The sequence below is a fragment of the Lactuca saligna genome, chromosome 6 (assembly GCF_052625555.1).
Source record: "Lactuca saligna cultivar CGN05327 chromosome 6, ASM5262555v1, whole genome shotgun sequence".
NCBI lineage: Eukaryota > Viridiplantae > Streptophyta > Magnoliopsida > Asterales > Asteraceae > Lactuca > Lactuca saligna.
The window spans coordinates 56,021,209-56,165,387 of record NC_136422.1 but is presented as its reverse complement, the minus strand read 5'-3'; the positions used below and the strand labels follow the sequence as shown (position 1 = coordinate 56,165,387).

Below are 144,179 nucleotides of genomic sequence, written 5' to 3'. Positions count from 1 at the left end.
CGGTTTTCGAGCTTGTCAATCGGATACTTCCTTGTTTGTTCACATTACTCCTAAACTTACTATCTATGTTTTGGTATATGTGGATGACTTGATAATCACTGGTACTAATGATACATATCTTCAATAGTTTATTGACAGGTTACACAACATGTTTTCTCTCAAAGACCTTGGTGATCTGAGTTTCTTTCTTGGCCTTCAGATCACGAGATCGAAAAACGGTCTTACTTTGTCTCAACAAGCCTACATCGCTGATATACTAAATCGTAGCAATATGTCCTTGGCTTCTCCAATGTCCACTCCTGCTGATCCTTACTCCAAACTTCAAAAAGATGGAGACCCATTCTCGGACCCAAAATTGTATCGACAAGTTGTGGGTTCACTACAATATGCAACCATAACCCGATCGGACATTTCTTATTCAGTCAATCGAGTTTTCCAATATATGCATTCTCCAACAAATCATCATTGGCAAGCGGTTAAACGAATTCTTCGATACCTTAAAGGTACACTACATTACTATCTTCATTTCAAACCTACTAAAGCAAAAGGTCTTCATGCATTCTCCGACTCGAGCTAGAATTATGATATTAACGACAGTCGTTCTCAATATGGGTATGCTATTTTTCATGGATCTAATCTCATTAGTTGGACATCGAGAAAGCAAAAGGTGGTTGCTCGATCAAGTACTGAAGCTGAGTACCAGTCCTTAGCTTACACTACAACTGAACTAATGTGGCTAAAACTTCTTATAAGTGATTTTTGCACCCCTCTTATAGTGTATCCACTTCTAATTTGTGATAATGTAGGGGCTATTTTCATGACCAAAAATCTTGTCATCAGCATAAGATCCAAACACATAGCCTTGGATTTTCATTTCATTCGTGAACAAGTTGAATCCGACCAACTACAAATAAGTCATGTCTCCTCGGTTGATCAACTCGCCGATATCTTTACCAAACCGTTGGCCAAAGATAGAGTTTCTTTTCTACGCTCCAAGCTTCAAGTTCGTCCCGCCCTTGCGCTTGCTGGGGGGTAATAGCATTAACATTTTATTGCACATAGTTAGACTTAGTATTGTAAATGTATATTTTGAATTACTCTAGAGTCAACAGTTATAGCATAGGAACATGAGCATTTATCTCCTGTTTAGTTTCACGTTAATGTGTATATAACCAAATGTATTTGTTTATTGAGGAATACAATTCACTCGTTCATTACTCTGTGTACTAACACCACATAATGTTATTCAACTTTATGGCGGTTATTCGCATTGCACCTTTAGGATTACATTCTATTGGAATAAATTATAATATTTTAATGTCTACAACATTCTGTCGTAATTTATTGTTTTTAGTCTCTGTTATAATCTGTCAGATTTTATAGTTTCTACTATATTCTATTAGAATTTATAGTTTTTATTCTCTTAGAATACACTGAATTTTTTAATATTTGAAATTTGATTATGTTTCTTTGTAGATTTAGGTTTTGAAGAGGTTGCAATTGATGTGGAAAAAAAAAACATTTAAAATGAGAGTGTATTCTGACACAATGTATAATGTGTTTCTTAACACTAATATTCTTTTTGAATTGATTAGTGTTTTTGTTAGATTTTTGATGTTTTTTTGTAACCATATTTAGTTTTAATCTTTAAGATTAAATGTAATTTTTAAACCATTATAGATTAGATTTTTTTTTTCAGAATGAATGTAATACTTGTTTATAATCTTATTTTTTACGAATTAATGTAATTAGTGATTTTTAAAGAAAAAAAATTTGTATTCTTTAGAAAATGTTATTATTGATAATATGTTGTATAAATCTTTAAGCACGTTAATATATATATATATATATATATATATATATAAGAATAAAATCGAAAATATCTTTACTAGTTTGTGGTTGACTTTTTTGCCATTATGTCAGAATAAAATCGGTTATTACTAAAAGTTATATTAAAATTAAATTTGAATTAATTTAAATTTTCAGATTTAAAAAAAAAAAAGGAATTAATTATCCCTTAAAATACGAAAATTTCATTTTTTTAATACAAGTTAATTGACTAAAATATATTTACGATGAAATTTATGTGACTATATGATACATGTTACTCTATTTTAATATCATGGATCATCAGATCATGACCATTGATTCTATTTCATCCGTTGGTCCAAATTTGTACTTACGAGTACACAATAGATGCTAGAAACACATGAACATCTATCTATCTATATATATATATATATATATATATATATATATATATATATATATATATATATATATATATATATATATATATATATATATATATATATATATATATATATATATATATATATATATATATATATATAAAGAGTGCATCTAATGCCACTTGACAACTCCTAAACCCCCTCCCCTCAGATTCTTTTATGACCTATATTATCAAACTCAATTTTCGGTTATGCCCTTTTGTCACTATAAACGTCATACCCATTAAACTAGACTGTTCAGTCATGTTAGATTATTCCTAAATTCCTGATTTTTTGCAAATTAACATTAAAAACAATCATTATTCCCAGTAAATTAGTAAAATAATATTTCCAATTTTTTTAAAAGTTATGCATATTTACCTGTCATTTATCCCTTACTGTTTTACCATATCATTTCCATGTTAAAATTTATCTGCACAATATTCAAATTCAATTAGAAACCGGTATAATCCCCATAATTTAATGATAACTATTTTAATTCAATCATATCCCTTAATGTTTTCCATATGATTTTCATGTTAAATTCATCTACACAATTTTCAAATTTAATTAGAAACCATTACAATTTACAATGCACATAATTTAGAGATAGCTATTTTAATTCAATTAAACCTCTTTAACATTCCAAAATTATTGATCATTTATCTCTCCAGTATCAAAAAAACAATCATGAATTTTATTTGTCGTTCATTTATACATCTACGTGAACTAAATTAGCCTTTCTCCATTCTTCTTCTTCCCATATCAGATATCTGAGATCACAGATTCAGCAACAGGTCAGCTATTTCCTCTTATTCATTTTTCATCTTCTTCCTCTCACTTTGTTAGAACTATTTACCAAGTTTTGGTGGTAAATGCATCCAATTGCATTGTACTTTGTTACTGTTCTCAATCAGAAGGGCTAAGCTGCCAAAATATATAAGTACTATGCCAAAACTTCAATAGAAAATAAAAATACAGTGTTCCTAAATACTTTACTTTTGATATATATAATAATAATAATAATTGATGAATGCAACAAACTCCATTTTTATGTGTAGGTAGTTGAACCTTTTTGAAGTCTAGGCCCACTTAGAAAGATGAATGTTGGGCTCAATTTATTGAAAATCGAACCAATTTTAACTACTAACCAGCCGATCTTCTTCTCAAATCTCCATCCTAATTCCTACACGAATCAAGAATCAAAATTATTCTTCAGTATCGGAATTTGAAGTCAGTATCAGTAGAAATCGTAGTCAATAATGGCTCAAGAGCCTCCTCAGATCGCCATTATAGGTGCCGGAATCTTCGTCAAATCTCAATACCTACCCAGGCTCGCCGAGATCTCGGACCTCGTCGTTCTCAAAGCTATATGGAGTCGCTCCGAGGTAATTCTTACTAGCTTATTTCAATGGAATAAAGCGTAACAGCTGATTGTATCGTGGATTAGTTTTTATAAACGATAACGATGATCTAAAAAACTGTGTAGAAATCGTCAATGGAAGCTGCTGACATTGCTCGGAAGGTATTTCCGAATGTAGAGTGTAAATGGGGAGACCATGGTCTCGATGAAATTATTCGAGATTCAAACATTGTTGGCGTTGTTGTTGCTCTTGCTGGCCAAATTCAGGTTCAATTTTGTATGATCTGTGTATGTTTTTGGAGAATACAGAACATATCAGATATTCACATCAATCGAATGGAAAAAACAGATGTGTATTTAGTGAAATCAAACTTTGCGAATTTGAGATTGCAACTCATAATCATCTGAAATTCTTCCCCATATAATACAGGTGGACATGTCGCTAAAGCTTCTGAAAGCAGGAAAGCATGTTCTTCAAGGTAATCCGTTAAAGAACATCAGTTTAATAATTTGAAACTGACATCTCTCATTCTTTTGCTTCCTTACATGATTCTTCTCTTGAATTCTGGCTCTGAAGAGAAACCTGCTGCTGCTTGTAAGTGAGATCCTATTTCCAAATTTTGAACTCTTATTGTTGTGTAATTAGTCTTCAAGAGCTTCATGATCTCCATTGCAGCCATTAGTGAGGTGGAAACTGCATTATCATGCTATAATTCTCTCTACACCAATCCATCTGCTAAAAAAATATGGGCTGTTGCAGAAAATTACCGATTTGAGCCTGCATTTGTAGAGGTACTTCTCATATTCTTCATTCTGTTCGCATCTATATTATTCAAGACTAATTTATTATGATTAAAATTTACAATTCACAGAGCAAAAAGTTGATGTCTGAAATTGGAGATATGATGAGTGTCCAAGTAATCATCGAAGGTTCAATGAACAGTTCAAATCCTTATTTCACAAGCTCATGGAGACGCAATTTTACTGTAAGACTAATAAGTAGCAACTTCTAAACTGAAGGGTAAAATGGTCATTTACTCATTGTCAGGTTTCAACAGTTTGTTTACTCTCTCTATCTCTACATATGTGGCAGGGAGGGTTCATTCTAGATATGGGTGTACATTACATTGCAGGGTTAAGAATGGTAATTAAATAATTTTATTTCCTTTTATTTTTATTGAATTTCAGCATTTTATAATTAAAAAAAAATATATATTCATGTTTACTTAAACAGCTTGTTGGATGTGAGGTGGCTTCTGTGTCAGCTATGACATCTCATGTGGATATGACTCTCCCTCCACCAGATACCATTTCCTCTTTATTGTAAATATAAATAATATAATTTTATTATATAATTTTCTTACAATTTCCAATTTTTCTTGAAATTTTTTATATTCTAAAAAAAAACATTTTTTTTCTTCTCTAGTCAACTGGAAAACGGGTGTTCGGGAGTTTTTGTAATGTTGGTATCCTCAAAATCACCAAAGGTTACAAATTTTTATATGCGAATTAATTTCATTAAATTAAATCTATTAATTGATAAAAAAAAAAAGTATTTGGATATATATTTTGTATAGATTGTGTGGCGGGTTGTTGGCTTAAATGGAACTGTGCAAGTTGAACGAGGAAATAATAATGGGCGACATGGCTATGTGGTAATTTAGTAATTAAATCTTATGTAAAATCATTTTAATACAACTTCACGATTTTAAATAAATTAAATTTATATTCCAAAAGTATAATTTTTACACTTATTCGACAGACTACATTGTTTGGTGGAAATGGGGAAACAAAGAGCAATTTTTATCCATTTAGTGGGGTGACTGAAGAGCTTAAATCTTTTATAAGTGACATCTCTATAGACACCCTTGAGGTATTTTATTTATTAAAAATCTTAAAATTGTAAAAATAAAAATAAAAATTGTAAAATAAAATAAAGTTTTGTTTGGATATGGTGGTGTAGAAGGGTGGTAAGATTAAAGGTGAGGGTCGCTACTCGTATGTTGAAGGTGCACGAGATGTTGCAGTTCTTGATGCGATGATTGAATCTGGAATGAAGCAAGGAGCATTTGTGAAAGTCAAAAAGTTTTAATCAATTTTTTTTAATATTTATTTAAATGGTAAGTAAGTATGTTAACTTATATATACCATTATTTATTAATAGCAGCATACTTATGTTTTACCAATAATAGCAATGTATTTATTGAAAGATTAAAATGCAATGAGTTACCTTTTTCAAATTATAAAAAGAAAAGTTTTTGCTTCAATACAAATGACATACTAGTATACTACACTTGCATGGAGATTTAATATAACGAAAGTTGTAATTATGAGCAAGATAAAACGAGTTTAACTTATATGCAATTTGTCTGATAAAATAACTGAGAATATTATATGAAAGCCAATGAGGATTAGCCTTCATGAAAAAGCGATGCTAATCTCTTTTTTGTAAATGACATTGCATTATCTCAATTTTTAATTTGGCCTGATGAGTTAGTTGGTTTCCGTGTCACTTATCAGGTTGCAAAATGCGACAGGTGATGTGGCGTTTTATATTAAAAAAATATATTAATTATGTGTAAAATTGGTAAGGGTGTTCGTTTGGATGGATCGGTTTAATCTGATCCGATCAAATGAAGCCAAATTAATTTCGGTTTTCAAAACGTATATTCAAATAGTTCAAACTAAAATCAAATTTGATCCGATCCAACCAAATTATAATTCGGTTGGATCGGTTTTTTACAATTCGGTTCTCAAAAATCAAGATATTTCAATAAATATATAACTTTAGTAGTAACTTACTGTGTAATATACACTAAAAAATATTGTTTAATTAGTTGTGAATTAAAACTTTTAAATAACTATCAAGAAAAATATATTATAGGGTACTATTTTATAGACAACTTTTTTTAATAAGAAGTACAAATTAAAGTATTATAATAGATGAAAATTTTTTAGTATACTAAAAGAATAATTTAGTAAATTTATAAATTTTTAAAGATATATATTAGAAAGAACAAAACAATACATTGAAATTCGGTTTTTTTGGACCATTTGGTTTTTATTTATAAACTAAAACCAATCCGAAATCCAAAATAATATTTCGGTTTTGCTAAAAACTAATCCAAAAATTCAAATATCCGAACCAAATAGTCCGATCCAAATTGTCCAATTAAACGATTCGGTGTTATCCAAAAAGTGAACAATCATAAAAATTGGGGTTTGACGTTTGAGAGGTTCTATCCAAAGGTTGTTAAGATTGAGATGTTATATATGATTTTTAAACTTTGTAAAATCGTGATCAGGAGATCCTAATAAAGTGAACTAGTAATGTCTTGTTTGTGCGGTATGTATTATACTTTGAAATTGATTAAAACATCGATTGTATAATCACCTTTAATTTATTAAGTAGTAACTATAAATCTGGTTGATGGAAACAACAAGAATCAGAAAGAAAACATCTTTAAGTAGGAAAAAAAAAAAAAAAAAAAAAAAAAAAAAAAAAAAACAATATCATTGTGACTATATACAATCAGTGTTATAAAACTTGGCCAACTCGGGTGAGTACTCGGACTCGGCCTCTTATTGAGTCGAGTTAAGCCAACTCGGAATTCGGTCAACCTCGGTCAAACTCAGTCAATAACCGAAATTGACTTAAAAAGAGAAAAAAATCAAGAATTTCAAGATTAATATGTATATTTTATATTTTATCTAACATACTGTAACATCCCGATGTCAAGGTAATTTCAATTTTAACCCTATGTTTGAATAATATTGCATTTCGACCTTTGGGTTTGAGGAAGGTTGCTAAATTGGCCCATTGTAGCAATATAGTAATTTTGACCAGGATTCATACGCCGAGCGTACGTTGCGTATGTTCGGCGTACTAAGGCACGCCCTAGTACATTGGGCGTACATGAAGAAAGTGCAAACCCTAATTTTTAGTGTTTGGTCCATATATAATCACCATTATAGCCTCATTTCTCATTACCAAAATTGACTTAAAAAGAAAAAAAAAAATCAAGAATTTCAAGATTAATATGTATATTTTATATTTTATCTAACATACTGTAACATCCCGATGTCAAGGTAATTTCAATTTTAACCTTATGTTTGAATAATATTGCATTTTGACCCTTGGGTTTGAGGAAGGTTGCTAGATTGGCCCATTGTAGCAATATAGTAATTTTGACCAAGATTCGTACGACGAGCGTACGTTACGTACGCTCGGCGTACTAAGGCACGCCCTAGTACGTTGGGCATACATGAAGAAAGTGCAAACCCTAATTGTTAGTGTTTGGTCCATATATAATCACCATTATAGACTCATTTATCATTGCCTCATCAGCCTCCCTCTATGAAAAACGACCCCAAGCAAACCCTATGTGAGAAGAGTGCATTTTGAGCCCATTGGAGTGTTTTGGTGGTGTTCTTGAAGAAAAAGAAGGTGATGAGAAGAGCTTGGAGCTTGGAAGCATCTTGGATTTGAGATTATCGTCTTGTTAGCAACCTCTAGGAGGTATAAAGTTCACAACTTGATCACTCCATCTTATAGATCTAGACATTTCTTCCTTAAAGTTTTGTCCCAAATATGGTGATTCTTGAGTATGGCATGTTCTTGACCCAATAAGTAGTCCTTTCGGACCTTAGGAAGGGTCTTAAGTCACAAAAATGTGGTCTTGATGGTTAGTTTTGCTCCATGCATGCTATAGAAGGTCTTAAGGCATTAAGATTTTGAGATTTTGTGTATTAAGCACTTAATGGGCATGCAAAATCATAAAGTTGGAAACTTTATGACTCTTGAGGATATTTTAGCTTTGGATCTGATTTTTACTTTGGATCTGACTTCAGAGGATCGTGGCAAGGCGAAGGCATAACCGTACACATCCTGATTTTATGTTATTGATCTTGGGAGACTCTGATTTTAAATAATATTTTGAAAACAATGGTTTTGTAAACACTTTTATTAGTAAACGGGTTGTCTGAAAAGTTTAAATTATTTTTGATTTTTAGGATGTTACAAGTTGGTATCAGAGCCTTGGTTTAAGCGAATTGGAGGAGCATCCGTGTGAATCCAGTCTCAAACTAAGGAAGTGCAAAGGTTTTAAAAATGATTTTCAAATCTTTTTTCAAAGAATAATCAAGAAAGGATGTAATGTGTACGATCAACCAGAGCCAGTAAGTAGGCCCCAAGCTACCACGTTGTTATTTGATATTATATTATGTTAGAACAACATACTAGTGATAGGCTTGGGATCTTCAAGAATTGCATGATAGAATTTTTTGATTATATGATGGCTGATAGCCTAGGGTTCTTCCTTATATGAAATTGACATCATTACTGTAGTTGCTTAGTGTATGCATTAAAATTGTACATAACTAAGATTTTATAGCCTGAGAAGGTTTGGCTTGGACTTATTTCTTGTTTCTGGTTTGGTTGTGGGCTTAGGGTAGATATTTGACTGTCTATAGGATCTAATGTTATGTATGATTAACATACACGAGTGTTGCAGGGTTGGTGGATGCTTTCATAGATGAGTTATGTGGGGTCAGTTGTGACATCCCCATTTTCATGGCCAGAAAAGACCGATTTTGTTTATGCTTTATAAAAATCAGAGTTCTTCTTTTAATAAAAATGTTGCGGAATTTGTTCCCAGAAAAACATGATAAATACGTTATTAAAACATTTCCGAAGAAACGTACTTTATTCATTTTAAAACGTTTGGGATGTCATCGTCAATACAGGAACATAAGCATAAACAGAACTTACATTTATTTACACTAGTGATCTACATCTCTTTAAATCTCTCAGTGTAAAGTGACTTCGTATCAACACCTGTGATATAAATAAACTGAGTGGGTCAGGTTGTGAAACCTGGTGAGTACATAGGGTTTTCAACCCACAATAATATAATTATTATGTTTAAACAATCAAACAATCAACCCAATTACCCATCCCCATTATCTTCTTTAGTCTTAAGGATCTACCCTAAGAATCAGTTATTCCTCGTTTATTTATTCCTAAGGATCATCCTAAGGAATCGACACGAAGTCCATCATTACCAAGGCTTATAGAATATATCTGGTGAACACGTAGTCCGAAACATCTGGTAAACACTTAGTTCAAAAGTAACTAGTGAACACGCTTAGTTCAAAATAACTAGTGAACACACTCAGTTCAAAGATACGTAGTGAACACACTCAGTTCAAAAATACCTAATGAGCACCTAGTTCAAAAATACCTACATGTTACGAACCTGCTATCGTTCCACTAGACCGTCTAGTATCGTCCATAGTCGTCATCTATACTCCACTAGATGACTGGATCACTGACAACACTGATGTCTCCCATCGTGTTATCACAAAACAACTATTTCATCTACCCATGTTTTACCCAACACATTTTGTAGATATAAAATACATATACAGTTTAAATCATTTAAAACATGTATAAAAATCTTTCACCCAGCATAGACAACAAGTATTCAGACAATATGCACACACAGCATGTAATTTATATTAAAATACTTCATATCAATGTGTAAGATGAAAGGGACCATGCACTCACCTGAGAAGGTGGTGACTCGGTACTCGGACAGCGTTTCGTTTACTTTAAAATAATTTCCTTCGACGAAACCTAGTATTATCACCAATAGATTTTAGTCTATTATTCGCCGAGACTAATTAATAGTCTAGCTATTATTACTATTATATAAGCGTTAAAAAAAATACTTATATAACCCATAATAATAGCCCAAGTATTTATTATATGTTCTTAATAATGTTAATATAATTAAATAAAAATTATATTAAAAATAGCGTAGGCGTAACTCACTTACAGCGGGTTTTATAGAAAACCAAGATTTGCTTGGAGCAGCGTTTCCGAGCCGAAAAGCTCTTCTTCTCGGAGCCGTCAAGCACTCCGGGGCTTTCGCCTCATGCTAGGGAGGTTCCCTAGGCTTTTCGGGGGATTTCGGGGCTAGAGAGAGGTTCTAGAGAGAGAGAGAGAGTAAAGAGAAGAAAGAATGGAAAAGGTGTGAAGAAAATGAGGGTGGGAGAGGTGGTATTTATAGGGTGAAAATGGCTGAACTTGGTGCCACATGTCACCATCTAATGGCAAGACTTGGGGAGAAAGCAATGGCCAAGATTGAGCCACATCAGCCATTTTCGCACAGCACACTTCCGACTTCTAAAATCCGTAACTTTCACATACGACCTCCGTTTTTGACGTTCTTTATATCCACGCGTAGGTAAAAATAATATCTACAACTTTCATTTTGAATTCGTCGGCTAATTCTCGACCGATCTTAAATTTAACAGTACGAGGCGTTTAGACTGTTAAATGACCGCGAAGAATTCGTAACTCCTTCATACGGACTCCATTTTCGTCTGTCTTTTTACTGTTGAATTCCTATTAATGAGATCTTCAACTATCATTTAGGTCGCATAAGCCAAAAACCGCTCGAACTAAAATTCGAGTTTCGGGTTGTACACTGCTAAGTCGAATCTTAGAAAAATCATAACTTCTTCATACGAAGTCAGATTTGGGCGTTCTTTTTATGGATTTTCTCGGTTTAACATATTCTACGACTTTCGTTTAGATCACTAAGGCTAAATCTTGCTCTATCATAAATTCACTTTTTACGCTTCCCGGTGCCGTGCCGGTTCCGTCGGGAAACTTCGACGAGTCATAACTTCTTCGTTATAACTCGGATTTCGGCGTTCTTTATATGTATGGACACCTTGTGACATATACTACAACTTGGTTCAAATTATTTATTCTAAATAATATTTTGTTGAAAAGTCATTTTCGACCCCTATTATCTCTAAATTGACTAACCCGGATCTACGAGCGTTACAATTATCTCCCCATTATGATGATTACGTCCCGGAATCATCAATGAAACAAGGCAGTATAATGACTCCATACATTATCTCTTCATCCTAGGTAGTAACTGTAACTTCTATGTTGCTTCGAACGGGTATCTAACTCTTGGACTCCTTGATTGCAGGCGGTGCTTGGTCTTGCCCCTGCTCGTTAGACTTTCAATCATGACCTTCGTGTCAGTAGCTCATTCTTTATCAGATACACCTTCTTCTTCTTAGGATAAGTTAATTTGATTGCTACAATTGATCGAGGTGTCATATTCTAATGACCTATTATTGTACGTAACAACGCTTAGACTCAGGTCTCTTAGAGTCAAATTCCGGAATGAAATATATTCCTTCCTTCATGGTCTAATGTGATATAATCACATTTTAACATGTAGCATTTCTAGCTACCAACTTTTTTAACAACGAGCGCGATACTTTTATTGATCGCTTTGATTTCAATCGTTTGGTTTAAGTCGGACGCTACATCAAACTTGGTTCTGTGAACCACGTAACCTACTCATCGTAGTCGGACTCAATGTGATATGACCACTAGGGTCGTGTAACACCCCCTCTGGCACGTATCACAATATTGTCCGCTTTGGGCCACTCGGCACGAGGACTTCCCAGGGGGTCACCCATCCCGGTACTACTCCCGCCCGAGCACGCTTAACTGCAGAGTTCTTATGGGATTTGCTGCCCTCACGGCTTTAAAACGCGTTGTGACAAGGAAGGTATCAACACCCCGTATAAGGAGATGTTTTGTTCTCCTTCCAAGCCGATGTAGGATCAGGTGCAACCCACCTTCACCCCCCATTATAGGGTTCGACGTCCCTGTCGAACACATCGACCCGTGCCCTAGCTCTGATACCATTTGTAACACCCCCCTCTGGCACGTATCACAATATTGTCCGCTTTGGGCCACTCGGCACGAGGACTTCCCAGGGGGTCACCCATCCCGGTACTACTCCCGCCCGAGCACGCTTAACTGCAGAGTTCTTATGGGATCTGCTGCCCTCACGGCTTTAAAACGCGTTGTGACAAGGAATGTATCCACACCCCTTATAAGGAGATGTTTTGTTCTCCTTCCAAGCCGATGTAGGATCAGGTGCAACCCACCTTCACTGTGACATCCCCAAAATCACGGCCAGAAAAGACCGATTTTGTTTATGCTTTATAAAAATCAAAGTACTTCATTTTATAAAAAGGTTGCTGAATTTGTTCCCAGAAAAACATGGTAAATACGTTATTAAAACATTTTCGAAGAAACGTATTTATTTCATTTTAAAACATTTGGGATGTCATCGTTAATACAGGAACATAAGCATAAACAGAACTTACAATTATTCACACTAGTGCTCTACATCTCTTTAAATCTCTCAGTGTAATGTCACTTCATATCAACACCTGTGGTATAAATAAACTGAGTGGGTCAGGTTGGGAAACCTGGTGAGCACATAGGGTTTTCAACCCACAATAATATAATTATTATTTTTAAACATCAAACAATCAACCCAATTACCCATTCCCGTTATCCTCACATTACGTCCCTAAAACATCTAACACAAGGGACCTAGTCAAAGGACTATCATTGGGATGGAGTATATCTGGTGAGCACACAGTTCACACAGTTCGAATAAACACACAGTTCGAACAAACACACAGTTCGGTTAAACACACAGTTCGAATAAACACTTACAGGTTGCGAGCCTGCTAGTGTTCCACTGGACTGTCTAGAATAGTCCGTGGTCGTCATCTATACTCCGCTAGATGAGTAGATCATCAAGAACATCTATAACGAGGCATCTCATTATTTCATTTTATCACACAGCAACTAATACATCTACCCATGTTTTACCCAACACATTTTGTAGATATAAAATACATATACAGTTTAAATCATTGAAAACATGTATAAAACGTTCATCCGGCATAGATAGCAAGTATACAGATAATATACACACACAGCACGTAAATTATATAAAATACTTCATATCTATGTGTAAGCTGAAAGTAACTATGCACTCACTTGAGAAGGTGGTGACTCGGTACTCGGACAGTGCTTCGTTTACTTTAAAATAATTTCCTTTGACGAAACCTAGTATTATCACCACTAGATTTTAGTCTAATATTACCGTGACTAATTATTAGTCTTATTATTATTATTATTATTATTATTATTATTATTATTATTATTATTATTATATAAGCGTTTAAACAATACTTTCCAACTACTATGTACAGACAGGGGCCAGACATAAAACACCGGAGGGCAGGACCATTTTGGCGTATAGCACTTCTGAAATCCAACAACCCTATGCGGCCCTTTAAACCAGATTCCCCGTACCGCGAGTAGTTAAAAGATATTATAACGACACTTATATAAGTCATAATAATAGCTCAAATATTTATTATAAATTTATAATAACAATACTAATTTTAAATATAAACTGTATTTAAAATAGGGTAAGCATAACTTACTTTCAAGGGGATTTTAGCTAGGAGTCGGGCTCTGCAGGGGCAGAACTTCGTCGCTGAATCTTTCTAATGAAAGATTCGTGCAGCGCTTCAGCGCTCACCTTACTATACTAAAACTACAGAAAGAGAAGTCGAATCACGAGGGACCGAAATGCTCGGGGGATAAGGAGAGAAAGACTCTTGAATCAAGAGAATGGTGCAAGAAATATGAGAGCCCAAGCCTCTTATTTATAGTAATTGAATTTACAAAAACTACCCTCCATAATTACTTAATGACCTTATAGTTATATAAACAACTAAACACCCCTTTATAATACTATTTTAAATAGATTTAACGATATTTGCACTAAACTAATGTCGAAAGAACTCAACATTAGTCTTATAATGACCGCATCGTCGATACCTTTGTAATGATATATACATATGTATATATATGTATACGTATACATGATTTATACTTTATTTTAATACGTAAATATGCTATTATAATTTGTAACTCGTTCACACGAACTCCGTTTTTGACGTTCTTTATATCCACGCGTAGGTGGAGACGTACTCTACAACTTTCGTTTAGACTCCGTCGGCTAATTTTGACTTTATTTTTAAAGTTATATTTTTAACAGGCCGGGACAGGATCGGTCCGTTAAAATCTCATAACTTCTTTATCCGATGTCCATTTTCGTCTGTATTTTTATCGTTACGCTACTAATAACGAGATCTTCGATTCTTGTTTAGGTTGTGTCGGCTAAAAATCAATCGATCTAAAATTCAAATTTCAGGTTGTACACCGCTAATCCGAAACTTCGAAAAATCATAACTTCTTCATACGAAGTCAGATTTGGGCGTTCTTTTTATTGATGTTCTTAGTTTAACATATTCTACGACTTTCGTTTAGGGCGATAAGGCTAAATCTCTCTCTATCATAAATTTACTACTTACGCTTCCCGGCGCCGTGCCGGTTCCGACGCGAAACTTCGACGGGTCATAACTTCTTCGTTATAACTCGGATTTCAGCGTTCTTTATATGTACGGAAACCTTGTGACATATTCTACAAATTGGTTAAGATTATTTATTCTAAATAATCTTTTTGTCGAAAAGTCGTTTTCGACCCCTATTGCCTCTAAATTGACTAGCCCGGATCTGCGGGCGTTACAATTATCTCCCCCTTAGGATGATTACGTCCCGGAATCATCAACGAAACAGAGCTCGTATAATGACTCCATACGTCATCTCTTCATCCTAGTTAATAATTATAGCTTCTATATTCCTTCAAGTCTATCTCTTAGACTCATTGACTGTAAGCAGTACTCGATCGTGCACCTGCTCTCTACCTCAGGCTAGACTTCAAATTATGACCTATCATCATGTGATGCACATTTAGACTTAGGTCTCTTAGAGTTAAATTCTAAAATAGACTATGCCTTCCTTCATGTTCTAATGTGATATAATCACACTTTAACATGTAGCGTTTCTGGCTACCAACTTCTTTAATAACGAACGCGATACTTCTATTGATTGCTTTGGTTTCAATCGTTTGGTTTAAGTCGGACGCTACATCAAACTTGGTTCTCTGAACCACGCAACATACTCATCGTAGTCAGACTCAATTCGGTATGACCACTAGGGTCGGAAATCAACAATCTTTTTAGTCATTATCGAAACGATGGTAATGACATACTTGAAAAAAAAACCAGAATCAGTTACTAGCTTCTTGGTAACCTTGTGACTTTTACTGATCCAAGTGTGAGTCCTGTGCTTCCGGTAGTATAGGCCTCTACTACCATTCACACCTACTCATACTCGTCCCAAGTATCGTCTCGCAGTTTCTCCAAGTCACCATACAAGGAAGAAAAAAAAAACAACTTAACACATCAGATAACAAAACAAAGGTTTCATATTATTTCTTGAAACGATTACATAGGTGTTCAAGTTCACCCTAGACTATGCCTCTAACAGGCTACATCATATAATTCTATGGCTACTTTATAACTCGATCCTTGGATGTCAAGCAGTTATTCCTGAATCCTCGCATTGTCATCTGCTTTGTCTAGGATCATATGGAATGCTCTTGCCTTCGGTTTTGGCGGAATGTTTGGTTTTTCCGCCTCTTTCTTTTTCGGGCAATCAATAGCAACATGCCCTTCTTCACGGCATTCATAACACACCCTTTTGCACTTGTTGGCGTAATGTTCGGTCTTCCCACACTTGTAGCAAGTCACTTCTTCGCTACATTTCCCAAAGTGATTCTTTTTGCACTTCTCGCACCATTTCACTTTGTTTCCTCCTCCGCTAGACTCCTTTGAACCAGACTTGATCTTCTTATTGGGCCTCGTAGATTCCTCAAACTTCCTCTTTTCGCCAACCTCAATCTTGTTGGCAGCTCTTCCCTTAATCGTATCTTCCACAGACTTGGCAGCCCAGATAGCTGCCTCCAGAGTAGGTGCCTGACGCACTGGCACCGCGTACTCCCATGGAAGTCCCTTTGCGTACTTGTCGATTTTCGCCAGCTCATCCGGAACAAGACGCAAGGCAAACTCCATCTTTTCTGTGAAGTTGTTCGTGTATTCATCGATTGACATGCTTCCCTTCTTCAGGGTTAGAAACTGGTTCTCTAGCTCAAGCAGGTTTTGAGTTGAGCAGTACTTTCATTTGAATTGCACCAGAAATTCTGCCCACGTCAGTTGCAGGGGCTCATTAGGGCTCAGAGTCTTCCCCAAGGTATTCCACCAACGTACAGCGCCTCCTCGAAACTGACGCACTGCAAATGTGGTCTGTAGCTTCCCTCTACAACCACATGTCATGAAGGCTAACTCCATCTCCGAGATCCAATCCATGACCCCGATCGGATTCTCCTTTCCAGTGAAAGTCGATGGCTTGCAAGTCAGAAAATCCTTGTACTTGCATCCATTCCTCTCGACTTCGTCATCTTGGTTGTTTTGTCGAACTATTGGTGGGTTGACTTGACCAACAGTCCCACTGTAGTTTCCTTCCTCAGTCTGCCCTTCGTTTAACTTGGGCTGTTCGATCTGTATAGTGGCTTCCTCACGATTTTGCTGGAGCAAACGTCTAGTTTCCTCCATTTGACGATCCAACATCGCTTGGATCATCGCTTGCACTCCGACCATCGTTATTGGCTCAATAGCGGCTACCACAACCGGTATTTGCTCAATCACTGGGGGCTGGTTTCGGTTCCCATTTGCATTCACGTTTCCGCTACGGGTTCTTGCCATCTTGATCTATACACCGAATAAGGTGAATCTAGACCTTTACTTAGGATTGACGGTTAAATCATCCTTATCACTCCGAAACGTTTATATGCTAGTTCTAATATCGTAGACGTACGTTTAGAATCCTAAACACATAAGGTTTCCAGATCCGGTCGGCAACAGACCATAGATCCGAACAACTAACAACATATCAGGCACAAGTATTTAGCACATAAAAGCATTTTAGGCATAATTCCTAAAATAAGCTAGTGCTCACACCTCACAATCATCGCTTAGCATTCTAAGTTTAAGTCTAGAAATAAATCCATATTCCTAGTTCGCTTAAACTAATGCTCTGATACCAACTGTGACATCCCCAAAATCACGGCCAGAAAAGACCGATTTTGTTTATGCTTTATAAAAATCAGAGTACTTCATTTTATAAAAAGGTTGCGGAATTTGTTCCCAGAAAAACATGGTAAATACGTTATTAAAACATTTTCGAAGAAACGTATTTATTTCATTTTAAAACATTTGGGATGTCATCGTTAATACAGGAACATAAGCATAAACAGAACTTACAATTATTCACACTAGTGGTCTACATCTCTTTAAATCTCTCAGTGTAATGTTACTTCATATCAACACCTGTGGTATAAATAAACTGAGTGGGTCAGGTTGGGAAACCTGGTGAGCACATAGGGTTTTCAACCCACAATAATATAATTATTATTTTTAAACATCAAACAATCAACCCAATTACCCATTCCCGTTATCCTCACATTACGTCCCTAAAACATCTAACACAAGGGACCTAGTCAAAGGACTATCATTGGGATGGAGTATATCTGGTGAGCACACAGTTCACACAGTTCGAATAAACACACAGTTCGAACAAACACACAGTTCGGTTAAACACACAGTTCGAATAAACACTTACAGGTTGCGAGCCTGCTAGTGTTCCACTGGACTGTCTAGAATAGTCCATGGTCGTCATCTATACTCCACTAGATGAGTAGATCATCAAGAACATCTATAACGAGGCATCTCATTATTTCATTTTATCACACAGCAACTAATACATCTACCCATGTTTTACCCAACACATTTTGTAGATATAAAATACATATACAGTTTAAATCATTGAAAACATGTATAAAACGTTCATCCAGCATAGATAGCAAGTATACAGATAATATACACACACAGCACGTAAATTATATAAAATACTTCATATCTATGTGTAAGCTGAAAGTAACTATGCACTCACTTGAGAAGGTGGTGACTCGGTACTCGGACAGTGCTTCGTTTACTTTAAAATAATTTCCTTTGACGAAACCTAGTATTATCACCACTAGATTTTAGTCTAATATTACCGTGACTAATTATTAGTCTTATTATTATTATTATTATTATTATTATTATTATTATTATTATTATTATTATTATTATTATTATTATTATATAAGCGTTTAAACAATACTTTCCAACTACTATGTACAGACAGGGGCCAGACATAAAACACCGGAGGGCAGGACCATTTTGGCGTATAGCACTTCTGAAATCCAACAACCCTATGCGGCCCTTTAAACCAGATTCCCCGTACCGCGAGTAGTTAAAAGATATTATAACGACACTTATATAAGTCATAATAATAGCTCAAATATTTATTATAAATTTATAATAACAATACTAATTTTAAATATAAACTGTATTTAAAATAGTAGGGGTGAGCAAACCCAAACCAAAAAACCGAGAAACCGACTAAAACCGACAAAACCGAAACCGAAGCAAAACCGACGGTTTGGGTTTGATATTTTTAGAAACCGAAAAATCGGGTTCGGGTTCGGTTTCTAACCAGAAACCGACCCATCCAACCCATACTTAAAACCGACAAACCGCTCCAAGAAACCGACCCATCCAACCCAAGAAACCACCCATACTTGATTGTGTTTTAGTTGTAATAGACTATTTCGGGCTTTAGTTGTAACTTGTAATTGACTATTTGTGTAAGAGTCATGTTTTTTGAAGTACTTAACTTAAATTTGTTATTTTTTGAAGTATCTAACTTGTTGCTTCATTTATGGAAAATGGGTTAAAACCTTAAACCCATGGGTTTAAACCCAGAACCCGTGAGTGTATGGGTTGAACCCAAGAAACCGAAAAACCGCCCAAACCGACCTCAGAACCCAAGAAACCGAACCGACCAGAAACCGATCCTATTGGGTTCTAAAAACCAGAAACCGACCATTTATGGGTTGGGTTGGGTTTGAGTCCAAAACCGACCCAAACCGACCCATGCACACCCCTATAAAATAAGGTAAGCATAACTTACTTTCAAGGGGATTTTAGCTAGGAGTCGGGCTCTGCAGGGGCAGAACTTCGTCGCTGAATCTTTCTAATGAAAGATTCGTGCAGCGCTTCAGCGCTCACCTTACTATACTAAAACTACAGAAAGAGAAGTCGAATCACGAGGGACCGAAATGCTCGGGGGATAAGGAGAGAAAGACTCTTGAATCAAGAGAATGGTGCAAGAAATATGAGAGCCCAAGCCTCTTATTTATAGTAATTGAATTTACAAAAACTACCTTCCATAATTACTTAATGACCTTATAGTTATATAAACAACTAAACACCCCATTATAATACTATTTTAAATAGATTTAACGATATTTGCACTAAACTAATGTCGAAAGAACTCAACATTAGTCTTATAATGACCGCATCGTCGATACCTTTCTAATGATATATACATATGTATATATATGTATACGTATACATGATTTATACTTTATTTTAATACGTAAATATGCTATTATAATTTGTAACTCGTTCACACGAACTCCGTTTTTGACGTTCTTTATATCCACGCGTAGGTGGAGACGTACTCTACAACTTTCGTTTAGACTCCGTCGGCTAATTTTGACTTTATTTTTAAAGTTATATTTTTTACAGGCCGGGACAGGATCGGTCCGTTAAAATCTCATAACTTCTTTATCCGATGTCCATTTTCGTCTGTATTTTTATCGTTACGCTACTAATAACGAGATCTTCGATTCTTGTTTAGGTTGTGTCAGCTAAAAATCAATCGATCTAAAATTCGAATTTCAGGTTGTACACCGCTAATCCGAAACTTCGAAAAATCATAACTTCTTCATACGAAGTCAGATTTGGGCGTTCTTTTTATTGATGTTCTTAGTTTAACATATTCTACGACTTTCGTTTAGGGCGCTAAGGCTAAATCTCTCTCTATCATAAATTTACTACTTACGCTTCCCGGCGCCGTGCCGGTTCCGACGCGAAACTTCGACGGGTCATAACTTCTTCGTTATAACTCGGATTTCAGCGTTCTTTATATGTACGGAAATCTTATGACATATTCTACAAATTGGTTAAGATTATTTATTCTAAATAATCTTTTTGTCGAAAAGTCGTTTTCGACCCCTATTGCCTCTAAATTGACTAGTCCGGATCTGCGGGCGTTACAGGTCGGAATAACAACAATTTTTCTTAGTCATTACCGAAACAATGGTAACGACATACTTGAAGAAAACGAAATCAATTACTAGCTTCTTGGTAACCTTGTGAATTTCCCTGATCCAAGTGTGAGTCTTGTGCTTCCGGTAGTATATGCATCTACTACCTTTCACACCTACTCATACTCGTCCCAAGTATTGTCTCGCAGTTTTCCAAGTCACCATTCAAGAAAATCACATAACAGTTTAACACACCAGATAACAAAACGAAGATTTTATTATTTCTTGAAACTATTACATAGGTGTTCAAGTTCACCCTAGACTATGCCTCTAATAGGCTACATCATATGGTTCTATCTCTTTGGCTACCTCATAGCTTGATCTTCGGGTATGAATTCCTCATCCTTGGTTCCTCGCATTGTTTTCTGCTTCGTCGAGGATCATGTGGAATGCCCTTGGCATCGATGGCGTTTCTGGTCTTGCTACTTTATTTTTCTTTGGGAAATTCCTTGAAAGATGCCCCCTTCTTTACAATCATAACACAACCTCTTGTTGGATGTACACTCATTGGCGTAATGCCCAGACTTTCCACACTTGAAACATGTCACCTCTTCACCGTATTTTCCAAAGTGTTTCTTCATGCATTTATCACACCATCTTGCTTCACCTCCTCCTCCAGGCTTCGAGAATTTTCTCTCCTTGTTGGACCTTGAAGATCCTTCAAACTTCCGCTTCTCTCCTGCCTTATCTTTTTCTAGACCTTTTTCCCTTATCTGGGCCTCTACATTCTTAGCTGCCCTAACAGTTGTTTTCAAGGTAGTTGCCATTTTGACCATTGGGCCAAAGTCAGTGGGTAATCCGTTAGCAAACCTATCAATCTTGGAGAGTTCAGTAGGCACCAAGTAGGGGAATAGCTTCATCCTCTCGGTGAATACGTTGGCATACTCATCAACACTCATCTTCCCTTTCTTCAGGTTTTGAAACTCGTTGTTTAGGTCTATCAGATTTATCTCTGAGCAGTACTGCATTTTCAACTGTTCCAAGAACTCTTCCCATGACATCCTTAAGGCTTCTCCTCGTGGCATCGTATCTGCCAATAGCTTCCACCAGCTCAAAACTCCAGTTTTCAGTTGTCTTACAGCGAAGACGGTCTTCTGTTTCTCGCTACAGTCACAGCTCTCAAACACCATCTCCATCTCGGAGATCCAATCCATAATCTCAACAGGCTTTGGGCTTCCTGAGAGACTTGGTGGTTTCGCACCCAATAAATTCTTGTACATTCGCCCATCCTTGTTGTTTCTCCTCTCCGGGCCATCCCTTTGATCACCTTGAGTCCCCACTTGACTCACTTAGCGGCTGTAGTTCCCTTCCTCCGATTGCTCGGGAATCAGCTCGGGTTGCTCAGTGGGCAGAGTAGGTTCGTCCCTATTCAACATCCGCCTCATTTCTTCCCTTTGTTCAGCTAGCATAACCCGAATCCTGGCTTGAACTCCAGCCATGGTGACTGGCTCAGGTGCAACTTCTTCTACAATAGGTATCTGCTGAACCACTGGGGGTTGGTTCCTATTCTCATTTGCATTCACGTTTCTGCTACGGGTCCTTGCCATCTTGATTTATACACCGAATAAGGTGAATCTAGACCCTTACATAGGTTTGACGTTTAAATCATCCTTATGGCTCCGAAACGTTTATATGCTAGTTCAAATATCGTATTCGTACGTTTAGAATCCTAAACACATAAGGTTTCCAGATCCGGTCGGCAACAGACCATAGATCCGATCAAACTATAGCATAACAAATCATTTAGCACATAAAAGTAATTTAGGCATCATTCCTAAATTAAGCTAGTGCTCACACCTCACAATCATCGCTTAGCATTCTAAGTTTAAGTCTAGAAATAAATCCATATTCCTAGTTCGCTTAAACTAATGCTCTGATACCAACTGTGACATCCCCATTTTCACGGCCAGAAAAGACCGATTTTGTTTATGCTTTATAAAAATCATAGTTCTTCTTTTAATAAAAATGTTGCGGAATTTGTTCCCAGAAAAAACATGATAAATACGTTATTAAAACATTTCCGAAGAAACGTACTTTATTCATTTTAAAACGTTTGGGATGTCATCATCAATACAGGAACATAAGCATAAACAGAACTTACATTTATTTACACTAGTGATCTACATCTCTTTAAATCTCTCAGTGTAAAGTGACTTCGTATCAACACCTGTGATATAAATAAACTGAGTGGGTCAGGTTGTGAAACCTGGTGAGTACATAGGGTTTTCAACCCACAATAATATAATTATTATGTTTAAACAATCAAATAATCAACCCAATTACCCATCCCCATTATCTTCTTTAGTCTTAAGGATCTACCCTAAGAATCAGCTATTCCTCGTTTATTTATTCCTAAGGATCATCCTAAGGAATCGACACAAAGTCCATCATTACCAAGGCTTATAGAATATATCTGGTGAACACGTAGTCCGAAACATCTGGTAAACACTTAGTTCAAAAGTAACTAGTGAACACGCTTAGTTCAAAATACCTAGTGAACACACTCAGTTCAAAGATACGTAGTGAACACACTCAGTTCAAAAATACCTAATGAGCACCTAGTTCAAAAATACCTACATGTTACGAACCTGCTATCGTTCCACTAGATCGTCTAGTATCGTCCATAGTCGTCATCTATACTCCACTAGATGACTGGATCACTGACAACACTGATGTCTCCCATCGTGTTATCACAAAACAACTATTTCATCTACCCATGTTTTACCCAACACATTTTGTAGATATAAAATACATATACAGTTTAAATCATTTAAAACATGTATAAAAATCTTTCACCCAGCATAGATAGCAAGTATTCAGACAATATGCACACACAACACGTAATTTATATTAAAATACTTCATATCTATGTGTAAGATGAAAGGGACCATGCACTCACCTGAGAAGGTGGTGACTCGGTACTCGGACAGCGCTTCGTTTACTTTAAAATAATTTCCTTCGACGAAACCTAGTATTATCACCAATAGATTTTAGTCTATTATTCGCCGAGACTAATTAATAGTCTAGCTATTAATACTATTATATAAGCGTTAAAAAAATACTTTTATAACCCATAATAATAGCCCAAGTATTTATTATATGTTCTTAATAACGTTAATATAATTAAATAAAAACTATATTAAAAATAGCGTAGGCGTAGCTCACTTACAGCGGGTTTTATAGAAAACCAAGATTTGCTTGGAGCAGCGTTTCTGAGCCAAAAAGCTCTTCTTCTCGGAGCCGTCAAGCACTCTGGGGCTTCCGCCTCGTGCTAGGGAGGTTCCCTAGGCTTTTCGGGGGATTTCGGGGCTAGAGAGAGGTTCTAGAGAGAGAGAGAGTAAAGAGAAGAAAGAATGGAAAAGGTGTGAAGAAAATGAGGGTGGGAGAGGTGGTATTTATAGGGTGAAAATGGCTGAACTTGGTGCCACATGTCACCATCTAGTGGCAAGACTTGGGGAGAAAGCAATGGCCAAGATTGAACCACATCACCCATTTTCGCACAGCACACTTCCGACTTCTAAAATCCGTAACTTTCACATACGACCTCCGTTTTTGACGTTCTTTATATCCACGCATAGGTAAAAATAATATCTACAACTTTAATTTTGACTCCGTTGGCTAATTCTCGACCGATCTTAAATTTAACAGTACGAGGTGTTTAGACTGTTAAATGACCGCGAAGAATTCGTAACTCCTTCATACGGACTCCGTTTTCGTCTGTCTTTTTACCGTTGAGTTCCTATTAATGAGATCTTCAACTCTCATTTAGGTCGCATAAGCCAAAAACCGCTCGAACTAAAATTCGAGTTTCGGGTTGTACACTGCTAAGCCAAATCTTAGAAAAATCATAACTTCTTCATACGAAGTCAGATTTGGGCGTTCTTTTTATGGATTTTCTCGGTTTAACATATTCTACGATTTTTTAATAGGTCACTAAGGCTAAATCTCGCTCTATCGTAAATTCACTTTTTACGCTTCCCGGTGCCGTGCCGGTTCCGTCGCGAAACTTCGACGAGTCATAACTTCTTCGTTATAACTCGGATTTCGGTGTTCTTTATATGTACGGACACCTTGTGACATATAATAAAACTTGGTTCAAATTATTCATTCTAAATAATATTTTGTCAAAAAGTCATTTTCGACCCCTATTATCTCTAAATTGACTAGCCCGGATCTACGGTCGTTACATCAGTCGACCAGTCGAGGGATGTTTAGCCTTCCTCTCGAAGTGAAAATGGGGTGTATGTATATTCTAGTGACTGTTGTCAGGGTTGTTGTGATGATCTTCTAAGACAAATACGCTTAGGTACGGAAGGTAGTGTGGGCTCGTACTACTAGAATTATAGGACTCGTACGCGTAGCAGGGAAGTACATCCTAGGGTTTTATTGGGGAATGGTTCATATGGTATGATATGCATTTTATCTAATATCTCTCTGGTTTATTTTCAGTATGGTATTCACAAGGGATCTGGATCAAGAGCAGGCGGCCAGGATAGGCCAAGGTTGACCGAGGATCAGGTCAGGGAGATGATTCATATTGAGGTCGTTTCTATTGTCTGGGGTAGATCCTAAAGTTGTTTTGGTCTATCAAGGTCGTCATGATGGAGTTCTTTGATGACCGATACGTTGCACTTCTAGAGGTTGTTGCTAATGCAATCACCATAGTCGTTGTTGTTGTAGGGATTGGAGGGGGAAGATCCTTCCAGTATAGGGACTTCGATAATATGAAGCCCCGGGTGTTTGACGGGGTTCAGGATCCGATCATTTCCATGAGGTGGTTGTCAGATGTTGAGGGATGTTTCTTTACTTGCTCCTGCCCAACTGACCAGAGGGTCACGTGTGCTTTGAACCTTCTTAGGTCTAGAGCAAAGGATTGGTGGAGACTGATTACTAGTTCTTACACTCCAGAGCCAAGAGCTGTAGTATCATGGGACCAGTTCTCAGAGATGTTCTGCTCAATCTATGTTCCATTGGTGGAGCGGGAGAGGCTGGCTCAGGAGTATTTGGATTTGAAGCATGGGACCGAGTCAGTGATGGAGATCACTAAGATGTTTACAGAGAGAGCTATGTTTTGCCATGAGTTTGTTACCTCTGAGCAAGCTCAGATGACCCATTACTTGATCATGCTCAAGACGGACATCCACCAGTTTGTGTCTACGCAATGCTATGGTACACTGGTGGAGTTGCAGGAGGCCACTAGGCGGCGGGAGATCGAGATGGAGCTCTAGAAAAGGGAGCACAGGCAGGCCCTAACACTATCGCAGCCTGCGGAGAAGCGGTTTAAGGTCGCTAATGTAAGATAGGGGAGTCAAAGGGGCCGCACTTATGGCAAGTGCGACAAGGTTCATGATGGTGCTTGTCGATCTTCTTCTCGATGCCACAAATGTGGCAGGCAGGGCTTAGTGGTTGTCGAGACCAATAAAATTAATAACCCTAAATCTTGTATAGTAAAATAGTGTATAGTGGTAAAGGGATTGTATCCACGAAGATTGGTTCAATTTTATAACTCTATGAAAATCTCTTTGTAAAAAATACTTGTAAAATGATAATAAAAGTAAAAATTAGGGTTTTGGTCTTTTGAAATACTTGAAATAAAACAAGAGTTAAACTAATATTTAAATAGACAATTCAACAAAAATAAGAGTTTGATGTAAAATCAATAAGAGAAAGATGGTTGACTTAAGGTTTCATCACTTGAATATTTGGTGAACATATCATTAGAATCCAATGGTGCAATACTTGTTTTAAATCTTTAACTTGGATCTAATAATCCAAGAAGCTTAAGATTACCTAAACTTTTCTTAGTTTCTAAAATAGTTAGAGAAGCTCATAAAAAATTCCTTAGCTAAAGTCACGATTTCCATTAATCATGTAATTAGTGAAAATTAACTAGCATTAAGAACCAAAAAGTTACCAAATCCAAGAGGATTTGAATGCTTTCACTTCCATGTCGGAGAAAATGATTTTGTGATTGTGTGAAGTGAAAACTAACATAAGAACAACTTGTTGCTTGCTAATTTGAGGATATTTTACTTAATTAAGAAATTATCCAACTAATCATTATAAATATATTTAAACTCATTAATAAAAACATACAAGTAGTAATAAGATGATAAAACATAAAACATTCTCATAAAGATTCAAGAACAAGCTCACGGAGTTCTTCAAAATTCAAAAAAACAATCAAATGATTTAGCCTAACATGGCTAAACTCAAGAAAACAAAGAGTAGATTGTACCAAACATTTTGCAAAAAGATGATGTTTTTGATGTGTTCTTGGCCTTCAAAATGCTCCAAGATATCTAGAGAACCTTCAAATTTCAGAGGTATAGAAGTGTGCAAAAGATGCACACCAACCTTCCTCAAATAACTCTCAATACGGAATTACAAAATTGCTCCTGCATGTCTGTGTGTGGCGTCGTAGCCCTGCGTAGGTGGGTTGCGTGAGTGGTCCCTAATTGTGGGCTAGTTTGAGTTTTGGGTCTCCACAACTTATTCCACTGGCCCAATTTGAGTCCATTCAATTTCTAACCCATTTTTCTTCAAGTTCTCTTCATTTTAAGCCCAATTTGGCTTCTCCAAATGATATTCTTGTTAGCAACCTCTAGGAGGTATAAAGTTCACAACTTGATCACTCCATCTTACAGATCTAGACATTTTTTCCTTAAAGTTTTTTCCCAAATATGGTGATTCTTGATTATGGCATGTTCTTGACCCAATAAGTAGTCCTTTCGGATCTTAGGAGGGGTCTTAAGTCACAAAAATGTGGTCTTGATGGTTAGTTTTGCTCCATGCATGCTATAGAAGGTCTTAAGGCATTAAGATTTCGAGATTTTGTGTATTAAGCACTTAATGGGCATGCAAAATCATAAAGTTTGAAACTTTATGACTCTTGAGGATATTTTAGGTTTGGATCTGATTTTGACTTTGGATCTGACTTCTAGAGGATCGTGGAAAGGCGAAGGCATGACCGTACACATCCCGATTTTATGTTGTTGATCCTGGGAGACTCTGATTTTAAATAATATTTTGAAAACAATGGTTTTGTAAACACTTTTATTAGTAAACGGGTTGTCTGAAAAGTTTAAATTATTTTTGATTTTTAGGATGTTACAAGTTGGTATCAGAGCCTTGGTTTAAGCGAATTGGAGGAGCATCCGTGTGAATCCAGTCTCAAACTAAGGAACTGCAAAGGTTTTAAAAATGATTTTCAAATCTTTTTTCAAAGAATAATCAAGAAAGGATGTAATGTGTACGATCAACCAGAGCCAGTAAGTAGGCCCCAAGCTACCACGTTGTTATTTGATATTATATTATGTTAGAACAACATACTAGTGATAGGCTTGGGATCTTCAAGAATTGCATGATAGAATTTTTTGATTATATGATGGCTGATAGCCTAGGATTCTTCCTTATATGAAATTGACATCATTACTGTAGTTGCTTAGTGTATGCATTAAAATTGTACATAACTAAGATTTTATAGCCTGAGAAGGTTTGGCTTGGACTTATTTCTTGTTTCTTGTTTGGTTGTGGGCTTAGGGTAGATATTCGACTGTCTATAGGATCCAGTGTTATGTATGATTAGCATACACGAGTGCTGCAGGGTTGGTGGAAGTTTCATAGATGAGTTATGTGGGGACAGTCGACCAGTCGAGGGATGTCTAGCCTTTCTCTCGAAGTGAGAATGGGGTGTATACATATTCTAGTGACAGTTGTCAGGGTTGTTGTGATGATCTTTTAAGATTATTTAACATGTGCCACATGCGACTTAGCATATTCACTTAGCAGTCATTTTACCTCGTTAAGAGTCCCACAAAGCAAAAAAGCAAGCATCATTCGGACAACAGAAAAAAAAAAACTAAACAACATATTCTAATCAATCCATTATATCCTCTTATCAGAAATCTTACTTGAGTTCGACCGATTGCACGCATCACACCCCTTTCTTTGATTAGAAATTCCTTTTTAGTTAAATTTTTATTTTATAAAAATCTTCACCAAACCTTTAATTTGAGTTCAGGCACACCCGAGAGTATGCCCAAATCCCTCAAACCAAGGCTCTAATACCAACTTGTAACGACCCAAAAATCCAAAGTAAAAAAATCCATTTTTAATATAATTAAAACAATATTGCAACTTTGTTCAAAACATTTAAAAGCATTTCAAATAAAACAAATATCATAGTCCAATCCTTAAAGACCACATATTGCAGAAAACACGAGTGTATGGGTTGCGATCGTCCCATGCTCTTTCATTTGAAAACTGGAGTACCTGAAAAGAAACTAAAAACCGTAAGCACAAAGCTTAGTAAGTTCCTCAAATACCACATACCATACATATCCAACGATCCATACAAGTCATACATAACCGCGAGTCATACATATCATTCAAATATCATAATCAATAAAGATGCTATGTGTCGCACATAGTCTTGCCATTATGCCACAAGCCAGCTCGTGGTCTTTCTTGCCAGGATGGGGTCCATAACTCTGGGTCTTGTAGACAAGTGCCAGGAACCACCTCTTGGTCTTCCATGCAAGCATCACAAAGACAGCTAACATACAGTCTACAACTACTTAACTAATAATTGCCAGAGTTCAGACTCTGGTTTTGCATATAGTGTGCTAGGAGTCGCCTCTTGGTCTTTCATGCATAATGCCAGGGGCTAACCTCCGAGTCTTCCTACAAGACCTAAACCAAATGGGCCGGCATTGGTGCCTTCGACCCATAGATATAGTGAGGAGACTCCCCTCAAATATTGAAGCTCACTGCAAGAAATCCCTAGTTGGTGCCCTGGCGACCTCTCAAGCTAACAATTACCAACACAATATCCAATTAGCAACTGAATTCTAAACCATTATCCATAATCCAAACTTGGGGTAAAATGACCATTTTACCCCTGACCCAACAAGACTCACAACCACGACCCAAGCCCAAAACCGTTTGATCCATAAAAGCCCTCTAATGGCCCAATTTTCCAAATTAGGCCCAACCCCATATGAACCTTACCCAAAATACCAACAATTAATGGTCCAACAATTATCCGATGACCCAAATGTCCAATCCCATTGGGCCCACCAAAGTCCAAAACCATTGGGCCCACCAAGGCCCAATATAAAATCTTGGCCCAACTAGACATGTCCAAAAGTCCCAAATCTCTCAAATTCCTCTGATTAAAAGCCCAACACATAAAACCCAACCCAAAACCGAAGCCCAAACATGAAATAAGCCTAAAGGCCCATAGAACCACGAATGTGGGGCATACGCTTAGCTTACGTTGGGCATACTTGAGGAATCTGGATCGCTACCAAAGAGGAGGTACGTTGGGCATACCTCTAGTTACGTGGGGCATAACCGCAGATCCTCCAAACTCAATTTATGACTTAGGGGTTGTTTGATAGTTGCTGACTGAGTTGGATCTGACTAAGTCAGAACCTGACTGAGTCTAAAGCTCTGACTGTAATTGTCTCTAACTGAAATCATATTGTTTGATTACATATCTGACTGACTGTGCTGACTGTTTAAAATGACCACTTTACCCTTTTGATATTAACACCCAAATAAAAACCGAACACAACAAGATATCATAAAAGGGGGGTGTTTTAACCCAATAGGAGTGGAATTGCAAGAAACCTTCAGCCAAATATTAAATATAATTTTTGTATTCTTCATTACGATTAAAAAAAATAATAATAAAAAGTAAAAAAAAAAAAAACATTCATTATAACAATGATAGAAACAAAGTTGCAAACAAAAAAATGTTTGATGAATCTGGTTTATCTCCATTGACACACTCTTCTTTGTGTTCTTGTCCCTGCATGTAGCTATATTTTCTTTACTCTTTGAATTCTAACCTAATCCCTCACCTTTTTTTTTTTGCTTTTTTATCTTTCTTCTCATCTTCTTTCACAACATTTTGCTTTTATGTTTGCGTCTTTCTTTACCTTTTCATCATATTCTGAATTCTCACTATTGATTTGATTTTCGGTTTTCATCTTTTTGGTTTGTGTCAACCATTGTCGTGTAGAAATGTCACTTTGTAAAATCAACAATATGTTTCAGATCATTACATGAGTTATCAGTGCAGCCAACAAACAATCACTTACAAACCAACAATATCAATGAAACCCACTAAGGATATGAAACAGATCAGGAAGTAAAAGTAGAAGGGAAAATACCTGTAACTCACTAGGTATGAGAAAAAAATCTCAAGAAATCATGTTTTGCAAATACTTGCAACTCACCAGGTATGAAAAAAATCTCTTTATGAGAAAAATATAGCAATAGGTACGGTTGAAATCGATTTTAGTTTAGTAAAATCAATCCGGTTAAATATGATAGAATAAGAAATCAACAAACAATGAATTGCAATCGAAAAGAAATCGATGTTCCCATCTAGGTCGTCATCAACTCATCATCGTTCCAAATCAACATACACATATTGCCAATTTTTGTTCCACATCCCAATCGGTAAAACCTTGAAACACATCTTCAAGAAAGAAACGAAAAAAAAAGGAAATAACTTACCGGCGAGGGAGGAAGAAGACGATCCAGGGGTGGCAATGGAGGTGGAATCGTAGGAGAAAGGCGTAGGAAGCAACATGCGCAAGTAGAAGTAAATGGGCAAATAAGGTAGAATAAGGTTTCGTTCCCAGTCAGTGATGTTTTTTTTTATGACCGAGTAAGTTGTAAACGGATGAATGTGGATCGAGTCGGAGGGGTTAAATGACTGCATCAAACAAACTGACTAGACCGGGTCATATATTTTGTCTGACTGGACCCGGTCATACTCAAATCAAACATGCCCTTAACCGATTAAGCACTTTGCGTCTAAACTTTAGGGAACCTCTAACTAAAGCTCTTAATGCATAAAGACGACACCTTTATGCATTTACATGACCCAAAGGGACCCAATAACCATTTTAATCCATTAAAACCAAATCAAGAACATGCATGCGGGGACGGTTCTTCATAAGGGCGATGGGGGATGTCCCCCCCCCCCCCTGTTTTTTTTTAGAATAAGTCCTTTACTTTTAAATTTTTTTCATATTAGACCTGAAACTAAAAAAATTGACTGTGCCCCCCTGTTCTCTACTTTTCATAAAAGGGGGGTGTTTTAACCCAATAGGAGTGGAATTGCAAGAAACCTTCAGCCAAATATTAAATATAATTTTTGTATTCTTCATTACGATTAAAAAAAATAATAATAAAAACTAAAAAAAAAATATTCATTATAACAATGATAGAAACAAAGTTGCAAACAAAAAAATGTTTGATGAATCTGGTTTATCTCCATTGACACACTCTTCTTTGTGTTCTTGTCCCTAGATGTAGCTATATTTTCTTTACTCTTTGAATTCTAACCTAATCCCTCACCTTTTTTTTTTGCTTTTTTATCTTTCTTGTCATCTTCTTTCACAACATTTTGCTTTTATGTTTGCGTCTTTCTTTACCTTTTCAGCATATTCTGAATTCTCACTATTGATTTGATTTTCGGTTTTCATCTTTTTGGTTTGTGTCAACCATTGTCGTGTAGAAATGTCACTTTGTAAAATCAACAATATGTTTCAGATCATTACATGAGTTATCAGTGCAGCCAGCAAACAATCACTTACAAACCAACAATATCAATGAAACCCACTAAGGATATGAAACAGATCAGGAAGTAAAAGTAGAAGGGCAAATACCTGCAACTCACTAGGTATGAGAAAAAAATCTCAAGAAATCATGTTTTGCAAATACCAGTAACTCACCAGGTATGAAAAAATCTCTTTATGAGAAAAATATAGCAATAGGTACGGTTGAAATCGATTTTAGTTTAGTAAAATCAATCCGGTTAAATATGATAGAATAAGAAATCAACAAACAATGAATTGCAATCGAAAAGAAATCGATGTTCCCATCTAGGTCGTCATTAACTCATCATCGTTCCAAATCAACATACACATATTGCCAATTTTTGTTCCACAGCCCAATCGGTACAACCTTGAAACACATCTTCAAGCAGGAAACGAAAAAAAAAATGAAATAACTTACCGGCGAGGGAGGAAGAAGACGATGCAGGGGCGGCAATGGAGGTGGTATCGTAGGAGAAAGGCGTGGGAAGCAACATGCGCAAGTAGAAGTAAATGGGCAAATAAGGTAGAATAAGGTTTCGTTCCCAGTCAGTGATGTTTTTTTTTATAACCGAGTAAGTTGTAAACGGATGAATGTGGATCGAGTCGGAGGGGTTAAATGACGGCATCAAACAAACTGACTGACCGGGTCATATATTTTGTCTGACTGGACCCGGTCATACTCAAATCAAACAGGACCTTAACCGATTAAGCATTTTGCGTCTAAACTTCAGGGAACCTCTAACTAAAGCTCTTAATGCATAAAGACGACACCTTTATGCATTTGCATGACCCAAAGGGACCCAATAACCATTTTAATCCATTAAAACCAAATCAAGAACATGCATGCAGGGATGGATCTTCATAAGGGCGATGGGGGATGTGCCGCCCCTGTTTTTTTTAGAACCGGTCCTTTACTTTTAAATTTTTTACATATTAGACCTGAAACTAAAAAAATTGATTGTGCCCCCCCCCCCCCCCCCCATGTTCTCCACTTTTTATACATATTTAACTCCCCCCCCCCCCCCCCAACTCAAATGTTCAAACTACGTCACTGCATGTATGGACCTCATCTAAGCATCAAGCAAGCATTTTTATAAACTTATAACCTCATATCTGCTAAGAGTGGCAACTCAAAGCTTCTGGAGTGGTCTCCAACCACTAGACCTTGCTCAAGATGGCAAAATGGAACCAAAACCCATATAACCATAGATCTCAACTTCTAATGATCAAGCTAAGAACTTTTTCCTTCAATGAGCTGAAAATGTAGCAAGGAGTCCAGATCCACAAGCCTTTCCTTGAACCACCACCTTACACCAAGCTACCACTTCTTGAAATACATTAAAAGCCACCAAAAATGCACATACAAGGCTTACAACACTCTTAGATGAAGCTACAACTCGAAATTAGGGTTTAAGGCAATGGATGATGAAAGGGAGGCTCACACCTGGAACTTAAGGTGCTTAAATAGTGAGCCAACGCTAAAATTAGGGTTTTGGAACTCAGCACACTATGTTAGGCGTACATCTTGATCATCAGTGTTTCACTTATCTATTATTACGCTGGGTGTACCCTCAGATACGTTGGACGTACCCAACCAAACACACACATGCATCCTTGCATGCATGGGGCTGCTTTGCCAATTATTTCCATTAGGGACTAAAACTGTCAGTAACTTCAAAATACCATAACTCCCCCATCCTAGGTTCGTTTCCAACGAATCTTATATCCACGAAAAGGTGGCAAGAAGCCCTACGCTCCTAATAACACACCAGCCTTAAAACCCCCGAACAACACCCTAAATCAATAAAAGGCCGAGATATTAAATTACGATCATACCCTTGGCTTCCGAAGACACAATCGAATACTTGGATCACTTATACCATGACACCCACATCTGAAATGGCCCAAATCCTTCCTTTCCCGAAGCCACAATCCTCAAGACAACTGATGACTGAGCCTTCTGAAACCGAGTGTTACACTTCTTGTCTTCGTAACTTTTTCATACGAACTCTGTTTAAGTTGATTTTTTTGTTATGTTCTTTGTAACAAGAGTTTTCCATGGATATATTACACTCTAAATTAGGTTGTCGGAAAGTCATAACTTTTTAGCTTAAAGTGAAGCTATTTGGTGAAAAATATGAAAAAAAACCGAACTTTGATTTTTCATACAAACTGCGTTTTAGTTTTTTTTTCTTCATTGTGGTTTTTATAACAAGGACTATCTATGAACATACTACACTCGTAATCTAAATGTTGGGAATTCATATATTTTTAGATCCAAAGTAGACTATTCGATGAAAACTATGAAAAAAGAAAAATTACTAACTTTCGCATTCGAACTTGATAACAATAATTAAACCATATGGTTTTCGCAATTACAAGGTTGAACTGTAAAAATTAAAAATTAAAAAAATATTCCCATGCCACCCAAAATTTTGCATGTATTGACTTGCAAAAATAAATAATGTTTAAATTTTTTTTTTTTTTTTTTTTTTGCAAGCCAACAAGATTTTTACCTAGATTTTTGCAAGTGACATGAAAATCTGAAAACAATTCCGCTAGTTATGACTCTTATAATATTTTTCTGTTTTTTTTGCTATTTTGTAGGATTTTTTTAATTTTTTTTTAAATATGGCTATTATATTTTTATTTTTTATTATTTTATTTATTTTGACCCAAAAATTTGTCTGCCATTCGATAAGGGCCTAGATACGTTGTACACACAAGAAATAGAAATTCACAACCAAATGCTCTTCCGCATCTTCGATAATTTTTTTATTATTTTTATCTCTTCGTTTTCCCCATTTCCTCTCTCTTGTCCTCCACCATACCCACTAGGGTTTCAAGAATCCGTCCATCTATGTTACTTTCTTCAAGGATTTTAAAGCTAATCGATACCAGGTAATGGTCTCTACATATATGGCTTCAAGTTCTCGCTAATCGTTATTGTAATTGTATAATTTTATCGATTTTAATCAGCTTTTCTGGTGCGTGTAATGAACTCTATTGAATCAATTTGATTCTAAATCCAATTGATTATTATTTGACCGAAGTTGGAGTATTTTCGTGTTAAATTTATCAGAATTTGAATGTATGAGGACATGATTTCGTGCAGAATTACGAGATTGAAGCTTCTGCGATGATTTCATCAGTTTGATCAATTAGGTTAACTTTTCGTTGATTCGATAAAAGCTTCGGGTGATTCTGATTCCTTTGGAATTCGTTTGAAAAGTAAAGTGACTGTTCGATGAAATTAAGGGCCGTTTCTATTGGTTTTTAGAATTTACTGGGGTCAATTAGGTCGCAATAGCAATGGACGATCTTATGATTGATACAAACGGATTGGGTGATAATTCAGACATCGAAGGTGATGATATAAGATGTGATAATATAGCAGAAAAAGACGTAAGCGATGAAGAAATCGACGCAGAAGATTTGGAAAGAAGGATGTGGAAAGATAGAATCAAACTCAAAAGAATCAAAGAAAAACAAAAGATTTTAGCACAACAAGCTGCAGAAAAGCAAAAAGCAAAGCAAACAAGTGATCAAGCTCGAAGGAAAAAAATGTCAAGAGCTCAAGATGGGATCTTAAAATACATGTTGAAACTCATGGAAGTCTGCAAAGCACGTGGATTCGTTTATGGCATCGTTCCCGAAAAAGGCAAACCTGTAAGTGGTTCATCTGATAATCTAAGAGCTTGGTGGAAAGAAAAAGTCAAATTTGACAAAAATGGCCCTGCAGCCATAGCAAAATACGACAATGAATGCATTTCAAAAGGTCAAGGAATTGGGTGTCAAAATGGGAACTCAAATAGCATTCTTCAAGATCTTCAAGATGCTACTTTAGGCTCTCTTCTATCTTCTTTAATGCAACACTGTGATCCACCACAAAGAAAGTTCCCGTTAGAAAAAGGTCTCCCGCCACCGTGGTGGCCCACTGGCGGTGAAGAGTGGTGGTCAAGATTAGGTCCAGGGCTTCAGAAAGGTCAACCCCCTCCTTACAAAAAGCCTCACGATTTGAAAAAAATATATAAAGTCGGTGTTCTTACTGCTGTTATAAAACACATGTCTCCAAATATTGCTAAAATTAGAAGATTAGTAAGACAATCAAAGTGTTTACAAGATAAAATGACAGCAAAAGAGAGTTCAATTTGGTTATCAGTTTTGAGCCGTGAAGAAGCTCTGATTTTACAGTCTAGCGGCGATAATGGCGGCTCGGGGATCACCGGAACACCTTCCGGCGGTGGCCGGCCGGAAAAAACCCGCCCGGAAAACAGCTACGATAGTGACTACGATGTTGACGGGGTTGAAAACGGCGGCGGTTCGGTTTCTTCCAAAGACGACAGACGACGCGATACACCGGAGGCGGCGGCGGTGCCGCTGGCGGCACCACCGCGTAAGAAGAGGAAACGGGAGAAGTCAAAGGTTGACCAAGTGGAACGGGACGGTGTTCCGGATATAAATGAAATGGATGTATCGTTGATTGAATATCCGGTGTTGCCGGAAAATCATCCGCTAATGACTGATGCTGTCGCCGGAGTAGAAACTCCGGCGAACATGGTTCTGTATCCACCGCCACCACCACCACCACCGGTGGTGGTTCAAGATTCCGATTATAGACCTCAGAGTTTAGTTGACTACCGCTTGTTTGTTCCGGTGATTGAAGGGCGGAATCCGGTGAATGAGTTCCAGATGAGACCGGAATATTCTTCAGAACCACCGGGAAATGTAAACCCAATTGTAATCACAGGCGGTGGAAGTGGTGGTGGTGGTGGTGGTGTAGAGATTGTTGAAAAAGAAGGATATAATGAGGGACAAGTAGTGGACAATCAATTTGAATCATCGATTAATAGTTTATCGCTGGATTATGGTGGATTTAATAGTCCAACTCCATTTAATCTTGGGATTGATGGAACGACGTCGCTTGATACAGATTTTGATTTTCTGCTTGATGATGACCTCATACAGTATTTCGGAGCTTAAGTTTTCAAAATTGTAAGTTATATATTATAACAAGGAAATAATTATTTTTATATTATATTTTTGTTTTTGTTTGATAATTAATAAGTGGTTGTGGATAATATTAATAGGTATGATGAATAATGCAAAGATTAGAAGCATGGCGTTATTTGGCTGATGTTTTCGATACTTTATAAAGAATGTAAGGTTATAGTTTTTTGTTTTTTTTGCCAATTTTGGTGGTAGAATAATGAATGAATGAATGAATGATCTGTAACAGTTGCATGTAAAATGGATCTCTTTTTTCAGTTTTTGTGATTATTAACTTTTTTTTTTCTTTTTGGTTAAAAAATTCCGTTAGAATTTGGTGGTGTTAACAAATGTATAGCTTGTTTTGACGTTTTTAAATATTAAATTATCGTATTTTATATTTATATAATTTGTTTGAAAGTTAAAGCTCGAGTTGTACTTGTAGATGCTTTTGTCATTGACACTCTCGAGCTTTGCTTGATTTGGTTCAATAAGTTGTTATAAAAAGAGTAAACTACAAATTTGGTAATTGTGGTTTGTAATTTTCTTTTGATTCGGTCTAAGAGTTTTTCAACTTATAGCGTATGTACAAAATGAAATATTTTTTTTTATGGATTTGGTCCATCTCAAACTAGAAATGATTATTGTACTTTTATTTTTCTCTTCATCTCAGGTTCTTTATATGTGATTGCATTCCTTGCTATATGAACATTGAACATGTGTTTGTCAACTTCTTTTTCTTTGGCTATAACAACCTTTAGTTCATCAAGTATCATGTAGGCTTTTTAAGTTTCTCATTAGAGGTAGAAGGGTGGTAGAAGTTGTGGACAATTTTTAAATTTCAATCGGTCATTTGGTGAAAAAAAGGAGGAAGACATTTTTGCCATGAAATAGAATTTTATGCTTTGAGAAGAGTTAATAGGTTTGGTATGATCCAAAGAATGGTGGGCAATTTTCAACGAGATGATATATGCGAAAGTGACATTCATAAATTTAACAATAACATGTAACGGACATTTATAAAGAAGCAATAACCTTAAAATAAACTTCTATTACCTTAAAATGTGACATCGAAACGAGATCCATGGTTAGGAGTAACATTGAGACTTATGTGGTTAAGAGTGTTCTTAAAGAAATTTTAGTTTTTATTTTCCTGTAAATATAAAGGAAAAAGACAAAAAAATAAGGTTTTTATAAAGTTTATAAACGGCGTGAGACGTGGTGTGACGCCAACGTCAAGTCTCAAGGTATTACAAGTCATGTGGTTTTTCAAGATATGAATTAAGAGGGTATGTTTGCATGCATAAAAAATGACATTACATAATTCTAGATTTGTATAAAAATGAAATTAACAAATACTCAATTCTTTCATTTTGGATCTGAAAAAGTCAAAGAAAAAGAAAAAAAAAATATTTCTTGCATAAAACTTGTCCCATAACGTGCCTCTTGAATCTTGATCCGCCTTGTCACATTTCACGTCTCATTCCATGTCAATTCTTAGCCCACTTCATGTTGTGCTTTTAGAACTATGGTTTTTATACATCTAATAAGTAGGACCCGTCCTTTTCACATACGAGAATCACCAAAATGACATATGGTATCACCATTTCGCACACACCATCTCCAAAATGCATAACTATTTTGGTGATCCTTTTAACTTTGTATTAAATCCTGAAAAAAGGTAAATGAGATTATACGTTTTGTCTTCTTTCAAAAATTGATAAAAAAGACAAAGTAAGCTTTTTTTTTTTTCTTCCAAAATTTAAGCAACAATTATCTATTAGAGGCATATAGTCATGGTTTCTGCAAATGATCATCTACGGTAATCTATGAAATAACACCATTTTGAGGATTTTTGCAGATTAACATTTGCGAAAACCTCAGATGTCTATGAAAAAACTGGTTATCAAAACTAGATTTTGAAAAAAAATCATTTTTTTTTCATGCGTCCGTAGGTGAAAATCCAAATTTTATGTGCGAAAATCAAAATTTATCCGAGATTTTTTAGGAAATATATTTTTGAAATTTTTTGTGTTATAAATCTTCAGAAACCATTTGCACATTGGAATAAGTTTTAATATTATACTTTTACCTATTAAAATAACAAAATGAAAAATCATTTTTCACATCTGTAAAATCTTTAGACGCATTTAAGAAATCATTTAAAAATGATAAGAATTTTTTTTATTTTTTTATTTTTATAAGTGAAAACTACAATATTTAATCATTTATTATGGAAAGTTTTTTAACATTCTAAGACCATATGTATGATAAATATCTCTCACTTTCGTTTCTTTCACCAAAAAGTAGAAAATTGTAATCTTTCACTACCTTTCAAAAAGCAGAAAATGATATATATATATATATATATATATATATATATATATATATATATAATATTAGACTTATTTTGTAGGGAATAAAAAACTATGAATTTTGATATATTATTTATAATTTTTTAGTATATATATAATTTAATAAATATTAAAAAAAAAAAGTCTGATCAATTAGAGGAGAAGATGGAGTACGAGATAGACTCCCCTTACTTTTTCCTGCCTCACTCTCGTTATGGTGTTCTATGGTGAAAGAAAACTTTCATCACTCATTTCTCGTTCCATACCACCAGCATAACACACACAACTTCAAAAGTTCTTTTTTTTTTTTTTTAGAATCATAGATAAACTTTGATTTTCATAGATAGGCGTCTATGTTGTTGTTTTTTTCAAATATAGTTTTGGGATCCATTTTTTCGTAGATGTCTATCTGCATAAATCCTCAAAATACTATTGTTTTAAAGATTATCGTTGATATTATCATTAGATGGGTATCTATGAAAAATTTGATTCAGTAAGTAATTTTTTGCATAAATCTTAAAAAAGGGATAATAAGATTTGTATGATTTGTTTTCCTTTTTCTCTAAAAATTACATAAATGTATCATTTAATATTGAAATTTGAAAATAAAGTACAACTTTAACTAGACAAAAACAACTTTCATAAAGTATGAATTTCCAAAAAAAAAAAAAAAAAAAAATTAGAAAACACAACCACTTCCTCGTTTGCAATTTATTTAGAAGAGATTAAAGATATATTTGGAAAACTTATAAAAAAGCCTCATAAATTAATCGATAAATGATCTCAAATAGCATTTTAAAAATATAGTTTATAAACTGTTTTAGTGGTATCAAGTGACACTACATTGCAATAAACTTAACAAACAAAATGTTTTATAAGATTTGCTTATCTGCACCAAACATATTCAAAACACCACGTACATAATCACCATCTAAATCTTGATTTATGCATAAAAACAACCAATTTGAATTTAACAATTTGAATTTTTGGAAAACATTATTTGGTTTATTTAGCATCTTTAACTTCCTTTGGAAAACATATCTTAATGTGACATAACACAATTAGCCTTCCAAAAGCATCTTAGAATCTATAAACTAAATTTTGGTCTTGATGAATTTTACAAAACCAATTTTGAACATAAACCTTATTTTTCAAAAACTAGTTATTAAAATTTCTATTTGCCTAATTCATGTAAACTTGAAATCTTGGGAGAACATCCGTCCCAACCCGGATACCACATTAGCTTCTTCTCTATTCTCTTACTTTTATCCAAGGTTGTAAAAAACGCTCGACGTTAGCTAGTCGGTGGACTGAAGTTAAGGGATTAATCGGCTAGGCGGAGATTAATCGAGGACCATTAATTGCTAGTTTGTTGAATTTTAAAACATTAAATATAACTAATATCATATCAAAGTTTGTAAATACCACTAATATGATAACAAAATAGGTTAATATGATTAGTACAACACAAATCATGCCTCAAATAGTTTCCATTGATATAATACTTCTTCAAAATGTTAAAATTCCATCGTTTTATAATATTTCACTCATTATGTATGCAGGGATTAATCGCTAGGCGCCCTCTAATCGGTCGAGTAGTGCCTAGGGATTAATCGGGACTTAATCGACATTTTTACAATAATGCTTTTATCCATTGCAACCTAAACACAAGAAACATAATCTCCCATTCCATACAATTTGGTACAAATATACAAGCACAAGGTATAAATAGGCAATGTAGTGAAGCTTCAAGGGACATTCAGATAAGATAACAGAAGCAACATCGGGTTCAAAATCTTCGACACCGAACACAACAAAGTTGTGGAGCCAATCCCAGACTCCACCTCAAGCCATTATCTCCACTCTAAGCTTTAAACACACACACACAGATATATATATATATATATATATATATATATATATATATATATATATATATATATATATATATATATATATATATATATATATATATATATATATATATCAAGGTTGCAAAAACCGCTCGACGTTAGCTAGTCGTTGGACTGGGGTCAAGGGATTAATCGGCTAAGCGGAGATTAATCGGGGGATTAATCGGGTACCATTAATTGCTAATTTGTTGAATTTTAGAAAAAAGAATATGACTAATATCATATCAAAGTTCGTAAATACCATTAATTTGATAACAAAATAGGTTAATATGATTAATAGAACACTAATCATGCCTCAAATAGTTTCCATTCATATAAAATTTGTTCAAAATGTTAAAATTTCATCGTTTTATAATGTTTCACTCATTATGTATGCAAGGATTAATCGCTAGGCACCCTCTAATCGGTCGAGTAGCGCCTAGGGATTAATCGGAGATTAATCGGGACCTAATCGGGATTTCTACAACAATGATATATATATATATATATATATATATATATATATATATATATATATATATATATATATATATATATATATATATATATTTGTTTGTTTTCACTCTAAATGATATTCAATATTTAGAAGCTCGTATTATGATTCAAAACCTGAAATAAACGTTTCAAAAGTCCATTAAACATATAAAAACTATTAGTTTTATCATTATGAAAAATCTTTTATATGCATGCTATTTCTAATAAAAAACTTAATTTGAGTTAAATGAAACAATATATATTTATAAAAAAAATTCAATTACTTAAGAGGTGTTTGAGATTACTTTTTAAGGTTAAAAGTGCTTGTTGTAAAATGATTTTTTGGCTAGTGATTTTTTCAAAAAGAAAATCTTTAAAAAGTGTTTGTATTTGCTTTTAAGGTAAAAGTTAACTTTTCAGGTTAAAAAGTCTTAAAAATCACAAAAAGATAAGATTTTATGATTTTTAAAACACTATATTTTCTTTCTATACAAAAAATTATTTTAAAAGATCGTTTTCAATAACTCAAACATTTTTTAGATTTTTTTTAACCAAAAATTGTTTTAAAAGAAACACCATTAGTTATAACTTATTAGAACGCTTCTAGCCTTTTTAGGGCCGAAGTATGGTGGGCCCTTTTAGTTTACCCAATATCTCTATTATTAGTCCAATAGGAAGGACCCCGGAGATATTTTTGTAATTTACAATTTTACATTGTGTATATGCCACGTAAGCAAAAAGCGAAAAATATCTCCGATAATATCTGGGGAAGAAGAGGAAAAACAAAATTCTAAAGAGGACACGTCACCCCTCTCTCTCTCTCTCTTCAGACTTCACTAGTGGAGAATTATAAAGTCGGTGAAACGAAACTTCTCCTTCTCGCCGTCCTTTTCTAAAACCGAAGCTTCTCCACCAATCACCGCCAATGGCCGGCCACAACACCGCCGTCAACTCCAACGATGTTTTGGAAACTCCGGTGTTAGACGTCGAGGCACACAGTCTACTCCAAAGCATATCTGAAGAAGGTGGTTATGCGTATGTTAGTATGTCAACACGCGCCGCTGATGGAGACATTCGAGCTGCAGAGGCGGCGCGTGAGGTTGCGTGGGAGCAACTGCACTCCGGGCCATGGCACTCCGTGTTGCCTGTGTGGAGAGACGCGTACTCGATGGCGTGTTTGCACGTCGCCAAATTTCATTATGCTAATGGCGAGTTCAAAGAGGCGCTTAGGGTTTTAGACATGGGATTGATAATGGGAGGGATGGTTTTGCGTAAGGATTTGGAGTCGGCTGTGGGGAAAGCCACGGAGAGAGCGAATGCTCTTCTTAGGGTTTCGGAAGAATCTGTTAATGGATCTGCTAATGCTAAATTAGTAACAACTCAAAATGCAATTAACTTGATCGAGGTGAGTTTTACTTAACTCTGTTCTGTGAAATTACTCCGAGCAGATTTATACTATAACTTGTGTTTCTGACTGTAAATGGAAAATTGAACCTTGCTTAAAATGATCATGAATTCATGATCATAACTATTCCCCTGTTAAGTGAAAATTTTGCTGTAAATGTCCACTTTTGTCTCTAATTCCCTATAAATTACATGTTACAACCTTCCCTGAATAAAGGTTTTTTGGATCGGGATTCTTTCTGGTGCTGTAATAATACCTGATTTGGGTACCCTACATGTTACTAGCTAGAAGGATCACCATCTAAGATCCCTATTTCTGGTTATGATTGCATTCACCTAAGAAAAAGAAAATGGACAACATATTCATACCTAAAGTGCTGAATAATGTTTTACCTGTCTGGATCATATCTTTATCAGCAAAACAGTGAAGAATGCAAGAATGTTCACCTTCTGATTGGACATCATGCTCAAATAGGACAAAGGTTACTTTAGATGATATGCATGAGTGTAAGCAAGATTAAAAAAAAAACATTAATCTTACACTAACTTGTTTGATTAAACATGCAGACTCTTCAAATCCTACCCAAGAACTCATTATCTTGTAAACATGTTGTAAAGAGATCTTCATCTTCCCTTTCATTGGAGGGTTTCATGCGTGACTATTTTCTCCCTGGTTCACCAGTTTTATTAACTGACAGTATGACTCATTGGCCTGCAATTACCAAATGGAATGACTTGAATTACCTTAAAAAAGTTGCAGGATATCGCACAGTTCCTGTTGAGGTGATGTATTAATTACAAAACTTACATCAAGTGTTGTTGTTTAAGAACAAAACTCATATCCAAATCTCCTCAATTTACTCAAAGTCAATCTTTAAGTTCTCCTGATGATCAATTTTTGTTGCAGCTGAAAAATGTGTTGTAGAACATCTTGCAGGTTGGAAAAAACTATTTATGCAATGATTGGAAGCAAGAGATGTTAACATTTTCTGAGTTTCTTGAGAGGATTCAGTCCAACAGTTGTGATGATGCCCATGCCCCTACTTATTTAGCTCAGCATCCCTTGTTTGATCAGGCATGTGCTTACTCTATCATGCACATTAGGTGTTCGATGAAATGCCTAAAATGAAATGAAGAAACCAATTGATTTATGTATTGTGTAATATGCAGATACAAGAGCTGAGAAATGACATTGTTACCCCTGACTACTGTTTTGCTGGTGGAACTGAGATGAAGTCGGTTAATGCTTGGTTTGGTCCAGCTGGCACAGTGACACCTTTACACCATGATCCCCATCACAATATTCTTGCTCAGGTATTTTAAGTTGAAGAAATATATATTTTAGATTTTTTTTTTTTGAATTGGATATGGAAAACAATAAATATGAGTTTTCACAGTTAGTTGTAATTTAGAAAAGGGTTTTAGATTGATTTAGGGAAACAAACTATTTAAATGTTTTCAAGTTGGGAACAAACCCAAAAAATGTTATAAACAGGTGAAGAAGTATGGTTTTTGTTTTTCCACATGCTATCCCAGGTATAGCATAGTAGGTCATGTTCTAATTTTACATTTTTGGCCCTGGTTTTAAATTTTGTTATGAGTTTGGTCCTAAGTTTTAAATTTTGTTACAAATATGGTCGGAACTTTTTTATTTTACAAATTTGCCTCAAGTTTAGTTTTTTTACAACCTTTTTTAAGACTTTTTTAAACTTCTTATTACAATTTATTTATTTACTTTTATAAATACAACTTTTTATAGATTTTGTTACACAACATTTTCTATACTTTTTTACTTAAAAACGATAATTAACTTTTTTTTTTGTAATTTTTTAAGTACAGCGATTTAAACTTGTTTAATTTTTTAAGCTTTCATACGACTTTTATTTTTTAATAAACGGAAGTATTTTTAAACGTTATAATAATAAGTAAAAAAAAAAAGCTTAGAAAGGGGTTGTATGAAAGTTGTAAACAAAGTCGTATGTAATTGTAAATTTTTTAAAAAAGTTATCATTTTTTTTAAATGCTTAGAAATACATTCGTATGCAAGTGTAAGAATTGTTAAAAAAAAATGTAAAACAAGTTTATAACTTTTTTTTTTTTTTTTTTTGTAAATAAGCATAAAAAAGTGGTAAAAAATTGGGAAGTATGCAAGCATAGTCCATATATTTTAGCTTCATAATCGATTTAGTTCTTATATATATATATATATATATATATATATATATATATATATATATATATATATATATATTCAATTAAGTCCTAAAAACTGACAATTGTTTGTATTTTGGCCCTTTAACTAGTAACCGGTCACTAACAAAATATGAAGACTTTTATTTTTATAGATATTTTCAAAATATAAGGATTTTTTTTAGAAATATATTGTTTTTAATTTTTTTAATATTATTTTATTATCTTTATATAATCTTAATGTAATAGTTTTTATGTGACACAAAGTATTATCTTGCTATTATATTATTGTATTTCTCTGCTATTATCGTACAATATTATCTTTAAATTAAAAATAAAAGTCTAAAAGTTATAAACAAGTTCTTTAGAAAAAAAAACCTTTGTTAAACAAATGATATCAAGGTTGTTAAAAACATGATCATGATCCTAAGATCATATGATCACCTAAGTAAAATGATCAAATATGAGAGATGTATCTTTTGTGATTCAAAGTATTTATTGTTAATTGAATGATAAACTGATAGACAAAATTATATTTTTTATGGTCTAAAATCCTTTTTGGTAGGATCTTACATTCTTGACAACATATATAGGATCTTACTATAATGATTTTGCAAAACAAAAAAACAATTTTATATAGAAGAAAGAAAATAACATAAGATTAATGTAAGATAATACAATCTTGAATATTATAAAAACGGCTATTTATAGAAGAAAAAAAATCTATTCTATTTTCATAATAAATATTCTCCATCAGACAAAGAAAATATCATAAGATTATTGTAAGATAATATGTTCCATTAGACAGAAAAAATAAACTAAGATAATAATATAACATTAAAAAATTAAAAATAATATATTTAAAAAAAAATCGTTATATTTTGATCATATTTCTGAATAAGTTGGTGATCGGTTTACCAAGTAGAAGTGCCTAATATCATCATTTATAAAGCTATTATAATACAAAAAAGTGAGTCAACTTTGTTAAAAACTAATAAATATAAGGGTTACTTTTGAAAATGTATATACGTTGTGTTAAATCACTGTTTCCACCAAAAATTGCACCATTTCGTTAAGAAAGGTCAGTGGACTGGTCTTTTCATCGTGTACACCTTTTTTCCTTTTTCCTTTTTTTTTTTAAATAAAAAAGTGGGAATTATTTAACTTTCAGGTTGTTGGAAAGAAATACGTGAGACTATATCCAGCTTCATTTTCAGAGGAACTTTACCCACACACTGAATCCATGCACAAGAATTCCAGCCAGGTATTAATATAACTATTAAACATCAACAAATAAATAAATAAATAATCCTTTTCTATATTCATAGTAAATTAATTAATTAGCAATATGAATTCCATTGAAGGTTGATCTAGACAATATAGACGTGAGTGAGTTCCCAAAGATCCAAGACTTGGAATTTGTTGACTGCATTTTAGAAGAAGGCGAAATGCTTTACATCCCTCCCAAATGGTGGCACTACGTCCGATCCCTCACCACAAGTCTTTCTGTCAGCTTTTGGTGGGCTGCTGCTACTACTTCTCCTCCCTCACCAACATCTTCATTTTAGTAAATGGTAATCACCACATTTTTATATATTAATTAGATATAACTCTTTTTTATGTTACTAATTTGTCACCTATCATCAACATCATTATTGTTGTTATTATTATTATTATTATTATAACAATTACTGGTACATTTTCTTATTAAAACCTGTTCCTCGAAACTGAATTATGAAAATACCCACAAGTTCAAGTTCCTTTTTCTTTTTACAAACGAACACCAATTTTCGCATTTGGTTTTCTGTGAAATTTTACATTCCCCCTTTTGTTATTTTTTATGTCTTTTGAAGACGTCTAACAAAAATCTTAAGTGGGGAAACTTGGATTTTCACAGATGAAAGAATTGTTTTTTTATTTTTTTCAAATGGGACGTATGACTCATGACAATTTTGGTCGTATTGCAAAATTTTGGACAATGGTAAATGAGATTCGTTTTTTTTTTTTTTTTTTTTTTTTAATATAAATAAATAAATATAAAGTACGATCCTGGTCCCCACCCGCAAAAACTAAACACGATACAACCTGTCCGACCCAAAATCTTTTTAAAAATTACCCGGTTTGGAAAGGACTCTCCATGGGGCCTTTTGATACCACTTTGGTTTTAACGAATGTCCATGGTCCCAAAGGACCCAAACAAATCATCAATGTGAAAAGTGAAAACAACAACAAATTGAATCCAACAAAACAACGCCTCTCATTTTAAAATTATCAACATTTGCATCAAGCATCATTAAAATACAACACAAACAGCTCTTGTTACAACACAACCACTCACAACATTACATTATATCACCCAATGACAAAAAAATAAAATAAAAATAAATAATAAACAAATTAACCTGAAGTTTTATACCTGCAAATTACCTTACACCTCAAAACCCTATCTTGCACATAAAACCCCGGCATCACCATAACCTTCACTTTACTCGGAGTCTGATTCTGCCCCCTTTGTCTATCAACAAACACATCCTCCATGAAAACACCATCAAAGCTTCGATTCTCTTCCACTCTCAAAATCCCCAAAACCGGATTAAACGAAAACGCCAACAAATGCAACAACCAAATACACTTAGCAGCCACAAAAAACGCCTGAAGCAACAATTCCGGCCATGGTCGAGTCCAATTCAAAGCTGTTATCACTCCGCTCATTTTCAAATCACAAAATCTACTAAACTCCTCGCTGTAATACTTCGTCCCCTTTCTCAAAACCTCATTCCAACTTAAATTCCGAAGCGCGCAAAACGACGAGAATTGCAATTCCCGTTCCTGTTGCGGGTCTAAAAGCTTTGGAATTCCGTTCTTCTGAAACACGCAGTTTTCAAAGTCTTGGTATAACGATTGGTTTATGATCGCTTCCAAATGGTATAAAACGGATTTCGAGTATTTCGAGTTTATCGATTGTTTATACGGTTGAAGAATTGAGTTTAGGTTATCGAGTAAAACCGTGTCCCCTTCGTCGATATGGGAAACCAAAGTTTTACAAAAGTGTTTAACCGATAATCTCGCTTCCGATACTATTTGCATAAACCCTTCCACCATTACTTCATTACTAACCGGCATGGAATCACTGATTCCGATTCCGATTTTCCCATTCCCATTCCCATTCCGTTTTGCTTGTAACACCGTTTGACTCAACGCCTTCTTCAGCTCTTCGCAATAACTCTCCAAATACTCTAACTTCTCTTTCATGTCACATATCGACGATTTCATCTCGGAAACCTCAATTACCGCCGCTTCGCGCCGCTCATTCGCTTCAATCAGTTCCTTCTTCAACGCTTCAATTGACGTCACAACTCCGGAATCCTTACCCGAAGCCTCGTCCGATTCCATTCTATTCGGCGACTGCTCGACGTTCTTGTGTTTTTTCTTGTTTAACCGCGGAAACAACCACGAAAGGCTGATTCCGGACTTGGGCTTGGAATGGGATTGGAACAACGAATGGGAATCGGTCATCGGGACGACCAAATTCGAATATTTATTCGTGCTAAGTGTTGCCGGTTTGCATTTATTGCACGAGGAAATCGACCGGAAGTCTCCGAGACTGTTCCTTCTCGATTTTGAGAATTCGGTTCCCGGAGACGCGCGGAGGTGGTTGACGTGGTTGGCGGTGGAGGCGGTGACGGAGTTTTGATCGTCAGAAGGACATGTGTGAGGGAGGATGTTTAGCAGTTCGGGTGGCAACAGTGTTCTGGACGATGTGTTCGGGTTCTTGTAGTCAGACAAGAACCGTAGATCGTCGTTGCCACCCCCGTTTACGCTACATTCGTCCCAACAACTTGGGAAACTTTGATTCCTCGGTACATCATCGTAACTCTGTTAAAATTAAATAATATCAAATACCCGTTTTAACAGTTTTAGTAGGAAAGATGTGAGAATCTAGAGTGGTCCAAAAAGTAGTTTTTTCTTATAAAACAGAAATTTTTTGTAGCTGTTTTTGAAGCAACTTTAGTCTGAAAAGCTGGCTCAAAGAAACTTGAGACAGAAACAAAGTGTGTTTTTAATGAAAGAGAATCTACTTTATGTGTGTATGATGTTGGTAAAGTATACTACTTTTGGTTAATAGAAACGTTAAAAAGGTTTTAGTATATTATCAAATGTATAAAGATATTGGTGGTCGAAAAAAAAACAAGAAAAGGTAAAAATATATGAACAGAAATTATTATGGACAAAGTTATCAGGGTGATGTAGAGGACCACATGATCTTTTTTAAATGTTGTAATTTGGAAATATTGGGGGCCATAAGAGTGATGTTAAGTTTCAACCCTTGTTATCGATGAATTATGTCTAAATAATTTTGAAAAAAATAAATAAATAAAAATTTCGAGATAGAACAAAGATTAAATAGCATAATACGTAATCAAAATAATTATTTTTAGAATACCTAATTTAATTTTAGAAAGTATTAGTTTTAATGGAATATCCAAGATTGTTTTGAGTGGTTAGGAAATAATTAAATTATCCAATGAAATGTTAAAGTTCGCAAATGTAAAGAAAAAAGTATACTCCTATTATTTAGTGGGAATTTTAAATTACATTATAAACCAACTTTACAAGCAATACGTGTTAAAGATATTGCGTAGAACAGTTGTTAATGGTTTTTCTAGTGGTTTGCACATATCTCAAAGGTTTAACTTCTTTTAATACACGAAGCGAATTCAAAGTGCAATATTCAATACGCTTTTGCTGAATCCAATTCAATTGAATTCGAATTCATCTGATGAAAAATGGTAAAACAGAAATCGGAAATCGGAAAATCTTACAGGAGTGAAAACAGGGTAATCCTGAGCGGAGAGTTGAGACGCATGCCGTGAAACTGGAGACGCCGACGGCAACCGGAGATGTGCCGGACTGTTGCTCTGTAACAGAGCAGCATGAAGTGCTCGGAGCTCCACCGCTTTGGCAATGGCTGCTTGAATCTCCTGTTTGCTCACGTCACGGTTACCGGTGGTTGTGGTTGTGGTGGGAGTGCGGCGGCGGTCTTCCCTTTGATAGGCGTTGGATTGTTCCGACGTGCTGGTTGTAGCCATTTGTGAACAGAACGGAGCGTGTGAGGAAGAAGAAGAATAAGAATAAGAGATTATAAACAGAAAGGATAAAACGGAATTGAATTGAATGGATTAACGGTTGGATTTGGTTTCCAAATGGAGAAGAAGATCACAGGGTTGCAGGAATACCAGAAATCGATGTGAGAGAGGAGAGAGAGAAGTGAAGTCCAAAAGAATTTGTCATTGTTACGAATGGAATAAAGGGATGGGAGCATGTGGAGAAGATGTTGGGTCACTGAGTGAGTGAGTGAGCGAGTTAAGCGTGTGACCCAGCTTCTATTGTAGTAGATGGTGAGAGACTGAAATGACTATTTTGTCCTGTGGTTTATAAACTTACCTGCTCCCATTTCCCATAGGTTAAATTTTTTATACCTCTAAATACAATTCTATGGAGGAAAGATTTGTTAAATGACTCTTTTGTCCATTATATGTTTGTCCCTTATATGTGAAATACATACTAAAACTAATCATGTTAAAGATATATAAAATTATAACACACTTATACATCTGAAGTATAAGGGTTAAAGATTATAATGATTCAAGATAGATATGAGTTCAAGTTGATTTGTTTAATTAAACAACTATTTAGACAAATGATCCGTGTTTGTGTATTTTTTTTTTTTTTTCTTTTAACTTAAGTAAAGGGGTTGGATCCGAAATGACTCATTTTAAATTCAAAATGAAAAAAAAAAAATAAAAAAAAAAAAAAAAAAAAAAGTGGAGCTTAGTAAAATAAGCAAACCTAAATAATTGTACAAGATACAACTTAATTATCCAAATAATATTCTAAATTTCTAAGACTTTAAATCCTTATTTTTTACTCACTTATTAATTAAAACGTCATGTTTCCTTTTTGCAACAAATGGATAAAAGTGTCAATTCATTTAATAAAATTAGTAATAATTAATGTTTTCTTAATCTATTTGTTTTTTTTTTCATATAAACTATAATTTTGAGATGAAAAGAGCATTTTATTAATTTGTATGATTAAATAAAAATAAATATTTATGGTTTTGGATTTACATATAAATTTCCATCCAATCGGGATGTGAACTCTCCACTTAAAGAAAGAATGGTAACATCTATACAACACATTGTTAATTGTACATTTAAAGTTTTTTTTTCCTTCATATGGAAAATATTAGGGCTGGCAAAAATGTACTATGGAGAACCAACCGAACCAATAAAATCGGTAGCCAATATGTTTGGCCGGTAATACTATGTCAATTAAGTAGTCTTGTTACGGTAACGGTATACAATTTTGAATACCACGGTTGTATCATACCAACCTATATATATATATATATATATATATATATATATATATATATATATATATATATATCAATCCTTACATTTTCAAGTTTTAGTTAAGAGTAACAACTAAAAAGTAATAGTCGGAGTTACTAATATAATTCAATTGATATTGATTCTTTTTTGAACAAAATATTATAATAAAAGAAATGACTAACACAAGGTTAAGGAAGTTACATGATACTAAAATAATTTACTAAAACAAGCGATAACCACAACTTCAACTCACGTTAATGATGATTATAATGTGAAGTCTTATATATATATATATATATATATATATATATATATATATATATATATATATATATATATATATATATATATATATATATATATATATATATATATATATATATCCGGTAAGAAATTTTTTTTGCTAGGAAGGTAAGAAATTTTTTTTCGACTTATTTTTTTGGCGAAAAAAACAAATGAATCAATAATAACATTATTCACCAAAAAAATCCCGAAAAAATATTTCGATGATTCATTTTTATGATGATTTTCATGATATTCACTAAAATTGTCATAAAAATGAATTTTTTCTTGATTTACCTAAAACTGAATCATGGAAGTGTTTTTTTCAGAATTTTTTCTTGTGAATCATCTTACTTTTGAATCATCTAATGATTCATTTCAATTTTTGCTAAGAAAATATCCATATAAAAAATTTTCTTACTTTCCTACCAAAAATTTCCTTCTTATTTGATCTTGACTATATATATATATATATATATATATATATATATATATATATATATATATATATATATATATATATATATATATATATATATATATATATATAGGGTTAGGTTCATGAGAGACGGCCTAATTTTGTAAGACCGTGAGACGCATTTTTTTATTTTTTTTTTTATTTTTTTTTTTATTTTTTTTAGTTAATTCAAGTTCTGAAAATAATATTTAAAAAAAGAATTTTTTGATTTTTCTATTTATTTTGCATTTTAAAATTATTTTTAGAATATGTACAGTGTAATCTTCTATTTAGAATATTTCACGTATTTTTCAAAAAAATAGTATTTTTTTATTTTTTTTAGTTAATTCAAGTTCCGAAAATAATATTTAAAAAAAGAATTTTTAGATTTTTCCATTTATTTTGCATTTTAAAATTATTTTTTAGAATATGTCAGTGTAATATTCTATTTAGAATATTTCACGTATTTTTCAAAAAAAAAAAAACGGGATTTTTTTAAATTTTTTTAGTTAATTCAAGTTTCGAAAATAATATTTAAAAAAAGAATTTTTGGATTTTTTTCATTTATTTTGCGTTTTAAAATTATTTTTAGATTTGGTCTCACTGTCTTACAAAATTATAATGATTTCAAATGAACCTGAACATATATATATATATATATATATATATATATATATATATATATATATATATATATATATATATATATATAGTCTTAAACTCTTCAAGTATAGATATTATTTAAATATTTTGGTATATAACAATATTAATATGTACCAATCAAATTTGTTGGTAACCAACTAACTTGGTATCAAGTATCATTGGTACGGTATTGGTAAGTAAAACTTTATGCCAATTATAATTGGTACGATATACGATTTGTAGGAAAAAAAACTTGGTATCGTACCAATTTCACCTAGAAAATATATATCTGGTTTTGCTTCTAACAATAGAATTCGTATACATATATAAATGTCAAACATATCATATATAATATAACCTTTTTGTTTAATTTTATTACCACTATCGTATTTTCTATAAACTCAAAACATTTAATTTATTTTATAGTTTATATGTCGAACCTTTAGACTTTCAAATAAACGAATTCATCGATCACCAATATTATAATAGGCTACTTTTTATATATCGTCAACAAAGTGTATATGAACCTATGGCTAATTGTCTATGGTAGTTGCATGTTCCAAAGCATGCATGATTGACCTTATTGTATCTATCTTATAGAAGATGATATTTTTCTTTAGGGTTATTGTATGCAAAATCATATTATTCTATTATAATTTATAGAAAATTATTATAATCTATGAAAAGTTCTTTTTTTTTTTTAATTATTATTTTTATCTTTAAATAGGTTATCGGCTAGGATTTGGTCATAAATTAAAATTATGATTTTTTTTCTATAAACTATGATAAAATAATAAGATTTTTCCAATAATAATGTTTTTTTTTTGTTAATCCAATTAAAAGCAAGATGATTTGATTTTTATATATTTGTTTTAATTTAAAAGAGAAAATTATGATAAAAGATATAAAAATCAAATCAATTAAATGAATAATAATAATAATAAAACAAAACAATACCACCATCCTATCTTAAAACATCATGTGACTAAATATGCTTATCCTAAAGTATATTGTCTAATAAATTTATTTTTAGTCATATGATAAAATATAGTTCATATTAAATTAGGATAAAGTTAGAAATTAAGAGAATCCACAATTGTCAAAAAAAAGTACCATTAGAGTCATAATGTTTCTTAATCAAAAGAGGACTCTTTTTCTTTGTAACCCCCGATTATCATTAAAAAAATGTAACTTTGAAATTTTTGGTACATAAAAGGTAAACTGATTTTCCTTTAGATGTCAAGTATCCTTTGCATAAAACATTGCTAATACTGGTGTGTTGCTTCATTTTTTTTTTTCAATTTTATATTAAGAAAATATATATTAAATATTTAACAATAAATGAAAAAACTCTGTTAAATCATGTGTCGTGTTGCTATAATACAAAAGAGGTAAATTAATATGTGATAGTTGCGTAAAATTATCAACATATCCATTCTCGTGGGGGTGGCTCCGTTGCTGGCCTATACAGTTCATCCCGTGGATACTTCATTGTCATTAAGTGGGGACCTAGACCACCCAACATTGGAACCTTTCCCCACTCAAATTACCAAAATACCCCTTCTATTTACTCCAATCATCACCCTCTAATTTAATACAACTAGGGCAGTTGGAGGAATATACCGATTAAATATATGTTTTATATAAAACGATAAGGAACAAATTTTAGGTATTTAGATCATTACATCCACATGTACATAAAATGAGGGTTAATTTGAAGGATGAGCAACAAAGGGCATGTGGGCCCGTAGTAAAAGTTGATAAAAATATGTCACTCGTCTAAAATGCTAAGGGTTTAAGTCCTTTTTATGATGAAAATATAGATTTAGTACTACGATAGTAATGTGACTTAACTGTTATAAGTTGGGAAAATAGAGTAGGTAACAACTTTTTGATTTTTTGTATTTAGTATTTTTTTTTTTTTATATTATATATCATCAAATTTATTGAAGTTGATCATATATTACTTTTGCAACCGAGTAGTGTAGGTTATAAGAGTAATATGTGAAAATTTTCAACAAGTTAGATGTTATATAATTTACAAAAAGAAAACTACATGTGAACAAAATTAAAAGTTCTTTTGAAAACCAACATGTGCATTGGATTTTAAGAATATTTTTCATACTAAAAATTTAAAACAAATCACCACACCAACTCTAGGTCACCGTCTAAAAGAGTGACACTATAATAATAACAAAAACAATGTTTTATTTTGTAAAGTGAATAAATATGAAAATGTGTATATATCCATATTTGAATATTCACAAATGTGCATATATGAACATTTATAGTTTCCATCGTTTGTTTGTTTGTTTGCTCATTAAGTTTTTTTTTTTTTTTTTTTTTTTTTTTTTTTTTTTTTTGACAAATCAATGTTTTATTTTGTAAAGTGAATAAATATGAAAATGTGTATATATCCATATTTGAATATTCACAAATGTGCATATATGAACATTTATAGTTTCCATCGTTTGTTTGTTTGCTCATTAAGTTTTTTTTTTTTTTTTTTTTTTTTTTTTTTTTTTTTTTTTTTTTTTTGACAAATCAATGTTTATTAATACACTTGAAATGATGATTTCTATTATTCGGATTTAACCGAGAATCGAACAAAATAACCTGAAAACCAATTTACCCGATTAACTTTGAATGAACCTAACAACTACAAAGAAGTCATAGCAGGCCTTGAGTTTGCTAAATGGAAAAAGACAATGGACAACGAGATTCAATCCATGTATGACTATCAAGTTTGGAACTTGGTTGACAATGTATCGGGTGATAAGACAGTTGAGTACAAGTGGATCTTCAAGAAGAATACCAACATAGACGGAAATGTGCACACGTTCAAGGCGCGACTGGTTGCGAAGAGCTTTACTCAAACCACGGGGGTTGACTATGATGAGACCTTCTCACCAGTGGCCAAGATCAAATCTATTAGGGTTATATTAGTCATCGTTGCGTTTCATGATTATGAAATATGGCAGATGGATGTCAAAACCACTTTCCTTAATGGAAGCTGGTAGAAGATGTTTACATGTCTCGGCCATAAGGTTTTGTGGATGCTAAATACCCCAATAGAGTGTTCAAGCTTGAGAAATCCATATATGGATTAAAACGAACGCTTCGCAGATTGAATCTTTGCTTCAATGAGAAAGTTAAAGAGTTTGATTTCTCTAGGAGTGAATATAAGTCTTTTGTATATGTCAAAACTAGTGGGAGTGTACTTAGCTTTTTAGTATTGTATGTTGATGATATACTACTCATAGGAAATGATGTTCCAACCTTGTAGGAGGTTAAGTCCTGGATTGGGAGGTGTTTCTCTATGAAGGATCTAGTAGGTTGCATACATTCTGGGGATAAGGATCATGTGAAATAGGAGTAATAGACTAATTGCACTTGGTCAAGGTACTTACTTGGATAAAATGCTAAAACATTTTAGCATGGAGAATTCCAAGAAAGGGGAGTTACCTATCCAAAGCAATACCAAACTGAGTAAGACTTAGAGCCCGATGCTTTTTCATTCCTCTACGAATGGCCACATATCCTTCTCCTGCTGCCGTCTGCCATTGTTCCAAACACTAAGATACGACGAGACACCGAATTACATGCACCACGTCCTTCACCAACACTTAAAGTTATAGCAATGTACTATTCTTCACGCCACATTTGTTTTTAATTGATGTGTCGCATTTTCCAAAGTACATTTCTCTCACACACTCAAAATATTATAACGAATTATCAACCCATTCTTTTTTACAATACGTTTCGTAAGAGCTCACTTGTCCCATTAATGTGTTACATCTCTCGTAATAATGTTTGTCATGAAAACAAGTGGCACATTACCGGTGGCAGAGTCAGAGTCAAAGTATAGGGGTATCCCGAAAATAAAAGCGTGTAATATACTATAAAGAAAAAATAAAAATCGCAATTTCATTAGACATAAAGTTCAACTTTAATAACAAAGTTATGTTTTAAAGTTCACATATTTGCCCTAAGTCCCTAATTTAACAAACCTAATTGATACTTTATGATTTTTCAACACAGTGCCAAAAAAATGGAATTTTAATTAGCCTAACAATAGATAATAGGAATGAGTATTTTTTTTTTATACTTATTTGTTTCATTGTTTCTTTTAATGAGTTTGATCAATCACCACCGGAGGAGGTTGCCGAAATAAGCCACCAACAGGACAACTTGTGCAAGCGAGGAGGGAGAAGACAACAGAAGATGAGTCTGCGATCACAACAGAAGTTGACGATCTGTCAATCACAGTAGCATTCAACTTTTGTTCATTAAATTAGTTGAGATTACACCTCTTTGTTTCAGTAAACTAATTGGTGTGCACATTACTGCATTTCTTTCCCGTTGATTCGTCATTGATTCCTTACACTGAGAAGTCAATCCGAACCAATAAAACAATAACCACCCCCCCCCCCCCCCCTCCGAAAGACAAAAGATTATATAGTTTTATAGGTTTATAAATATTTCATAAACTCTTTATTAACAAAATTGTTTCCAACACAAGTCTCAACTTTGTTAATCTTTCTATTTGTATTTCGTTTATCCACAATCCACATAGTTCCTACCGAAACAAATATCGGATCAAAGTCTAACGTTCCATGAAACGTGATATATAAATAACTTTAATATAAAAGTTTTTAGGTATCGAAAATAAAAAGAATAACTAATACTTTTCTAATTCTTAAGTCAGCTATCGAAATTTGAAAATAATAAAAGCATATGTATGAACTTTACAAAAAGTTTCATTTGGGATAATATGTATAATTAAACTTGTTTGTCGTTCTTAATCCTAAGTTAGTCATAACTAAATGCAAAAATGATAATCAAATTAATCCATATTAGTTTTATAATGATAATCAAATTAATCTATATTACTTTTATGAAATCTTTTATAACTCCATACTTTGATAACAAAATTATAAATCTAAACAAATTTGGTTGTCTTTTGCATAAAACAACCCGATTTTATATGAAGTAGCTACTATTTACATGTAGTTGGTTGTATGTATTCAAAATGGAATCCCACGTAGGATTAAGGACGAATATTCAATCATATTTTCGTACCACGCCTAACCACTTTCTAAAAAATTATTATTATTATTATTATTGTTATTGTTATTATTATTATTATTATATGTTTATTTCTCATTTTGTCGTTTTTAAGTATCTTCATCTAATCTTATATAATCTGACAATCATTTGAGATGCAATTATTTTGTCATTTTTGCAATTTATTTTCATGTTAATCATGATTAATCTTTGTTATAACATTTTAAGTTTAAACCAAAATCTACTTCAGTAATCATCAAATTCATTTAAGGAGTTATAGTGGATTCGGCATCGCTTCATCATTAGTTTAGTCACCTGTTTATATTTATCAACAAAATCGTTTTTTTTTTTTTTTTTTTCATTATTATGAGTAGACTAAAAATATAAACTAGAGTATATTTATGTTAGTGGTACAATCTGCCTAATAAAATGCAAACCCACTATACACGTATATAGCAAAATAACTTTTATGATGATTTGATGTTATTTTATTATTTTTAAACTTAGTATAATATAAGAATACCAAACATGCAGACTGCAGAGTTTGGTTTGTTGATACAGAACACCGAGTCATACATAGTCAACTCAAGACATGACTGGAAGCATTACATTGTGAAAGTAGATGGATCAATGACAACTTTCGGTTGCGTTGAACACACTTTTTGTATACAATTTTGTCTTGAAAACAAGGACAATGGAAGAAAAGAGCATTCATGTCACATTTTTTTTATTTTTTATTTTTTTCGTACAATGGCTACCAACACTTCCACCACAAAAGCAAAAATAAACAGTGTGATATCTAATTATATAGTCGAATATTAAGTGTTGGACTATATTAGAAGGGTAATTCTAACCGCACGACTTGAATTCCAAATGCACGAATTTTTGATTGACTCGATATACATCACTGAAAGTTTTGACACTTTTTAATATATTAAACTAAATAAACGTTTACTTTTCAATTTTCATTAAATGCCCTTATATTTATAGTTGATTTTCATATCATACCTTATACTTTTTGAAACTTTAGCTTTTATATATATATATATATATATATATATATATATATATATATATATATATATATATATATATAGAGGTAAGAGTTATATGGAAAATAAATACAAGAAAGATAGTAGAGAGATTTGATTGTATTTTATTAAAACTATATTGTTTTTAATGGATCTATACCTAATATTAGGTACATAACAACTACATATTCCCTAAGCCTTATATATATATATATATATATATATATATATATATATATATATATATATATATATATATAAATTTTAAACTATTAAATACTTATTGTGTCCATTTGATTTTCATCTGCTTCATTTGTGTCCATTAGATGAATATCCGTTTCGAATGGCGATGTGTCGTTGAAACAATAGTTACTTTCATTGAAACAATAGTCATTTAATATAATCTATATTTATAACAAATATCGTATGTTTGCTTTTAACGAAAGTCACTTTCAAAATGACATTGTTAATTGCTTTCAGTCTAACATATAAGAAATATCAATGGTCTATATATTGAAAGAAATTGAAACCAAGTTTTTATTTTTATCCATTCTATTTTTGTTAATGTTTCATATAACTTATAATTTTATATATAAATATAAATGTTTTCTGCTATATATATATATAAGGCTTGACATTTGACGTAAGGATGGTTAAATAGATGTTACTAGAAACAAGTTAAAATTTTTTAAATAAATCGATCGTTAAAATTATAAATTTAAAATGATAAAATATATCGTAGTAAAAAATAAACTTAAAATGGATTTAAATTCCTAATGATAAACGTTAACATTTTAATATATATATATATATATATATATATATATATATATATATATATATATATATATATATATATATATATATATATATATATATATATAATAAAAGTAGAAGCCTAATATATAAAACTTTACAAAGCAGAAGGGGAAAATTATAAATTTGATGTATATTAGAGGACCCTAATTGAAAGTTTGACAAAAAGAATTAAAAACACTGATTAATTTACATAGACACGGAATTCAATGCCAATACACCAATAATTCGTGTATATAATTCGTGTATATAGGAGGACCCTATTAGAATGGACAACAATCAAACTTTGAATCGAACAAATCACAGCTTTAGAGAAATACGGCATCGATTTTACAAGAATATACGAAAAGTTAAAAGCTATAAAGATCACACTAGTGAAACTGAAAACCGATTAAAACTCATGTCACAAAAAGGATTCAGACATGAGGCTCACATGTAAGAGAGTGATACCTCATGTTGAAATACTGCTATAGCAACCCTTGGGGGTTCTTGCTTATAAATCATATTTTTGGGTAAATTACACGATTCGTCCCTACCGTAAGTGTCAAATTGCACATTGAGTCCCTATTTTCAAAAATTAACTCGGAAAGTCCCTCATTTGTTTAAAATTTTCACGTTTCATCCCTAATTTCGTTAGCTAGACATAAAAAGACGATTTTGCCCTTATCTTTATCTTTTTGATTTATTTTTATTTGTTAGTTATATTTAATTAATTAAATATTTATTTGTTTATTTAAAGTAATGGACCCCACCACGTATACCCTCTTTATCTCTTTATCTCTTCATTAGAGCACAAATCAATTAGAAGTCTGTGTTCTCTTTGTCGCCGGTGACTGTGAATCTCATTTTTCCGACTTAATGAGAAAAAGGAGATTGATGAGAATGAGGAAGGAGCACCATGAATCTCATTTTTCTTGCTTAGGTGTTGCAATACATACAGTGGAGGAGGATATGCATCTAGTGACCTCCACTCTCCAGCCAGCCATTGACCTTCATCTCCGACTACCTACCATCACCTCCAAGCACCTACCAGTGCTCACATCTACTAAACATCAAAGAAGATGAAGGTTTCCGACCAGTTTTAGCTTCCACAACCCTTTGCCTCTAGCAACCACCACCATTTGCCTCCAACACCCACCTGTAAAGAGCCCCAAACCAAACCAAAATAAAAAAAGAAACTTGAAATTGGTTCCAGAAAATAAAATCGAAACTGGTTCCAGAAACTAAAATCAAAATCAAAATCCTACGTATGGTGGTTGTCTTCTTCTCCGGAAATCACTTCCATAAAAAACAAAGGAGCTTTCAAAGAAATCAGCGAGAACAGGAGACTCAATGCAAAAAAAAGCTCCACCCGAACCCATCTTGTTCCACTCTTCCTTCGTCTTCTTCGACCACTCTACGAGTTGCAGGTATGGTGGTGGCATCGTTTTAGCGACGTTGTTGGAGGCGTTCAGATCTGATACATGGAGGTGAAGATTTGAAGAGATGATGAAGACCTCAGATCTGATACAGGGTTGTGGATGCAAGTGATAAAAGAAAGGGGGAGGAGAAAGATAAAGGGAAAGGGAATAATATCAGTTTCGTGATGGTTGTTTCCGGCAGGAGAAGCGATGTGCAGGTGGAGTGAACCGATGGCGGTGGTGGCTCCAACAACCCATTTCTCTCTAGCTTCGGGGACCCATGTGAAGGAGATGAACCAACTGGGATTGAATGGTGTGGGTAGGATTAGGGTAGATGGTAAGTGTTTGGGGGTGGTGGGCCCATTTTTTGTTTTCTAGATTTTTTATTTTTCTTTTAAATAGTTAATAACAAACAAGTCATAAAATATATCAAAAAAGAAATAAAAAGGGTAAAATAGACATTTTATGTCCATCAGGGATGATCCGAGTTAAAAAAATACATTACAGGGACGATCCGAGTTAATTTTTGAAAATAGGGACTAAACACGCTTTTCGGCACCTGCACGAGGGACGATTGGTGTAATTTACCCCATATTTTTTTAAAGCAAAATTGTATTATAAACAGAAAATAATAATATCTTGGTTGTAAACCAACCAATATATTTTACCTTTCAACTATCGGTTCCATTAAAAAAAATCAAAGAAGTTTGAAAAATAATCTCACTGGAAATATTAGGGTGCGTTTGGTTGTGAAATTTTTTTCAGTTTTCTAGGAAAATTTTCCAAGAAAAACGGAAATTTTGAAAACGCGTTTGGTTCATTCAGTTTTCGAAAATTTTCCAAGAAAATGAAAATTTTTAGTTTTCCAAATTGTATGTAAATTTGAAAAGTAATTTTTACAGTTTTCCAAAGTTTTCCAAATTTTTAAAATGGAAAATGAAAACTCCCCTGGTTTCAACCAAACGCGTTTTCTAAAATTTTCATTGAAAATTGAAAACGAAAACTCAACTCTATTTTCTGAAAACATTTTCTTAGAAAATGAAAACAGTTTTCCACAAAGGGTGCGTTTCGTTGTGGAAAATTTTCGAGTTTTCTAGAAAAATTTTCCAAGAAAAACGGAAATTTTGAAAACGCGTTTGGTTCATTCAGTTTTCCAAAGTTTTTTAACAAAATGAAAATTTTTAGTTTTCCAAATTGTATGTAAATTAGAAAAATGATTTTTACAGTTTTTCAAAGTTTTCCAAATTTCTAAGATGGAAAATGAAAACTCCACCCGTTCCAACCAAACGCGTTTTCATTGAAAATTGAAAATGAAAACTCAACCTTATTTTCTGAAAACATTTTCATAAATAGTTTTCCACAACCAAACACACCAAATTTCTAAGATGGAAAATGAAAACTCCACCCGTTCCAACCAAACGCGTTTTCATTGAAAATTGAAAATGAAAACTCAACCCTATTTTCTGAAAACATTTTCATAGAAAATGAAAACAGTTTTCCACAACCAAACGCACCATAATTTGACAGCTCCAAACACCGTTTTGTTCCGAAAGTTTCGTATAGCTTTAAAAAATTTGGAAAAATTACTAATTTGATATTACTACTTTTAGAGATATTTTAATTAGAATTAAGATCCATAAGAATTACTAATTTGATGTTAGGGATTCTTTAATAGTTGCTCTTTACACTACTAGAAACTTGAGTTTCAGCTATGGATTTTGCTACGGATTTATTCTCTAGCAAAATTTAGACTTATAGCTAGGGAATTACGACGGATCTACCATGTTTTTGATATGTTTTTGATAGTTATTTTATTTATTTCACATGTGGAATATTAGTGAGGATTTACCGAGGGATCAACTATGGATCTCGCAAGTATTTATCGATGCACCACTATCCCTCGCTAATCAGTCGAAAAATGAAGGGCCTTAGCTAGGGTTCAACGACGGATAAAAAATTGCGCCAGCTGGTACGCGTTTAGCGAGAGAACATCGACGGAAACTATATTGTGGGTACGCGCGTTTTGTTTTTTCTATCGCCAATCTCTACCTGAAATTGGGACAACCCAGTTCCATCTTCATGAAATGCATTGAAATTTCTGGTACGCGTTTCCTTCCCTCTAGCATACTTTGAAGTTCACGAATGCTCTTACTTTGTTAGGTTTTGTTTTTTCTATTACTCTGGACTTTGGACATGAATTTTAAACAGATGATGGCATAGAAGTTCCCTTCAATCTGTTAACCCACTTCCATCTCACAATCTCTGTTTGAACAGATGACGATGACGGCACTACTCACCCGATTCCGGCAACCTCCACATTTTTAAGCTGAAAGTATTCTTCGTTAACTTTCGGATTCAGGTAAATCTCATCCCTATTAGGTTAGTTTTAGTTCAATTGCACAATATACTTTGTTAGGGTTTAATTTCTCATTTTTTCTTTTTCAATCGATGTCCCTCTTATCTCTCAGCATTATATACATGAATAACCCTAAAAGTTAGAATTAGAACTTGATTTAGGGCTTGATTCATCATAGTTTGTCATCCAATTTATGAGAATTTAAGGATTCAGGAACACCAGTAGCCAAAACCTTTAGGTTTTCCCCAATTCTCTTTCATATTAGGAGGTGGTCTCTCTGATAAGTCCTCTTCCCTTTTGAGGTCTTGAAGTTGATGTGGTCTTGAATCATGATGCTGACTTCTACTGCCAGTTGATGGTTCAATTGGAGCTATGTTAAGGCCAGTGGTACTTGTCACAGGAGCAGCAGCAGCATATACAGATTTTGAAGCCAACACTCTCATCTTCATGCATCTATCTCTCATCAAACCATGTTTCATCTTATGCCCTTGCATCCACACATTTTCACAGATCCAATCTCCAATTCAGGACTTCCACCTTCTTTCTGTAAGTAAATTAAAATTTAAAACCACATTATTACATTAAAAAGAAAATAAGTTGATTAAAAAACAAATACAGACCAGAATTCCAGTAAGGGCAGTGACTTTTTGCATAACAGGTGAGAGTTTTTTCAGTTGAAAGTCAAAGTGGATTGTTCTTTGCACTATGCTTGCTTTAATGTCATCGTATATTCTTTCAACCCTGTGGGAGATGAATATGTTAAAAAAATTATAATAATAATAGTGAAATGAGATAATTAACACTGATTAAACACATACCATTCGTTCCCTTCTTTGTCGAAAATTGAAGTCAAAATTAGCTTGATGGTGTAAAAACATTCCTCAACTGCATATTGCATATAATCATCTCTTGAAATTTTATCCCATAGTTCGTCTTGTGTGTCACTCTCTCCAGCTATATCTTTTGCAAGGAATAACTAAACATAAAAAAGAAAAAAAAATAAATAAATATTTATAAAGAAAATGTAAAAATTCAAAATTGAATGATTTTTAGTAACCTTGTTGGCTAGTAGAAAAAAAAGGCTATTGCACCATGGGAACAGTTCCAGTATTTTTAGGCATTTGAAGCAATTCCATTTCCCTGAAAAGAAACGCACGTCAAAAGTCAAAACCTGAGGGAAAAAATGTAATATTTTACCTAAACAAGTCATGTTAATAGAAGCTAAAAACTCACAGATTAGTAATGTAATCTTCTTCTCTTAGATTCTTGACAATCTCATTCCAGAAAGGTGAAAATCTAGCAGCATCAAACTTATATTTTACAAGAATCTGACCAGTTACCTTAAGGGAACTCCTGAAAAATATAATTAAACATTAATATAGGACGGAAAATGGAATTCAACAAATTATGTTACAGAAAGAGATGAAGAACACCTGCTTGAAAGAGGAATGTGAAGATTATCCATGAATTCTGCAGGGAACCTCTCAAAGTTTTTGTGGACAGAACATATCTGCCTTAGCCTAAGGTAACATTACATTCGATGAGAATGAGATTACCAAATACCAAAAGCTTACCCTGGGCTCAAAAGATATAATATATATTTAATCCTAAAGGATTGGCATAAAAGTAATCTTCTTCTTTGGGTTTATTTGAAATAACCAATCTTTTTGTGGGATTTCCCATTCTTTCTTGATAGAGCTTTTTGTTAACAATTCTTTCTTTGTTCATTTCCTTTCCATATAGATTTTGAAAACAAGGTATTGGTTTCATTTATGATAGGAGCACTTAGCTTTATTTGTTGATATGGGCGTGGGGCAGCTGATACACTTATAATCCCTATAACTATCCCATTTTTAGCACGTAAAGGTTTAGTGGAACCGATGATAACAAACCTTTCTCCTCTCTTATTTCTAATAGGAAACTCCCCTATCCAACATTCACCCTTTAACATTTGTTGTAGGATATCATTAGCTATATGGAGATCCTTTGGTTCTACTATAAGATCCAAAAACCTTTTCCACGAATTTCCTCAGCACTACAAGTTTTCCCAAGCTTGGTTCCTGCATAAATCTCAAAAGTCGGAGAGAAATTTAGGTTAATATCATACAACAATCAGCCTCAAATAGTATGAAGGTGTAAACAACTTGCTTGTAGATTATGCAACACTTAAGATTGGTTATATGAATTGGCTGATCGATTGACTTTAGGATATTGAAATAATCAGTTTCTGTTAAGACGAGAGGTGAATGTTGAGTCCATGTCCGTGAAGATATTCCCTTTTACTTGTTTCTGTCCCTCTTCTAGAACTACCATCAGTGCAATCTTTGTAATTGATCCCTACAAACTGCATATTTCAAGAAAGTTGCATATTGACCAAAGAATAAATAACGCTGACCATTATTTTAAGGACACTGACCTTCAACATTTTGAGCTTCGTTTTAGTGATCACCCGATTGTTTATCTTTACTTTTGTGTTTCCATTGCTAGCATTTTCCATGATTGAACCACCAAGTGTCTTGAGGAGTAATTCTTTGAGGACAAGGTTTTGTTGTTTTCATCTTTCTGTTGAATAAAAATAAAATATACCTTTTTTGCCCTTGCTTCAGCCTTCCTTTGTTTTTGCTCAGTTTCTTCTTTTATGAAGCAGACATTTTTGCTAGCTCGTCATTTTCTTCAGTTGATTATTTTTTTTATCAGATGTTATATCGAGTTGGTAGTGACATTGTAACTAAATTCTTTATAATATGAAGTGTGATTTATATTTGTTGAATGAAGTACAAATTGTGTACTTAAGTTAAAACAATCATAATAATGATTATAATAATAATTAATATATTTAAGTCACATGAAATCCAGCAAAAACAACTGGCAAATCGATCATAAATCTGTCACATGCATGAAACCACATCGTTATTTAAGCTTATGTTCCTAATTCTACCTTACTCACTTTCTTTGTTTTTATTTATTAAATCAAGTATCGCTTTTTTGAGTATTAAAATTAACACGAATTTAATAGTATTACCAATAACTAATCTCTTATTATTAATTAAATAAGATCTCATAGAACTAATAATATTATTATACAACTTGATATAACATCTTTATAACAACATTTTAACTAAAAAAAATTAGGTACAAGAAATTAAAATATATGAAAAATTATTTTTTTTGAAAAGATTGTATAGTATTACGTTAGATAACAAAAGATATGCAAACGACACTTTAGATCCCTGTAGTTTTAATATTCCGGAATTATATTTTTAGTCCCTGTAGCTTTAAATTTTAGGAATTACACTTTTGGTCACTATGAAAATGGGAAATAAGCAAAAGACACTTTTGGTTCCTATAGTTTTAGTTTTCCAGAATTATATGCTTGGTCCCTAAAGTTTTTAGTTTGCAGGAATTACATTTCTGGTCCTTGTAGTTTATTTTTACAAAATTACATTTTTAGTCCCTGTAGTTTTTAATTTGCAAAAGTTAAATTTCTGGTCCTTGAAGTTTTAAATTTCTGGAATTACAATTTTGTTCACTATGAAAGAGGGAAATAAGCAAGACACTTTTGGTCCCTATAGTTCTAGTTTTCCAAAATTATCTTTTTGGTCCCTGAAGCTTTTAGTTTGCAGGAATTACAGTTCTTGTCCCTGTAGTTTTAATTTTCCAAAATTACATTTTTAGTCGCTACAGTTTTTGGAATATGATTGAATAGTTATAATAAAAATAAGTATTTCATATTGTATAATTGTAGTTTCCAAGGATGCTTTTAGTAATGTGGATATGATTACATTATCTAATTTCTAAATAGTAGTTATATATTTGGTTGTAGCTAGTCATTATGTCAACACGTAGTGATAGAGACTAGATGTACAAATGGTTAGATCATGGGTATCTTAGCACAACATATCATGCATCCGTCAAAGGATTTCTGAATGTTGCTTTTTCTAATGAAGCAACCGTTGATGGGGATTATATTAGATGTCCTTGTTTTAAATGCAAGAACATGTATTATAAAACAAGAGGTGATCTAGAGCTTCACTTGTTACAAAATGGTTTCACTCCTAATTACACAACTTGGTGGGTACATGGTGAAAGAAATACGATATTTCATCATGAGGAAGAATCTTCTAATCCGATGGAAGATGATGATGATGATGATGATGATGTTAATGGGTGTACACAAATGTTGATGGATGTAATGGAGGAACGCCCGAATCCAACTGCCAAGGGGTTCTATGATATGTTGGAAGACGCTGATGAACCTTTGTGGGATGGATGTGAAAATTATTCAAATTTACAAGCTGCAACAGAGTTGTTGCATTGGAAGTCAGAATACAATATATATGAGGCTGCTTATGATCACATACTTCCTAAAATTAAGCGGATGCTACCCAAAGGTGAGAAGCTAGTTGAGAACTTCTATGAGACGAAGAAGCTTTTAAAAATAGTTAGACTCCCAGAAAAAAGATCCATGCTTGCAAAAACCATTGCATGATATTATATGGGGCAGATTCTGATTTGACTAAGTGTCGAGTGTGTGATCATGATCGGTACAAGAGTGGCAGACTGCCATATCTGGTTATGAGGTACTTGCCGATTGCTCCTAGACTCCAAAGGTTGTATTTGACAAAAAAGACGGCAAAGCAAATGACATGGCACTATGAACATCAAACAGAATCGGGTTTGATGGTCCATCCAAGTGATGGTGAGGCTTGGAAGCATTTCGACTTAATGCATCAAGAATTTTCAAGTGAACCACGTAATGTTCGCCTTGGGCTATGCACCGATGGGTTCAGTCCAAATAACTCAAATACAACCCCGTATTCATGTTGGCATGTTTTCCTTTCAATTTATAACTTGCCTCCTTGGATGTGCTTAAAAGAACCATATGTTCAGTTAAGCATAGTTATTCCTGGAAAAAAGAGCCCATGTCAAAATATAGATGTGTTTCTCAGGCCACTAATTGACGAGTTAAAGATGCTATATACAGACGGTGTTGTCACTTATGATGCTTCGACTAAATGCAATTTCATAATGAAAGCTATACTTCTTTGGACAGTTAGTGACTTTCCGGCTTATGCAATGTTATCGGGATGGAGCACACATGGCAAGTTAGCATGTTCGTATTGTATGGGTGAGTCGGGGTCGTTTCGATTACACCATGGTAGTAAACCATGTTGGTTTGACTGCCTTCGAAAATTTTTACCTGAACAACACACTTATAGGGGTGGAAAAACAGGATTTCTGGCAAATAAGGTTGAGAGATCTAGCCCCCCCACCAATATTAACCGGTGATCAGATTTGGGAGCAAGTACGACACTTTCCAACTGTTTATGAAGGCAAACCTTTTAGAGCGAAGAATGCAAAATTGCCTGGTTTCGGGATTACTCATAATTGGGTTAAGAGGAGCATCTTTTGGGAGCTACCATATTGGCGGAAGTGGTTAATACGACATAACCGTGATCCCATGCACATTGAGACAAATGTGTTTGAAAATCTTTTCAACACCGTGATGGACACTCCGAAAAGCAAAGACAACATGAATGCAAGAAAAGATATAGAAATGTATTGCAATCGAGTGCAATGGCATACATGGAAGAAGGGAAATAAGGATATGAAAAAGAGAGCATCGTTTGCTTTGAGCAAAGAACAAGTAGCTAAAATATACCAATGGTTGATTAAACTTAAATTCCCAGACGGATACGCCTCAAACTTGGGGGGGGGGGGGGGGAGGTGCGTTAATGTAGATGATAATAGCTTTTACAAATTCAAGAGTCACGAGTGCCATGTATTTCTTCAAAGATTGTTGCCTATTTCTCTAAGAGGTATGGTGCCAAATTCAACATGGGATGCAATTACAGAGTTGTGTACATTCTTTCGTGTAATATGTTCAAGGGTGTTACGCGTAGATGACTTACAACGCTTGCAAACTACTATTGTTGAAACCATTTGCAAGTTGGAAAAAATATTTCCACCTGGATTCTTTGATTCAATGGAGCATCTTGTTATCCACTTAGTTTGAGAAGCTATGCTTGGTGGTCCGGTTCAATATAGGTGGATGTATCTTTATGAAAGGTATATTTTTTTACCATACAAAATATTCTACCATAAAACCTATGGAATTTCTAATAAGTCTTTTCCAACATCTTTTTAGGAAGTTGGGATCAATGAAAAGAAAGATAAAAAACCATGCGAAGGTTGAGGGGTCCATTGTTGAGGCTTACATGATTGGAGAAATATCGACTTTTTGCTCACAATACTTTTTGCCTACAATTGAAACCCGGTTGAATCGTGAGTCGTGTAATTTTTCCCCATACATTCCTAGTTATACCATGGTCGACTCTCGATTAAGCATTTTCAAAGTTCCATCTCGAAGATTATTCGAAAAAAGTGGATAACGGAGGCCTTTGACAGATGATGAGATGCGTATTGCTCATAATTACATCTTGATCAATTGTGTTGAGGTTCTACCTTTTTTAAGGTATGTCAAGTTATCTATTTTTCCTTGATATCGTGAATCTCTAAAATTTTTGTTATTTTTTAAGGTTGTTTGAAAATTATGTGATCCAAAGCCAACCTGATATGGATGATGGAGCATTTGAAAGGTTTAGGGATCAACATTTTGCTAAGTGGTTTAAAGATCATGTGAGTATGATACGAGAAAATTTTGTGTTACCAAAGTGTCTTCCCCCGTGAATTAGTTAACAAATGAATTTATCAATGTAGGTTTTTCAACAATCAAATGATATCAGTCAACATCTGAAATGCCTTGCACGAGGACCATTACGACATGTTAGGTCCTATAAAGGATACTTTGTCAATGGTTACAAGTTGCATACTAAAAAATATGGTGATGGATGGGTCACACACAATAGTGGTGTATGTGTAAGAGGGACTTGTTACAATGAGACTGAGTGTGACTATTATGGGTTGTTGGATGAGGTCTTAGAAGTAGAATATCAAGGCATAGGGTGTTGCATCGTAGTATTGTTCAAGTGTATATGGTTTAACCCTACTGAAGGGGTATGTGTGGATCGAAAGCATAATTTGGTTGATATTAAATACAAATCAAGGCTAAGAAATGAAGATTCGTTTATCCTAGCGTCACAAGCAGAACAAGTGTATTGTGCACCATATCCCGCAATGAATGATTTGAAAGATTGGTGGGCTGTCGTCAAGACGAAACCAAGGGGTGTATATGATCTACGACAATGTGTTATTGAAGAAGATGATGATGAGGATGAAGAGGACCAATTCTTTCAAGAAAGTGAAGAAATTTTACCTTCTACAAGTAGTGGTGCAAATGAGGTGGCAGGACCCCTTTCTCATGTAATTGAAGGAGAAATAGAAGAAGTTAATGACAATGACATTGAGAGAGAAGAGGATGAAGAAGTTGATGATAACTTGGATGATTCATCCCAATATGATATTGAAGATGAAGACAACATATGTGATGATAATTCTGATGATGAGTAATTACTAAAAATGTGGAATGAAACAATGTATTTGGAACTATATATTGCCTAATGGACCTTATCAATAACTTTTTAGCTAAAATGATCGTTTTCTTTTTCTATATACATTGCACTTTCATTTATTTGTGTATTATAACATGTTACCATCTCTTACTTCTAAAATTTTCTATTATAATACATACTTGTTCTAACCAATAGTTTATTAATTCTTGATTTTAAGGGTTATTTTTTGACTAATGATGCCACAGGGAGCCCGTGGTGGTGGTCATAGTGGTAGTCACATTGGTGGTCGTGATGCTGGAGATAGAAATGCATCTCAATCACACAATAATGCAGAAAGTCAACCTTCTTCTTCTTCAGTTAGAGGATCAAACATCTTGGAACAAGTTCCAAGTAACCCATCAAAAAGGAAGTTCATTGACATCGATTCTGAAAAGGAGTACTAATGTTAATTTTACAATTGTTTATGAAAATGAATTTACTTGTTAATGATAATACTAATGCTAATTTTTTAATTATTTATTTTTTTGCAAGATTTACGGATCAGATTTCAGCGATCAGAGTCATCGCATGTATACTGAAGACGATGTTTGACGACCCATGGATCTCATGGAAGAAGGTTGACAAAGAACATCGTGATGCAATGTGGGAACACTTCAAGGTTTGTACTTATTATTTTTATGATTTATCAAAGTAAAACTTGGTGTAAAATGGAAAAGATAACTGTATGCGTGATCTACATGTAGGGTTTGTATGTCTGGCCCGAAGCGACTGATGTTCTTGCTCGCAAGGTATGGGAAGACTGTATGAAGAAACGATTTCCTGACATAATGCGAAGAGCACGTGAAGAATCTTTAAAACTTGCCAAAGCTGTAAATGTGAATGCCTCACTAGAAGGTGATTTAAATTTGCTAAAGGACTATCACCCAAATTGGATAAAAAAAAGGAGTATTGGGAAAAAATGATCAATGAAGTGTGGACCACATCCAAATGGAAACGTTTATCACAATCAGGGAAAAATAACATAAATAAATTAGAAGATGGCTCTGTTTCCAAACATACAGGGGGTTCTATATCTATTCATCAACATAAGAAAAGAATGGTAAGATGTTTGCATCTCACCTTAGTTTCCACTTAGACTATTGAGTTTTTGTTTTGTTTTTTAAAGTATTACTAATGGATTTTGTAGCAAGCAACACTTAAACGCCCTCCTACAGGAGTTGAACTTTATGCAAGGTTGCACACTAAACGGTCTACTCAAGAGTACATTAAACCAAAGGCATCTAAAGTTAAGGTATTTTTCAATTCTTTTTTAGGAAACAAAACTTCCTACTACTCGGGTTAATAACTTCATTAAAGCAACAAATTAACAGAAAACAAATCTTTCGTGAGTAGTAATCAACTCACAAAAGAAAAGAAACAAATTATTATCTCTAAATGTTTTATCCTCTGCCTAGTTGTAATTAAGTATTTTGTAAGTAGTAATCAACTTTATAAAAGGTTTGAGTATTAATTAATAGGAGGCTTATGAAGTGGTTCATTCCATTCCTTAATTATGAATTTAATGGAATGGAATGAACCATTCTATTCCTTATTTCATGTTTCTGTTGTTTCATATTTTTTTGCTATAATAGGAGGCTTATGAAAGTGCTATGGTGGCTAAGTTTGGTGATGATACTAGTTGCCACCCCCTCTTGGATAATGAAACATGGTGTGATGTTTCCGGAGGAGTCAAGAAAGGAAGAATATATGGATTCGGATCTGTGTCTGATCCAGTGAGCTTTTTGGAAGGAACATCTAGTACAATAACATCCCAAGAGGTACTTTATAAAAATTTCCTATCATATCATTTTACTTACAAAGTTTCCTATCATGGCATTGTACTTACAAAGTTTCCTATCATGGTATTGTACTTACAAAGTTTCCTATCATGGCATTGTACTTACAAAGTTTCCTATCATGGCATTGTACTTACAAGGTTTCCTATCATGGTATTGTACTTACAAAGTTTCCTATCATGGCATTGTACTTACAAAGTTTCGTATCATGGCATTGTACTTACAAAGTTTCCTATCATGGCATTGCACTTACAAAGTTTGCTATCATGGCATTGTACTTTAGGTTGTCTATGAACGTGTACGAAACGAGATGCGTGGGGAAATGGATGCTAAAGCTGCAGAAATGGAAGCTAAACATCAACAAATGCGTGAGGAAATGGATGCGAAAGCTGCAGCAATAGATGTCAAACAACAACAAATTGATACAAAATATGAAGCAATGGAGAAGATGTATGCAGCCTTGCAAAATATGATGAGAAATTGAAAATTATAGGTAATATGATGTTAACCATTAGTATTTGATGTTTTTGAATGACTTGTTAACCTTTTGTATTTGATACTTTTGATTGTTTTCAAATTATGTTTTATAGGAATGTGAACCGAAGATGATTGGATGGACATGAAATGAAGAGAGCATCTAAAATGTTATTTTGAAATTATGTTTTGTGAAAACTCATTTCCCGATGCATACTTTGGATTTCTTGGTGCTAAAATGTTATTTTGAAGTTAAACCTTTGGGAGTTTGATGTTATATGGATAATTTTTGTTTTGGATGTTTTTTGAATGATACTTTGGTAAACTTTGATAGTTTTGGTATTGTAATGTTTGGTTGCATTGTTATTTGATGTTTTTTAGTATAAAAATTTGATGATTGCAGTATTTTTTTTCTTTTAGAATCATAATAAAAAAAATGATATTACAAGTTCGCATCGGATTGGTGAGAATAAAAAAAGTATTTTAATGCATCAATTTTGCGAGCGATTAGCTACGGAAAAAATATCACGTCTAAAGTTTGCGACGGATCAGCGACGAAACAAAAAAAAAATAATGTGTAAATTTTGCAAGGGATTAGCTATGGAAAAAAAACCATGTCTAAAGTTTGCGACAGATCAGTGACGAGAAAAAAAAAAGAAATCAATATATGAATTTTGCAAGGGATTTGCTACGGAAAAAAAACTGATCACTAAAATTTTGCGACAGAAAAGCGATGGAATGACTTTATCAAATTTTGTCGCTAATGCCCTGGGTAAATGTGTTGAGTGACATTTAGCGACGGATATTCTGTCGCTAAATTTGTCGCAAGGAAAAACCTCTCCGTCGCTAAAACCCTCGCTGAGAAATTAGTCACTTATTAATTACCTATGGAGTGAGTCCGTCGCTGATCCATCGCAAACAACATTTAGCGACGGAATAGCGACGGATACTTCCGTCCCTAAAACCCATGTTTCTAGTAGTGTTAATAGTTGCTGACTGAAACAAGTTTGATGATTGAGTAAGATGCCTAATTGAGTTAGACATTTTGATCGAATCAATCAAGTTGTTTGATTATATCTTTAAATGGTTGTATTAACTTATAAAGATGATAATTTTACCTTTTTATTCTATTTTATGAAGGATAAAATGTATATTTTTTATAAAATATCTGAATTTTTTTTCTAAATAATTATAAAATATACGAAGTGTCATACAAAATAGCAATGAAACTTTACAGGTGATAACAATGCACTACTGGAAATCCACCAGAAAAAACAAACTTCTCATATTCTATAGCATCTCCAAATTGAAGTGAAATTATAAAAGTGAAACTAAAAAAAATTGTTCGCCCATTCACCTGGGCAAAGAGAACGATAGAATCTAGCAAACTTCTCACATTCTCTAGCATCATTACCCTTTGATGCTGCACAATTACACTCAATCATAAAATAGCATTATATAATTAATTATTTAATTTTGAGGTGTAACTAATAGAATTTGTCATATTGACGTGTTCCTTATGTTAACACTCAAATTCAATAAACTAATTCATTGATGGGAAGAAGAGAGGAGTGATGAGAGAATAAAGATGTAGAAGAGGCAAGGGCCAATTTGGCTGGAGGTGTTGCTCAAGAACGGAGAAGATTGACACGATTACCGAAAAAGACATACAAATGAAGTTTTACAATCAACTAAAATTTTGGGATGACTCAGCCATACCTCTCAAGTGTGCAAAACAAACAATTTGATTCGGAGAGTCATATTCTACAAACCTAATACGAGTCATATCAAACAACCCCATAATATGTTTTATCTTAAATATGTAAATCGAATTAATGAACATAACAAGTAATGAGTTCATAACAAAACATATAATGCTTTAGTGTGGATCAAAATAGATTGAGTTAACCCTTAACAATTTTTGTTTTCTTAGATTTTATGATTATGTATCAAATATGATTACAACAATGATATTAGTACATTAAGAAGCTATTCTTTTAGTAACTAAAAACTATGTAAGTATTTGAATACATATTGGGCACCTTAATATTATTTGAACGATTGAAAGTAAAACATAAGTCTGGTCGGTTCATTCGCCTATAATTGGTTTGGTATGCCATATTTAATATGCTAAATATTATATACAAAGATCATGATAAGATAAACAAAAGATTAAAATCAGATTCGTGATGGGAGACCGATGACTGAGCTGCGAAATATTGGGGTTTAGGATTAGGGTCGGTCTTGAGGATGTAAATGTTTTCAAATGCTCAAGATTAGTCAGAGAAAAAGTACCCCTATTTTTATTATAAGTTTTTATTTTTAAATAAATGTATATATAATATATAGTAAAATAAAATTTGATCATATGCAACTGCCCATTTTGTCCCTCTCTACGCCCCCAGGTTTAAGATTAATAGTATTCAAAAACAATAGTAGAACTGTAAGATATAAGTAAAATCTCATTCGGAGTTTAAAGGATTAAAAAAATATGGAACTATAAGATATATGTAGAGTCTCATATTAACTCTCCATAAGTGTAGTATGATGAGAGAGAGAGAGAGAGAGAGAGAGTATTTTCAACATATATGGTTACTTATAGGACTATGTGTCATTAATGTGCGATATTCTAACACTCTCCCTTTAGAAATATCGGCTCGATAATGGTAGACACGGATGTATCAATGTTGACTTTAATACCATGTAAGATATATGTGGACTCTCTCTGAAAGATTATTTATAGAGAGAGGAGGATATTCAGATGTGTGTGTGTGTATATATATATATATATATATATATATATATATATATATATATATATATAATGGACTTTGTCGCACTCATGTGATATATTCTAATATTCTTCTTAGAGACGAGGGTTCGATGACTAATATTTTTAGCAATCCTCTCCAATATTAATAATTTCCACCATTATGATTATCAAGTAATTTCTGCCCCCTTTGATTTTATTTTTAGATATTTAGTTTTAGTTTATATTTTGGTTTCATTGCTTTATTTTAATAATAATAATAATAATAATAATAATAATAATAATAATAAAATAAAAAAATAAAAAAAACCTAGAATCATATATAATAATTAATAAAAAATACTTTGGACTTGGACAAAAATGTCTCTGACATACTTTCCATTTTGCTTGTAAATGTGGCTTAGCACCACAAGAAATTATAAAAAATTTGGAGTATAAGATAGAATATTATAAATGGTGAAATTAATTCAATTTTATATGTTTATAATTTGGTTTGGACAACGAAAAGAAAAAATAAGTGTTATATCCAAGGTTGTCAAGATCAGGATCCTATGTATGATCATTTTTGGGTTTGCAAGATCGGGATCAAGATCTTAAAATCCTACAAAATAAAATATAATTTTAATTTTTAATTTTTAATCAAGAAAAAATTTCAAAAATTCAATTTTTCGTTAGAAAGTTATAAAAACTTTAAAATATTAATCATAAGTCACAACATAAAATGATAAACAATAAGTTGGTAAAGGATTAAAACCATAAACTGGTAAAAAAATTCATTTGCAAAAAAAAATAATAAATAAATAAATAATAAAATCAATAAAAGGTAGGATCGGATAGGATCTCAATCATACTCCAAATAAGATCCGTATCATTTTTCATACCTAGAATCTTAGGATCGTACTATCCTACGATCAGGATCGCGATTTTAACAACTATAGTTATATCGACTGTCCAAGTTTTTAAAAGATTTTTGATTTGGGCCATTTTAAAACAAAGTAAATTGTTTTAAATTTTTTTTAAATAAATTTATGTTTGCTCTAAATCATGAACTATTGAATATATGTATAGGGAACGAAACCAGAAGAAATTGACGAAAAAATCATGAATAATAAAGCAACATATTATGGGGGAAGGTTCAGGCACAATAATCATACTTGGAAGCTTATGCCTTATAACGAGAAGAATGCCAAAATAATTTCTCGTCAATGTCCTGCATGACATCCTGGGACTTTGACCCTCACACAGGACGTCCTTTTTTACCAAACAATTTTTGAAGAATGGAATTTCAACATCCAACATAGTTTCTCGTATCAAAGTCCTACGACTCTAAATCAGTGTCCTAGAGGCAAGAACAGTGTAACGGTTTTTTCCCCATTCCTCACCTATAAATAGAATACAAATTGTTATGTTCTAAAAGTTAATCATTCGACTAATATTACTTGAAGTTGTGTTTTCATCTCGCATTTATTATTTGATCTAAGATTTTATATTGCATGTTCACTCACCATTTTGAGTTCAATTAAGATGGATAGTAAATCAACATGCAATATTCATAAATTTTAATAGTGAATGCATAACATTGTAATTGTTTAATTCTAAGACACGATATTGTCAAACTATTAGTTATTCATAATTCAATAGACAAGACATAGGACCAAGATGATTGGTTAGATCAACACATTTTATGCTAAAAGTTGCATCTTTAATGTTGATTAACTTATGTGTATGTAATTAAGTAGGAATCTAAGAGAAGTTAAATGTGGTCATTCTAATAATCTAAGCAAGAAAACTAAAAGTGATATTGTTTATCTCATAATTTATGTCTTGTTTTAAAACTCTTTGAATTATAAAGCTTCAACCTTTTTCTTAATTTTAATTTACAACCGTTTAGTAGCTTATTTTCAACTCATAGTTTAACTTGTTGATTATTTTATACGCACAAATTGAACCATAAAATCGGTGTGGATTCGATCTGACTTACCCTACTATATAGGTTGAGTTAGTTTATTTTTAATCGACGACTTTCAAGGTATTGAGTATATAACAACCTTCAAATTAGTATGAAATTTTGTATCTTCTCGCTCTCCCACAAGTGTCTAGAACCGTTTTCCACCAAACTTTCCAAGTTTTTTGAATTTGGGGCTCGTCTTTCTCATAGATTCTGCAACCATTAATATTCCTTGAAAATTACAAATTCAGTTCTAAACAAATGGAGTTAATAAATGTAAAAGAAATATGGGATATTTCTAGGAACATGTATTTACACTTTTTGATATATGTTATTTCGACTATATAAACGTATGGAGATACACGAAACCAAATTTAGGATAATGCAATTAATCACTCTCTTAATTTTTTTGAAGAAATTCAAAAAAATAAATAAATAACTAAATAAAATACTTGTTTTGTTGTATTTTTTCTAAGACTAAGAATTTGTAGAAAAAACTTTGGGGAGTGGAGAAGTTTTCCTTTAAAAAACTGAAAACCTATAAATGGAGGTATGCAATAATCCGTGGTGGTTGGTTTAAATGAATAACGATAATATGTTTAAATTTTTGATAACTAAAATGACTTTAAGACTACTCCAACTTGAACCGTTTTGAAATAAAACAGAAGTTATGGCACAAGGCACAAGTTAGATGTCTAATTAAACATAAAATAAGTGAAAATATATGATAATGTAATACAATAAATAATAAATCATTTAAATTTTTAAAATTGAGCTATGTCACATGATCACATAATAAGTTTGGTCGATTTAGTTACAAAAATGTTATTATGTGTATAATGTCATCTCGTTATAATATAACTTTAATGAGGTTTTATTTAAAGAAACCTATACATTTAATTATACATGTATAGTACTAGAGTATGAATAGTATTTGTTTGGCATTTGTCTTCTTCTTCTTGTTCTTTCTCCATACTAATCTTCCTTTTTCTCTCTCTTTCTTACTTTTTGAGAAATTTTTATTTTTTACTTCATAAGATTAGTCTTGTCATAAAGTTTAGTCAACATCTGAATATGTTTATACCCAAGTTGATTTTGGTTTGAATTGTGAATATATGATTTTCGTATTTAGCGAAGAAGTTCTAAGCAAAAAGTTGGGTTTGGAGATGCATTTTAAAACTTGTTTTTATTTGAAATTTGATATTGGTGATTTTGATTTGGAAAAATATCAGTGTTTAAACTAAGCTCGTACTTTTTTCATATAAAATAGAACATGATTAAACGTTGGTTGCGTCAATGTGAAATTGTTTGTCGACTCCATACGTCTTACATAGTTCCATGCACTATGTTCAACAGTAATTTACAAAAATGGTCCATAAAGTTTGGTTATAATAATAGACTTAGACCAATATTTGAAAATTTGATAACTCGTGTACATATGGTTTCAAAATATTATAGTGTTCGTCCATGATTCATATATAACGATTATATTACCCTTATTAAATTGATTTTTCCATTTCTTAATTAGCTAATTAAGTATACATAACTTTTTTAACCGAGTGGCACCATCCAACCCATTCCCTCCCACTTCACCTTACATCTTCTCTCTTTTCTCTCTTAGGGTTGTTTGTTTTTTCAGAAAAACAACTTCCGATCATTTCTTGTTGCGTCACGCAACACTTACCCTTTTGCATTTGTTTGTATTTTGGAAAACTTCTAACTTAAAACTATTTTGTATGTGTTGTGTGATGCATCACTAGATTTGAAAACTCAAATTAAAATAATTATATAAGCATATGGTATAAATATATTATTATAATTATGATTAATGAATTAATTTGGAGTAAATAGAGAAACTGTTGAATTTTAATTCAAAAACTCATCACCTGATTAGAATCATAAATTTGGACTTCTGGGTTAACTAGAAAGGTTACAAACATGGACATTATAAAAGGGATGAGAAATAGAGTGGAATGCCACAAAAACTTTGAAGAAAGGTGGAGAAATAAGGAAGAATTCGTTGAAGGAAGTTGTGAAGTTATTTTTCGTAGTTTGAACAATTAAGGTATCTCTCTCCGATTTAAGATAGAATTCGTTGTTTGAGTAAGATTACATTCATGTTCTACATGTTCTGGTTCAACAAAATTGTCTTTGTCTTGGCCAAAAAAAAAAAAAAACGAATTTAATGAAAGTTGAGTTGATACATTTTGTTATAAAATGATCGAGAATTATGTTGTTTGTTCTAATTATGCTACAAATGATGAAAATAAAGAATTAACTGATAAATTGGAATATTCCAAAAAAAAAACAAAACAAAAAAAAAACAAAAACTTGAGCTTTAAAAAAATTAACAGAAAGTAATGAGGAATTTTGGGTGAAAAAGATAGAAAATTTGAGTCTGAAGTTTTTGTGGATAGTGGTGATTTCTAATATTTTAAATTATTTTATTTAAGGATTTAAAATGAAAGTATGTTGTAGCCTGATTGGTTGATTGGTTGATGGAGGTGGGCAGTACTCAACATCTCTTGTTCCATATAATTGGTTTTAGAAATATGTCATTTTCTTTTGAAGTAAGATAGTATTATCACAAATAATACCTCATATGTTTATAAGTTAACAGTTTCTATGTGCTGCTATGAAAAATGTGTAACAAATGCCTTACATATTTTATACGATAAATAAATTTACAAAAATAGTCCCTGCAGTTTTAATGATTTGAAGTTTTCATTATTTCTAAATTGAAACATAAACTAAACAAATAGTCCCTGATATTTTGAATTTTCTAGTTAATGTTATCGTTTGTATTATTTATTTATTTATGATAATTAATTTTGGTATTTTAAAGGTTTATTTGTTTGGACATTTGAGTATTACTTAAAGGGTAAAACCTTTTTAATACGAAAATAACGTCGTAAAATAGAAAGATGAAATATTTTTACAAAGATTGTTACGAACGTTTTAATTAATGTAATTGAATAGTTGTTAATTGGTCGAATGAGACACGTAGATAGTTGAACCAAAATGAACATGTAAGATATTTCTTCTAGGAGGGTTGTCTTAGAAATTTTGTTGGTGGAATATAGGTTGCAGGTTAGCAACAAAGCTTCGGATAGGATTTGTCGGTTACAATGGGAGTTTTCTCGTGTTCTGTGGTTGCTTGCAAATAAATGTTTGTCATGCGTTTATTATGTGGTTTTTTTTATTTATTTATTCATAGTATATTTTGTGATAAGTATGGTTGCGTGCAAATGTTATTTCAGATTTGTTATGTATTGTGTGTGCGCTTTTTTGGATGACATGTTTAGCGGGAACGGGTGGGTGTTTAATCGCCATGAGCATGACAGATGTGTGTGATCGGCGGGGATGAGAATTGAGAACTATACTCATTTCCTTGGATATTTAAAATACTTGAGTACAATGGATGATGAGTTGTCTCAAGGAGAAGGGAAAATATCCTTTGGCTTTTTCTCTGGATAATTAATCGTTCCCCTAAATTATGTTATCGGGTGATATGTTTTGTTGTATGAGTTATTGAACATATATGATAAAACTATTTGTATTTTATTAAGTGATGGACATATATGTGCAACACAAACTCACTAGGCCCTAGGCTTAGCCTTTAAAAACTTTAAATGTACGCAACCCAGGAAACTATTTAGCAAGTGACAGAGAAAGGTCCAAGGAGAAGGATTGATATATCTAGAAGACGACAGAAGAATTCTGCAAAGACGTAACACCCGAATTTGTTCAATTGAAGACTTTATTTTATTTATTTTGCTTCCGTTGTAGTTTAGTCTATATGTAAGTTCATAATTGGTCTTGGGAGATGTTGGAACGATGATTTTTCATTTAATCGATATTTGAAAATTGGGGTGTTACAAGTTGGTATCAGATAATTGTTTAAGCAGATTAGGTGTTTCCGTAAACACTTAAGCTTAGATGGAAGGATCGAGAGGTAACCTAACGACTAATTTAGAACATATCTTATTAGTAGGCGTCATGTCGTCAAGGATATCATGGAGGCTTACTAAGGTAACACTAGAGCGGGAAGACATTCCAGTTGGAGCTGAAGTTGTTGCACTTTGAGAAGTACTAGAGACTCTTGTAAACCCTACTTCTAGTTGTTGGCGTAGCTAGGGTCGAGGTAGAGGTAGGTGTAGGGTAAAAGGTCTAGGAGTCATCATAGCACTTGTACGAGCAAAATTGGTGTAACTGAGCTCTAACTCCAAACGAGGTCGGGGTCGGGGTTGAGATTGTGTACAAGGTCCTATAATTAATATGGTTACTCGAGAATAATTAATTGATGAGATTGCTCAGGATAGTAAGCTACATTGTCGAATGTAAATGTTCAGGACCGAGATGCACTATAGAATGTGAAAGGTGGTAAAATGGTTAATGAAGAGGAAGGCTTTGGATATAGTATCTCAGTCCCTCTTTATGACCCTAGTGCTGGACTAGGCAGTATGTAAACGATAAATGATGAGGTAATTGTTACAAGACGTTCATGACTTGTAAACCACGAACGTGTCGCTGGGACGTTGATCCTATCATATCATAAACGTGGAAAATAGAGATAGAGGAGACATTTGATTATGATAAGTGTGCAAATAAGGGCAATGTGGTTTATGTCGTGATGATGTTTAAAAATGAGGCTTTATACGGATGGGGAGGGTAAAAGTAGTTAAGGTGTTGGATACAACCAATAGGTTGTCATGGGATGAGTTTTCAAGAATCTTTAGAGAGATGTTTTTTCCTCGAACGACGATCAAACAGTTGGAGGAAGAATTCTTGATACTGGAACAAGGAAATGTGACAGTAAGATAGTACAAAAACAAGGATGAAAGAATTTAATAGCAGTTTCAAGATCTTCTTGATAAGGTTTTTATTTGACATAGTACATCACCATGGGGTGCACTAGTAGTGTTTGTCAAAAAAAAAGGGGGGGGGGGGGGGGAGGGGGGGCGATATAGATGCGCATGGATTACCAAGAGTCAAAGAAGGTGTAAGATCGTTACTAATTATGGAAGTTTAACGTTGTCACTTATTCACTAAGTCGTATGTAAGGAAGGAACCAAGTAATATTTTGTTGACGAGGATTGATGTAACCTTAGATTTATTAGGTGGACAAAAGAAGAGTCGGAAAGAATCATCGGTATAGGAGAAGTGGAAATTTTTTAGAATTGTTTGCCTAATATATGATGACACATTTAATGGAGACATGGGTGTATGATAGTCGGGAACATAACAGGTGTGTTGAGACTGACGGAGATAGGTTTTGAGATGTTACTCATTTCCTTGGATATTTAAATGTTTGAGCATAATAGATGTGTTGTGCCAAGTGGGAAGGGAAGTGGACCATTGGTTCTTTCTCTGGATATCTAAAATGTTCCTTTAAATTGTGTCACTGGGTGAAATATACTTGATGAAAACCTGGTTAAGTTGTATGGTATGAAGTGTACCACTATGTTGGTATGATTTAAGAAAGAAACGAATGGTTGGACTCGAGCTTGTCCAACAAACTACCAGTAAAAAAATTAGTAAATTACGGATAACTGGAGGATGCACCGGAACAACCAAAAGGTTATATAGTTAAACGTAGGAAGTCAATAGTGTTTCAGGTGGAGATAAAGTAGATTCTCATGGTGAGGCATGGTGCGGTTTTGTAAAGGTAGGTTGAGTCTCTGGACTATTGGGACTTCTTAAGGATCGATTCGGGGTGGCTTATTGATTGGAGATACCAAAGGATCAAATGCATCATTAGAAAACGACTGAGATATGAAGATCAAACATCCATATTGGTTTACTGAATTCAAATTCCAAGAACGGAATTTTTCGAAGGGGGGAACTTTGTGATAACTAAAATTAAAATAAATATATAAGCATATGGCATAAATATATTATTATAATTATGATTAGTGAATTAATTAGGAGTAAATAGAGAAATTTTGGAATTTTAATTCCAAAACTCATCACCTGATTATAGTCATAAATTTGGACTTTTGAGTTAACTAGAAAAGTTACAAACATGGGCATTATAAAAGACATGAGAACTAGAGTGGAATGCCACAAAAATTGTGAAGAAAGGTGGAGAAATAAGGGAGAATTCGTTGAAGGAAGTTATGAAGTTATTTTTCATAGTTTGAACAATTAAGGTATGTCTCTCCGATTTAAGATAGAATTCGATGTTTGAGTAAGATTACATTCATGTTCTACATGTTTTGGTTCAACAAAATTGTCATTGTCTTGGCCAAAAAAAAATAAACGAATTTAATGAAAGTTGAGTTGATACATTTTGTTATAAAATGATCGAAAATTATGTTGTTTGTTCTAATTATGTTACAAATAATGAAAATAAAGATTTAACTGATAAATGGGAATATTCAAAAAAAAAAAACTTAAGCTTTAAAAAAATTAACAGAAAATAATGAGGGATTTTGGGTGAAGAAGATAGAAAAATCGGGTCTGAAGTTTTTGTGGATAATGGTGATTTCTAATATTTTAAATTATTTTATTTAAAGATTTAAAATGAAAGTATGTTATAGCCTGATTGGTTGATGGAGGTGGGCAGTACCCAACATCTCTTGTTCCATATAATTGGTTTTACAAATATGTCATTTTCTTTTGAAGTAAAATAGTATTTACACAAATAGTACCTCAATTGTTTATAAGTTAACAATTTCTATGTTCTGTTATGAAAAATGTATAACAAATGCGTTACATATTTTATACGATAAATAAAGTTACGAAAATAGTTCCTACAGTTTTTATGATTTGAAGTTTCCATTATTTCTAAATTGAAACATAAACTAAATAAACAGTCTCTGTTATTCTGAATTTGCTAGTTAATGTTATTGTTTGTATTATTTATTTATTTATGATAATTACTTTTCGTATTTTAAAGGTTTATTTGTTTGGACATTTGAGTATTACTTTAAGGGTAAAACTTTTTAATACGGAAATGACTTCGTTAAAATAGAAAGATGAAATATTTTTACAAAGATTGTTACGAACGTTTTAATTAATGTAGTTGAATGGTTGTTAATTGGTCGAATGAGACACGTAGATAGTTGAACCAAAATGAACACGTAAGATATTTTTTTCTAGGAGGGTTGTCTTAGAATTTTTGTTGGTGGAATATAGGTTGCAGGTTAGCAACAAAGCTTCGAATAGGATTTGTCGGTTACAATGCGAGTTTTCTCGTGTTCCGTGGTTGCTTGCACATAAATATTTGTCATGCGTTTATTATGTGGTTTTTTATTTATTTATTCATAATATATTTTGTGATAAGTATGGTTGCGTGAAAATGTTATTTCAGATTTGTTATGTATTGTGTGTGCGTTTTTTTGGATGATATGTTTAGCGGGAATGGGTGGGTGTTTAATCGCCATGGGCATAATGGATGTGTGTGATCGGCGGGGATGAGAATTGAGAACTATACTCATTTCCTTGGATATTTAAAATACTTGAGTACAATGGGTGATGAGTTGTCTCAAGGAGAAGGGAAAATAACATTTGGCTCTTTCTCTGGATAATTAATCGTTCCCCTAAATTATATTATCGGGTGATATGTTTTGTTGTATGATTTATTGAACATATATGATAAAACTATTTGTATTTTATTAAGTGATGAACATATATGTGCAACACGAACTCATTAGGCCCTAGGCTTACCCTTTAGAAACTTTAAATGTGCGCAACCCATGAAACTATTTAGCAAGTGATAGAGAAAAGTCCAAGGAGAATGATTGATATATCTAGAAGACGACAGAAGAATTTCGCAAAGATGTAACACCCGAAGTTGTTCAATTGAAGACTTTATTTTATTTATTTTGCTTTCGCTGTAGTTTAGTCTATAAGTAAGTTCATAATTGGTCTTGGGAGATGTTGGAACGATGATTTTTCATTTAATCGATATTTGAAAATTGGGGTGTTACACTAGACCATCATCTTCAAACCACTTCTCACGTACTTTAAGTTATATTATTCAACTTAGATTTGTTTTATTTTTTTCAACAACATGCTTATTATTTTAATAATCTTTAAATGATATTATAAACAGTTGCAGCACTTACCCTTTCGCGTTTGTTTGTTTTTTAGAAAACTTCTGATTTAAAAAATGTTGTTTGGGTGCTGCTTGGCGCAATAATAAACCATCATCTTCAAACTATTTCTCACTTACTTTAAGTTATATTATTCAACTTAGATTTGTTTTTTTAACAACATAGTTATTATTTTAATAATATTTAAATGATATTATAAACAATTAGAGTATATTTTACATAATGTCAAATAATTTCAAAATCGTTTGGTAAATTTCATATAAATACATTTTGTGTAACGTTGTCTATAACCAAATATTAATAAATTATAAAATTAATTACTAAAATTATTTATTGAAGTTAACCGGAAAAATAATCACCGTCTTTAAAATTTTCACAAAAATAAACATGTTTTTAGCTAAATTAATAACTTTATTTATTAGCAAATATTATGTTTAATTATTTTATATAAATCTTTTTGAAAATCATATCATCGCAATGATCTTTATATTTGATTTGCATATGATTAAATTAAACTAATTTTTATTTTGATTTATTTTTAACTATTGTATAGTTAACTTCAGTTTATTGTAGCAGTCTGCAGATGTTAAAAAAACAAACAAATTTCTTATTACAAGTTGTAGTTGTTTGGTCCACATCTTCTACTGCAGATGGTTACAGATGTGACTCGCAGACTTCAACCATTTTTGTTTCGAAAAAACAAAGAGCAACTTATTCTCATTCAATCGTTCTCCGTAACCACCATATCTGGCCATAAAATCACCGATGATCTCTTACCCTTCACCATTGCTACCAACTTCATCACATGTGATAAGAACCCTAAATCCATATTTGTGAAAACAAAATTGATGTTCTTGTTCTAGATCTGCAAAAAACCAAATTTTATGTCCTTGGTCCATATCAAAAAAAAAATTGTTCTTGTTTATTGGGTTCGAATCTCATGTGTCATTTCGCGATCAAGATCTTTAGCTCTTTGATTTAAGAATAATTCTCTTTTTTCTCACACTTAATATATTAGGTATATATAAACAAGCGTCAAAGCAGTGGCATGAGATACAAAAGATGCAGGTAGTTTTTCTATAATAATTACAATGGAAATAGTTTTTGTGTGTGATGAGAATGTATAGAGATTTATGAAATGATGCACTCCACAAAGAACAATGAAAGCATTGAATTGCATAAGGAACCATCTATATGGGAAGAGTATTGATTTCTAAACAAAGTAAATACATTAGTTCTAATGGTATGGAGAAGTATGCAAAGGAAATGAAAAAATTAGATATGTAATGCACCGCAAACTTATTTATATGAAACATTAATCGATTGACGTTGTTTCTGCAAGAGAAATGAAATATAAGTGACCGTGGATTCAATGCAAACAAAAATGGTTCTAATAAACCAATTGCAAAGATGAAGTCTAAAGCATGGATAGAAGGGATGTGATGGTTCGAATAAATCAAGAATCCTTGTATTTTATCTATGGATTTTTTAGTTTAGGTAGTTAGTGGTTTAAGAGATGGTGACAAAAGAGATAGAGGGAGGCGCTGGTTAGAGTGGGGATAACCGGATAATGGAATGTCAAAATGGTAGGGTTGTGAAGACGATAGGGTGGGATTGGGCTTGGACCTTTTTATAACAATTGTGACTTTTGGCATCGATTGTTATTTACGAAAATTGATAAACGTTGAGTATAATATAATTAATACATAATAAATATCAACATATGATAAAAATACAAAGTTTTGTATTAAGATAAATAGGAAAAATCAATTGAATCGTCTGTAAATCTTAAAAATAAGTTCGATGAAACATATATATTATTCTATATTTAGAAAGTACACTTCATCCCGATACCAAAAATATAAATTTTGTAAAAAATCGACTCCGTATAAATTATATATGATTTTTATAAGATATATAAAAATCAGTCGCACACAATGAATGTGTGACGTCAAAAACTACGAAGACAATGCTTGACTTTTAGTTAAAGTCACCAAAAGGAAAATCGTAGTACTTCTTACGATAAGAATTTTGTTATAAAGAACGCAAAAATCGGAATCCTTACAAGAGAGATGATTTTGTAAAAACGTTAAATCATATAAAAATAAGGGTTAACAATAAAGTCATAATTGGCCAATACAACCTAGGGGAAAGTTGTAATATGTGTCAATATCTACGCATGAATATAAAGAACGTCAAAAACGGAACCCGTATATAACATTAAAGGTCTAACATTATATATATATATATATATATATATATATATATATATATATATATATATATATATGAGTAAAAGTCAGTCTTACCGTTAGTAGGCCTCATTTACGAAGCTGGTCTATAAAGGGTGTTTAAGGAAATTGCCTATAAAATGGCGATTGAATGGGTATCCACTCTTACCCACCACACTCTTGACTAGTGGAGAGTCGTTAGCCGAACGGGTAGGATAGGACTAAACCTTCCATTATAAGTATAATGAAATACAAAGTAACTAAATGTTTTTCAAATTCCCAATCTTAGTTATTTAGGCAAAAGTAAATTGATGCAATTCCATGAAATTACACTTTGTGCTATTGCGAAGACGTTAGTGGAGCGTGTGTGGTTTACCGGCACACTAAATGGTTCTAAGCAAATGTAGCAAAGGGTGAATTGATGCAATTCCATGAAATTACACTTTGTGCTCTTGCGAAGACGTTAGTGGAGCGTGTGTGGTTTACCGGCACACTAAATGGTTCTAAGCAAAGGTAGCAAAGGGTGACTCAATGTTTGTCATAGTTCGGTGGAGCGTGTGTGGTTTACCGGCACATCGAATAGGTGATTGTAACATGTGAGGGCACCAAGTAGTTTGCATGGTTATTCACACCCGCTTTGTGATCCTCGACATCCCAGTCACAAACTAGAGGGGCATATCGAGATTTAAACATGCCATTGAAATGTTCAATGAATCTCAAAGGATCTAGGAGTTTTCATAGATTTAAAACTTAAATTTCTTTTTCGTTTTTCATGGTGGAAACTAGTGAATCGTCATTCACTTACCTTCAAATGTTCTGCAATTTGGGTTACGACATCCCTCTCCCGAGTTGTAGGATATTGTGTTGGGTCCTAGCCTTGGAATTTCATTTGGGTGATTTACCAAGGACCCAATCAATCAACTAACTTGAATTCGTTTTTCTCCCGATGTCAAAGTTCGACAACTATGGTCTTCTCAAATCCCGTGGAACAAGCATTCCACATGAAGATGATATTCCACGATTCGATCGAGGAACAAGAAATCATGCTTCACTTCCTCCTCCTCCTCCAATTATTCTCCCTAACCCACAAGATTGTAAAATTGAAAGGTTCAATATCACTCAAGCCCTTTTGGCAAGTAAACATAAAGAGGGCAAGTCGGTGTGTGCACACGTCTTAGGGATGAAGTCACACATTGATAGATTAAGAATGATGGGATCCGTTATCGGTGAACCGATGGCTGTTGATTGGGTTCTTCAGTCACTTCCTAACTCGTATAGTGAGTTCGTAAGAGAGTACTATATGATGAACCACGGCGTGACACTTATAGATCTCACCTACATGCTTATTGCTGCTGAATCAACAATGGTTTGGCGCAATAGAAAAGCAAAGTTGATTGGTGAATCTGCCTTCAAGACCTCTATGGATATAGACAATGGCAATGAAAGACATGCAATGATCGAAAAGTTTGATCATAAGAGAAAGGCGATGTCTGAAGTAGTTCCATGTGTTGTTCCAAAAGAGTCAATTTGCTTTTATTGCCAAGAGAAGGGGCATTGGAGACGAAGTTGCCCTATTTACCTAAGAGATCTAAGAGATGGGAGAATCAAAAGTATGACTACGCTTTAGGTAAGAATCCACTATCTAACTCCATTAAGTTCCTATTCATTGATTCTTAATACATGATGTGATAAGATTGCATTTGAATGTTTTGAAGGATCGTGAAAAGAAAGGAAGCTTGATAAGAGAGCAAGATGAATCTAATCACAAGTGATGGATCTCGATCGCATGGACTTGAAGATTGGATTTTGAGCTTAGATAGTTATGATAGAGTTGTTATAAATTTTCCTTTTACATAGTTTTCAATAGATTTTGCATTGTAGGGACAAATGTTTTTCCGCTGCTTTTATAAATAAAACAAATTTTGTTTAACTTATTTATTTGTTTACTTCCTTGCAATGAAATTGTTATGAAAATTGATGTTTGCATATTTCTACAACGAATGGATATGATTCTTAGTTATGTTATTTATGGAAATGTCAAGAATTTACCAAATAGGGAGAGTTTCTCATCGCCCAAGTTTCAATTGGACAGAAACTTGGAATCATGCGACGTGGATGCACGATGAATGAGAAATTACGTATTTGGAAATTAGACTAATTCATTGACAAAGTGTCAAGTGAAGGACTAGGAGATCGAGTACACAAAGTTGTGTGTTGATCAAGTTGACCATAAGAGTGACAAAGATATTCGTCATGATTTACTAAAGGCTTAGTAAATATGATTACACTTACAAGATTAAGTGTAATTTTGAATTGATTAAAGGGTTTAGATCAATAGCAAAACGAATAAGAAGAATCAAGTAGGCAGAAAGATAAGAGTTTCTCCATTTTAAGAAGAAGGGAGAGTAGCTTTTATGCTTTATGATAGGTCTTAATGATTAAGAACCATATCTCAATTGATCCTCTAAGTGAGTCTTGGTACAATTGTATGTCCAAGAAGAGGAATCAAAGATTGAAGAAATGGTCAAATCAAGAAGTCAATCATACTTCGTTCCAAAACAAATCTTAAAGTCAAGATTGTGACATTGAGTGAATAGTATTAAGAAGGTTTACAACATTCATCAATTGTGGAAAGTTGTGATGTCTTGGATAAGACAAAGACCAACTAAGACCAAAATTATGAAGTGTTTTGGTTTGATAAAAGCTACACTAACTATTGAATATTTGTTTGTCAAGAAATGTTTTGACTAAAGAATATTATATGTCAAGGAGTCAGTGGGAGTCTTATTGGTCTGGAAAAGTTTCAAGAACAAATCAAATAAACCTTATCAATCATCACTAGCACACGTGTTGAGGTTTACAACCTATCGTGAAGACATTATTTTGTTTCTGTGCCAATCCAATCGAGTTAATTATGCATGTGAGTCCTATGAGTTATCATTTGAATGCATAAAAGGCAAGGACCTTGATCAATGAAAGGTACATTGATAGGAAAAAGGTAAGATGCTTAACTACTTGGAAGACGTGGTGAGCAGCTGTGCTACCATAAGGCAAGAAATCAAGATTAAGAAAGTTCGGTCCATATGAGTCTGAATTTGTTGTAAACTTTGTTTTAACAAATTCACATGGATAGGAACAAATACACCATTTAAATCTAAGTATCATAAGATTTCATCCTTCATGAAAATGATTGTGAGGAAATGCTTTCACTAAGAAAGATTTTAAAAGATAGTGATTGTAAAATTTCATTCTCGAATTCGATCATGGTTACGGCATCCCTTTCCATAATTTGAATTGTGAGGTTTGACAATTAGTCTTAATTGTTTAGACACACATATGAACTATCGAAGGCAAAGGTGTATAAGTTCAAGAAGTCTTGATAAAAGATTATCAAAGCACTAAGTATTAGAAACATGAACTTAAGAAATTTAATAAGTATTGTTTTTCTGAAAGTTAAGATGTTTATGAATACATGTCAAAGCTAGTGGGAGCATAAGTGTTATGTTTTATAATAATCATCATGATAGTGGGAGCATAAATGTTATGATTGTATGATTATTAAGGCACGTATTGCATAGTTGACAATATTAATTATAGAAAACAAGAGTCATACTTTGCAAAGTTGTAAGAGTTGAAAGGTTGTTTTGCTATAATTAAGGAAGAGAATATTATGCTTCATTTCAAATCTAAAGGATTAGGTTGAGAAATGTTAATAAACTTAGTCAAGGGTACATAGTGTGTTCTTAAAGTTTCGATTATGATTACGGCATTCCTCTTCACAATTCGAATTTTGAGAACATAGCAAATAAAACATTATGCGTCGTGTCCCATACGCTTCGAGTATAGGATCGATTGCAAATGATTTAATGTTTGACCATTCTAAAATTTTCCAAATGTCTAGCGCATTTAGAGGGAAAAGGGACTAGAATCGGTTTTGACTAAAATAATTAAACAACTATCAAAGGACAATCCAAAGTTCGACGAGAATTGGTCGCTTGTGAGTAGTTGGAAGTATAGTATTGGAAATTATGGAAATGTTTCCATATTGGATGGACAATATCGACATCATTATGAATAGATAAGATTCTATTAAGAAATTAGTTGTCATATGGAAAATATGGAAGCGTGTCCATATTGGGAAGTAAATATTGAAAAATCTATGACTAGATTAGAAACCTTTATGCAAAAGGATGTTCAAAGGAATGTACTTTGAGTGAGAGACATCATATCTAAGGAATTGTCTTGAAACAATCTACGTTAGAGGACTTTCTAATATCATTGGCAATAGTCTTTGAGACTTTGGTGCAATAACATTACAAAAGGATCGTTGCATAAAGTGTTAGAATCTAGTATATTATACAAGTAACAAGAATTTGATATTCTTACACTTAAGAAAATGGATTTGGAGTTGTAAACTGAGAATGATTGGAAATGTGTTCAATTTGTCTATTTCACAAAGTAAAAACCATAGGTAAACATTGTGTGCATGCTAGGAGCATGGGACAAGTGTAATAATTCAAGTATAAAGTTGATTACCCGAAACGACAAATAATGAGTAATCGATATGGTGATAAATAAAACGTGTTTTGTTTATACTCAAAGGTTTGAGGCCATTTGGGATTAGTATTATTATTGTGTTTCACCTTGCATGTTTTGACTTCCAGAGTTTATTAAGAATAATCGAATTATTCGAACGGGCCACAGTCGTTCATATGTTGGAAGTAGATATGAATGAAGATTGTCGTGAATTGGTGTGTGGATTGTCTAAAAGAGTATTAGACATAAGCAAATGTTTGCTGCGACGTTCATGAGTTCCTATGAATATGATTTGAGCATTGGATTAAACCCACGCTCACTTGGATCACTATCTCGAGTGATTAGTGAGACGATGACATCTTATATTCTTGAAACCGAGATGTGTGAGTTGTATCTTGCTAATCGGTTGCACATTGATAATATGTAAACACACCAGTAACTTGGTGCTATAAAACATATTGTTGTGTGTAATTCGGTGAGTGAGTGCAAGCAAGCATTGTATCAAAGTTTATCTGTTCCTTTTATTCAAAGAATAAAAGCGATATCTTTGGGCCCCTCGATGGTTTAGTGATGACAAACGTAAATGCTCGGTCGGGCTAGGGCTAATTTGATTTGTTCAATTAGTCTGTCGTCATAAATCAGAAATCAAGATATAGTACAAAGAGAATGATTTGAAATCATATCTCATACGATATCTAGAATGGAGGAATATATGATCCTTTATCTAAGGACACGCGTATCCGATATGATCAGAGTTGACAGCGGCTTTGGAAAGCTACGATTGCAGATCAGGATCTGAAGTCATACGCAGAATAGTTGTTAGACTTATCCAAGTGGGAGACTGTTGGATTAGTGTCTAAGTCCATAACTATTTTGGTATGTACTTGACCCGATGGTGCATGGTCCTTTTGGGTTGCCTTCACCAAAGCAACTTGATAGGATGAATTATGGAGAGTAAGGATTAAATATTATTTATTAATATATTATGGGAATAATATATTAAATGAGAAATCATATTGTTTAATTAATATTAGTCAATAATTAATTGGTAATTAGTTTTGTGACTAAAAGAGATTAATTGAACTTAAGGGACTGGAATTGTAATTATAAGATAATTGTAATTTGGTCCATGGATTGCCTTGTATCAAGGGTTGGACGAATTCTATGGGGAAGCCCATAAGGAAATCGTCCAAGGGCTTGATTAAAAGGAGTCTATGGGTTGCTTAGGGCTTAAGCATCCAAATTAGGGTTTCCTTGTTAGATAACCCTAATAGCCCAACTATATAAAGACCCCTTAAGGCTAAAAAACGTGGCTAATGTTCAGTGGCGAATCTAGAACCAAAAACCACGTGGTTCCTTATGTAAATAAGACAAAAAAAAAATGAAAGTGTAAAAAATACTAGCAATGATGGGTTGGGTTGTATAACCAAATTATTTAAACATCAGTTCAATAGTTATAATAAAATTCTTACAATTGAACCCTACGAGGTCTTATAGCTTGAAACATTGTCACAATTGCATCGTTACCAATACCTTTTAAAACATTTTTTTCAATATACGACATTAAACTATCACTCAAAAATTGATCACTCATTTTGTTGCGTATATCAGTCTTTATCAACTTCATTGCTGAAAATGCGTGTTCTACACTTGTTGTTGCTACGGGTAAGATCAATGCAAGTTTCATAAGAAGGTAAATCTTAGGAAATATTATATGCTTCTTTTCTTCAACCATTTTTTTGGCAAGGTCTCCAATACTCTTCAAATCATGAAATCGTTCATCTTGTCGTACATCTTTAATGTAATTTCCAAGTTCCACTTCAAGAACTCGAAGATCGTATTCTGTTGGAAACTCTTCCGGATAAGGTGAAGCCATTTTCATTATTTTTTCTAAATCAAAGGCTTTGAAAGATTCACTTGGGCACAAACAAGCAATACAAAGAAGTAAATTCGTGTTTGCTTCATTAAAGCGATGGTTCAGCTCTTGAAGTTGCATATCAATCACCTCCTTAAATACATCAACTTGATAATGGTGCAAGTTATTAACCTTAAAAATAATATATACACACACACACACACACACACATATATATATATATATATATTAATAACTAACGATAAAACACAATAAATTTATAAATCAATGTGGTAGTTGGTAATAAGAAACATTACTAACCTGTGAACCTTTGCGACGACTGTATCCCTTAAAATATTCATCTTCCAAATCCACAACTTTAACTTTGTTTTTAGCACAAAACAATGTAACTTTCTCTAAAAGTGGTTCCCATCCTATATCCCTAATTTCTTGAATTGTTTTTTTTTAACTACTAACTTGATTCATGGCATTTATGATATCTTGGTCTTTTCTTTGTAGTATTGTATTTAAATGATCTGTCACTCCCAAGATATCAATCATCAAATGTAGACAAAACACAAAATCAAACGATTTTAACCACTTTAAGATGCGAATTGCTTCAGCTCTACGATCACTATCACTATCAAATTCACCAAGGTCTTCAAGTACATCTCAAATGGAAGCATATATGGTTTGGATATTTAATAAAGATGCAAAATGAGAACCCCATCGAGTATCAGACGGTCGTTTAATACCGACTTCTTGATTCAAACTAGTACCACTCTCAAGCTCACCTAAAATAAACCACATAAAAATCAATCAGTCGAATAATTAGCATAAACAAATGAAAATAAACCATACCTTCAGCTAATGCTTCCATAACTTTATCTGCTTGTTTTTTTCTTAACTTAGCTCATCGTTTGTAAGAACATCCAATAATATTTAACAGCCGAGAAACCACATCAAAAAAATCATTAACCGTCTTGTGATTCTTTGCAACAAACACTAAGGCTAACTGTAATTGGTGAGCAAAACAATGAACAAAGTGTGCAGATTTTGTTTCATTCATAATCAAAGTCTTCAATCCATTGAATGCACCACTCATATTACTAGCACCATCATAGCCTTGTCCTCTAATCCTACTAGGACTCAAATTTTGTTTTGAAAGCATATCATAAATGGTAGCCTTTAGTGACAAAGTTGAAGTGTCATTAACATTTCTAAGGCCAACAAACCTTTCTACAACTTCACCTTTTCTATTGACAAACCGCAAAACCAATGCCATTTGTTCTTTACATGACACATCACGTGACTCGTCTACTAAAATTGAAAAAAAAAATCATTTCCAAGCTCTCCCATAATAACATTTAAAATTACATCTGAACATGCTTGCACAATATCTTTCTGGATTTCACCGCATTTCATTTGAGCATTTTTTGGGGCATTCTTTAACACAACACGATCTACAACATCACATCGATCGGCTAACCACTGTAATAGTTCAAGAAAATTACCTTTATTATCTGAGTCTTCCTTCTCGTTATGACCACGAAATGCTAAACCTTGTCGGAGTAGGAACCTAACACAGTCAATTGAAGCATTCAAACGAGTACGATATTCTTTTTCTTGTAAAGTAGTTTGTTTCTCAAAAGCAGACGTGATGGATTGTCTTTGGTTCATCAAACTTTGACACTTTTGGACAGCAATAGTGTGTGGATTTCCTTCTTTGTGTTTATCTATTCCTGATTTCCTATTCCATGCTTTAAATCCAGATTTCACAAAATGATCTGATCCACCTTGATTTGGTATACTTGATTTAAATAGATAACAACACAAACAAAATGCAGCATCTTCTTTTATACTATATTCTAACCAATATTTATTATCATCAAACCAAGATTGAATAAATCTTCGAGGTTTACCTCCAAAATCACGTGGTGGAAACTTATGATTGAGAGGTTGGAAAGGTCCTTTTTGCAAGTATGCTCTTCTAATTTCATCTCTTTGGTTTACATGATAAAAATCTATACTTGGTCGTTCAAATGGATCAACAGGTAGTGCATTTAAATCAACCTTCTTATACTTATGTTGTTGTTCGTCATCTTCTTTCTTTTTATAAAACTTATGCAAAGACATTCTTGAATGTTGATGCTTTATTTTGAAATTGAATTATGAAATTGAATGTTATAAAAAGTACCAAACTAATAAGTAATAACCATTATCAATTTATCATTTATCAATCTTTTGTAGTTTTGTTATCAAATAGACTAATAGACAAATCACAAAGTCAAGACAATAAGTCAATAACAATATAACATTATAACATAAAAATCAAGACAATAGCAAACAAACAATGTTTTTATATCAAATACATTATACACAAAGAATTCTCAAAACTGTTAAGTGTTAAGACTTAACAAAAACAAATTAAGAATTCTGCAATCTAATCACTGATTTAGTGATAATGTAATATAAATCATGAAATCATACAAATATACAATCACTAATCAAACAAAGGGTTTTGATTTTGAATAAGAAAAAGCAAAGAATTCTGATTTCTAATATTGTATTGTAATACAAACCTCAATTCCTCAAACCTGAACAACAAATAGCAGTTGATCGATGAGTTATGCTGTGTGCGGCTGTGCCCTGTGGCCGATCAGAAATTTCCGTTAGGCAATAGCCGATAGGCTGCTACCGCCGAAGGGGAAGATGGGGATGACCGATTCGATTCCAATTTTCCAAACAGCGACGCTGCCGCGCTGCGTCTTTTCCTTTTTTTTTTTTTTTATTAAAAATAAAATAATTGATCAATTGGATTGGGCTACAGCTTAATAGATAATGGGCAAAAGATATGGACATTGATATAAAAAAAAACGGGCTTTGATGTCAAAGGTAGGTCTTTTATAAAAAATAAGGTGGGTCCTTATTTTTTTTTATAAATACTTCATATATAAAATAAAAAAAAAGGCAGGTCCTAGGACCTACCTTCAATGTTACTACCTACGCCCCTGCTAATGTTCTTGTAAGGGTTTACACAAGTTTTTGGCAGCCTCCAACCTCTCTCCTCTTCATCCTCTTGCTTATGGTGTTTGTGAGCCATTAAAGGAGTGACACTTGTGACTCTAAGCCTTCCAAAGTCATTACAAGGAGATTTGGGATTGTTATTGCTACATAACAATCAAGGTATGATCTTAAACCTAATTACATGTTAATGTGATTACTTGCATGCTAGAATTAGGGTTTATAGTCTTGGATTCAAAGCATGTACAATAGAAAAACCTAGATCCAAGCATTAGGGTTTGTATGAGCACATAGGATGTCTTATGACCAAAACCCATCAATATATTCCTAGGATAATTGTGATCCAATATCCCTATGAAGTATTTATAAAAAATTATATTTACTCTCGGTGTTCATAATTCATTAGTACTCTGATTTCATTTCATTACTCGATTAACAAACCTCTCGGTATGACATGAACTACATTGATAGGCGTATGTAGTCAATATGATCTTTGTATTCTTAGACCTGAGATACATATTTGGGACTTGAAGTGTAGGAATTAATGTGCTTAAACATGGTTTAACGTTGTTTTGTAAAAAGCAGTCAAAAGGGTCATCGTTGGGTATGACATGAACTACATTGATGGGCGTATGTAGTCAAAATGGGACTTGTTCCATTTTTTCGTTGAAAGTTATAAATTTAAGGCCTTAGTTAAAGATGAACAGTAAATGAGATTGATCGTGATTCATATCTCATGTTCAATATGATATTTGAGACAAATGAATAATTGATATCACACATTTTGTAACGATTGTAGCTTATAGCTCTTGGAATTGTTTGTTGATGAGATGACACCCTTCATATGTTTTTAGGGGTAGTAGGTTGTTGCTAGACGTCAACTATTGTATATGTCAGTCTACAATGAATATTGTGCAAGTGAGAGATTGTTAAATCTATATGTCCAATAATCATTACGGAGTGATATTGCTAATAATATATGATTCTATAAGGTCACACATTTATCAAGTTGATACATTTTCTATATTTATGATCAACTCATTACAAAACAACCCTTAAATTTACATTTTTAGCAGTTGACAATAACTGAATGTTGCGTCCCTAAATTTTAGAAAACTTATTTTGTCAATATAGCAGTATATTTTGGTTAATGATGATTATAGCGATAAAGATATGCAATTAAGCCATAAACAAATCTACAAATGTCTAGTTAAAAATATATAATTTGTACGGATATAAGTTTCACTGTTTATTTATGATCATACGAATGAGAATTTTGACCACCACCTGTGTAACGGTGGTGATTTGATGTTGGCAATAATAAATTCAAAGTTGGAATTTGTATGTTGATGAGGATTTATGTTTATGCCAAAATGTACTTAATATTAGTTTCTAATATTTATGACAACTAGACGTGAGACTCATGTATTACATGGGTTTAAATAAAAAAAAAACAAATATAAAATTTTAACAATTTAAAAAGTTTGAATTTATAAAGAAAATGAAAAAAATTTGAATTATTAAAATTAATGAGACTTTAATGTATTGAATACATTACATGTATAAACTCTTTCTAATAAATACTTTACATATATATTACTTTACACATTAAATGGAATTTTAATTTAATAAAATAAAAAATACAATAAAATGACAAGTGAAAAATAGAAATTTTTAAAAGGGTAAATTACATCATTCGTCCCTCGTACATGTGTCCAAAAGCACGTTTAGTCCCTATTTTAAAAAATTAACTCGGACCATCCCTGATATCATAGAAAGGTACATGCTTAATCCCTCGTTAGTTTAAATTTGCATGTTTCATCCCCTGTTAGACTTGAAATGACCAAAATACCCTTTGCAATTTCTTTTTTCATTTATTTTTAATAGTTTTGATTATTTTTAGTTATTAAAAAATATTTAAATTAAAGTTATGGGTCCACCTAACACTTTTACATGTTATTTCTCTTTTTTTGAAGAACACTAAAACACCACCCTCATCGGAAATCTGCAGCACCATCGAAAACTTGCACAACCACCACCAGAAACATAGACAACCACCACCAGAAATCTGCTCTCAGCTCACCCCACCCCCTTTGAACACTACCTATCACCGCTCAATCATCACTACCAGAAAACCCAAAAAATATAAAAAAAAAAAACAATTATTATGCAAACAATCCATAATTAGGGCAAAATCAAAATGGGGAAGACATTGTTCAGCTCCAAGCAGACATCGTCGCCCCTCCACCTCCGACCAGACTTCGCTAAACCACTATGTCTTTTTTTTCATCTCTAAACTTGATGTCTCCTGCACCACCACCTAGAAGAGTTCGAAGAGACGATCTCTAACGTTCATATTGGTGGAGTGCCGATCCACGAATTGTAAATCCATGGATTACAACGTCAGTGGCTTGCGGGGGAAGACGGTGGTGGATTGGAGGCAACACATGGAGGATTTTATTTCAGTTCCGGAAAACCGATCTCCTTGATCTCTTCTTTCTCTTCTTTTTCCTCTCATCGATTTTGTTTCCATCACTTTCTTTCTCCCTCTGATTGGTGGGTTTAGAGGAGAAAGAGGGATAATTTTTTCTACTGGAAACCACCCTAAACACCACCATCTCTGTTGGATATGGAACTCCCATCTGAAACACAGATTTGCACCGCCACCAGCTTCTTTCTCTCTCTCTCTCTCTACTGTTGCTTTGGTTCTACATCATCCATTGAGGGTGGATGGTTTCATGATCTCGTCGGAGTATTTCAGGGGCGCCGATCATTAGAGAGGAAGATGAATAGGTGAGAGAGAAGGATAGAATCTGGGGAAGGGAAAGGAGGGGTGGGTGGGTTTGGACATAATATTTTTTTTATTTTTTATTTTTTGTATTAATTTAAACTGATAAATAAATTAAAAACAAATTATTAAGGGAAAAATAGTCATTTTATGCCAATAGAGACTAAGCGTGCAAGAACAAACAAAACCAAGGACGATCCGAGTGAATTTTTAAAAATAGAGACTAAACATGTTTTTGGGTACATGCATGAGGGACGAATGGTGTAATTTACCCTTTTAAAAATTCTAGAAAATATCATGTGTCCAAATGAATGAAAAGAAGACATGTGGCAAAAAAAAACTTTAGGAGATATGACATACTACAAAAGAAACAAAACAAATTGAGATTTGGTGTTAAAAAGGCAAAAACACAAATTAACAATTAACTGTTTATTGGGTCGAAAACGTTGGGCCTTAGGTCGATGCGATTAATTTTTGGGTGGACAGATCATTGGGCGAATCTGGATCCTTTTGAGGCTGTGACCAGTCTGCATATGTAATTATTTTTACTAGGTTATAAGTTATAACGCGTTAATAGATGTTACAATTAATAATATTTTTATAAATATTGTTTTTTTCGGAAACTCACGCGTTTTGTTTGTAACTATATAATTATTAATTAAAATTAATGTTGTGAAATATTTTGAAGATATTACCAAAGTCTTTGTCTCGTTGTATAATAAAATATAAAATCAAGAAAAAAATAGACAATAAATTATATAGACAAAATTGTTTTATTTAAAATTATAAAATAAGGTAATAATATTAAGTAAACACATAGGGATCAAAATAATTATAAATAAAATCATAAATAAAAATGTATCATCAACAAAAATGTTATAAAGAATGAAGACAAAACTGCATAATTGGTCTCTATGGTTTGTAAAAATTTTAGATATGATCCAAAAAGTTTTTTACTTGCATAGAAGGTTCAAAATCAAAAAAATCTTTGTGATTTTTGTCCAAAAAAAAATTGAAAATACAATTATACCATTATTTATTTACTTTTACATATTTTTTATATTTTTATCAACATTACAATAATAATAGTAATAAAAAAATGGGTAAAACTCTCTCTCTCTCTCTCTCTCTCTCTATCAAACCTAGCAGCCTGGAACATCTCTGACGTATCTCATCCTCCGGTGTATGTCAAAACACATATACACTAGTTTCTTGCTTCACCAACGAGGTATCTCGAATAAGCTTGCATACGGTCTCACCCTAATTTATCCCACCGTTATCACCAAAATAACGAAGAAACATCAACTCCATAAATTCTTTATTTGAATCTACGATTACAGCAACAACAAGGGATTTGATGGACGTTTTCCATTTCAAGATCTGATGGTGATTTCCCATTGCAGGATCTGGGTTTATTTCATTGTCGTAGAGGAGGCTGATAGAGGTTCAATGATTGATGCGTTGGGGTTATTGTTAGAGAAATCGTGGAGATCGAGTTTTCATTCACGATCGTAGACCTTGTGAAAGATGCAGTCGAAGGAAGCTTAATCGATGAGTGGTTTTGAAATGTCGATTTGGATGAAATCAATGCCTTGTTCTCCGACTTCTTTCATAAACAATGTGTGTATGTGTGTATGTGTGTCAGAGAGAGAGAGAGAGAGAGAGAGTACAATCTTGTGTATCAAATCTTAAGTATATTATTGTGTATGTGTTTTAATGTATCTATGTGTGTGAGATATTTTTGAGTTGCATGTGAAGGGATGAGGAAGAAGAAGAAGAAGAAAAAAAGAATAAGAGAGAGGTAGAGAGAGAGAGAGAGGGGGAGAGGGGGGGGGAAGGTACGATAGAGTGATAAGTTGGGGTACGCTAATTTTTTTATTTTTTTATTTTTAAATTAAAAATATGTAACACAAGTATATAAAATACAAATATATATATATATATATATATATATATATATATATATATATATATATATATATATATATATATATAATGACTTAATTGTTTTTTCAAGTTTTTTTGGATATAAATAGCAGGTATTTCTTGAATTGGACTTTCCATGCTAGTTAAAAAAAATTTGGACCCTATACAAAGTTTTTTGCAAATCATAAGGACCAATTATGTAGTTTTGTCAAGAAAAAGATTGAACTATATTTTCACAAATATATGAACATGTCTTTATACATAATATTGGACGTGGTATTTGTAAATCCACAAACAATTTTAATCTTATTTACTTTGAACTTTAAATAACACAACATCCAGTTAGCTACGTGAAAAAAAAAAACGGGTTGTTTAGCATACAAACCAACCTTCGATAAGGATTGTTCTTAATTCTTGTTAATTGTCATTACAAAACATACGGTCAATGGAAAATGTCTTGTTTGGAGTTTGAAAGGAATTCATTTTTTCGGAACGATCTAAATACATCTTTGGAATAAATGTATGGTTTCCAATAATATTTTCAGATATGATACGTGCTTCAATAACAGGCTTGCCCAATAATAGTTTACTTCCATAAAAGTAAATGAGGGTCTAAGCTATTAAAAACTAAACTTTTTTATATCTAAATATGATATCAAATAAAATGCAAATAGTAGGTCTTCAAGATGCTTATTAATCTCCTTCATTAGTTCTTTCACCCAATCTGATTTTGGATCCGATATAAAAATAAAGTATTTTTTTCAAAACATATGGTGGAATGCAATTTACTTTCATTCATTTAATAACATGTATGTATGTACCAAAAATGTTGCAAATGCCCAAGTTTATCCGTTATTAACTTCATTTGTGTACCACCACTTGTTTATTCTTGTTTGTTGGGTGATATTTTTATGAGAATTACTTGTTATGGTATCCAACAAAAATAGGTAATACATGATCTTCTGACTTACTTTAATAAAAAATATTAGGATACCAAGAACAGAATCCATGGAAAATGATTGTAATACCCTGGAATAAGGTATGTATCGATAACGCTTACTTTTATTGAAGTGTCAAAACTAGCCCTTGATTAAGAAAAGGTAGCAAATGAGTACGCGGGGCGTACGTGTGTGTACGTTTAGCATACTCATGTGCGTATTATGGACGCGGAGACCACCTAGTATGATGGCCGTACTAGGCTCATAGTAAAAACCCTAATTGTGTGGTGTATCCATATTTAAGGAACATGATGACCTCATTCCCAACAACCATTTTCAGCCTTCAACTTCGCTCAAACCCTAAATTTCGTTATTGTAGCATGTGTGAGCATTTGAGGTTCTTGAGTGGTCTTGTGGGATTCTTTTGTGAATAAGGAGCTTTGAAGGAATAAGAGTTGGTGTCCAAGCTTTTGGATTTGAGTTTCTATGTGGTTGGTGTATCATTCAGATGTATCAAGCTCAAAACTTTCTCATTGTTTGATTACTTCATGCTTTGGTCCATTTATAGGGTTTTATGTCCCAAACTTGAAGCTTTATGGGTTTTGTGAACTCCGGAGCATAATACACGTCCATTTAGGTGTTTCTAGTTGTTTGGACTCATAAAAATGAGATATTGGACGTCAAGGTCTCTCCATGCATGAGATATGAGGACCCTTGTGAGTAAAGGATAAGAGTTTATGAGATATAGACCTCTCCAACCATGCTAAGGCTTAAAGACGCCAACTTCATGGAGTAATGGACCTTATCTAACCCATATCTATAGTAGTAGAAATGGTTTTAATGGATTAAGACTGAAAGAGCGAAAAGAGCAAATATTGGGAGTACGCCGAGCTACGCGCAACGTAGCGTTGAGCCACTCCGATGCATTATTGGCTGACTGAACATCCAACATAAAGGGACGTACGCCCAACGTACGAATTGGGTGTTGACTTCCGTTGACTTTTAGGGTTTTGTTTAAGTTGTCAAATGGTCTTCTACCCTTATGAGGTTTGGTAGAGGGACTTAGCCTAACATATTTTGGGGGTTGCTAATATCAATTATTAATTAGAGGAATATGTGATGTATGTTAGGCGTAGTTTAGACCGACAGTTCGGGTACGAGATATATTGTTTTACTTTACGAAGTGAGTATTCTCACTATACTTACCTGAGTAGTAATTACTGTTCGACCGGAGGGTCTTTTCGGTGTTATTGACCGGAGGGTCTTATGTGTTTATACTGAGATATGTGATATTATGCACTTTCAGAGGCAGCTGTTGCAGTAACTACGGCTATCGCTGTTGTGGGGGCTGGGGGGGGGGGGTGCTGCCATCCAGTACCGGGACTTCGACAATACAAGGCCCCTCGATGTTTGACGACGTTTAGGATCTGATCATTTCCATGAAGTGGCTGCTTAATGTTGATGGATGTTTATTTACTTGATATTGCCCAAATGACCAAAATGAGCAAATGATTACTAGAGATTGGTCTTCGGTGTTTGATGGGGTTCAGGCTCATTTTAATTTCTCACTTAATAATTCTACATTAATAAACTATAATAAATTATAAATATATTAAATTGAAAATAATACATAATTTTATTTACGAATAATTGGCGATTAAAGGCATTGAAATGATATGCCGGAATATCAATATTTATTACGAGTCATATTAATTTAAATTTTATTCTATTAATTGTATAACATTTCAACTTGAGTAATAATACTATATACATATTCATCATATCATATGATGCTAATAATATTGGGTAAATTACACCAATCGTTTGGTCCCTATTTTCAAAAATTAACTCGGACCGTCCTTCGTTTGCTTAAACCTTGCACGTTTTGTCCCTTAAATGCATTTTTGTTGCAAATGTAGTCCACGCCCCACTTGAAATGACTATATTGCCCTTGGATATTTATTTTTTAATTAATCTAATATTATTTATTATTATTTATAACTTATTAAAAAAAAAACAATCTCTGTAATCTCTATCTCTCTCAATTACGCTGCAAAATATCACAACCACCTCTGATGAAGAGACAAAGTCGATGAAAATGACCCTTCTTTGTCCTTCTCAAATCCATAAATTGAAACTAATGAAGGTTTCAATTTTGATTTTGAGTTTTCAGGTTACGTTTGATATAATTTCAATGGATTTGTCATGGACCTGATTTCAATTACAGTGAGATGTCATAAAATCGTGATATATTGAAATTGGTAGCCTCGATGATCGTTGGTATTCTTAAGACAGAAGGGGGAGAATGAAGATACAGGATGGTGGTTTGGGATCTGATTTTGGTTCACTGGTTTGGGGTTTTGGTTGGTTGTCGGGAATGGGTGAGAAGAGGGAGACGAAAGTAGAAGAAAATTGGGGAAAGGGAAGGGGAATGTGTTTGCGGTGACATGTGGTTGTGCCAGAGGAGTTGGTGCTGACGCAGATATATGGTGGTGCCGAAAGAGCTGCAGGTTTCTGGCGGCAGTGACAACTCCAACGAGGGATTAAGGTGTAGACCGATGGCCTCATCGGTGGCTTCTAGTCCGCCAGCAGTAACAAAACCCTGGATTATCTCAAACCAATATTCTCCTGTCCCGATCTCCACACCCTCATGATCCGATCGTTGCATCACAACCAAAGCTTGGTCGGTTGCGATGGTAGCCTAATTACTTCACCGTAAAATCGAACATGTTGAATGACTAAGTCACCTGATTTTGATGTCATTCTCCGGCGATCGGAAAGAAAGTAAGAGAGAGTAGATGTGGTTGGTGTCGCTGGAAGAAAGAGGAGGAGCTGGTAGAGCTGTTTAGGTGGTTGTCGAGAGTGAGTGAGACAAAGGGAAGGAAACCGGGGAAAAGGGAAGGGGAACGATGGGTCAGTGCATATTTATTTATTATTATTATTTTTTAATCTAAAATTACTAAATAAAAATTAAAAAAGAAATTATTAAGGGCAAAATCGTCTTTTATGTATGGAGGGATGAGGTGTGCAACTTTTAACCAAACAAGGGACTGTCCGAGTTAATTTTTGAAAATAAGGATTAAACGTGTTTTCCGGCACATGCACGAGGGACGATTGGTGTAATTTACCAAATAATATTATATGCTAGTTTTTAAAGTTATTATTTACAATTATGCAAAAACGAAGAAAAAGAAAATAACTTTGGTCGGGTTAGCAAAACATGATGCCTTATTATTCTTTTAAGATTAAGACTACAATCCAACGGCCTAGATTCGTCATCAAGTTCCTGAAATATCATTGGTTAATACGGACCACACACGGATTGCCATCATGTATAATTTACTAGCGGCCAAATTGAAACCCAAATCCCCCAAATCATTTCACAATTTGAAATTTTGCCGCTTATTCCCCCAAATCCGTGTAGTATAAAATCCCCAAAAATCCTTTATCCTAGATCCACATCTTACACAACAATCGTTTCAGAGCTTCGTTAATTTTCACCTTTCACCAATCCTTTTTTACGTTCAAATGGCTCGTACCAAGCAGACAGCAAGGAAATCCACCGGAGGAAAGGCTCCAAGGAAGCAGTTGGCTACCAAGGCGGCAAGGAAGTCAGCTCCGGCCACCGGCGGAGTGAAGAAGCCACACAGATTCAGGCCTGGAACAGTCGCATTGAGAGAGATCAGGAAGTATCAGAAGAGCACTGAGCTTTTGATCAGGAAGCTTCCGTTCCAGAGGCTTGTGAGGGAAATCGCTCAAGATTTCAAGACAGATCTTCGATTCCAAAGCTCCGCCGTGGCTGCTCTCCAAGAGGCTTCCGAAGCTTACCTTGTTGGTCTCTTTGAAGACACAAATCTGTGTGCGATTCATGCTAAAAGAGTCACCATCATGCCTAAGGATATGCAGCTCGCTCGTAGGATTCGCGGAGAGAGGGCTTAGACTTTTATTTCCAAAACTAACATGTAGATCTTGATTAGTTTGGTTTGTTTCTTTACATTTTGTTTAATCTGATTATATTGAATGAAAATTACATTTTGGTGCTCATAAATGTCGCATTTCAATTGCATTGGTATGTTTCTATTTTGTCTTTTTCTTTTCTTCCGTATAACATTGCATTTGGAACAATGTATTTAGCAACATATTTGTGGCAATCGTGATTTATTTGCAAACTTGATTTTGTTTGTTTATGTGTTTGCCTTCTTCCAAAAAAGAAAATCTATAATCAGTTTGGAATCATGTGTTTGTTTCTTATGGAGTTTTCTACTGTTAGATTAGGCAAAAGCCTCTTCCTTTGTAGATATGAATGAATTTTCCTTCGTGGCAAAGATATGACAGATCCCAAGAAGCAAGTATGACACTCAATTTTGATCAAATCCGTGTAAATTCCGTGATTTTCAAATCTTCAAACATCACGTTTAAGCTTGACTATTGCATAAACGTCCTACAAAATATTTTGGACCCCATATTTCCTTATAGGATCTTGTAATTATAATATTTTTTAGTCAAAATGATGTTTTTTTCAATACCTAGGAAATTAAACTATTTGACTCTGCAAATTTAATATTTTCAGCTTTTTCTTTTTTTGTAAAAGAAATCATTGAACGAATAAATAACCTAACCATCTTATTTAATTTTATAACAAATTCAATATCGATATTTACAAATACAATTTTGATCTTTACAACTATCTACAAATTTCAAACATTGAAATATAGATCCTCTTAATAGCCAATTAATTGTCAACTAATCCAACTATAACACATATCTAATATAAAATCAAAACATACATTTTTAATGTAAACAAACAATAGCTTCTGTTTTTAAACTTAAGGTAAAATGGAAATGCTTGTAAATATATTTTCTGCCCACTCTTATTATCCAACGCAACCTAACACCTCCACTGAACACCGCCGTAACCACCTCCGGTCCGACCACCGGTGGTGTTTCTACAACATCCGTTCATAACAGAAAATAAGAGAGAGAGAGAGAGAGAGAGAGAGAGAGAGAGAGAGAGAGAGAAAGAGGGAGAGAGGGAGAGAAATCGATAGGTGGTTGTCCAAATGTCTAAGTTTTTGAAGGAGAAAGAGATGAGGGAGGGACAAATACGGGTGAAGGAGATGAGTGGGATGTTTGGGTGTTGTCGGAAATGTAAGGAGAAAGAGATGAGACAGATTCGTTGGTGGAGAGATCAAGAAAGAAATGGGCTAGACGAGAGGGGGTGGTGGTCGTCGTTTTCACTTTGGTTGTAACCGTGATCGGAAATTAGATGTTGCTGCCGGTGGTGGAGGTGGTCGCGGCTCCTGGTCGGACGAAGATGGAGGTGGTCCGACGAAGATGGAGGTTGCTCGTGCTCACAGATTTGTGGGGATGAGAGAATTTTTGATGACGTCTAATAATAGTTTATGATTTTAGGGTTTATTTTCTAATTTATATGGATGGTTTAGGGTATTAAAAATATTGAATTTGGCTTAAAATGGTGGGCTTTAAAAAAAACGGAAGTTATATATATATATATTTTTTAAAAATAGGTCTTTTCGTATAAAAGTTATTTAAATAAGTTTTTTTTAGTATTAAAATTTTATAAATTATTTATTTTTATGTATTTCTCATTTTTATATTTGTGCAATATTCTAATTATTTATCTTGTTTTTTTTTGTTTTTTTTTTTATTTAGAGATGTTTAAGTTTTTTTGAATCAACTTGTCGGCTAGAGATAAAGATTTTTCTACAAAAACTTCGGCATTTTCTACCAATCAGGTTATATAATTATATCAATTATTATGCTTTCAAATACAACATATATACTAAATCACTTGAAATTTGATTGCAGAAGTTCAAGTCTCGTGAGGAATTATTGGAGTGGACACAAAACACCGCACGTTCTTTAGGATATGTCATTGTTACTAGAAGATCAAAGGCATATGGGAACGGCTACGTGCATGCAGTTATACTTATATGTGATCGTGGCAGAGAGTATAAACCTAAAGAGTATACAAGTAGAGCATCTGGAAGCAAAAGGACTAATTGTCAATTTCAGTTGGAAGGAAAGTATTCAAAAGAACATGATAAATGGACGCTAAGAGTAATATGTGATGAACATAATCATCCACCGGCACGACATATGGAAGGTCATCCATTTGCAAGACGGTTATCAGTCGATGAGACTCGTTTGGTGGCTAATTTAACAAGAAAGAACATGGCGCCACGTGACATCCTGTCAGCATTGAAGGTTCAAAACGAAAACAATGTGTCGACAATTAAAACAATATACAATGCACAACAAAAGATTCGGATGCACGAGCAAGCAGGAAGAACTCCAATGCAGGTTCTTATGTCCCTTTTACACACCAATGATTATGTTTATGAGTTTACTACAGGCGATTCAAATGAGTTAGAAAAATTTATTCTTCGTTCATCCAACGTCTTGGAAGATATGGCGTGCATTTCCACATGTGTTGATAATAGATGCCACGTATAAAACCAACAAATATAACAAGCCGTTGGTGCAAATTGTTGGTGTTACATCAACTAAAAGACATTCTCTGTAGGCTTTGCCTTTATACATAGGGAAAAGGAGGCCAACTATACTTGGGTGTTAAATTGTCTAAATTCGACGCTTGATACATGTATGCACCCACGTGTAATAATCACAGACAGAGAGTTGGCACTCATCAAGGCATGTGAAACAATTTTTCTGGATGCTGCCCGATTACTTTGTAGATGGCATATTGAACAAAACATTTTTAAGCATTGCAATAAAAGTATCACGTTGGAAGATGATCGACGCTCTTTTAGATCATTATGGAACTTACTAATTGATTCTCCAACATTGATGGATTACACGAAAAACTACATGCGACTTCAATCAATGTTGATAAAATATCCACGTAAGCTTGTTTTTTAGCGATATTTCTAAATCATAACCTTCATATGATTATTTATTTACGTATTTGTTAACTATACTTCTAAATCACAACATTCAGGTGTTTTGAAATACATAGAAGATACTTGGTTGAACAACTACAAAGAAATGTTTGTATCTGTTTGGATTGATCAACATCTTAATTTTGGAAACAACACAACCAATAGAGTCGAGAGTGCACATGCCAATTTAAAGAGATTTTTGGACTCTGCAAGTTCTAATCTCGATAGATTTGTGCAACGAATTAATGAAATTGTGCAATCACAACTCACTTCAATCAATGAAAGCTTTGAGAAAAGCTTAATTTTCCGATATAAGCATCATAATTTGTACTGCTTCGGGTTACTAAGAGGTTCTGTTTCAAACGAAGCTCTTGATATAATAGTAGGAGAGCTCCAAAGGTTAAATGTGTCAAAGTTAGACTCCTCAAATTGTGGTTGCAAAGTCCGTACCAGTTGTGGGTTACCATGTGCTTGCATGCTTTCTGTTTACTTAAGCTCAGGTTAGTATGTTCAATTACAACATATATAAATTTTTAAATATTACAAAAATATTTATTTTGTATTTTAATACAGGTGAAGAAATACCCTTGGATTTAATAGATATCTTTTGGAGAAAGCTTAGTATTTTTGATACGAAGCCTGAAAAAAAAGGCAATATTTGTTGCGACGATGAAGTTGAAAAGTATAAAGAAAATTTCAACAAGCAGACAGAAGCAGGAAAAAAATTTTATTTGAAAAAACTAAAAGAGATATACGATCCGCGCACAATTGATGTTGGAGAACCTACAGTTCAAAATAAGACCCGCGGACGGCCGAGTATGAAGAAACAACATAAAAAGAATGTCAACCCTCCAAATCAAGCTCCTCCTAGATGCAATGACTCTACCACATCAGAGTTCATTGGGTTGGATTTAAATAAAGAACCTGAAAGACATAATTATTCGTACGCCATTGACTTAAATGAAGAACCACGAATGCATGATCCATTCCTAATGAAGAGTATTCCTGATGTATTTCATGATTACATCGACAAGATACAAGATGTACTCGGTGATGGAAACTGTGGGTTTCGAGCGGTAGCTGTTAGTCTAGGGCACAGTGAAGACCAATGGCTATACATTAGGCAACAATTGCTTGAAGAGTTAGAAAGTCAATTTTATGCATACCAACAAGTTTTTACTGATGGGTTCAATGAGGTATACGAGTCTTTGTGTTGGTTCGAGTCACCTGCGTATTTGTGACATTGGATGATTATGCCTTTGACTGGTTACTTGATTGCCAACAAGTTTGGTGTGATTGTTCATTGTCTAAACCATGAAGAGTTTCAATCTCACCGAAACATTACAGTGGTACTTGTAGGCAGACATTATATTTCGGTGTCTTTAAAAGGAAATTACCCAATGCCTCCAACCACAACATATTGGAATGCTCATAAAAGCTCGTCTGCATCTTTCTGGCAAACTATGTATTGGTCGCGTTTCGAATTATACAATCAACATAGGCCTCGTAGTTCTGAAATACCTTGGATACATATCACGGATTAAGTATGAATGTAATTGAACTCTTTTGATATGTATTGCTTTCAAAATTTTGTTTTATTATTAGTATGTCATATTTGTAGTCTTTTGTTATAATATCTTTAAATAAAACAATTTTAATAAATTACATACAAATAACCTAAAAAATATATAAAAAAAATTATATTTAGCCTATTTTATTTTGCAAGTTTAATAACCTAAAAAATATGTAAAAAAATTATATTTTACCTATTTTATTTTGCAAGTTTAAAAAAAATATAACAAATTATATTTAACTATTTTATTTTGCAAGTTTAAAAAAATATATAAAAAAAAATTATATTTAACATATTTTATTTTGCAAGTTTAAAAAAGATTATTAAAATACTTTGACTTAATAATTATACATAAAAGACATAAAATTATTATGTAATGATGATTATTAAAAGGTAATGATTAGTATAATGATTTGTTTATTTAAGAAAAAAAAAAAGTAAGGTAATGATTAGAAGGATCCTTTAAGACTAATAAAGGGTCTAATTAGATGGACCCAAAAAAAAAGTAAGGTAATGATTAGATGGGTCCTTTAAGACTAATAAAGGGTCTAATTAGATGGACCCCCATAACATTCATAGAGCTAAACATTATGCATTGCTTCTAACGCTTTTGACCTTCTGCTAAACAATCACATTCCCATGCATCGAAATCAATTCATTCAATGCATTATATGAACGAAAGTTTGTGTATTCATTCCCTGTAAAAATGATCATGGTCACCTAGTATAGATCCTCAAAAACCATGCCTTTGAATCCTTTATACCATCACGGGTGACTTTTCTAGCTAGTGGTTGCTTATCCCCAATAGAAGCTGCAATCTTTTTCTCGATCACCTATTTCCTAAATCCCTCAACTGAAATCGGTTAATGAATTGAATAAGATTCTCATAATGAATTAACTTGCTCATGCACGTGTATATTACTTGGACTCGATTCTTCATGGCAACTTGGGTTTGAACCAAAACTACTTTCCTTGTCATCATCATAACCCATTTAATAATGAAAACAAACAAAACAACTCAACTACCAGTGCCATAGTAACTTTTCAACTCCTTCTAACCAAGTATGAATCCTGTGTTTCCGATAGTACAAGTCTATGCTAGCTTTCATGCCTACGTATACTCATCTCAAAAATTGTCACGCATACTTGTCTCAGAAAACAACCTCGAAGTTCCCAAGTCACTACACATGATGACCATGAAGCAATTTAACACTCATAAGTTTTTCCAAAACAACCACATATAGTACAACTTTTTCCTAGACACCACTAGTATTTTCATGTGTTTAGTAGGCGCCTTAAAAATAACAATGTGTTTTACTGAGCACATATTATTCTAGGGTTCTTCTCGCGCATATGCTCGATATAGCATATTTTAACGGATTTCCTAGTCATTAAGAACTCTACTTTTAACTCTTCGTATTCTTTCTAGTATAATGCCTAATCCGTAGGGTGTACTAGTTCTAAGTTCACTCTAGTGATATGAATACAAATGTTCTTCAACTATTTGTACCACCTGTTGACATATGCAAGTCACCAAACATATCATCTTATCTCTTCACTTTCATAATCATTTACTTTTAAGGAGTTAATCCTAGAAAGTCAGCCTCTTGGTTGCACACTTGTCATGCCTACTTCGTTTGAGTCAATCCCAAGAAGTCTACTATTGATATACATCTTATTGATCGCCCTTTAGCGACGGTTCGACCATTCCATGAAGGTTAGACATTTTTCCTATGGTTCGATCTTTTTGTGATGATTTGGTCATTTTATAATGGTTTGGTCGTTTTACAATAGGTCAACCTCTTTGATGGTTCAATCATCGATAGTACTTGTTTGCTCCTTCCCAAGACAAAATTTAAAACAGCCACCTCAATCATTTCAGATACAACTATTGTTAAGCCCATGATCCTCAACCCTATTCAGGATCCCAGATATTCAAGATGTTTCAGTATACTGAATCTTCAAGATCTTTTTGGATCACGAACAATTCTCAGGATCATGACCATTGTTAGTATTATTTCCTAACATTTGTAACAAATTTATTTATAGTTTTTTTCTCACATGTACAAAATTAGTCAACATAAGACTCATTATCACCGAATAAATACTTCGATCATGCAAAAGACCCAGGAATACCATGTAAAACAACGTGTTCATTTTATTCAAGAGGATCCTGACTATATTGGACTTATTGTTGCTTGGACTATACTATAAATACACATGTATTTTGCACACAACAGACACCTAGAGTAACTACAACTAATGTACTTGTATATTGATCATTTGATTTGTAACTCATCTTTTCAATTAATAAAAACTAACAATACATGTGAACATTATCACCTCCGAAGGTTTTGTGTCGGAGATCATAGCAAAGGATCAAGGGCTTTCAATGTAAACCAATTATGTAACCTACTTTTGGTTTGTAAACAAAGGGAAGAAGGGTATGTGTTCTTCTGGCTTGTGGAAAGGAACCAAAAACGACGTGAATTTGTAAACATGTGTGTGCGTGTGTGCGTTGATGTGTTTAAAGAAAAAAACTCAAATCGATCTGTTAGCGTGAGACTTCCATGATAGAGAGAGAGAGAGATAGAGAGAGAGAGAGAGAGGCGTTGGCCCCATAATTATTTTTAATAAAACTTTAAACAAATAGAAAAAAATCATGTGTATGGCAATTTACTCTTTTTGTTTTTTGAGGGATCAAAACACAAACGAAATTAGTTTACAAAGACCATCAATACAAAAAAAATATGGTTTAGACCAAAAACCATAAAAATTACATATCAGATGATCATTTTTACAGGCTTATCTTATTTTTTACACATTTTAAATCAATATAAATAATTTAACGTTTTAGCTTAACGTTATATAAAGTTATTTATAAAGTTTAAAAGAAATTAGAATCACATGGTATGGTGAAGAAAGTAATCATTAATCTATTACATTACATAATTTATATTTGGTTGTAGATACATTATAAAATGATTAAAATCTAGTAGTTCTAATGTTATAACGATGAAATTGCTATCCAGTAGTAAGCTTCGACAACAAGGACCGTAACATTTAACATACTACAAGATTTACACTTGATGAAATCACATATTAATTTTGATTGATGTCCCATAGAAATGTTCTCATATATTCTCCATTAAATATTTAATGTTGAAGTTGTTGGGCACTTCATCTCACAAATTATTTGATTTTTTTCATATTTAAAATTACTTCAAGATTACAACCAAATATTATACTGTGTATGTAGTGAACTACATTGCTAATTTTCTTAAAAAATAACACATAAAATTAAATTTTATGAAAATTCCAACATTATAACTATATATTTGTCCAAAAATTATAAACAAATATTTTAATAAACAAATAAGTTATACCATTGCATAAAAAAAAATAGACGATGGTAGGATTTTTTAAAGTGGAAATTAGTGTGACAAAATACCTAAAATCAAATGTCAGCACATCCGCATAATCCGACGGCCTAGATGTCATTGGTCCCTAAGGAACTCACACGGATTGCCAACCTGTATTATTTTTCCGCAGTCAAATTGAAACCAAAATTTCGTTCACACTTTTGAAAATTTGCCGCTATTTCTCTCCCAGATATGTGCATTATATAAACCTTCACATACCCTTAATCCAAAATCGCCAGTTTATTCAACAACAATCCTTAAAAATCCTTTTCTTTTTCCTCTCGAAGCTCTTTTTTACCTTCCAATGGCTCGTACCAAGCAGACTGCAAGGAAATCCACCGGAGGAAAGGCTCCAAGGAAGCAGTTGGCCACCAAGGCGGCAAGAAAGTCAGCTCCGGCCACCGGCGGAGTGAAGAAGCCACACAGATTCAGGCCTGGAACAGTCGCATTGAGAGAAATCAGGAAGTACCAAAAGAGCACTGAGCTTTTGATCAGGAAGCTTCCGTTCCAGAGGCTTGTGAGGGAAATCGCTCAAGATTTCAAGACAGATCTTCGATTCCAAAGCTCCGCCGTGGCTGCTCTCCAGGAGGCTTCCGAAGCTTACCTTGTTGGTCTCTTTGAAGACACAAATCTTTGTGCGATTCATGCTAAAAGAGTCACCATCATGCCTAAGGATATGCAGCTCGCTCGTAGGATTCGTGGTGAGAGGGCTTAGATTTTGATTTCTAATGGTAGAATGTAGATCCCGACTAGTTTGCTGTTGATGTATGTGTTTTGTTTCTATCTGGTTATTACCAATGAAAAATCGAACTTGGTTACGATAAATTATCTACTTAATTTGCTTTGTCGTGTTGCCAGTTTGATAAATTCTTCATTTTAGTTTTTAATCGAAAACATTGCCTCAGGAAAAAAATTCATAACAATAAATTACTGTTATTAAGAATTTATATACTGTTTGCGACTGCGAACATGGTTCATTGTTGCGATGGTAGCTTTGCAATGATGATTTTGTAGCTTTGCCTTGTCATTATGTCTCGTTGTAGAACCTTATGTCCAAATAAAGCAAAACACATTATCTTTTGAGTGTACCAAAACTCAAACAATACGTCTTTCAACATAATTCTTCTAACATCGGAAACATATTAACAAAAATGTAGCAAAAACAATGGTTTTTGAACTACTGGAAACGTTAGTAATACATTCATTTCCCTATTGTCAACTAATTTTAGGCCACATTGGTAGATTTTGAGATCTTATTTAAAATTGTTTGAAGTTTTGCAAAATCGTGATTGTGAGTTTGGGTTGAATTGGATGATCCTATAAAAATATACTTATAATGACATTTGTTCGCAACGTTTTGGATATAATATATATGTTATAACTTGATATTGATAGTTAGTTGAATTATGATTCGTTTCCTAACAACGAATCATAATTTTCATTGCTATAAACCAAGGTTTTGAATCGGACAGGACATCGAATCGGACGTCTTAGTGGTTCGATGATTCAATTGGTTGGACCGGTTTTGAAAATCATAAAAACCAGACTATATATATGGAACAAGAAGAGTATATTGCAAAATAAATTATTAATAAATATGATTTTATTTAACAATGAACAGTATTATAACTATATACATGTATAAAAGCATCAAAGTTATTTAATTAATTTCTTTGAAAATTAACAATGGATTGAAAGTATTGATTATTGAACTAGAAGCAAGGATATATGTTTGTTTTAGGAGCCAAGAAGAAAAGTAGAAAAACTAAAGAAGATATCCAAGTTTAGTTTGCGTTGTGTTCTATCCCACATCGTTGGGTGTAATGAAAAATAGGCCTATATTTCTTTATCTATAGTAAACTCAAATTGATTCAACATAAACCAAAGAAAACTCAAATTAGGTTTTCCAAACCGGATTTTGTTTTTTAAAACCTTCTTTTAAATAATAATTATTTAGGCTTGTTTTTTTTGGGCGAACCAGCCAGGTTTAAACTGGTTTTTTGTGAACCATACGGTAATAACCGGTTCAATAACAGCCTGGTTGTGGGCTTCTTTAAACCGATAACTTGAGTGTTCTCAATTGAACCGATTCAACTGGCGGTAACAGTGCTATAAACCATTAATATTAAGAAAAAAACGCTTTAATTTGATAAAAAAAAAATAAAGTAAATTACATGAATTATGAATAACAAACTCAAATTGATTCAACATAAACAAAAGAAAACGCAAATTGGGTTTTCTAGGCCGACTTTTGTTTTTTAAAAGCCTCTGTATAATAATAACTAGATTATAGCCCGCGTTAAAAGCGGGAAACGCATAAAAAAACATATAATCGTTTATAGATATTGTATAATGATTATAAAAAAAAATATATGACTATTGCTATTATTGAAATATGTAGAAAATACATTGAAAACGATATATATATATATATATATATATATATATATATATATATATATATATATATATATATATATATATAATCATTGAAAGATCTTTTTGTAGATATCATTTTTTGTTTTATTAGTTGAACGATTTTCCTCGTGTTATATAGTTATGATATATATATATATATATATATATATATATATATATATATATATATATATATATATATATATATATATATATATATATATATATAAGCATTTTAATTAGACGTTCATTGCATACTAATGTTACCTAATTTAAACATATATTGACAATTAATATACCGTTTTTTCTATTGTATTAAATATTAACAACTATTTTATTTATTCAAATAAAGTTATGTAATATAATTTATAAAATGTTAAATGTTATATAGATTTAATTTTAGTATATCATCAATGAAGATTCTTTTCTAAATCATGATTGGTTTATTTTAAATTGATTATAAATATAAATTGCTAGCTTTTATGTTTGTTCTTATTTATTTAGTGTTCGCAAAAATTTTGCATTAGTTTTGGCGCAACTTTAAATAATTTTACTATATCATCAATTTAATTTGATATATCTGTCAATTATATGAAATATCAAATAATGACATTCCATTACTATTGTGATAATTTAGTTTATATATTGTATTTTCACTAATCTTAACGGTCTTATTTTTTGTAATAACCGTAACGGTTTTATTAAATGTACTTTTTACAAATCTCCTAATATCTTATAATTTTAATCTTACTTTATAATTTTTTATAACTATGTTATTTTCAAGATTGACTGCTTTAATAGTGTTTTTTTTTTTTTTTTTTTTTTTGAGTGTATTCAATTTTATATTTCATTGTACAACATTATCGTTTGTATGTATTCTGAAATTTCACTTTAAAAATGTTTAATGTTTACACCTTGATATAATTTTTTTAATAAACTCATGTAATAATTATGGAATATATATCTCATTTAATTAACATTCACTTCCTTTATTATATCAAATTTCTCATTAAACGGATATACTTTTGGAAAATAATAATTATAATAGGGCAGCATTATCTAAAACGTAAATGTTTGATATACTTTTGGAGAAAAAAATCAGGGATCATTAAAAAAAATTATATAAATAAAATACAAATTTAAATTTGTTGAAATTATGGATGAAATTACTGATGAAAATTTATTTTGGAAGGAGTTGTATTTTGTAAGGTATAATAATATTACAAAATTTTAAATATCTATATTTGTTGTGTAAATCAATAAATTTTATTGTTACTATACGAAAATAAAAAAGTAGGTTGATATAATATATAAAAACATAATAATTTCAATGATATTTTAAAATGATACCAAAATTAGCCGGACTCTTATGACATAAAAATTAAAAAAAAAATCATAATCATCTCTAATATATAAAAGTAACATTTTCGTAATTAATGTGAGTTCCTAGGATAGTTAATTTTTGTTTTGTTAAAGGTACCTAATACCTTTTCATGTTTATTTGAAAAGTTTCAGAAAAGTAGTTAACTGATTTCATGTAATTTGTGACAAACAAAATCGAAATATATGAATACATACATTTGATATAGGAACAAAAAATGATCGAAAAAAATATAAAAAGCGAAAAAAGGTACTGACCTTCTAGCGCACAAGAGCGAATGTTGATAGCAGAGAATGATGATGGAAGTTATAAGCAATATTAACGGTGTTGTATGAGAAGGTTTGAAGAAAAGAATCGATTGAAAATAAATGTGAGTCGTGGATTCAATGATGAATCGTATATGTATGTGATAATTTGAATATGATTTTTCGGTATTAATGATTTCCTAATAAAAAAAGATTTTATATTACTGGTTTACTAATATAAACGGATTTATATTAATGGTTAATATTAAGGCCTTGATTGAAATGATTTGTTAGTAATATATTTTTAAAATTGATCATATTAAAATCTTCATAACTGAAAATTCAAGATGTAAAATATGGAAAGCTTTTATTGGAATTAAATACATTTCATTTCAATGAATGTAAGTTATTGATTGATGATTGGAAAACATTTATTGGAATTAAATACATTCCATATGGGGAAGATGATGTCAGCAATTTGATCTAAGGGTGGAAAAAATAAGATTGAAATACAATCAATGGTCCAGATTATTTAAGATGATGTCATAAAGTTTCTTTTTTAGTAATATTTAAGATTTAGGTAATAATTATTTAGGATGGTTTTTTTTGTGCGAACCAGCCAAATTTAAACTGATTTTTTGTGAACCATAAGGTTATTACCTGTTCAATAATAGTTTGTCTGTGGGCTTCTTAAAACTAATAACTTAACTGTTCCTAATTGAACCGATTCAACTGGCGGTAACAGTGCTATAGACCATTAATATTAAGAAAAAAACGCTTTAATTTGATAAAAAAAAATAAAGTAAATTACATGAATTATCTTGTGTCAAAATGCACGTTCAGTTTTTATTTTCAAAAATTAATTCGAATCTTCTGTTTCGTTAAAAGTAGGCATAAAATTACTATATTGACATTTTATATTTCTTTTTACTATTTATAAATTAAAAAAATGAAATATTATGATTTATAGTTTAGTGGGACCAATGACCCACCACCTCTCACACACTTATCCCTTCCCCTCCACCCCCTTCTTCACCATATATTTTTTCCGCCACCATCACTCATCTTTTCCGATAAAACTGTCACCTCTAACGGTTAAATCTCAGCGGATTACTCCCACCCCCTTTTGGAAGTCGTCATACAGTCATAAATATACATTACCCCAAATATATTATCCAATAAAAACCAAAAATTGCATTTCATTTGAAAATCGAAGCTTGATTAGTGTCATTAATGAAATCTAGTTTCTTCCCGTCTTTGATTGTGAACATGATATGGTTGATACCCAATGGCCCAAATTCATTTTTATTAATGATTTCCATTTACAACATCCATTCATTTGGAGTCCTAAAATCAACTTTAACAAAAAATAAATAAATGGGTAATACCCTTAATCTAAAACTTGATTTGCAGAAAGATAGAATGAGAAATGATTAAAAAAATTGATTTTAAGGCTGCAAATATCGATCATTATAGAAGCAAAATTTTATTCAGAAAATCAACCCACCACTACATTGACAACAAATTATTTGTTGTGTTTTAAGTTCAATTTTTGCTACAATAACTATGTTCATTGGGTTGTCGGAAGCCACCCAAAACACAAGCAGCTCCACCGGATTTGATGATTTATCAAATCTACATCTATTTCGTTCACAACCGGCACAGTCTCTCTCTCTCTCTCTCTCTCTCTATATATATATATATATATATATATATATATATATATATATATATATATATATATATATATATATATAAAAGTGAATATACCCTAAGGGTATATAAGCTTAGGTACCCAAAGTAATCATACTATTTGTTTGTATCATATGTATACATTGTAATTATCAAATGTTCTTATAATTCAACTTCTAACTTTATTTACTTCTAAAATTTTTATAAATTTCACATTTATTCTCCTCTTATATAATTTTCATTTTCAATTCTAATATATATAACCTAATAGGTGTTCGGCAAAAAGAAGTGATATAAGAGGAAACAATAGTGAAATTTCGAAAATCTTTAAAGTAAATCAAGTTAAGGTTGAAGTTTAATAACATTATAATGAATATATCAAATAAAACAACTAATTATAGTGAGTTTGACTACCTAAGTTTATATACCCTTAAGGGTATATTCACTTTTCCCATATATATATATATATATATATATATATATATATATATATATATATATATATATATATATATATATATATATATATATATATGTCTGATGATTGTGGTGGTGGACAGATAGAGAGAAACGACAATATTCTCTCTCGATAGTTCTAATGACACTGGTGGTGGCTCCGGTAACCTATCTTGAAGATGAACTGATGAGGAATATTATGGTGGTTATGGTATTGATTGTTAGAGATCTGGTTCAAAATACAGATGAAAAAAGAGGGGTAAAATGGGTTGGGAATGGGACTGTAGATGGTAAAAGATAGGGTTATTTTTTCGTTTTTTAAGTGTGATTAATAACTAAACAATTCAAAAATAAATGGATAAGGGTAAAACCGACTTTTAAGTACCATAAACAATTTTAGGGACGAAACGTGTAATTTACTCAAAAAAATTCCATTGTGACACCTGCATTAGGGACGATTCGTGTAATTTACTCAAAAAATTCCATTGTGATCATCTAAAACTAAAGTTTAACTTCCTGTTTCTCGTCATTGCTTATTTCCGGACCGTACGCCGGAAGTCGATTATGTAAAAGTTTTGGGTCTTAAGGAGGTAATGTTTAGACCTTTTGGAAGGGGCAATGATGGTTATGACCTCTAAACATGTTTCCATGTGTCATCCAGACGGTTTGTGGATTCTGAATGCCCTAGTAGAGTGTGCAAGCTTGAGAAATTCATTTATGGGTTGAAGCAAGCGTCTTGTAGATGAAATCTTTTCTTCGATGATAAAGTCAAAGAGTTTGGTTTCTATAGGAGTGAGGATGATTCATGTGTATATGTCAAAACTAGTGGGAATATAGTTATCTTTCTATTTTTATATGTTGATAACATACTACTCATAGGAAACGACGTTTCAACCTTGCAGGAGGTTAAGTCCTTGCTTAGGAAGTGTTTCGCTATGAAGGATCTAGGAGAGGTTGCCTATATTATAGAAATAAGGATCTTGAGAAATAGGAGTAAGAGACGAATTGGACTTAGTCAAAGTACTTACTTGGACAAGGTACTAAAACATTTTAGCATGGAGAATTCCAATAAATGGGAGTTACTCATCTAGAGCAATACCAAAATGAGTAAGACTCAGAGTCCGAGTACTAATACATCGTTAGCAAAAATGAGTCGAGTTCTTTGTCGTCAACCGAGGTTGTAAGAGAATGAGTCATTTAAGTGAGGGTAATCACTTGGGACCGTCGGGGTATAGCTCCAAGTGTGAGCCATTTTATGGTTCGTACCCATGTCGGAATTTGAATCAATATGTTTGGAGGGAATGCCTAAGTTCCTTGCGGTCTGAAAGAATCCAAGATAAGTGTGATTGTGAGTGTGGAGCAAGTTTCAGTTAGGCCAGCGGTGCCTTTTCCAATTGACCAGGTCCATGGGGATTACGAATCAGGATCTTTCGTAGTCTAAGTTGGAAAGCCTGAGAACTCTTGGTCTAATGCATGTTTGTGATGTTCTTGTATGATTTTTCGCTCTCGAGTGAATCATCTGTTCGACCGTCTATCTGACCCCCGGCTACATGCAACATCGTGGCTGTCGTGGAAAGACCGTGTGATGATCCCATGGCAAGTGAGGGAGTATTGTAAGACTGTGGGGGTATCGTAGCATTCACTAGTCAGTGTGAGAGTGTCATAAATTTGCGGGGTGCCGTAACATTCACCAGCCAGTGTAAAAGTACTGTAAGACTGCATGGTTAGGATGGTTTGGACCATCGTAGAAATGGGTGTTGAGTTGTGAAAGAGCCACCACGATTTTCATTATTTGATAGATCATGAGCCGAAGGTGGCGAGTGACTTCAGATCGGCTTGTAGTATCCGTTTAGAGCGAGACGAACTTAGTGATGCCGCATGCAATGTGATTGGTTGGGATAACTCTGCTTGAATGATCAACAGCTTGAGTCGTTTTGACGGATGCGCTAGAGCGGCCTTTATCGGTTCAAGAATATATATATATATATATATATATATATATATATATATATATATATATATATATATATTCAATAAATCATTCTGCAACATAAAGTGATTCCATAACTAAGTGCGAACAAGTTGATTATTTTATGTAAATACAATAAGTCCAACGAGTCACGTATTCCAATGAAATATAATCTAAATCCATAAATGTTGTTTTCAAAAGAATTGATTTTTTAACATCCAGAAAGGGCTAGCGGTGCAACTTGTTGCCCGTTTGCCTTCAATCGATATGTTTTGAGCTATAATTTTATGATTATTTAATTACGAAAAAAATTATTATCTAAAATAAAAAAAATTGTTAAAAGCCTCCATCTATTTTTGTTTTGTAGTCTTTTCTTTAATCAATAGCCCATTATTAATTAGTATCTTTTTTATTTTAGAAAAAAAAAACATGGTTTACGTAAAAAATATATATAATTACATAATTAAGGATCGAGTCCTATTTGATATTTTTAGTTTTTTACCGACATTTTGGGAATATTTTAATAATTTGACATCCTATTCCGGAGATCTCATTGGTTGTTAGACATATCACACGGATTGCCATCTTGTATAGTTTATCAGCGGTCCAAATTCACACTGCTTTCGCAAATTATGAACTTTCCCCCGCTAATTTCCCCAAATCTATGCGTTATATAAACCCCAAAAACTCTGGATCCCAAACACGCAATCAATCGAGCAATAATTCTTCAAGACATCGTCAATTCTTCACTCTTCTCTTATCAAATTTAAATGGCTCGTACCAAGCAGACGGCAAGGAAATCCACCGGAGGAAAGGCTCCAAGGAAGCAGTTGGCAACCAAAGCAGCAAGGAAGTCGGCACCGGCCACCGGCGGAGTGAAGAAACCACACAGATTCAGGCCTGGAACAGTCGCGTTGAGAGAGATCAGAAAGTACCAGAAGAGCACTGAGCTTTTGATCAGGAAACTTCCGTTCCAGAGGCTCGTCAGGGAGATCGCCCAAGATTTCAAGACCGATCTGCGATTCCAGAGCTCCGCCGTGGCTGCTCTCCAGGAGGCTTCCGAAGCTTACCTTGTTGGGCTCTTCGAAGACACAAATCTTTGTGCTATTCATGCTAAAAGAGTCACCATCATGCCAAAGGATATGCAGCTCGCTCGTAGGATTCGAGGTGAAAGGGCTTAGACTTTTATTTCTAATGTTAGAATGTAGATCCCGACTAGTTTGCTGTTGATGTTTGTGTTTTGTTTCAATATGGTTATACCCAATGAAAATCGAACCTGGTTTTGATAAATTACCTACTTAATTTGCGTTGTCGTGTTGCCAATTTGTTTTTTTTTTTTTTTTTTGGTTAATCGTAAACATGATTTTTTTCATTTTTTTGACTTGAATTTTTTTTCTTTTTTGTTTTATCTGCCACACGCCTATTCATAAGTTTAACTTCTTGTTCGGTAACATCATCACAACGACCACCCACATGATTAAGATATGCACCAACAGACTTGTAATTCTCAGGTTCCACATAGTGAATAGGTGAATAACTAACATTAACATTTTCAGCAACACTGTGAAACTGAGGTACATTAGGAGTATTGTAAGTACCTGTCGGATCGTTGCTCCCTTTATAACTGCATAAATTACCAACAACCTGGTTTCCAATTTCACCACCCGCATTAACCTCCTCAACTTCATCAACCACCACAAACACTTTCACAACCCTTCCTCCACTACATTTGATTACGTTTATCAACATTCTAACATCCATGTCTTCAACTATAGCTATATAATAATTTAATTCAGGATGGTGGAAACGAAGACTAATTCTATATTTGTCTAACAAACCAATTTTGCTTCTTACCAAAGATACAAAATCACTATAACTAATATACTCAGAAAATATCAAAGCAAGTTCAGAAATACCTCCCTGTGGACATATGTATTCCATATTAGTTCCATTAACTTGCCATCTCCCACTGGTTACAAGACAAACCATATATTCAATCATGTTTTGAGCAAATTGTAGAGAGAGTTCCTAAACAAATAACAACCAAAATGATATTTTTTCTACAAAACTATTTATATAGCAACCTGATTTCGTAGTCAAAACAAACCATTTCATAGTCAACCAAAAAAAAAATACAAAAATAACAACGATTACGCAGATACAGTCAGAGGATTTCGCAGATGGACCTATTCCATCTGCGAAATTACCCCTATATATACAGCAAAAAATTAAAAAAAAAACCCCACCTGTGAAAGTATAAGCACCTAAAGCACAGTTGTGATTTAGGCACTTGTACTTTCGCAGATGAGAAGCCCATTTCGCCATGGTTGTAGAACTCGCTACTCGGCACATGTTCGGCCGACTACCGAGTAGCGAGTACTCGGGAGTACTCGCGAGTACTCGGGGAGTACTCGGATTCGGTAATTCATGTAATATTTTTAAGGAAATTATATATGTCAAAATTATAAGTTAAAAACAATATTTTATTGAAATATACAACAAAATTAGATACATGTGAGTTCACAAAAACTGAGAAACACAAAATGGTCTTACTTCATGAATAATTACTGAAAATTTTAGATATATATGTAGTAATAGTCACAAGTGTGTGTGTGTTAAATAACAAATCATTAAGTATATTACACATATTAATCACCGAGTTGGACGAGTTTTACAACATTGCTCGCTTGAATAAGCGGTCGATCGAGGAGTACTCGGATTTTGTAACTCGACTCGGTAAGGGGCCGAGTAGCGAGTACTCGGGCGAGTAATCGGCAAACTCGGTGAGTTTTACAACACTACATTTCGCAGATGGGACCTTCTCATCTACGAAACGGGTGGCCATTTTTGTAATTTCGATTTTTTTTGGCTATTTTTGCAATGTCATTACTGTAAATAACTATTTTTGTAAATTTCTCCATAATTAATCATCGAGTCTTATTTGTTATTTTTACCGACATTTTGGGAAATATTTCAATAATTTGACATCCCAATTCCGGAGATCTCATTGGTTGTTAGACATGTCACACGGATTGCCAGCTTGTATAGTTTATCAGCGGTCCAAATTCACACCGCTTTCGCAAATCGCAGTTATGAACTTTCCCCCGCTAATTTCCCCAAATCTATGCATTATATAAACCCCAAAACTCTACATCCCAACAACGCAATCAATCGAACAACAATTCTTCAAGTACATCGCTAATTCTTCATTCTTCTCTTATCTCATTCAAATGGCTCGTACCAAACAGACGGCAAGGAAATCCACCGGAGGGAAGGCTCCAAGGAAGCAGTTGGCCACCAAGGCGGCAAGGAAGTCGGCTCCGGCCACCGGCGGAGTGAAGAAGCCTCACAGGTTCAGGCCTGGAACAGTCGCATTGAGAGAGATCAGGAAGTACCAGAAGAGCACCGAGCTTTTGATCAGGAAACTTCCGTTCCAGAGGCTTGTGAGAGAGATCGCTCAAGATTTCAAGACGGATCTGCGATTCCAGAGCTCCGCCGTGGCTGCTCTCCAGGAAGCTTCTGAAGCTTACCTTGTTGGGCTCTTTGAAGACACAAATCTGTGTGCGATTCATGCTAAAAGGGTCACCATTATGCCGAAGGATATGCAGCTTGCTCGTAGGATTCGTGGTGAGAGGGCTTAGATTTTTTATTCTTGGTATTGGCATGATGATCTAGATTAGTTTGATGTTGATGTCTGTGAGTTTGTTAAAATCTTAAAATATATTGAATGAACACTCGAATTTCGTGATTAAATACGACTTAATTTAATTTCATTGTCATTCGTAAACATATACATCAACCCTAATCAAATAATCCATCATCGATGCTTATTTCAACAACCGTGTTAGTTATATGAAACTTTTAAGCGAATAATCCATTTAGTATAATTTGACAACTGCTTAATATTTCTTCCAACATAAATTTTATTTTTTATTGGTACATTTTAATTTTTGCAAAAATATATTATTAACCCTCTTTTTTAATGAAAATAAATGTGCTGGATTGGTACAGTAATATTTAAACTTTTGTCCTCGCTAACCGTTTTGTACATAAAGAAGACGGATTCATTCGCTTTTTGAATATCATCAATTTTGGGTTTTGTTTGTTGTATGAATTAGGGAAGAATTTGTACAAAAAACTTCAATGAAATATATATATATATTTAAATTTGACCTTTTGGTAATATGCAATTACTGGTAAAAAAATAAGTAAATGGAAAAAAATATGAAATAACTTAAAGGTGTAACTATGTTTCAAAATTGTTCAAAAACATCATTTAAGTAAATTTTTTGTACAAAAAATACCAAAAAACTATATATTTTATTCAAATATTACCCATCGGTATAGGTTGAATGATGATCTATCTTAACTATTATGATATGACATAATAATTATTGACAAAATAATAAATCATATATATCTTTTTTTAAATCAATTTAGGGTTTCTTCATGAACGAATGACTTCTTTTCCTTTGATTGTTGTTTTTTTTTCTAAAGTGTTGATCTCGAACTCAAGTCCAAAACTCTAATTCTTGACTTAAGATAAAAATGACTCTTTTACCCTTGCCTCAATGGGCCTCCCTACCCTTAAGGCCTAAATCGATAAAAAGCTCAAAAATGCATCCAAGCCCAACCACAAGTCTAAGGCCCAATATGGCCCAAGAACCCCCAACATGACTTTAAGCCCAAAAAATGACCTGCTATAATTAGGTGGGCTCGAGGCCTAAATTAAACAAGTCCACGCATATGCCCACCATATGCTGAAGCTTCTGCGATCCGGATGTCGAGCGAGTACGCCCGACGTACTCCTAGTGTATGGCCAACGTACTCGACTAGAGTCAAGAATCCCCAATTTTCCAAAGGCCTTAACTTCTTCATTCTAAGTCCGATTTCATCATTCTTTATATACACGGGAGCTAATTTAGGCATCATACAACCATAACGAGGGTTATAGCCTTCAGATTGCGATTCTTAGTGTTACGTTAATGCTAAATTAGATTTCGTCATTCTGGGATCAACTGAGGGTCATGGCCTTCTGAAACGAAATCGCAATCTAATTTGGACCCTGATATAGTTATCTGATTCCTAAATTAGATGATGATTCTTAGTGTTACCTTAATGCTATGTATGATATCTCTTTTTTGCCTTACCTTACTATCACACCCCTAAACCGGAGCGACGGAAACGTCCAGGGGTGGATAACATTATGTTAAGTATCACAACACATGCATCATAGTAATCAAAGTACAACAACAATTGCATTATTAAAGTATAAGATTTACATGCGTGATCAACCTTTTCATATTGACACCAAAATAGATATAGCAAAAGATAAAAGACATGACTATATACTGCTCCATCTTCTCAAAATCCCCGGGATGTACCTGTTTACTGGTTCCCTGAGAATACAAGTATTTTGAAAAGAGAGTATCAACATATAAGTTGGTGAGTGCATAAGTATTTCTGTTTAGAAGTTTGTTATCTGTTCTTTGAAATCGTGAGAATGTTTACTGTTCCAGAAAATCTAATATTTTCTAAACTAACTGAAAGTAGTCTTAATACAATAAAATCGTTCTGTATAAGTCTTGTTGTACTACGAAATAGTATAACATAGTTTTAATTCACAATAAAACTATAAAAATAATCTTTTTTTGTATTATATTTTCCAGATTTTGTAATTGTACTCTTTAAATTCCTTGTAAATTAATGTGAGTGTGTCTGGCTCTACCAACTGTAATTGTAAGGTATTATAGAATACTGTAATTCGTATCATTGTAAAACCAATACTGTGTATCCATAATATTTGGTTTAATTAATTATACACTAATCGTATTTGTTCATATCTTTTTGTGAGTTATTGTAACCATGCAATGACTAGATGGCCTGATATGACTCTTTGTAGGCGCCATAATTGTTAACGACATTTCTCATTCATAGGCATACCAACCCAGCTGTAGCGAACAACAGTCTGAGTGGGGGATTGTTAATCATGTATAGATCTATACACATTTGTCTCGCTCTCTGTTGGTAGATTCTGGTTATAATTATTAGGACTTTAATAGTGTTTGCTTAATTAAATTAATAATTAAGAGAATGAATGTTGTCTCACAAAAACCATATTGACGCTTAAGTGTATAATAATGAAATCGCAGTCATTCTGAAATAAATGACTGATAGTACGTTCCTTGTTTAGTATACTTGACATGTAGAGTAAATTGTACATACGTGTTTAGCTTTGAATTGTGTCCTTGTTTTAGTAAAATAGTGTAACCTTGTGTACTTGACTAGTAAAATAGAGTTCTTGTATCATAAATTGTACCTATTATAAGTTATATGTATGAACAATTAAATATGACTGTTCATGAATGTACCCCTTTGCTCGACATGTTACAAAGGGCAATGAAACTGATTGAAGTAACTTATATATATATATATATATATATATATATATATATATATATATATATATAGAGAGAGAGAGAGAGAGAGAGAGAGAGAGTCAAGATCAAATAAGAAGGAAATTTTCGGTAGGAAGGTAAGAAGTTTTTTTTCTACATATTTTTTTCGCGAACAAACAAAAAGAATCATTAGATGATTCATTTGTAAGATGATTCATAAGAAAAATTCTCAAAAAAACATCTCGATGATTCATTTATACAATGATTTTGTTGTTATTCACTAAAATTGTCATAAAAATGAATTTTTTTCTTAATTTACTTAAAAATGAATCATAAAGATGTTTTTTTGGGATTTTTTTTCTTGTGAATCATCTTACAAATGAATCATATAGTGATTCATTTATTTTATTCATCAAAAAAATATGTAGAAAAAAATTTCTTACCATCTTACAAAGGGCAATGAAACTGATTGAAATAACTTATATATATATATATATATATATATATATATATATATATATATATATATGATTTTGGTAAAATATATGTTAAAAAAGAGTTTATAAAACATTTAAAATTGTTCTAGAAATATTTAGAAATCATTTATTTGTAAACACAATATTATTGTGTTAGATTTGAAAACACAATATTCTAGAAATATCTAGAAATAACGAGGTGGTAGTGACGATTTTCGGGTTAGAACAAGTGTTAACAAATGTATCCTAATAATATTATATACATAACATTGATTAATAATCCAATATCAAGTAATTTATTATGGCACAACATTTGTTTGTGAAGAGCACTTACTAATAGTGAAGAACTTATGGATGAATATACGAAGTGTTCTTGAGTGTTTGAAGTTTAACTGGGTAGCTGCTTGATACTTTAGAGCATACGTGTGAATTACGTTTATTGTAAGTGTATAACAAATTCCATTTATTCCTTAAATATGAAGGATACTTATAAGGCGGTGTAAGTTTAAGAAATTGTGTCAAAGTGATTTCTATTGAGGTTTTCGGCTATTTTATGATCTTATCTTTGAGAATTCGGTCCTTCATTACCGAATTCTACTTGTATTCAGTTTAAAAGTGGGATAAGATGAAGGGAATTCGGTTTCTTGGTCAAATCTAAAGTAGAATTCGGTCCAAAAGTAAAATGGAAAGGAGAATTCGGTTTTAGCTTTCATTCTTAAAGGAGAATTTGGTTCTTACTTTCATTTCTTTAAGGGATTTTGGTTTTTGGATGTCATTTTGAATCCAAAACCGACTTCAATATATATAATAATATATTTCATAATTTCCTTTAAATGTTAAGTTTAACCCCCTTAACTTGCACTAGGATACATTTGATTTGTTTTAAGCTTTTACATGTTTTCAAACGTAAAGCTTTCCTTTAAAATTTCTTGGAATAAAACCACAATTATACTAATTTATAATATGATTTAAGCTAAGTATTACACTTAGATATGAATAGATGTAACTCTTTGTTTGATGTAGTGCAAGCTTTGATAGAACTAATGTGTATTTCATTGAGTTTTGTTGACTCGAAAGAATGAGTTGTTACACTTACTCTGCCTTGGATATCATGTATTTAGGGTATTTATAAGCTACTTGTTGTTAGAAGAGTTTATAGTCTTGACCGATCCTTCATTTATTATCCTGTCTACAAACATGCACGTCTCTTGTCCTTTCCTTGTTATTTTATTGCTTTGTACCATTTCTTTTGCATGTTTCTTGGGATATGGTTTCGAAACTTGTAGAGGATTTATTCGAATTTATTTTCGTTCGTAATAAGTGATGGTTTCTGTAACGCCCATTTGGTGATGGATAATGTAGGTTATGGGGACCGAGTGTTCGGTTTGTATTAGAGCCCAAGGGCATATCAGTAAGTATCAGTTCGAGCCTTTATGAAGTTTAGGTTTATGTTAGAAACGTTTTAAGCCAATGGAGAGTTGATAGAAGTGTAAAGCTTCTCGTTTCCTTCCCATGGATATAGGGAATGACGAAATTGAACTTAGAATGAAGCGTATGAGACATGATTCATAATAAAAACGTGATGGTTTTCCAGTTTCTTTCTATAATATTGCCATATGTAGAATTCCTTTATGTTCAATATTTTCAACACAACATCCATATATGTCATTTGATTAAATTCGATTAAAATTTATCGATCCAAGCTTTTGGATTTTGAAACGAACTACAATATTCTCTTCCTTAATTATAGAAAAACAATTTTGTTTTCTATAATTAATATTGCTAACATGCAACACTTGAAATAATAATTATGCTCCCACTAATATGATGATTATATCCATACCAACATAACATTTATGCTTCCACTAGCTTTGATATGTATTCAGAAAATAGATGTACTTCTAGAAATCAATACTTATTGACTTCCAAAGTTCATACTTTTAATACGAGATGCTTCGATAAGTCTTTATCTAAGCTTCTCAAACTCATACACCTTTCCTTAGATAGCTTACAATTCGAATGTTTAAACTAATTGTTAATTCTCACAATTTTAAACAATTCTAGAACTGACAACAATAAGTCTCGAATGTTTAAACTAATTGCTAAATCTGACAATTCGAACTATGAAGAGGGATGGCGTAATCATAATCGAATTGGAGAATGCAAATATCACAATTGCTATCTCCTTAAAATCTCTCTTAGTGAAAGCTTTTCCTCACAATCATTTTCATGAAATGGAGAGAAACCTTATGACACTTAGATTTTATGATGTATGTGTTCCTATCCATGTGAATTTGTCATAAACATCATCATCAGACAATGTTTGTGACGAATCCAAACTCATATGGATTGAACTTGTTCATTCTTAATTTATTGCCATCAAGGGTCCCACCATTTCTTCCGAGTTATGTAGCACCTCACCTATACTAGTCAATGTACTTTCATTGAGCAAGGTGCTTGCTTTTATGAAGTTTATTTAGAACTCGTAGAACTCATATGCATGGTTGACCAAACTGGTATGGCACAGAAACAAGAATATGTCAACACGATAAGTTACAAACCTCAAGTCGTGTGCTAGTGTTTAATAATAGGTTTACTCTTGATTAGTTCTTGAAACTTTTCAAGATCATTTAGACTCCCACTGACCTCTTGACATATAAGATTTTTTTTGTCAAGAAACATTTATTGACAAACAAATATTCAAGAATTAGTGTGGATTCTTATCAAGACAAACACTACACACAGTTGGTATTGGTTGGTCTTTGACTTATCCAAGACATCACAATTTACCAATTTCAAATGTGCAAGAGTAAGAAAAACAATTTTTTTTTACTTTACGTTTGATGAGTGTGTTAAAACTTCTTAAGATGTGTCACTCAAGTCACAATCTTAGAGTATCACTTTAAGACTTGATTTTGGAACGAAGTATGATCCACCTTTTGATTTAACCATTTTAACAATTTTTTATTCCTCTTCTTAGACATACTAGTGCACTAAGGTGTCCTTAGATGATTAATTGTGATATGGTTTCAGAATCAACATGACAACCATAAAACATGATACTAAAGCACTCAACCATCTTTTCAGATTGGAGAAACTTTTATCTTTCTGCCTATTTGATTCTTTTTATTCGTTATGCCATTCATTGAAACTTTTCAATGATTCAGAATTATACTTGATATTGTAAGCAAAACCACATTTACTAGACTTTTAGTAAATCATGACTAATAATCTTATTGTTCTTTGTGGTGGACTTGACCAACGCACAACATTGTCTACCAGTTCTTGTAGTCCTTCACTTGACTCTTGTAAAGGAAATAGTCTTAATTTTCCAAATATGAAGGTTCTCATTCATCATACAATACAAGTTGTATGATTCCAAGTTTCTGTCCATTTGAAACTCGGACGACAAGAATCTTTCCTTATTTTGGTAAATTTTCAACATTACCTCAAAAAACATAACTAAGAATCACATCCATTTCAACATTGCTAAAAATAGAAATACACAAACATCAATTTTCATACATGCCATTGCAAGGAAATATATAAATAAGACAAAAACCAAAATTTATTTTATTTATAAAACGTGCGGAAAAACTTGTCCTTACAATGCAATTCAAAGGAAAACTATGCTATTATATATTCCTAAGCAATCTATCATAACTCTAAGCATCAACTCAAAAATCCGATCATCGAATCATGCGATCGAAATCCATATCTTCGCGATCAGACTCAGCACGCTTCTTCCTTTAAGCTACCTTCCTTTTCTTCGATCCTACAACACATTAAATGCAATCTTATCACATCACATGTTAAGAATCTACAAACAAGAACTTAATAGAGTTAGATAGTGGATTTAACCTGAAGCAGAGTCATACATCTTGACTCTCCCATCTATTAGATCTCTCAGGTAATCCGGGTAGCTTCGTAACCAGTGATTCCTCTTTTGGCATTAGAAACATATGCATTCTTCTGGAATGGTACACTGGACTATCCCAACCTTTCTCTTGCGTAAAGAAAACTTTTCTGGACTTCCAATGTTGTCATTTCCCATAGAAGGTCGAGATATTGATTTACCATGCAAATTTGCTCGACCAGTGCGCCAAATCATTGCTGATTCGGCAACAATAAGCAAATAAGTCAAATCAATGAGGTTCACGTTGTGTTCCATCATATAGTATTCTCTTACGAACTTACCATATGATTCGGTAAGTGAGTGAAGAACCAAGTCAACAGCCAACTTCTTCGAGACATCGACACCCACCATTCCCAATCTATCAATATGCAACTTCATATCCAAGACATGAGCGTATACCGACTTTCCATCTTCGTGTCTTTTTCATCAATAGGGTTGAGTGACCTTGAACTTTTCAAGTCTTAGAACACGTGGGTCAGGGAGAATTATTGGAGTAGGTGGAGGAAGTGAAGAACGATTTCCATTTCCACAATCCAATCGTGGAACATCATCTTCAAGCGGAAAACTTTTTCCAACGGATTCAGGAAGACCATAGTTGTAAGATTTTGACATCTACAAAATGGGAGAAAATTCAAGTTGTAAGACTCTGGTCGAAAAAACAAAAATCCCGACACTAGAGCCCTGGACTCGTTAAGTCCACAATGGAACTCGTCGAGTAGGACCTACTCGTTGAATCCATTCATGGACTCGGTGAGTCTGCCAGTCAGAAACTCAAATTTTCGATTTTCAAGCAAGCAATGAACAATTAAGCATCAAATACATCAAACAAACAACCTATTCTCTGGTACCACTGATGGGTTTTGAGCACTACATAAATCCTATGGTGTTCATGCAAACCTTAAAGCGTTGAATATAGTTTGTCTAATGAACATGCAATAATCATGCAAAACTCATAAACCCTAGATCTAGCATACAATAATCGAATTAACATATGAATTAGGCTTTATATCTTACCTTGATTGTTATGTAGCAATAACAATCACAAATCTCCTTGATCTTGACTCTTGAAAGCTTAGTGCCTCAAATGTTGCACCTCTAATGGAATCACAAATGCCATGAGCAACAAGATGACTTAGGATAAGGAGGAGGAGGCACAAAATGTCTAAGAACCCTTAGGGATCACTTAGCCACGTTTTTTGAGCATTAGGGGTTTCTTATATAGTTAGGCTATTAGGGTTATCAAACGAGGAAACCATAATTTGATTGCTTAGGCTCTAAGCAACCCACATACTCCATCCTTAGAAGCCTTGGCGAATTCTTATGGGTTTCCCCATAGATTTCATCCACTCCAACTTCTATGGAGTCCATTAGCCCATTTATGCAACTATCTTATAACTACAATATCAGTCCCCTTTATTTAGCTAATATCTTTTAGTCACAAAATTAATTCTTGACTAATATTAATTAAATAATATGATTTCTCCTTTAATATATTATTCTTATAATATATTAATAAATCATAATCAATCATCTTTATCCTTAGTTCATCATATCAGTTGTTATGGTGAATGCAACCTAAAAGGACCATGCTTGTAATCGGGTCAAGTACATAGCAAAATAATTATGGGCTTAGACACCCAATCCAACAAAATTTTCAATAAAAACTTTCATTTTTAAATAACTAATTCATTTCCATGAATTATAAAATTCCAAACACATTTGTTTTCAAATTCCATAACATCAGATAAATTATTCATAAAATCAGAGTGTCCCAAATGAGATGCCATAGAGTGCATGCCGCGCCATCACGCCGAGCTCTTGCCCTTAGATCCCGAAGTACCTGAAACAAGCAACAACCCGTAATCTAATGCTTAGTGAGTTCCCCAGATCATACCCGATACAATCCACATAATCACCTAACCCATATTAGCTATATCAGCTACATATACCACATAAGCCATGCATACAAACATATAAGGATGTCATGGAAACCTTCCAAGGTCCTAAATCGGGTGCCACTGGAACCCCCAAGTGGTCTTAACCCACTATCATGGGAACCACCACATGGTCTTAACTACCTACCATGGGAACCCCCGTATGGTCTTCACTAACTGATATGGGAACCCCCATATGGTCTTAGTTAAACCAAAGAAATATCATGCAAGCTAAACATACAAACATACTAGGATGCCATGTAAAACCTCCAAGGTTTTACACCAAGTGCCATGGGAACCCCCACATGGTCTTAATCTTCCGCCACGGGAACCCCCCACCCGACCCCTTACGGGGTCTTACATGCAAATGTCATACCAACATAACACATAACCAACCCCCATATCACATAATGGGCCAACCTTGGCGCCTTCTCCCATTACTATGGTGAGAAGACTCACTTCTCAAGAACTGCTGAATCAGTAAAAATCAAATCCCAACTCACAACTCTGAACTCAACCGCCTACAACCACCATGAAACTAACTTCAACAAAACCCTAAATTAACAAAGATACTCTTAAATTCAACTTGGTCAACCCTGGTCTAAGTCAAATTCAATAGTCAAGGTCAACAGTCCATGTTGACCCAACTGGTCGAGTGCACTTGCTGACTCATCGAGTTCCTTCAGTTCTCATAAAAGCCGGGAAAAAACCTAGTCAACCTGCCGAGTTGGCAAGATAACTCTTTGATTTCACATAATGCCTAGAGGACTGGAGAAACGCCAGTCAACTCGTTGAGTTTCCAGGGCAACCCGACGAGTTTTCCTAGTCTTAACACATTCAACCACTTTTCCAGCAATTCCAAAGCCCCAAACCATATATTTGATCCCCCACGGTGAAGATACTATGACATCCCCATTTTCACAGCAAGAAAAGACTGATTTTGTGTATGCTTTATAAAAATCATAGTACCTCTTTTAATAAAAATGTTGTGGAATTTGTTCCCAGTAAAATATGATAAATACGTTATCAAAGCATTTTCGTAGAAAAGTATTTTTATTCATTTTAAAACATTTGGGATGTCATCTTCAATACAAAAACATAAGCATAAACATAACTTGCATTCATTATCACTAGTGATTTATATCTCCTTAATCTCTTAGTATAATGTGACTTCATATCAACACATGTGATATAAATAAACTGAGTGGGTCAGGCTGGGAACCCTGGAGACTACATAGGGTTTTCAAATCACAGTAATGTAATTATTATGTTTAATATTCAAACAATTAATCAACCCAATTACCCGTCCCTGTTATCTTCTTTACTCCTAAGAATCAACTATTCCTCGTTCATTTATTCCTAAGGATCATCCTAAGGAATTGGCACGAAGTCCATCGTTACCAAGGTTTATAGATTACAACTGGTGAACACGTAGTCCAAAACATATGGTGAACACTTAGTTCAAAAATAACTAGTGAACATACTTAGTTCAAAAATACCTAATGAACACACTCAATTCAAAATAAGTAATGAGCACCTAGTTTGTCACACCCCCAAACCAGAACGGCGGAATTCAAAATACGTAATGAGCACCTAGTTTGTCAGACCCCCAAACCAGAACGGCGGAATCGTTCGAGGGCGGATGACTTCATGTAGTATCGTAACAGTTGAATACATAGTAAAGAAAGTAAAACAACCATCATATATATAACTTAAAATTTACATTGTTAAATGATACTAGTTTCAAAACAAATTACAATATGATGGCAAAATGAGTTTTAAACTGATGCCTTAACATCACTTCTCCAAAAGCTGAAGTTTACCTATATTACTAAATCCATTAGAAATACAAGTAGATTTGAAAGAGTAGATCAACATTTAAGCTGGTGAGTTCATAAGTATTTAATGTCAATGTTTGTATAAATTTGAACGAAATTGTTTGTAGATGTTTGAAAGTTCCTAGAAAATCTCATATTTCCTACTAGTATAAAAGTAGTCTTCTACCAAGACCCGACTGTTTTGAATGATTACTTCTAGAAATCCAATATTTTTCCATAAGTGTATGGTAGTTTAAAAGTTCCAAAATTGTAATGCAATAGTGTTTTTCATGCCTAGAATAATAGATTTATGTATGTATAAAATCACTAAGGCATTTGATAACCCCGTAAATCCACGTGTTTTTAATACTCCATGTGAGTTTTATAACCATGCTATTGACCTAGGCTTCCTGTAACAACGTTATTCAGGCATTGGAATGTTATGACGTTTGTCAACCCAAACTTGCCGGTCTAACTGTAGCTAACAGTTTAGGTGCAGGATTGTCAATCCCATATAGATCTATACACAAGTATCACACTCTCCCTATAAGAGATTATGGTACATAATACAGGACTTTAACAGCATACTTGAAAGTACGTGAAGATGAATGGCTCACAAAACTTAGTATCAAATAGATTTACGTATGAAAAGTCCATTGGTTCTTGTATATGAAAGTATTTCCTTGATATATTACTTATAGTATGTAAAATCTCATGATTTCCTTGTAAACTATACCTATTATAGTTTTTCCAAAAGTGTATTTCGTTTGTATGGTAAACGCTAGTGTAGTGTCGACTTTGTACGTAAAGTATAACATTTGTAATAACATTATTGAACATTTATACTCAAAATATAAATAAAGTGTTTGATATTTATATAACAACATGTTTCATTTCAAAAATGGACGAAGTGTTCTCGTGATATGTTGCATGAGAATGTTTTCGTATGATAGTTATAAATCACATATGATTGATTATATAACAAAAAGTATAGCAAAAAGGTTGATGTTTTCACATAAGAATAACTGTGTGTTTACTTGTATTCCCCCCCCCCCCCCCTAAAAGTGTATGAAAGTATTTACAAAGAATTTGAAAACGTAGTTGTAGGGGTATCTACTCACTTGATAAGTGGTGAATCGAGCAGTGTTTCGTTTCTAAGAAGGATCGTTCTTGACGTAACTGCGAGTCTTGGGTGAAGAAACGAGCATCACACGGGCAGTACTTCGACTGGAAAGAAGTTAGTTTCTTGGGAGATTCGGAGCGTTGGGATTCGTGTCGTGTGTGAGAGGTGTTATCGAGGCTTCGGGGTGGTTTAGAAGGGTTTAATAGCGTGTAGAAGTAGGAGAAAGGATGAAAATGAGCAGCCAAACTCGGAAGGCTTCAATTTCTATTTATAGGCAAGATTTTGACTCTGACGTTCTAAGTTTTCATAGCTCACGTCGTGAGTTTGGTCCCGCTTCGCTCATGGCATGCGTCACTTATCAACTTGCTCTGGAAGGGTCTTTCAGACTGTTCACGTCGTGAGTTTTAAGGCTCATGGCGTGAGTCTTATACGTAGACTTGACTTCTGCATTCTAGGCCTGAAAAGTGGTGATTTGACTCCTCACGTCGTGAGAAATGATGCTCACGTCGTGAGTTATGTTTTTACACTAAACTACGTTTTGTCGGTTTTGTCGCGGATCTTTGATTAGTCATCACTTCTTCGTTATAACTCGGATTTTAGTGTTCTTTATATTTTTGGAAACCTAGTTACGATCTCTATCACTTTATATATCCCAATTAAGGTTATTGAACAATTTATTTTTGACCTAAATTTTGCTGGTGTTACATTATCCCCCGTTAGAGAGAATTTCGTCCCGAAATTTAATGTAAGATAAATATTTGTGGATTAGGGAAAGAGATGCGGGTACTTTTGTTTCATCTGATCTTCACATTCCTAAGTTTATTCAGGCCCTCGCATGGCATTCCAGCGAACCTTCCACTATCGGGGTACGACTTTGTTTCTTTTGTTTGCCTTCACTGGGTTGATAACTCTTCCTGGGTAGATGTGTGTTGCATGTTCTCATGGTTTGTGAATATAGTACTCTTTGGAGGTGTTGACTATGCTCCTCCTTACTTCAGGAGTAGATAAGGATGTCATCGATGAAACGATCTGTCTTTCTTCTTCACGAACAAGATCGATGCTCCGCATGGTGAGAAGCTTGGCCCAATGAATCCCTTTCGGAGGAGTTCGTTAAGCTGACTGGAAAGTTCTTGCATCTCTTCTGGAGCTAGACGATAAGGCGATTTGGCTACTGGGGTAGTTCCATGAACTAAGTCGATTTTGAAACTCGACTTGGCGTTGTGGTGGAAAAGTCGCGTACTTCTGGAATGTTATGAATGTCTTTCACTTCTTGGCTCATATCAACGATGTGTGCAAGGAATATATGCCATTACTTCCGTAAACCATTTTGATCTTGCATACACGAAATGATGCGAAGGTTCGTACATGATTCGTCGCCGTAAATAACTAGAGTTTCGTTGTTAGGGAGGTTAAGATGAAATGCTTTCTCAAAGCACATGATGTCGGCTCGATGTAGACTCAACCAATTCATACTGATTATGACGTCAAAACCTTGGGGTGGATTAGATGTCGTGAAGATCTAAAAGAAAGTATGATTACTCATGTATTAAGGAAAAAGATAGGTACTTCTAAGTTTATTCTCACTAAAGCACAATCACTCACAGTCTTGGGCGGTCTCCATCCTGAAGTTCGTAGTAGAACTCATACTTGGTTCATCAATCACAGTCTCGGGTATACAAGTCGTATATAATTTAGATTGAGAAGGTAGTTGAATAAATGATTCTTCTCTAGGCTCACATACAAACAAGGAAAAGAAGTTAAAGCAAAATCATCAATTCTAAACATGTAGAACCTTGATTATGTACCACCCTTGCATATACATTCCTAAGTGATAGATTAACCATATGGACCTTCGGATTGAACTTGACGTACTATACGAGTGGTATTCAGGGGAGGTTTCTGAGGTTACTTTGGGAAAGTTACGAAACATAAGGCAATCTATGCATGAGTTCCTTGGAGTTCTGGAACTTTGACTTTGCTAGAAAGTCGATTACAGGGAGAAGAATTTTCGCACGAAACTGGCACTGTGAGGATCGAATCAACTCAGGTCAAATGACAATGTTGGAATACTCAGAATAACTTCCATTAGACTAGTTACGAACGGTGTTACAAGAACACTACTACGACTTATGAAGGAGTTTCGGTACTTTAGTTTTACCGATGATGTTGTTGCTGTGAATAATTAGTACTGCGTAAAAGCAAGTACAGGCAACATAAGAGTCCCTTGAACTGATGGGACCTCGTAGAAAGATATGACTCAAGTTGCACTAGTTTTATACAAGTGTTAAGATTTGATTCGACTGAGGGTATAATTATAAGTGTAATTAATTACTGCGATTCAGAAGTGTACCCATATTACAACAGGATCCTTTGATACCTTTTCATTATTCTGAGGTCAAACTCCTCCTGTTCCCCCGTCACTTTTCTCTGTTGGGCAGTCCCTCTTGAAATGTCCCATTACGCTACATAGATGGCATATCCGAGAAATTTCGACATTGGTGGTCGAAGTAATGTGTTGGATCTGAGTCCCGTTGAAACAGGTAGTGTGTCCATTCTTGTTGTAGTCCTTGCAGTGTAACTGTCGGCAACTACCTAGATGATGAAAACTGCACTTATTGCACTTTGGCAAATTTCCAACATACTACCTTGATGGGTTAAAGATAACCAGGATACTAATAGGGATGGTAGTAGGAGTTACAGACGTCGTGGCCGCGAAGGCTGCCACATGTTGTTGTCTTTTGTTCGTCCCTTGGGGTGATTTGCCTTTAAATCTATCCCAGAACTTTCGTTTATTGCTCTTGGATTTGAGATTCGGGGTGTCGTGGTAGCTTGATACTCGTTGATGTACTTGGTTTTTACTTTGATTGGAATTATTGATAAAAATCCCGCTAACATTTGCATTGTCAGTGTTAAGGTGAGTCATGACAGCTGTCACTGCCGCTGAGACCGCAACTTGAAAAGTAGTTGTATCTATCTGAAGAGTTGGTGTTTTTTTGAGGGGTTGTTTACTTTTCTTCGACGACATGATTCTATTACACGATAAGAAAATGAGTTCATGAGCGATTGTGGTTAGCCTCAGATGTATTCTAATCATTTAGGTAAATGTAAATTTTCCGTTTTGTTCAACTGTTCTCTATGGTTTGACCTGCATCCCTATGATGTAGTACTGGTAAAGAGTGGAAGAAAGTTCATAGAATGGTCAATAGACGATGGCTATTTTGAACTAGGCTGTCATTGGTTGGTGGATAACATGATCCAACATTCAAAAAGAATTGGAAGTGATCCATGAGTTAAGTTACCATAGTTCAACAAATCGACTAGGGTGAGATTTAGATAGAATCCTAACGATAGTAGAATGAAAGTATTTGAATAAGGATTGTCACAGAAATTAGCCGACTGTCAATGTCATTGATATTTAAGATGTAATAAGTTTGGGAAAAATGACCTTGGAGTAGGTCTTACATCATATTCGAAGTAGAAAAGTTTCGATAGCATAAAGGCCTACTAAAATTACTTACAGTACAGGGATAGTTACATACAAAAGTGCTACTTGGAACATAGATAGGAAGACTATTCCTTAACCCAAGGAAATGAAGGTAGAATATATCCTACTGGTGACGGTTATCCTTCGGGTGAACACTCAGTTCAGCCAACTGACGCTCCACATCGAGAAGGTGCCTCTTGTATACCCTTTGGCGTACTCGGAGCTCTATGACTTCAGCTCGAGTTTCAGCTAGCTCTCGCTGCAGGGCCTCGTGGTCTCCCATAGGTCTCTCGTAAGCATCTTCCAGATGAATCATGTGGATGGTATGCATTCTCGCATTGGCGTTAACTTCTGTGATTCTATGGAGAGTTGTCCTACTCTTGGCTCCATGTTTCCAAGATTTCCACCCAAGAAGGAGCCAGGCCTTGCAAAGTTGGGCGAGGGTTAGGATTTGGGATTGGAGCCACTGGGGGTAGATTCTCAACTTCTGGCTCGAGATCAAGATCCTCTGGAAGGTCTTCTGCTAGATCATCATCTAAGGGAAGTTCAGATTCTGCTTATGGTTCTGCATTTATCCCTCCTCCATTCTCTTGGCCGGGAAAGTAACGTTCGTCGGGGAGGTGGAGTTCAGCCATTTATCTAGACGATAAATGAGGGTAAGAAATTTATCTAACAATTCATAAATGTATCAGTAAACAAATAAAAAGTTTATATAAGGGAAACTTACTGCTACTCCTAAGAAATTTGTTCTTTGAATGAATAGCGTCTAAAACACTCCTATAGTATTTTAATTTATGTTTTGTTCTCATGTTCTTCTGTATAAGAAGATGTATAATTTGGTAAGTTTTAGGTTTGTTGCAACACCCTAATCGCTCCCTAACACACGTTCACCGTATCTCAAATCAATATAGTTGATCAGGCTATATTTATCATAGATACGATTACATAACTGCCAAGGTTTAACTGTTGTGCCCAACAATTAAATACTTTTGTTATGTTCTAGTATGACAATGT

General features: G+C 33.5%; 13 protein-coding genes and 1 long non-coding RNA gene across 15 annotated transcripts; 11 read left to right on the top strand and 3 right to left on the bottom strand.

The window, feature by feature from the left end:
* The first annotated feature begins 3,315 nt into the window (after positions 1–3,315).
* On the top strand, positions 3,316–5,816 carry LOC145003236 (NAD(P)-binding Rossmann-fold superfamily protein). 2 transcript variants are annotated; one of them, XM_078962367.1, is made up of 12 exons: positions 3,316–3,619; positions 3,721–3,861; positions 4,025–4,073; positions 4,172–4,189; positions 4,271–4,386; positions 4,467–4,580; positions 4,688–4,738; positions 4,829–4,917; positions 5,021–5,081; positions 5,172–5,249; positions 5,357–5,467; positions 5,561–5,816. In XM_078962367.1, exons 1-12 carry the CDS (start codon positions 3,494–3,496, stop codon positions 5,684–5,686), a joined length of 1,080 nt encoding a protein of 359 aa, XP_078818493.1. In that variant the 5' UTR covers positions 3,316–3,493; the 3' UTR covers positions 5,687–5,816. The 2 variants fall into 2 exon arrangements, with proteins under 2 accessions (XP_078818493.1, XP_078818492.1); XM_078962366.1 differs by having other exon boundaries at positions 3,322–3,619; positions 5,558–5,816.
* Positions 5,817–35,036: 29,220 nt separating this feature from the next.
* Positions 35,037–37,632, top strand: LOC145000361 (ETHYLENE INSENSITIVE 3-like 3 protein). The gene is made up of 3 exons (XM_078959571.1): positions 35,037–35,209; positions 35,424–37,303; positions 37,399–37,632. Exon 2 carries the CDS (start codon positions 35,621–35,623, stop codon positions 37,289–37,291), a length of 1,671 nt encoding a protein of 556 aa, XP_078815697.1. The 5' UTR covers positions 35,037–35,209; positions 35,424–35,620; the 3' UTR covers positions 37,292–37,303; positions 37,399–37,632.
* A 5,210-nt stretch (positions 37,633–42,842) lies between these two features.
* JMJD5 (2-oxoglutarate (2OG) and Fe(II)-dependent oxygenase superfamily protein) lies at positions 42,843–47,302 on the top strand. Its single transcript, XM_078962599.1, has 6 exons — positions 42,843–43,443; positions 44,010–44,225; positions 44,380–44,517; positions 44,613–44,756; positions 46,804–46,896; positions 46,997–47,302. The coding sequence occupies exons 1-6, from the start codon at positions 42,964–42,966 to the stop codon at positions 47,198–47,200; spliced, it is 1,275 nt and encodes a 424-aa protein (XP_078818725.1). The 5' UTR covers positions 42,843–42,963; the 3' UTR covers positions 47,201–47,302.
* A 563-nt stretch (positions 47,303–47,865) lies between these two features.
* Positions 47,866–50,991, bottom strand: LOC145003467 (DNA double-strand break repair RAD50 ATPase). Its single transcript, XM_078962598.1, has 2 exons — positions 50,456–50,991; positions 47,866–49,508 (listed from the first exon to the last, which is right to left on the bottom strand). The coding sequence occupies exons 1-2, from the start codon at positions 50,720–50,722 to the stop codon at positions 48,030–48,032; spliced, it is 1,746 nt and encodes a 581-aa protein (XP_078818724.1). The 5' UTR covers positions 50,723–50,991; the 3' UTR covers positions 47,866–48,029.
* A 16,949-nt stretch (positions 50,992–67,940) lies between these two features.
* LOC145002589 (uncharacterized) lies at positions 67,941–70,097 on the top strand. Its single transcript, XM_078961833.1, has 3 exons — positions 67,941–68,472; positions 68,586–69,209; positions 69,301–70,097. Exons 1-3 carry the CDS (start codon positions 67,941–67,943, stop codon positions 70,095–70,097), a joined length of 1,953 nt encoding a protein of 650 aa, XP_078817959.1.
* Positions 70,098–72,127: 2,030 nt separating this feature from the next.
* LOC144999785 (uncharacterized) lies at positions 72,128–72,836 on the top strand. The gene is made up of 3 exons (XR_013661003.1): positions 72,128–72,211; positions 72,297–72,652; positions 72,740–72,836. It is a non-coding gene; the product is annotated as an uncharacterized LOC144999785 (long non-coding RNA).
* Positions 72,837–73,187: 351 nt separating this feature from the next.
* LOC145002186 (uncharacterized) lies at positions 73,188–74,139 on the top strand. Its single transcript, XM_078961479.1, has 3 exons — positions 73,188–73,370; positions 73,672–73,881; positions 73,979–74,139. Exons 1-2 carry the CDS (start codon positions 73,203–73,205, stop codon positions 73,870–73,872), a joined length of 369 nt encoding a protein of 122 aa, XP_078817605.1. The 5' UTR covers positions 73,188–73,202; the 3' UTR covers positions 73,873–73,881; positions 73,979–74,139.
* Positions 74,140–94,875: 20,736 nt separating this feature from the next.
* On the bottom strand, positions 94,876–96,142 carry LOC145002588 (uncharacterized). Its single transcript, XM_078961832.1, has 4 exons — positions 96,124–96,142; positions 95,988–96,056; positions 95,584–95,645; positions 94,876–95,415 (listed from the first exon to the last, which is right to left on the bottom strand). Exons 1-4 carry the CDS (start codon positions 96,140–96,142, stop codon positions 94,876–94,878), a joined length of 690 nt encoding a protein of 229 aa, XP_078817958.1.
* A 33-nt stretch (positions 96,143–96,175) lies between these two features.
* On the bottom strand, positions 96,176–97,398 carry LOC145002587 (uncharacterized). The gene is made up of 2 exons (XM_078961831.1): positions 96,678–97,398; positions 96,176–96,582 (listed from the first exon to the last, which is right to left on the bottom strand). Exons 1-2 carry the CDS (start codon positions 97,396–97,398, stop codon positions 96,176–96,178), a joined length of 1,128 nt encoding a protein of 375 aa, XP_078817957.1.
* Positions 97,399–107,377: 9,979 nt separating this feature from the next.
* On the top strand, positions 107,378–107,986 carry LOC145003380 (histone H3.2). Its single transcript, XM_078962508.1, has one exon. The coding sequence runs from the start codon at positions 107,467–107,469 to the stop codon at positions 107,875–107,877; it is 411 nt and encodes a 136-aa protein (XP_078818634.1). The 5' UTR covers positions 107,378–107,466; the 3' UTR covers positions 107,878–107,986.
* A 2,579-nt stretch (positions 107,987–110,565) lies between these two features.
* On the top strand, positions 110,566–112,102 carry LOC145002586 (uncharacterized). The gene is made up of 3 exons (XM_078961830.1): positions 110,566–110,824; positions 110,921–111,361; positions 111,435–112,102. Exons 1-3 carry the CDS (start codon positions 110,566–110,568, stop codon positions 112,100–112,102), a joined length of 1,368 nt encoding a protein of 455 aa, XP_078817956.1.
* A 3,973-nt stretch (positions 112,103–116,075) lies between these two features.
* On the top strand, positions 116,076–116,681 carry LOC145003185 (histone H3.2). The gene has a single exon (XM_078962315.1). It carries the CDS (start codon positions 116,161–116,163, stop codon positions 116,569–116,571), a length of 411 nt encoding a protein of 136 aa, XP_078818441.1. The 5' UTR covers positions 116,076–116,160; the 3' UTR covers positions 116,572–116,681.
* Positions 116,682–124,703: 8,022 nt separating this feature from the next.
* LOC145003238 (histone H3.2) lies at positions 124,704–125,307 on the top strand. The gene has a single exon (XM_078962368.1). The coding sequence runs from the start codon at positions 124,788–124,790 to the stop codon at positions 125,196–125,198; it is 411 nt and encodes a 136-aa protein (XP_078818494.1). The 5' UTR covers positions 124,704–124,787; the 3' UTR covers positions 125,199–125,307.
* A 1,853-nt stretch (positions 125,308–127,160) lies between these two features.
* On the top strand, positions 127,161–127,770 carry LOC145003422 (histone H3.2). Its single transcript, XM_078962544.1, has one exon. It carries the CDS (start codon positions 127,248–127,250, stop codon positions 127,656–127,658), a length of 411 nt encoding a protein of 136 aa, XP_078818670.1. The 5' UTR covers positions 127,161–127,247; the 3' UTR covers positions 127,659–127,770.
* Positions 127,771–144,179: the final 16,409 nt, after the last annotated feature.

What these genes read in the sequence shown, in the direction of transcription:
- LOC145003236 (XM_078962366.1), top strand. Translation starts at nt 3,494, where the DNA reads ATGGCTCAAGAGCCTCCTCAGATCGCCATTATAGGTGCCGGAATCTTC. An exon ending in TTGAGCCTGCATTTGTAGAG is followed by an intron (nt 4,387 to 4,466) that starts GTACTTCTCATA and finishes TACAATTCACAG; the next exon opens with AGCAAAAAGTTGATGTCTGA. An exon ending in CATGGAGACGCAATTTTACT is followed by an intron (nt 4,581 to 4,687) that starts GTAAGACTAATA and finishes CATATGTGGCAG; the next exon opens with GGAGGGTTCATTCTAGATAT.
- LOC145000361 (XM_078959571.1), top strand. Translation starts at nt 35,621, where the DNA reads ATGGACGATCTTATGATTGATACAAACGGATTGGGTGATAATTCAGAC.
- JMJD5 (XM_078962599.1), top strand. Translation starts at nt 42,964, where the DNA reads ATGGCCGGCCACAACACCGCCGTCAACTCCAACGATGTTTTGGAAACT. An exon ending in ATCGCACAGTTCCTGTTGAG is followed by an intron (nt 44,226 to 44,379) that starts GTGATGTATTAA and finishes AACATCTTGCAG; the next exon opens with GTTGGAAAAAACTATTTATG. An exon ending in ATCACAATATTCTTGCTCAG is followed by an intron (nt 44,757 to 46,803) that starts GTATTTTAAGTT and finishes TTTAACTTTCAG; the next exon opens with GTTGTTGGAAAGAAATACGT.
- LOC145003467 (XM_078962598.1), bottom strand. Translation starts at nt 50,722, where the DNA reads ATGGCTACAACCAGCACGTCGGAACAATCCAACGCCTATCAAAGGGAA. An exon ending in ATTACCCTGTTTTCACTCCT is followed by an intron (nt 49,509 to 50,455) that starts GTAAGATTTTCC and finishes TAATTTTAACAG; the next exon opens with AGTTACGATGATGTACCGAG.
- LOC145002589 (XM_078961833.1), top strand. Translation starts at nt 67,941, where the DNA reads ATGTACAAATGGTTAGATCATGGGTATCTTAGCACAACATATCATGCA. An exon ending in TAAGCGGATGCTACCCAAAG is followed by an intron (nt 68,473 to 68,585) that starts GTGAGAAGCTAG and finishes TATATGGGGCAG; the next exon opens with ATTCTGATTTGACTAAGTGT. An exon ending in AGCATGTTCGTATTGTATGG is followed by an intron (nt 69,210 to 69,300) that starts GTGAGTCGGGGT and finishes ACACACTTATAG; the next exon opens with GGGTGGAAAAACAGGATTTC.
- LOC145002186 (XM_078961479.1), top strand. Translation starts at nt 73,203, where the DNA reads ATGGTGGCTAAGTTTGGTGATGATACTAGTTGCCACCCCCTCTTGGAT. An exon ending in GTACAATAACATCCCAAGAG is followed by an intron (nt 73,371 to 73,671) that starts GTACTTTATAAA and finishes ATTGTACTTTAG; the next exon opens with GTTGTCTATGAACGTGTACG.
- LOC145002588 (XM_078961832.1), bottom strand. An exon ending in ACCGTCTGATACTCGATGGG is followed by an intron (nt 95,646 to 95,987) that starts GTTCTCATTTTG and finishes CTAAAAACAAAG; the next exon opens with TTAAAGTTGTGGATTTGGAA. An exon ending in GTCGTCGCAAAGGTTCACAG is followed by an intron (nt 95,416 to 95,583) that starts GTTAGTAATGTT and finishes GATGTATTTAAG; the next exon opens with GAGGTGATTGATATGCAACT.
- LOC145002587 (XM_078961831.1), bottom strand. Translation starts at nt 97,398, where the DNA reads ATGTCTTTGCATAAGTTTTATAAAAAGAAAGAAGATGACGAACAACAA. An exon ending in AAATGCTCAAATGAAATGCG is followed by an intron (nt 96,583 to 96,677) that starts GTGAAATCCAGA and finishes TTTCAATTTTAG; the next exon opens with TAGACGAGTCACGTGATGTG.
- LOC145003380 (XM_078962508.1), top strand. Translation starts at nt 107,467, where the DNA reads ATGGCTCGTACCAAGCAGACAGCAAGGAAATCCACCGGAGGAAAGGCT.
- LOC145002586 (XM_078961830.1), top strand. Translation starts at nt 110,566, where the DNA reads ATGCACCCACGTGTAATAATCACAGACAGAGAGTTGGCACTCATCAAG. An exon ending in AATGTTGATAAAATATCCAC is followed by an intron (nt 110,825 to 110,920) that starts GTAAGCTTGTTT and finishes CACAACATTCAG; the next exon opens with GTGTTTTGAAATACATAGAA. An exon ending in TTCTGTTTACTTAAGCTCAG is followed by an intron (nt 111,362 to 111,434) that starts GTTAGTATGTTC and finishes ATTTTAATACAG; the next exon opens with GTGAAGAAATACCCTTGGAT.
- LOC145003185 (XM_078962315.1), top strand. Translation starts at nt 116,161, where the DNA reads ATGGCTCGTACCAAGCAGACTGCAAGGAAATCCACCGGAGGAAAGGCT.
- LOC145003238 (XM_078962368.1), top strand. Translation starts at nt 124,788, where the DNA reads ATGGCTCGTACCAAGCAGACGGCAAGGAAATCCACCGGAGGAAAGGCT.
- LOC145003422 (XM_078962544.1), top strand. Translation starts at nt 127,248, where the DNA reads ATGGCTCGTACCAAACAGACGGCAAGGAAATCCACCGGAGGGAAGGCT.